Below are 144,179 nucleotides of genomic sequence, written 5' to 3' on the forward strand. Positions count from 1 at the left end.
CCAGAGCTAGGAATGGATCCTTCAATGCTCACTACCTTTCTGGAGACATACATGAAACTGCTGCACGAAAAAAAGGAAGTTAAAGAACTACAGGAACTAATCACCAGGTGTGAGGAGTCAGGAGAACCATGCGTAGTCTGAAAATTGGGGAAGCATGCATTGCGCACTGTAAGGGAAATGAGGTTGATTGCACAAATTGGTGAGGAAATGGATGAGGTAATCCTAGATCTGGGCTCGGATGCGAAATTTTTACCGAAGCAAACATGGGAACGCATGGGCAGGCCCATGTTATAATGGTCCCCTATTCAATTACGAATGGTGAACCAACAGAATATTTTTCCCATGGGGAGGCTGTAAGGGGTAACAGTTGATATTGAAGGCACGAGTGCACAGGCGGATTTTGAAGTAATAGAGATTGTCGATGATAGAAATCCCTATCCATGCTGTTAGGAATAGATTGGGCCACCGATATGAACGGAGTCATCAACCCGAAGAAGCACAAAATGATATTTGAGAAAAAGTCATTACGCATAGTAGTCCCACTGGACCCAGCCGAAGGAGCGCACTACACTGAACTAGTGCGTGACGATGATAGCGACGATGATCTTGATTGTATTTACAAGATAACTGCGCACAACCAAGATTGGGTGGATCTGACTATAGATGGGAGGATCTCATGGGAGCATGAAGGCTCGTGCACTTCGAATTCAGATGAAGAAGTAGAGCGATGGTAGAATTGGTTGCACGAAGTAACAACGCTAAATTACAACATGATGGTTAGATCACTGCATTGCTTGACAATGGAGGCAAGAGAGCTGCCGACGTATGATGGATTGACAGAGGTGGATGAATTCCTAATGCACCTGAAACTCTGAGCGCACTCCACTTGTATCTTAAGCATACAAATCAATCCAATCTACTTCTAAAATGCCGAATACCAAAATAGAAATTCTGTTTCAACTCAAACATAGGAACTGGATTCCTTTCTTGTTTCATATAGGGCGCAACCATATATTTATTTTATATCATATATCAGATAACAGCCACTTGTTTTAAACAAAGAAAAAAAACATTTCCGTCCATTTTGTATTTGAAGACGCAGGTCCTTATTCGCAGATATGATTATCTGAATAAAAGAACAACTTAAAACGTTGTTTTAAAACAGCTTCAGGCATATAAAGGTTTCAGTATGTAATCATTAAAAAAAATATCACTATCTATCGATCGACTAGCCAATTCAAGGCTATAACACACAATTACAAAATTCGCCTTTAATCTATAGAATTCCTTCTACATCTCATCAAGAATGAAGACCAGAGATTACTGGTTTTAAAAACATATGACAATGAAATGGTTTTAAAAAAAAACGTTGCCGGTCTCTCCCTATTCCCCTTTGACCGCAATTTTCAAATGAATACATATACCAACCATATTTCAGTTGGATTTTTTATTTTTCACACACATATTCGCCTTCCCCCAGCTCATTAATACAAGTTCGATATATGTGTATATCGATTGACCGATATTCCGGTCCAACACAACTATATTTGCCACAATCGGAGGTCAAAACAAATATATATATATATATATATATATATATATATATATATATATATATATATATATATATATATATATATATATCAGATTTCATGCGATCTGAACCAAGATTGCCCACGAGGAATTGGTGTTGATACGCTCCAAGGTATTAACTGTCAGAGATCTTTAGTTTACAAATAATTGCCACCAGAATCACCCCTTCTTTAACTCCTGTTATAATAGTTACCGAATATGTCTCGTGGTAAGGATTTGTTTCGATGCTGTTGTGGATTCCACGGTGCCAAGGCGAGATTTATGGACCCAATTGCATACATGATAAAAATAAATTCTACTACGTACAGTCCAATTAAAACTCACACGAACTTCTCACTCTCTGAACTATCGCTCCATGGCCAGTTCTTCTACGTAGAATCCCCTCACTAGTTACAATTTCTCTATATATTTTCCACTAATTACTCTAACAAATAGATAAGGTAATCTTCCATAAATTAATTCTAACATAAATATTTTGATGCGCCTAACAAATCTTATCACTAAATGGAGCGATTTCACCTATTATAATAACAAACTGATTATGAAATCGACTCTCATAGTAATACTAAAATCAACAGTAAATGAAATTCACTTTGTCAAGCCACAACATGTGGACAATTTTCCACATTGTTGGCCAGTTCCGATGCTCCTACATCAATTCCTGAGAAAACTTGAAAGCACAGTACCAAAACAGCAGTGGTTCGATGCATTCAAGTGGGCACTGCGCACAACACCTGCTGTTGACATTATGATGCATGTGTTGTACTTGATGGCAACCAACTCGTAGAAGATCAACTCACTTATATATATCTAGATGAATCTATGGAAGAGATATCAGATGTGACAGAGTGCATGGGATGCCAGAAAACTCAAAGGAATCAGATGATAGTTCTCACGTTAGCTTTGCCATCAAGTCCACAGGGAGAGAAAAGAGGGCAAATCACACATATGATAAATTATAGTGCAACAAAGTTATTTTCAAGTTCACACACTTTCATGCAGAGAAAAGTTTCTTTCATATGGTGAAAAGTTCACGCACTTTCATGCAGAGAAAAGTTTCTTTCATGTAGAGAAAAGTTCACGCACTTTCATGCAGAGAAAAGTTTCTTTCATATAGAGAAATGTTCACACACTTTCATGCAGAGAAAAGTTTCTTTCATGTAGAGAAAAGATCACGCACTTTCATGATTGGTTCATGGTATTAGTCTGACAGTTTTTGATCCTATGGTTTTGGTCCGTGGTATTGCATCCAAAAGTGTTGATCCCAAGTATTGGGTCCATGGTATTGAATTGTTATGGTTTTTGGTCCGTGGTATTGTGAAAGGCCTAAGGCTATAAAAAGGAAAGGAGATCATTTGGCTGCACACTTATGGGTTGAATATCTTAAGGTGAGCTAGATCTGAAATACTTGTGATCGGTTGGTGAGTGATAGCTAGATCTGAGTGATAGCTAGATCTGAATGGGTCGAGATCTCCATGGCGCATGATCAGATCTGTAGATCTGATAGTCTGGGGTATGCTTGAAGACTGAAAAACTATCTATACCCGCAGGACTGCAGGTGTGACGTAGTGCAGGTGCGGATACCCACAGAGCAGAAGAGTGTGCAGGTGCGGATACCCACAGAGCAGAAGAGTGTGCAGGTGCGGATCTAGCCGCAGGACTGCAGGAGTGACACGGTGCAAGTGCGGATACCCGCAGAGCAGAAGAGTGTGCAGGTGCAGATGTAGCCGCAGGACCGCAGGTGCGACATGGTGCAGGTGCGGATACCCGCAGAGCAGAAGAGTGCGCAGGTGCGGATACCCGCAGATGAGAAGACTGTGCAGGTGTGGATACCCGCATATCAGAAAGTAGCATATGCGTGGATGTTCACAGATGTCTATTGATGAAGTTGCAGACCCTGCTTGAAATTTGTTTTAACTGCCTTTGACTATTCTGCAGGGTTTTGGGTGCATAATTGATGTCTGGTTACTGGTATTGAGTTCTGATAACAACAAGATTATGTTTAGCTTCAGTATTGATGGTTGAATGGATCAATTTCTTAATGACTTATCTTTATGTGATCTGATGGACTAGATCTGGTTGCTAACTCACATATTATCCTTGTATATGTATTGATCTGGTGTTTGGGTGATTCAGAAGATTGATTGATTATGTGCTTCAATGATATTAATGGGTCCAGTATGAAAATTGGATGAAACATGGCCTTTCAGATTATGTGTTGTGCTTCAGGTGTATCCAGTCTGAAAATGTATGAAACGTGGTACCTGGAGGAGAGAAGATTGTAGGTCGGCGCCTACGTACTAGTATCTTAGCTAGTAAAAGAGCTAAGGGGGTGGTAGCTCCCTTCTAGTAGCAGTTGAAAACTTTGGAGCATTGTAGCATGTAGCAGCCTGCGTACTAGTAAATGGATCGGCTAGTACAAGAACTATGGGGGTTGTAGCTCCCTTCCAGGAGAGACTGGAGAACGAGAGAAGGTTGAAACGTGGTACCTGGAGGAGAGAAGATTGTAGGCTGGCGCCTACGTACTAGTATCTTAGCTAGTACAAGAGCTAAGGGGGTGGTAGCTCCCTTCTAGTAGCAGTTGAAAACTTTGGAGCATTGTAGCAGGTAGCAGCCTGCGTACTAGTAAATGGATCGGCTAGTACAAGAACTATGGGGGTTGTAGCTCCCTTCCAGGAGAGACTGGAGAATGAGAGAGGGTTGTAGCTCTCTGCAGGTAGTAGCCTGCGTACTGGTAAAGGACTACACTAGTACAGAACTTTTGTAAAATGATTTTCTTATTAAGAAGAAGATTGAGATGACTTGCAGCAGGTGGTTTTCTCCCACATTGGGTTTCCACCTTATATCATGGTGTTTCATGTGTGTGGCTTATGTGTGATGAGCTGTTCTATCTTACTGCACCTGTTTACTATTAATATGGTTAATAATGTTCTAATGCACTCATTGAAGATCAATTAACTGAATCATAAGTTTACTGAATATACGCGGGTATTCTTAACTGAAGCAGCATATATGAATAAGAGTATGGAAATGAAAAAGTTTTATTGACTTAATAATACTGATTCACCTCCCCTCTCAGTATTATTTCCAACAATTGGTATCAGAGCAGGTCCTTTTGTAGAAGCTTGATCGCTTGAAGGAGATCCGTGGAACAATGGGAAAGAAGCTTAAGAAGAAAGCGCCTAAGCAGAAGAAGACATCTCAGAAGAACTATGACAGTGGGAGAATCGATTGGGGATTATGTGGAAGAAGCACTTCAAATTCAGAATCATTTCAGAATGAAGATGAACTATCAGGTATGAATGTTTTATCCTCTGATGTTCCAGCTATCTATCCATTTGGAAAAGATGAAAGTGATAACGAAACAACTAAATTTGCTCTTATGGGTGAGCAAGAAAGATATCAAATAGAGGCAGAATTCAAAAGGCTTACAGACAAAATTAGAGATCAGCAAGATCTATTGAACAAAAGGGAATGTGCCTTCAAAGAAGAAGCTACCAAACTAAAAGCTCAACTAGAGGAAGGAAACAAGGTAAGGAAGTTATTCAAGAACAAATATCAAAAGTTGCAGGATGAAGTAACATCTCTAAGAGATGAAGTCAGTGAGAAGAGCACAACAATCAAGAAACTCAGAGATAGATCCAGTTACTATGAAAGTCTCGAAGCTATGATCCTCTTGCTGAAGGAAGATCTTGAAGAATCAAAGAAGCAGAATAACGAACTTCTCCAAGCTCATGAAAAACAATAAAATGAAGTCCTCAATCTAAGACATCAGTTGGAAGAAGAAAGGAAAGTTGAAGAAAACATGAAGAAGCAGCATCGTGAAAAGGAAGAGCATCTTCAGGTTGAGGTAACCATTCTAAAGGATAAATTAGAAGAAAAAGATAAGATGTTACGATTTCAAGATAGTACTAAGATTTTGGATGATATTCTTAGTAGTCAAAGGTCTCCTGCTATCAAAACTAGTCTTGGTTTTCATGAATCTATTGAAGGTGAATCTAGTTCAGGAAATAAGACAAGGGACTCTACTGCAAAATCTGAAATGCTCAATAGGGAGATGAAAGGTCAATCTCATCATCAACCAAGGAAAGAAATTCTTCAAAGAAAATCTTTTACTCCTCATATGAATAATGTTGAATGTTATGTATGTCATAATCTTGGACATGTTGCAGTCAGATGTAGAAGAAGAAGGGTTCAAGACCATCATGCAGAAAGATCATCACATTCAAGGTACTTTAATGGATATTGCTTTGCTTGCAATATGTTTGGTCACAGAGCTGTTGATTGCTATAGAAGAAATATGAGACATGTAAGATGTTACACATGTAACAAGCTTGGTCATATAGCTAAGGAATGCAGGAACAAAGTATGGGCACCATACCAAAAGGAGAAAACATCATCATCACACTTGAAGATGTGGAAGAAGAAAGAAGTACAGTTAGAAGGAGGTGGCACAACACAACATACAGACATAACAGAATCAGAGGGAGCTAGAAGTGTAAAACTTCAGTGTCCTAAATCTCATATGCAAGTTTCTTAAAGAGAAGTCACGTATATATGCGAGTTGGCTATGGCATAGTTGCGTATATGATTGTTTGAGGAAAGGCAGTAGGGACAGGTTTAGGAAAAGGATCAATTATGATCTGGTTTATTATTTGTGTTGTTTGATAATGGTTACAATTTGCTGATAATGTGTGTAAATGACTTGATGGTTAGAAGTGTTTTGTTTCTAACTTGATAATGATGATGTCTTGATACTTCTTTTTGATATGCATGATCAGATCTGACAATAACCAAGATGGCACAGGTTTAGGGGGAGAATATGCTTTTAATGCATTGTTGGCATTATGGTCAATAGTCGTTGATGATGATGCTTATATGGATAAATGATTCATCTTGCTATGATATGGTTATGAGTTGTTAAGATGATTCTTGGGGTTACATACTTGATATTTAGATCAAATTTGTGGTTGATTCTCTAATGGTGCTTACATGGTGATCTTCATAAGGATAAGGAGAAGTACATAGCTTGAATTCACATCTTCTTTACTTAATGATGAGTCACTCATATGCTATTGTCGTCATATGCATAAAGATTATATATTACAGTTATGATGCAGGATTCCTATTGTTCTTGGCACATATATGGATGAGGATTGTTGGCTGGATACATGGATGATTATTCAAAGTTGCATTGTTGGAGACATGATGATGATGAGTTCTTACCTATATGATGATAGGTTGTTTCGTACATATGTTGATTGATGCAGATATTCCCAATTGATGATACTTGGTTCATGCAGATCTGGATGGCTATGGTGCTTCTCACATATGATAGAATGTGAATGATTCTGTATATACAAAATTCTGTTCAAAAGGATGAGTTGATACATACATACCTTGATGATTCATGCACTAATACAAGTTACTAGTCTAGTAGCTGTTGACAGATGCTATGGAGCAGATTATACAGTGTTGTTGCTGATGTTTATCATGATGTTTGGTCTCTGTTATAAATTTCATGTATATCATTCGATGTAAAGGTCATATCAAGACTCATGATGTAATAGTGTGTCTCTATCTATTGTAGTCATTTGATGAGATCTCTTCAGGTCATGTAACGGCCTATGTTGGATTCCCCACTATACCTGGGATGAATGATGCTATTCTCTTATGTTATCATATGTAAACTTTTGGTATATCACCATTGTGATGGGAGACAGATGTATGTATGAGTCTTTGGTGATAGGAAGGTCATTTATGATGTATAGAGTCATGTTCTTCTTGAACATTGTTTTGCAGACCTTGCTTACAATCAGGGGAAGCATGAACATGCATATTTCAATAGAGCAAAGATTTCAGCATGTTCTCAAAAAGAGCATGGACAGATTGGTGCACCATGGCATATACAAAGGGGGAGCTCATTCAGAGATTTCAGCAGGTACTCAGGGGGAGTATGGACAACAAAGGAAGAGAATATCTTGGTCTACCCTTTGCCCTTGATGTCAAAGGGGGAGAGTGATTTGGTATTGTTGCCATTATGATGCATGTGTTGTACTTGATGGCAACCAACTTGTAGAAGATCAACTCACTTATATATATCTAGATGAATCTACGGAAGAGATATCAGATGTGACAGAGTGCATGGGATGTCGGACAACTCAAAGGAATCAGATGAGAGTTCTCAGGTTAGCTTTGCCATCAAGTCCACAGGGGGAGATTATTGGCATTATGAGACAAGTGTTGCCCTTGAGGGAAAATCACGCAGATGATAAATTATAGTGAAGAAAAGTTATTTTCAAGTTCGTGCACTTTCATGCAGAGAAAAGTTTCTTTCATATGGTGAAAAGTTCACGCACTTTCATGCAGAGAAAAGTTTCTTTCATGTAGATAAACGTTCACACGCTTTCATGCAGAGAAAAGTTTCTTTCATATAGAGAAAAGGTCACGCACTTTCATGCAGAGAAAATCTTCTTTCATGTAGAGAAAAGATCACGCACTTTCATGATTGGTTCATGGTATTAGTCTGACAGTTTTTGATCCTATGGTTTTGGTCCATGGTATTGCATCCAAAAGTGTTGATCCCAAGTATTGGGTCCATGGTATTGAATTGTTATGGTTTTTGGTCCGTGGTATTGTGAAAGGCCTAAGGCTATAAAAAGGAAAGGTTAAGGTGAGATAGATCTGAAATACTTGTGATCGGTTGGTGAGTGATAGCTAGATATGAGTGATAGCTAGATCTGAATGGGTCGAGATCTGCATGGCGCATGATCAGATGTATAGATATGATAGTCTGGGGTATGCTTGAAGACTGAAAAAATATCTATACCCGCAGGACCGCAGGTGCGACATAGTGCAGGTGCGGATACCCGCAGAGCAGAAGAGTGTGCAGGTGAGGATCTAGCCACAGGACCACAGGAGCGACACGGTGCAGGTGCAGATACCCGCAGAGCAGAAGAGTGTGCAGGTTCGGATGTAGCCACAGGACCGCAGGTGCGACACGGTGTAGGTGCGGATACCCGCAGAGCAGAAGAGTGCACAGGTGCGGATACCCGCAGATGAGAAGACTGTGCAGGTGCGGATACCCGCATATCAGAAAGCAGCACAGGTGTGGATGTTCACAGATGTCTATTGATGAAGTTGTGGACCCTGTTTGAAATTTTTTTTAACTGCCTTTGACTATTTTGTAGGGTTCTGGGTGCATAATTGATGTCTGGTTACTGGTATTGAGTTCTGATAACAACAAGATTATGTTTAGCTTTAGTATTGATGGTTGAATGGATCAAGTTCTTAATGACTTATCTTTATGTGATCTGATGGACTAGATCTGGTTGCTAACTCACATATTATCCTTGTATATGTATTGATCTGGTGTTTGGGTGATTCAGAAGATTTATTGATTATGTGCTTCAATGATATTAATGGGTCCAGTATGAAAATTGGATGAAACATGGCCTTTCAGATTATGTGTTGTGCTTCAGGTGTATCCAGTCAGAAAATGTATGAAACATGGTACCTGGAGGAGAGAAGAATGTAGGTCGGCACCTACGTACTAGTATCTTAGCTAGTACAAGAGCTAAGGGGGTGGTAGCTCCCTTCTAGTAGCAGTTGAAAACTTTGGAGCATTGTAGCAGGTAGCAGCCTGCGTACTAGTAAATGGATCGGCTAGTACAAGAACTATGGGGGTTGTAGCTCCCTTCCAGGAGAGACTGGAGAACGAGGGAGGGCTGTAGCTCTCTGCAGGTAGTAGCCTGCATACTGGTAAAGGACTACACTAGTACAAAATTTTTGTAAAAAGATTTTCTTATTAAGAAGAAGATTGAGATGACGAAGATTGAGATGACTTGCAGCAGGTGGATTTCTCCCACATTGGGTTTCCACCTTATATCATGGTGTTCATGTGTGTGGCTTATGTGTGATGATCTGTTCTTTCTTACTGCACATGTTTACTGTTAATATGGTTAATAATGGTCTAATGCACTCATTGAAGATCAATTAACTGAATCATAAGTTTACTGAATATACGCAGGTATTCTTAACTGAAGCAGCATATATGAATCAGAGTATGGAAATGAAAAAGTTTTATTGAATTAATAATACTGGTTCACCCCCCCTCCCAGTATTATTTCCAACACCTACACGATGGTGGGGTACACATCAAGGAAATTTTGAGGACTGGCGCGGATGTAGAAGAATGATGCGCCTATGGTTTGGAAGTTCGCAGCTTCGAACAAGAGTCGATCAGCAAGGACGGAGCAACTTGTGCACCCACCTGTCTCAATTGGTATAGACATGTGTTGTGCAACCCACACAAGCACACCCCAAACTCAGGATCGAAAATCAGGATAGGACACAACAGTAGGAAAGGTGGTGCGCACCACAAACATTACACATGGAAGAATTCAATAAGGTATGAAGAATCCTGAACAGGGTTCACCAGGCAAGAAGAACTAATTGGGACCTATGCATGCCAGCAATTTGATGGGCCTATAAGGCCATGTGCAAAAACCTAAGCGCAAAGATGATTCCGAAGATGAGGAGCAGAGTCGAGACCATAGTTTTGGAGGAAAGTAATCCTCATGCAATAGCTCCCACAGTTGGGACAGTATGTGAGTCCCAGGATGAAGGAATTATGCAGCTACATGAGGCTGAACTTATGTGGATTCAAGAAGCCATTCTGCGAGGGAACCTTAAGCTTCACAAACTCGAAGAAGATCGGGTATGCCTAAGGAAGAAAAACATGTTAATGGATGCAGAGATCAAAAAGCTGGAAAACGAGATCGCGCAAGCATGTCTCATCGAAAAAATAAGAATAACAAGATAAGATACGGACAACCATACTACTGCATTAGAAGGTTGTCACCAAGAATTTGTGACTCCGCTACCATGGTTGTGACTGCACCTTACCAAACAAAGTAACAAGGGGAGCGCACTGCCTAAGGAAGAATGCACGGTGCTGACTGTCGCAAGGATAATTGAGGAATGCCCATGGCCTAGGCTAGAAGGTGAATTGAAGCCTCACACAGGTGGTGCAACCACCTGACTATCCATAGGGGGCACAGTCTAAGTGCTCCAATAAATTGAAAGAGAGCACGGGACTATAAAAGAGTCTGTGAGGGAGCTACGCGATAAGGAGATTGTGCGCAGGATTGGCATGTCATAAGGGTTGCGCCCGCCTAGAGGGGGCTGCACTGGCGCACAAGTAGGCTGGGAAGTGACTGTTGGTGTCACTGTTCATGACAAGATGTCCAACTTAAGACAAAGGACTGGGCAGCGGGCAATTAAGATATGAATTAAGAGCTAGATTTGGGATGATCTGTCGCCAAGAAGGCATTAATGACTCAGAAGTGGGGGGAATGGTCAAATTCAAATTCAAAAGATGCTATTAAACTACCAAGGCTGGCCACGAGACAACACTTTTTTTTTTATATTTGAGTTGTTACAGAGAGCCCACAGTGTTAAGTGCCAAGCGGTGTTTGAGCCTCCAAAGTCGTGAACAACTACATACAACTTGAACAAGATGACAACTACCAGGATAGGTGTGGGTTTTGCCGAAAGTACTGCCGAGGAAGCCATGCATAGCCCTACACTGTAGGTGGGGGATGCATTGGAAATTCCAAAATCGCCTCGGACACTGAGGCCCAAGACGGATCCACAGGCAGCAGGACCAATCCACATGTCCCCGCGAAATCTGCGGTTTGGTAAACTTTCTATGGCAGACAAGGGAAAGACTGTTAATCTTGAGACATATGATGAGGAAGAGGACCTCCAGCCTTTCATAGAGGAGATAGAGGCGGATGAAGAAATGGAAGAAGACATCCATCCAGTGTGTGCTGCAGCAAAATTGCCCGAGTATGTCCCTCCGCGGAAAGGGAAACCAAAAGTATCCAAGGATTTGGATGCCACTAAGAGCGCACTCCAAACCCCACTCCTCCCAAATGGAATTCTGTTTGAAGGTTTGGTTCTAGGCTGCATGCCCATGATGAAATTTGAAGATTGGGACCTCACGGACAATGAAAATTTCCCACATTTGGAGACTAGAAAACTCATGAAACAGAGCAAGGAGGGGTCTGTTACAATGCTAGAACTATAGAAATGGTTGCGCAGTGTGGAGAAGGCTGGGCTACTCCACCTACTATGGATTCTGCATTTTCACCACACATTGATTACCATATTTGTCATTAGACAGCTGCTTTGCCTAGTACACGATGGGTACTTGTGGCTGGATGAGCCTATTCCCATCATAGCAGAGCTTATTCACAGGATTTCTCGGCTTCCTTGTAAGGGAAGAGACCTCACAAAAATAGCTAGAAAAACCAGAGATTTGGCGCTTGCAGAGGCCATGAAGAAGAAATACAAGTTGGAAAAGAAGCAGAGAGGCTACGTAATTAGTAGCATTCAAGACAAAGGGGTGTGCGTAGCCACCCAGCTACTAGCCAGGAAGGTGATGAGAAAATGTCACGGCAATGAGGTACTATCGACGGTCATCATGTTGGACAAACAATGCGTGGAGGGGGTCCAATTCACCTGGACTGAATTCCTATGTGAAGAATTCCTAACCAACTGCAAAGAAGCTCAGGAGCAGGGCAATGCCTTCCACTACGCATGGTTGCCCTTGTCTATCTTATTGGCGACCGGGGAACTGCCTGAGGACAGTCAGTTCCCTCCTCTTGAACAGAACTTGCCAGAGGCAGCCAAATATGCGTCACTCTGGATGACGAAGGATGCCACGAGGATCCGCAAGACCAAGATCTTATGGGTGCTCATGGAGGTGAGCGTTCGGATGTCAATCAACAAAAGGCCACGCCTATCCCCCACAGTGTACGATAGTCTGTGAAGCTTTGGAGACTTCAAGGTAGATATGCACAATGTGTATAATAAGGCGCGTAAAGATCTGGCGCAGAACTGGACCAAAATTCCTTTCATTACGATTGATGATGCCATTTTCGCTGTGCTTGACGCATGGCTACCTGAGTGGCGTGCCCCGGATCTGGCAATGTGTGATAAGACAGTGATACAAAAACAAAAGGATGCCACTAAGCTACTGGCTCAGTAGAAGCACAACGAGCAGTTAGCCGAGGAGGTAAGGGCTTTCCGCAAGGCACCAAAGTCTGTCGCAGAGCAGACCAAGGGCACCGAAAAAGTAGCAATAGTAGAGGCAACAACGTTCACCATGACATGGGGGGGAGGAGGCCTAGACTTGACCATAGGATAGGGAAAAGAGGGCACAATGGAAGGCGCGGACCCAAGCACGACATCTACACAAATGAAATGGCTACGTAGTACGGAACGAGCAGGCCCACGGAAGAAGACCAAGGCTTCCAAACTAGATAGTGAACCTATTTCACTAACATAGGGTGACCTCTACGACATCGACACACACAGTTTATGAGGTCACCAGGGAAGTGCTCCAGGAAGCGATGACGGAGCAGTAGAATGTGTTGGGGGCCCAAAGGGCACAGCTACAACAACTTATGGTGTGGCCCCCACAGGAGGGAATGGTAGCCGCCTATGGTGCCATAGGTACATTGGCAACAGAGCAGTTGTTGCAGGCCAAAATGGCTAACACCGTCGTGCTACCGGAAGGAGCACTAACAGCGGACAACATGGAGGAGAGAGATGCAGTGCGCCGGATCAAGGGATTTGGCCTAAACTTGGCTGCTCTTTCGTGGGATACATTATACCAGCTACAGGATGGAGCGACAATAGAACTCCACGCTAGGGAAGGCTGCGTAGTACAAATGCTCAGCGATTAGTGAATCAACATCGAGCAGCTTAGTCTACAACATGATAAAGCGCTGGTACAGAATCAAAAACTGGAGCAAATAGTAGAGGAACCATGTTGCCGTGATCGAGAGCTAGAAATTGCGACAGACCTACCAGTTAGAGTGCGAATTCACAGATTGGCTAGTGGATTCCACAAGGCAAAGGAGGAAGCAATAAGGATACAGCTGGACCTCAACCTTCAGATTGCCAAACTACGATTGAAGGCATAGTCATACACACCCCTAGAAGTTAGGGAACAACACGTTGGAACTATCGAAAAAGGGCTAGAGGAAATAGGACAGGTAGTACAAAACTGTACTATGATGTTGGAAGAATCCTTTGTAGTCCTCACTTCCTTACAGGAGGACTCCCCCATACAACACCTAGAAAAAGAGGCACAAGAGCTTCAAGTACAGTATGAGAGTGTGTGCGGAATGGTGCAAACAATTTTCCTAACCTAGTGGCTGGTGAAGGAATTGAAGGAACAGGTGGATGTTGCGTGACAGAAAGAGGCAATACTTAAAGCGCACGTCCAGCCTTGGATTGATGAGGCCTTCCTCATCACTATCGATATCAAAGGAAAGCTTGCAAAGATGAAGGTGACGCATGCCATAAGTCTGGAATCTGCCCCTGACAGCAAGCATTCGGCCGAAAGAGTAGACCAGATCCAATGGACAGCATAACAGTGCACTGCAGACCTTAGCACATCACAGGCACAGTTGGAGGGGATCCATGCCAAGATCGTTGCACCAGCAAAGTGACTTGGGACAAGTCACGATGATTGTGTTGGGGGCCTGTTGGGCATGGGATCCTCCACAGCATGTTTTGGGGACTCAAAGCCTAAGTTTTGGTCAATTTGATTGTAAGACACCACGAATTGCGAGCGCGGAGCGCGAAGTCTAGGATGAGTTATAGGGCTGTCTGCCCTAAAATAATGTAATTTAATGTAAAGTTTTGTTGGCCTACCCATGGTCCGCAGACCATGGGATTGTATAAATAGAGCGAGGCTCTAAGTGTAAAGATAACTAAGCTAAGGAAGAATAGATAGAATAGCGAAGGCAAGGTACAAGATTAGAGTTGGATCTGAAGTGTACTGAGTTGTAGTAGTAGGAAGAGGCTCTACGGCTGAGTGCACAAAGGCCTAGTAGATTCCGTAGCTGAGTGCGCGGACCCCTACAGTTAAGTGCGCATGGCAGAGTCGGGTCTGTACTTGGGATTGAAATTTAATAAAGAGATGTTTACTCTCTGCATCTGTTCTTGAATCCGTATTTTGATATTATGCATCACTTTTACTTTGATATTTACTACACGTAATTGATAATTACTTATATGAATGCTTATGTATAAAAAAAATCTAAGTAATCAATGAACAGAGCCTAATTAAGGAAAACTTGGGTAAATAACACTGGTCGCATTGTGGCTAGAACTGCACGAAGACAGTATTGCAGGGCACGGGGTGCCCGCAGGTGCGTGTAGCGTAGCGAGTATGAAGGCTGGACCACGTACCATTCACCTCATATCAAACATCCCCAGGGGGCGAAAACCTGGTTCTAGCACCCTCCCATACTACTTCGAGTGAGACCTCAGCCTGCACTTCGCGGATTGTTACCGAAAGGGCCAGTAGTACCAAGATTTTCTTGGCTAAATCACTTCCAAACCTGGGTCAGGCCCCACTAAGCCAAAACGGGGATTCTCAAAGGTTAATTTCATCTTGTTGGTCTAGGTAGTTTTTCTTCAACTAGTGATGTAATTCAAACACGTCAAATTCACACTCGGTATCAGTAATATTGAAATATTGGTATGCCGATGGAATATGATCGAGGTCTAGGGTAGTAGAGGTTTTAGGGTTATTCTCACTATTTGATTTGTTGCTAGAGGATTGGCCCTTTCTCTTTGGTGCCATGTCTAAGGAGTTTAAGAAGGAAAATAGCAGAGCTTCAACTTGAACAGATACCTGGATGAGGGATGAATTTGTCAATGGTAATAGACTCTGAATTTACTAATATTGATAGGTGTTGGGAATGAGAGATGAAAATTTTACCTGGAATTGAAAATAGTAATAGCATAGCTAGGAGAGTTGTGCAGGATGAGACAATGTGGATTTTATAGACTGATTCAATTACCTTTGCGGTTAGAACCATTACAGAATGGGATTTAGGTGAATTAATGGGTAACAGGAAATTTGAAATGAATATGGTATAACGGGCAGATAGCAATGGGAATAGGATGTGAGAAAATGGAGGAATGACAAGTGACATGGTGTGATTAGTGGAAGGTAAAGTATAGGAGGTGACGTGGTGACTGTTGGGGGGAGCGAAGGAGTGATAGGCAGATTTCGGGGGGGGGGAGTGATGGTAAGTGGTTTTCAGCGAGGGGGGTGCAAAGTCACAAGGAAGCGCCAAATTGTGTGGGGCTCGAGAAAATAAATACCACTTTTCGGACCCCCCTTCCCCCCTTTATGTTAACAGGAAATGGGATGAGGGGGTGCAAAGTGGTTTCCCCACCGTTGATTCGAGCAGGGAAAATCATGGTTGTTAAAAAGTGCCTTTGCGATATCACAAGCTGACAAAACATCTTGTCGTCTCTCAATCTTATAATACAACCCAATGTTTAATGCTTATTACAAATTGATAATCATGTTTAAATGACATGACTAGTTCATTATTTAACCAATATTAATCTATTTAAAGCATGATTAATATATCCTAAAGGGCGCATTTGATCTAGCATACCCTCTTTTATTTTCTAAAGTTACATCTAACCCTATTTTACTGCATATAATGCGACTGACCAAGTTTAAATGCTTTGGTCACTTTTTCTCTAATCTATCTTATCTACTAATTTCAACCAAGATTAAATAGTTTGGTTGAATTATTTCCTAATCTAAAACATAAATTTAAACATGTTTGATGATGATTATACTATATGAATCTATTATCCAATTTGGAATTATTTCTAGTGGCATTTGAGCTTGCTCACTTGTACACTTATTTTTCTTTTCATGGGGTTCTTTTCATTAATTTTTATTTATTTATTTATTTATTTATTTATTTATTTTTTATTTTTTTTATTTCATATTATCATTCTTTTATTCTATTTTTTTGTTTTCTATTTTTTATACCCTCTTTTATAAATATCTAACTTAGCAAAACCATTTATGTTACAACAAGACCCTCTCCATAAATAATGACACTATAAGACTCTCGTACCTAAAGTTTTTTATCCTTCCTCTTCTTTCCTTCGTCGGCTGATTGTTTACATTAGCCAACAAGCCCTCACACCAGTTGAATAAGGTAGGTTGATCCAAACATTGCATAACCAGGTTCATGTGTACTTTAGTTACCATGTGGGGCACTTTTGTCCCTGCCACCCATGTGATGGTATATGCTATGGTTTGTACAATTAGGTATTTTATGGTCTCAATCAAAATCTATTCACCATCTGCTTTTGTGTCTTCCCTGCAGTGCCTCTCTATGTAGATCCTCATTGTTTCTTGAGTTCTACTCCTCACACTGGCCAGCATAACTGGAGCTCCTCGCCTTGATAACTCTATCAGGAAAGAAATATCCTCCAACCATTGATCTAGGTGGATATTGGTGGCCACCCACCTATTTGAACTAGACCTCCAGTAGGTTTAATCAGTTTCCTTGATTATAGCACAATTTACTATTTTTATTAGTTTTCTGGTCTATTTTTAACAGTTTTCGGGACCTGAACTTTCGGAGTTGTTGTGACCCCCTAAACGCTATTTTTTTAGGGCTGCAATAAGCCTATATCTATGATAAGCATATAGTACTCAGATAGACCTTTATAACGAGGTATCTTACGTGCCAAACAAAGATCATATGACCAAGTTATGATCCCAAGAAAGTTGGCTACCCAAGAGGGCCCACAAACTCTTGGAATTCCATCTCCTAGGTTTATGTTTTTTGTTTTTTAGAGTTTCCTTTTATTGTTAAATAATAAAAATGCCATTGAGCCTCATTGTAACACAATTCAGAGACATGTAGTCAACACATCTCTTCTCAGAGATATGCCACCATCGCTTGAGCTAGTCTATTTCCATTATGTATGTAAGCATATTTCAATCCTTTGACATTAATGAGATGAAGATTTATTTTTGCTACATCTCTATGTTTATTTTTATATATGCATTTTGTTTCACTACTGCATAATTTTGGATCAACCCTAGACTTAATACCTCCAACCCTACTACAAAATATTGGTTATCTACATCCCACCAATCAATGGTCTTTTGCAACAAACAGGGTTGGTTGGTCATATTAGGAATCTTAAAATACTTTAACAACCCACAATATTTCAGTGCATCTAGTGTGGGCAGATGAACTATGGCCTTCATGTCATTAGACACATGCCCTGTTTCCCTCCACTCAATCATGGTTTCTCCTACACCCAAAAAATCACACATTAATTATGAGCGTGGTCGCAATAAAAAAACATGAATTTCACTGTAAAACCCTAAGAAAAAATGAAATTTTGGGAAATGCAAACAAAATTGACCATTTCAACCCTATCCACTGGGTTTGAACAATTGAATTGTGGCTCCAACTGCACGGTGTGAGACTGCAACAGTGTGGTTGGGCTTTTCAGCTGAAATTTTCCAGTTTTGTCCGAGCAACTAAGAGAGTTCATAAACAAAAATAAAAAATTTCCCTACAACACACTATGGCCATGAAAAAACCAATGCCTAACTTGCATAATGAGGGAAAGAAATTGACTTACCTTGGCTTGGGATGTTCCTTTGGTTCTCTTGCTACTCCTTGCCCTCCTTCCTTAATATTTGGGAATCCTTCTCTTCTCCTCTCTTCTTCAATTCATAATGAATCAGATGGGGAGGTATGTGTCTCTTTTATAGAAACTTTTGAGCATCTAGAGAATATTCCCTTTTTAATTGTTTTGGGCTTGTGGGTTTTTCTATAGTCTTTTTCCAATCACCTTTCAACAAGAATATGAGGAGTTTCCTTTTTATTAGTGGCCCTTTTGGAGTCCCATTTTCACTGATGGGCCTGAGATGTATTTCTCTTGAACCTGGCATATAGGGGTAGGTCACATATCACCCTCTCTATTGCATTATTGATCACCATTTCCATCATCGTACCTTAGGTTTGCCCCATCAAGTTTTCACATTAGCCACTCTTTTATATGCACGTTTTACCTTGGCAGTAAAGCCTATCTGATCTTGGATACCTTATACCAACACCTATTTTTCATATTGGTATCCATGCAATCATTTATTTTCTTCTCAGAATCCCTCCTTCCGGCCCGCCATGGCCTAGAATTTGAACCTCATGTCCTATTCTTTGTTATATTTGTTGCCTTACCCCAGGAGGATTCCACACTTTATCCCTTGTTATTTACACTTTTTTATCAGCCTATTTATGCAAGCTGAGCCTTGGTTTTATCATTCCATCGTCGCCATCTAATTTTCCTATCATCTACTTTTAGTTCGTGTTTTACCCTTTCTTGGAGGAACTACTGTGATGAATGGTTGTATTAGCCTAATTCTTGACCTTTCCATGTTTTGAGAGGAACTAGTTGCTACCCTCTATACCACTCGTTTCTCTAGGAATAGTTTCCTTTAATCCCTTTTTAGACTTTTTAACTTATAAAATATTAAGAAAAAACTTTTGGCAATAATCATATAAGAGAATTTATTTTGACCATCCAATGTGGTTCATTATCAGGACAAGATGGAGAATCAAGTCTTGGCACCAGATTAAATAGAGAGAGAAATGTAGATACCCTTAATAATGTTAACAGTTATAATAAGCAGCTAGGTTTTGAAAAAATAATATTTTAATATATAACATCAATTACTTAGATCAAATTACATTAAATTAAATCAAATATTAAGTCAAACTTAAAACAAGGAGTTAAAAGTAATAATAATAATAATATTAGTTCAATTTAAACTTAAAACTTGGAGTCAAGACCCTAAGAATAATAATAAATTGACAAGTAAGTTTTTTCTTAATTGTCAAATATAGATCATAGAACCCTAAATTCGGAAATTAGAAAATATTGTCGAGTGAACTTGTCTCCTTCATGCTTGTTAAAGTATTTGAAGGAACATCTATTCAGCATAAGTTTAACCCTTTTCCAAACTAAGTAGACTAGTTATGAAAAAGGAATACTCTAGTCCTTTATGGATAGAAGGTTCTCCCTTGTATTGTTTTATCTCTTTTTCGGGATCAGGGGACTAAATTTATGAAAAATGAACCCATTTAGCAGACTTGTCTTCTCTTTCATGCTCATTAAACCATGAAGGAGAGTAAAATGAGAAATGGGAAGGGAACATTTGTTTTTTCCAGTCATTAAAATGGTAATGTCAATCATGTCTCCCTTGAACATGGAAACTACCTACATCATTATCTCACAGTTGGGTTTTATCTTTTCTAGGAGTCGTACCATACATATGAGTCTATCTACTCCTTCAGCTAGTTATACTTCTAGTCATATGGAGTGTGCTTCAATGCCTTATGTGTTTTTGCATGATATCATGTGGTGCTCATTAGTCATGCTGCCAAGTCACTCTTTTGTCATGTTGTTATGTGTTCAAGGGAAGTCTCACCCTGTGTTGGTCATCCATGTGTAAATTGTACTTCATTTCTTCATGAAATCATCCATTCACTACATCATCTCGATTTTTTCTGTGTCGAATGATGGGGGATACATCAAGACCCTCCTTAGATGGATCTTCTCCTGCCAACTTCAGCTCATTATCCAAGAGCTTGATCTACGAACCAGTAGTACCTTGGAGCTTGCAAAAATCAGTGGCAGGTTTCCTCATGATCAACAGTGGGTTTACATCATTGGATACTAATCGGTCAAGTCTATGAGTGTTTGACATCATCTCATCTATTTACACTTAGTGGATTGTACTAGGTACCTTGAGGCCTATTTTCATATTTGGTTGGTTCCCTCACATTTATTAACGATACACCTCCTTGACCAATAATTAGGCGGTTTCTACAATGCTTGACATTAGCTCATCTATTTACTGTAGATTTGTACCGTCGAGGATATCTTGAAGACCATGGGCTAGGGACTTTTCACTCTTATATTGCAGCCTCCCCAATATGCATTGGAGTTATGTATCATTTATGTACTTTGAGGACTACTCTAGGACACCTCATGTCTATTATGTGTCCATAGTCCCACTGATGTTTACTTTGAGATAGATCCACACTGTATTTGTTAGTGGTTATTATATTTTTTATTTGTCACATGGATCCACTGTGTATTATTCATGGCCATGTCTTAGCATGTCAAGTCATGGATCCACAATGTATATTTTGCGTCCATGTTCAATATCTCTTTCTAATCGAGCATGGGTATGCCCTCCTTAGGGATGTTATACTGATGAGACCTCTACATTTGGATTCTTCCAATCCGGTTTCTTGTCATTGTATCCTTCCTCCATTTTGACCTCTAAAATTTATTGCAATTCATTTCATACATCAGTTAATCTTTTGACCTCGTGCATTAGGGGGCATCTGTTATCATCCTATTTTTCTCCATAGAGTCAGTAATGATGAGTGCTTTTATTGGTTGAATTTTTTTGGGCCTTAAATCCTTTTTTTACCTATTTTAGGACATATTTGTAGGGAACTAATGCCTCACAAAGTGACTGAAGGCCTTCAGTTGTAGGAAGCATTGTTCTTCCTAATAGCTTGAGCCGTAATTTCTCAGTTTAGTCCTTGTGGCCATGGTCTATGTTCTCGAGACTTACTTTCCCTAGGAGATCAATTCGAAGCCAAAACTTATCCTATCTCTTCGAGATGGCTTGGGTGAATTATTAGAGAGTCTTCCTAACTTCTCTTCATCCTAAGCATCCATATGCATTGTCCTTGGGAGCTCTTTGAGTCTTTATATATCAGTCCATCCTTCAGAGTCAATATAGAGAAAGAGAGAGAGTTAGAGAAGATTATGGATTCATGCTATCTTTATTCTTATTTAGATATTGTGAGTTATATTTTCTTGAGGTCATATTTCTTGGAGAGTGGGAGACTCTACTGAAATTTGGAGAGAAGTTCCTATACATGAAGGTATACATGTTTTATTATTTCATTTTATGATCAATGAAAATGAATATTCCTTTCCTATAAATATGAATTTATGATCAATTATACATGTCTATGTTTGCTTATTTAAGTTGGTGGTTCTCTTTGGAAGGCCATTTGTGCTTTTTTTCGGTGGTTGTTGTGTGTAGGTTCTATATTTATTGTGGAGGATGAGATCTCCTAGTTGGATCAAGGAATATCTATATCAAACCCAACATCTGTCACCTATCTGATGAGCCTAGGTATTGTATCAAGAATGCTGCAACTCCAGGGCTACCAACTTTACTTATCAACCCGGGGTTTGTAAAAACTTGGAGGTGACTGTGCTATATACACAAGTAGAAGTGAAGGTATTGCTTGTTGTCACTACTCATCTAGCAAGAGACCCCAGGGGTTCCAAGCCAGAATTTTATAGGGTCAGAAGAAGCTTGATTTTGATGGGAGGAGAGCAGACCTAGTCTAGGGGAGAGCTATTCTACTGCAAAGATGAAGAAAACAACATGCAAACCTGAATCACCATATCCTAATTAATCATGAAAATAGCTAAACTAGGCAGAATTTCTAAACAACACTAGCTAATGCTAACCATCTAAGTGCAGAAGTAAAAGAGCATAAAACTAGACTAAGGGGTGAACAATGGAAACTAGGCTAAGTCTGTGTTTAGGCAGAAGAGTAGTCAGAGGTCAAAATGGTAAAAAGAGGACGTGATGAGCAACAACGCATGAGGACCGTTGGGTCAGGTAGGTGAAGGGTAAATGAACAGTTGAGATCAGGTAGTAGGATGGTACGTAGGCTAATGGGTGGACATGGTGGATGAACAGGATGGATGGCTAGGATTATATCGTGGAGGCAATCGGAAAATGAACGGCGAAGATTGACTAAGCTAGTTTGCAATCGGGTGAAGCCATAGCCATCAGATTAAGAGATAGATCGATGATGGAGAGTTCAGAGTGATAAAGCGATCGGGTGATGCGAAAGCCGTCAGATCTGGCAAGGCAGATTGATGGTGGAGATTGGAGCACGAAAAGAAACGTGTGGAAATGGCTAGCGGGTTTGGAGGGTAGTAAGTTGTATCTCACGTGCCGTCAAAACCATAAGTTGTATTTTGAAAATTCACATGATTAGCCTCCCCAGCCGACACGTAGCATGGGGAAACTGCCCATATCATGTGCTCTCAGCTCGATAACGATCGCAAGGAAATCCACACGATATGGCGCGAGGGCCATCAGATTTGAAAATGTAGATCTACGATGGAGATGTGACCAAGCAGGTTGATGAGCGGGTGCATGGTAACCGTTGGATCTGACAAGGCAGATCGACAGTGGGAATTTAAAGAGCGAAAAGTCAAACGCAAAAAAGAATTTGAGCGGTGATTGGATGATTTGGCTTGTGAAAGGCATTTGATGGTTTAAAAACTGGTTGAACGTGAATTGACAGCTCTTCGCTAAGCGTTTCAGGCTGAAGGAGAATGACAGCATGAGAGATCTGGGAAGAGGTTGGAGGTCTAAATGACAGAAAGAAAGAGTGAAGGGGTGGATAATCATGAGAGGAACAGAGTGAAAATGCAATGAACTCAGTGACTATGTTTAAACGACAAACCCTATGAAAACAAAAACCCTGTGTTTTTGGGGTTGTTGCAGGGTTCCTTCCTCACCTCATGGTCCCAAAGGGAGGAGGTGAGGCCGAGACACATGTGAGCATCCTGATGGATCTTTTCTTTGCCAACCTACTGATTAAATGAATGCATAAATGGAACAAAATGAAACACAACTACTCTATTCTACCCTGCTATAATGGACTGCAACTATTCAAGCAAATGAAAAGGAAACATGAAACTACTTAAGTAAATGAGCAGGAAACCAAAAATCTATGTTGAACCACTATAATGAAAATGCATCTATTTAACCAAATGAACAATCAAACCATGCATCTATGCTAGTGTTGTAATGGAAATGAAATACTTAAGTGAATGAACAGAAAGCATGAATCTATGCTACTGTTGTAATGAGAATGCATTTGATTAAGAAAATGAACAGAAAGCAGGAAGCTATGTTAACATAACAGTACAATAAAGAGGATATTTCCCTACTAGGGTTGGGCCCTAACCCAAGAGCTTCAACCCTCTGAGTTAACTCAGTGCTAGCTCAAATGAAAACTCATCTTCATTATCAAAGAACATTGTATTACATCAAAATGTTACAAGTCAAAAGGTCTGAATGCTTGCCAACTGACTGACTGACTACTGGTTAACTGCCTGATTGACTAACTAAAAAAACTAAGGTCCTAAGCCTCTTTATTTATACATTTGAAATCTCAACGACTTCCCTCAAAATTAGGGAGGTACAACTATGAAGCGAACAAAGTTCCTTCTATAAATTAATTACTCCAGAATACTTGGAATATAAAGATATCCATGAGGATACAAATATTATATCTTAAATATGTGAATAAGAATGATAATGAATGAATGATTTATAATGAGAACGAGAGGCTTGCTTATATATCAGACAAGTTTCTCTTCATGAAGAGTCATGTCCTATAGACATGCCTCTTCAAGTTAATTACAAGCTTAACTAATTATTATTTATGATTATTATCATTTACATTATATTTATATTATTTATATATTTTATTCGTAACATTGCCTCCTTCCTCAAAAAGCTTTATCCTCAAAGCTTGTCGATTAAAAAGGCTTGATCTCTTTTTCATCTTCGAAAGTATTTCTGTCTCAGAACAGTCATCTTCGTCGATACAAGCTTATATAATCTTCTAAGTGACAAACAAAATTGTCGCACTGAGAAGGGATCAGACCATCCCAGATTAATTTTCCATATAGTATTCTGATCATTGGAATTTTGTAACGACTTGTTAGCATAAGACAGGATTGATTTTACATCATCATTCTTTGAAACATCAATTTTTCGTTTTGGTTCTGAATGGTCCCGATACGTGGTGTGGTTGATTTTTCTATTCTCATGATTCAGATGCTGATAGGAAACCTTTTTGGTTTGATTTTCCCTTATTGGGCATGTGGCAATTTTTATATCCTTTTCTGGCGAAGATATTGTTAAGTTGGTTATGAAACATTCACTAGGGATGTTCATTGTCTGAACTACAACATCCAAGCGCGTCTTTTCTTCAACTTGTGTGTCTTCTTCATGAGTTGTGACATTCATTGGATCTTTATTTTTTGTTTTGTCATCAACTTGAATTCCTAAACTTGATGCTTCTTTCTTGATAAGTTGTTGTACATTTTTTCCTAATGACTTCTTATCCTTCTTAAGTTTCTTAATTTGTGTCAATAATTTTTTGTTATGGTTTTTAAATCGTGAAATTTCTTCATTTTTGACAACAGTAATTTTGTCAACTTCACTTTGCATGTTTTGTAATAATTTTATTCCTTCTTAAGACATTACTTTTGAAATATCCGATATATCTTTTGGCATTAATGAATTAGGTTTCAGAGTAACATCTTGGAGTGTTATTTTCTTCTTCTTGTAAGAAAATGTTAAAAACTCTTTCTTAGTATTTAGAATAAAGGAACCTAGAGTTTCCATCCATGGTGATCCCAAAACAATGTCACTATCGTTAAAACATAAGGCTTTCACGGTGAATTGTGAGGTAAAAATATAATCTCCAATATTTAGGTGTAGATTGCTTATGTTGTATCATTTGTTACATGTGCCAAAAATATTTGTTTCAACTATATTTGATTCAGGAATCACTAATTGGTTATCACATTTAGGACTAATATAATTACTTGTTTTAGCAAGACTAATAGAGATTATGATATCTCTTCCTGTGAGCAATCCTTTGATTTTAAATAATGTATCAACACATTTACCAAAGGTTTCAGTAAACCTTTCATTACTAGTCTCCATTTTTGCTTCTTAAATATTAAATACTTTTTTAAATCACTTTTTTTTTAATTTACTTCTCTCTTCTTCTTTTTTTCACCTTTTTAATATATATATATATATATATATATATATATATATATATATATATATATATATATATATATATATATATATATATAACTAAATCTCTTTTTATATAATTTCTCTTTTATTTTATATATATAGCTCTTTTTTTTCTATATCATTTTTTTATTAAATAAATTATATTAATATTATAATCTAATTATTATAACTATATGGTTAATGTTATAACTATGTCATGGACCCGTACTATTTTAATTGACCGCCAAATTCTTGATTGGGTGACCATGACCCATGAATACGTGACCACACATGTTGACAATATTACTTGTTGATTTTTCTCCTATTCGGAGAGGTGTCACCCACGTTCACACTGACAGTGCAGAGAATGGATGGTAGCGGATAGGAGGGCAGTTTCAAGGATGGTGGCTAGCAACGGGACGTGGTGGTTGCATTGGAAAACAATGAAGCAAACAGGAGGGCGGTTTTGAGGATTAGTTGTTGCGGGAAGCTGTGGTCGACAGATGGATGGACGGGAGAACGGATAGAGATCGACTGCAATGCAGACAGAGAGGGGAAGACAACAAAATGAAATAGTTCGGTGTTTGAATAGTGGTCGCGGGTCTGAAATGATATGATGAATGTGGTTGATATGATATCTTTTTCTTTGCTATATTTATTGATTTTATTTTTTTAATTTTTTCTTAAATATGGCCAAAGGCCTAGTGATCAGCCAAACATGCCTCTGATACCAAATGAAGCAAAAAAAGTTCCTTCTATAAATTAATTACTCCAGAATACTTGGAATATAAAGATATCCATGAGGATACAAATATTATATATTAAATATGTGAATAAGAATGATAATGAATGAATGATTTACAATGAGAATGAGAGGCTTGCTTATATATCAGGCAAGTGTCTCTTCATGAAGAGTCATGTCTTATAGACATGCCTCTTCAACCTAATTACTAGCTTAACTAGTTATTATTTATGATTATTATCATTTACATTATATTTATATTATTTATATATTTTATTCATAACAAACTCCCAACTTAATGGTAACTTGTCCTTTCACTTTCACTAGCTCGGCTACCTTCTAGTAGGGAGGCTGCTTGTACTTCCATTTGTTTGGCTGTCTTTTAGTACTCCTAATTTGGCTGTGTGTACTTTTAGCTGATGGAGGGATATTCGAATGGATGGATAGTAAGTGAGGATGATTTACCTCCTATGACTACTCTCCCTTGTCCCATTTGAATTTTTACCAAGGAATTTTACCATAGTTCCTTGCTTTTACATTGTATCCCTGCATTTCCCTTGCTTTTATCCTTTATTCCTGCATTACATGCACATTAGACCACAAAGAAAAATATCCAACTCTAACTCATCTCATAAGCAAAATATAATCAAAAGTATGCAATAAGTTGTGAGACTAGTTGGTTTGACTAAGCTAGGAAGTGAATTAAGGTCAATTAAGGCCCATATAATTACTCAATGATGAGACTCATCATCACCCCCTATTAAAAGTGTTGCTCATCCTCTGAGCAACTTAGTGGCTCTGGTAGCCTCTCTGACATCTCATGCTTCTACTATGGTCTTATTTTCTTGTTCATAGTAGCCTGCTTTCATTTCTTCTTCTTCCCACTAATATTCTCTGATCTTCAAGCTATGTGGTAGTGTTTCATCTCTTTTAGCAGGCATGTATATTACCATTTCTTATCAGCCTAAACATATACTCAAAATGTGTACTTTCTTGCCCTTGGGTAGCAAGATATCTGAGTGTCAGCTCAGGATTATTTACAATTGGGTTTTGATTAAGGCCATGGGATTTTGATTGTTCAACTGATTCTTTGTCCCTGAAGTCACTTAGCTCTTTTGTTTCTTAGTACTCGTTTTTTTTTCAATGCCTTCTTTCTCTTTTGTTTCAGCATCATGTTTCTCTGTGTTCTCCTTCATCATGTCCCTTTGTATTAGTTTCTTATGTATCCATCTCCTCCCCATCTAGCTATGTATCTGCTCTTTCTTATTTTGTCTCCTCCTTACTGACAGAAGGACTAACATCATAGATGAAGGTTTTGATGTCATCCTCTGTTGGTAATTCATTGAATATTGTCCATTCTATAAGGATCCTGAGGTTTTGGAGGGCATAACCTTTTTATAGGAAATTGGCCACCTTTTTACTCACAAACCAACTACCTCTTAACCTTTACAAATTTTGATCAAATGATGCAAATGAGTGAGTGAGTAGGACACTTACCTATGGCCTTAATGCCACACTGCAAGTGTCAAAGATCAGAGGATCTACTGATGGTCATTCTTCTTCCTCCTCTGTTGTCTGCTGATGGTTTCTTGACTGCAAATTTGATGTTGTTGCTACTGCTTTATGGTCATCTTTTTGCCTCTTCTGTTGTCTGCTGATGGTTTCTTGAGTGCATATCTGATGTTGTTGTTGTTTCTATATGGTCATCTTTCTACCTCTTCTGTTGTCTATTGTACAGAGGGAGTAGGAGTGTGTGTGAAGGCAGTGATGATGGTAATGGATGAGGTGATTTTGTGGAAAACACAATCTTCTCCTGAATCAAAGTAGTGAAGTGAAAAACAATGGAATTTATGGAGGGATGCATGGTAAGGAGTGGGGGAGATGAACATATGTGAGGTAGGGCACCCTTTGGATCTTCTATTTGCTCCTTGATTGTATTTCTCATCCTCCTGCAAACAACAATTATGTTTTTTTTCTTTTATTATTATATTTTTTTAAAAACACCTAGGCTACCTCAGAGAAGTTTCCACCCTAGGTACCTGCCCTACGTGCCTCAAGGAAGGTTTTCACCCAGGGATTTTTTTTCTTTCCATTTCTTTCTCATCCTTGGGCCGCCTCATGGAGGTTTTCAACCCAAATATGGGACTCAAGCACCTCATGGAGGTTTTCACCTGAATCCTTATTCTGTTTTTTCTTTCTTTTTTAGTGACTTGATGAGGGAGGAGCTAAAACGTGCTCCACCATCGTCACTATATTATTAGTGTTGTCAATGAACTCCTATTTAGATGAAGGCCTCTTATATAATTTCAATTTGTGCCCATTAACTAGAAATGGAATGGCTTCTTAATCTATAGTCCTGATTCGCACTGAACCATTGTCATGGCATCTTTCCACCACATATGGTCTGAGCCATCCCGTTCTTAGATTTCCCTTGAATTCCTTGTATCTTGAATCATATAATAGTGCCCAGTCTCCTTCTTGAAATATCTTCTCCTTTGTATGCTTGTCATGCCAGATCTTTCTCTAGAGCTGAATTATCTCTGTATGGAGGAGGGCTTGCATTCTAAATTCGTCTAGGCCATTCAAATGGAACAACCTTTCTTTTTGTGCATGACTGAGATCTATATATAGTTTGGTTGCCATCCTCAATGTTTTATATTCAAATTCAATGGACAGCAAATCTTTTTCCCGTAGACCAACTCATAGGGTGTAAACCTAGTGGTGGTCTTCCATGTTGTATTATAGGCCCAGGTGGCCTCAACTAGTCTCTCAGCCCAGACCTTTCTGCTGTTGTTCACTACCTTGGTCAGGATGTTCTCAAGTGCTCTATTGGTCACCTCCACTTGCCCATTAGCTTGTGGATGATAAGGAGTGGAGGTCCTATGTTTGATCTTGTGATGCTTGAGTAGTTCTTCAATCATGCTGGAGGTGAATTGGCTACCTTGGTCTGTGAATAGCTCTCTAAGGTATCCAAATTTGTAGAATATGTTCTCCCTTAGGAACTCAACCACCTTTTCTTCTGTTGTTGCCTTAATTGCTTTGGTTTCTGCCCACTTAGTCAAGTAATCGGTGCACATAATGATGTGTTGGTTTTTCTTGGAAGGAGGGTTGATAGGCCCAATGAAGTCAATGCCCCACTTGTCAAATGGATCGAAAGTCACTTGAGGTTACAGGGGCATTTCATACCTTGGAGTAGGCTTTCCCATCCTCTGGCACCGATCACACTGACTAACATACTTCTTCACATCCTAATGAAGAGTAGGCCAATAATTGCATGCCCATCATGACAGGTTAGAAGGATTTCAAAGACCTCCTCTTCCCTTACACGTCTTCTCAATATTTGATCTAGACAAAGTTTGAACATATTGCCCCTAATCCAGGTGAAAGGGGCACTTTTCCTGATTATCTCGTTTTTTCTCTAGAGGGAAGGTTTGGTGGGGACTGTGCTGACACCAGATATTTTTCTATATCAACAAACCATGGGGAGAGCACTGAAATAGAAAACAAATTCTCATTTGGGAACTGATCATCCATAATTCCTTCTTCACCTGCAATTCTAGACAGAAAGTCAGCAACAACATTTTCTTTACCGGGATTATCAACAATAGTTAAATTAAATTGGTACAATAAAAGTAACCATCTTATGATTCTAGCATTTACATATGGTTTTTTCATTAAATATTTAATTACAGCATGATCAATATGCATGAATGTCTGATAGCATGTAATGTAATGCCTAACTTGTTCAGTGAATGCACAACAGCCAGGAGTTCTTTTTCTACCATAAAGTATAGTTTATCTCGGCCTTTGACAGGTTTTTACTGATAAATAGATGGCATAAGGCAATTTCTCTTCTACTTGTCCTAAGGCTACTCCTATGTCATTATGTCAGGCATCAGCGTGAATGTGAAAATGGAGGGCCCAGTTTGGGCCTCTAAGGATTGGTGCAGTGATTACCTTACCCTTCAAAATGTCCACGGCCTCTTGACAGCTCTTTGACCATATAAATTCAAAGTCTTTGTCCAATAAACCAAACAAAGGAGAGGCTAGCTTGTTGAAGTCTTTTATGAATCTTATGTAATATCTAACTAGCCCTAAGAAACTCTTAACATCTTTCTACTTTTGTGGAGGTGGGACCCTTTGGATGATGGCTACCTTGTTTGGGTCCACCTGCAGTCCTCCCTGAGATATGGAATGACCTAGCACAGTCCTTTCAGTCATTAAGAATTCACATTTTTCTGAACTGAGGGACAGGTTCATCTTGATGCATTTGTGTAATACTTTTCCTAAGTTAGTCAGGTCCTCTTAGAAATCACAGTCATAAGGTGTAAAATCATCCATGTAGATCTCCATAGTGTCATGAACTAATTCAGCAAAAATACTTAGGACTTCTCTCTGGAAAGTGGCAGGAGCATTACATAGTCCGAAAGGAAGGACTCTATAGGAAAAAGTACCCCATGGATAGGTGAAAGTGGTCTTATCCTAGTCTTCTGGGCATATTTGGATTTGGTTGTACCCATTGAATCCATCTAGGAAAGAAAAGAACTTCTTCCCTGCTAGGCCATATAGCACTTGGTCAATGAAGTGTAAGGGAAAGTGATCCTTCTTTGTGGCCCTTTTCAATTCCCTATAATCGACACAAATCCTCCACTTCCCATTTTTCTTGGGCACTAACACTAAAGGAGAGACCCACTCACTGTCAGAGATAAGGTAAATGAACCCTACATCTAATAGTTTCTGTAGTTCTTCTTTGACTATGTCTTTGAGGGTTGGATTCATTCTCGTTTGTGGTTGCCTGACTGGATTGCAACCTTCCTTGATGTATATGTGGTGAGTACACACCGAGGGGTGTACTCCCTTCATTTCCTTGTAGTTCCAAGCAAAGGCTTCTAAGTTCTCCCTCAACAAGTTGCATAGTTGTCCCTCCTCTGAAGTAGAGAGAAATGGGTTAATCTTCAAGGTTTTATCTAACCCAAATTCTATGGTTTTGACTTGGAGTGGGTTGGAATCGGCCAATCATAAGTCAATTTGATGACTATTCAGTGTTTCTTTTACTTCTTCTTCTAGGGGTAATGAACTAGGAGTTGGACTCTGGAGCAAGTGTTCAATTAAATTGTCCTCGTCTTACTGTCCTCCTCCTATGATGGCTTCCAAAGTATACAGTTCGGCATAATAAATCTCATCTTTTTCCTCCTCCTCCAACCATAAAGGTAAGTCTTGTTCTATGGAGGGTTGAGCAGGACGGTATAGGACTAGTTGTTTGGACATATGCCCATTCTTGATGGTCATATTCCCAGCTTTATAGCTAATGTAGGCATCATCTATTGCCAACCATGGCCTCCCAAGGATGAGAGGGTAACTAGTAAGCTTAGCCTTAGGTTGGAGAACTAGGAAATTTGTTGGGTACTCCTAGAAATCAATGGAGACCATCACATCCTCCACAATTCCCTCAGGGGTGACTGTGGAATGGTCTGCAAGTTGCAGCACTATTGTGGTCTTCCTTAATGACCCTTGGAGGTTAAGCTTGAGCATGGTGTCCTTGGTCATCACATTAATGGTAGCCCCAAGATCAATCAGAGTGTGTGGGACAATGGTGCCATTGATGTGGACATCGACTACAAGGCTTCCAAGGTCTAAGTATTTTGGACATATTTCCTACCCAAACATTAAGTCAAATAACTACCCAATGACATTAATGGTAGGGGCATCCCTTTTTCTTCTTCTTGGATGCTTAAAGCACTTCTCCTTATTCAATTTATTGTAAATAGGCACATCTTTGATTGCCTAGAGAAGGGGGATCTTTACACATAGGTTTTCCAATTCTCCCAGAAGTTTAGTTTCTTCTGGGGTAGGCTAGTGTGGTTGGGCTAATCTTTCAGGAAAGGGTGGACTTTCTTTAAGGTTGCTTTCCTTTTTTTCTTCCTCAACCTCCTTATGTGGAGAGCAAGGTTGGTTATCTGGAAGAATTCTCCCAGACCTCAGGTTGATCTCTTGAATTTCAACAGCATAAGCTAGGTATGATGTCTCTCCACCATATGTTTGTTGGGCCTACCTATTGTTTGGGCTTGGATTTGGCTGGGCAAGCATCTGAGGTTGCCTAGGTGGAGCAGAGTGTAGAAGTTGCAGTTGGGTAGGTGATGGAGGCAATAGAGTTGGAACATTATTGAATTGGGGCCTTCACCCCTAGGGTGGGGTATTCCACTGATGTTGTGGCTGATTGTGAGGTTGAAATGACTGGTTAGGTGGTTGGGAATGATATTGAGATGCATAGGACAAAGGAGGGTGTGTATACCAGGAAGTATGAGGAGGGGGTCCCCAAGAAGGTGTAGCTATGTTTTGGTTGGGTCTGTAATATGCATGAGATTATCCTTGCATACCCCGCTAGAATGGTCTAGGCCCAAGAGGTCTCCTTTGGTTAATGTAGCAAAGCTGCTCATTGACCCCTTCATCTCCTTGGTATACAACTTTGAGTCCAAGTAAGGAAGGGCACTTGTCTGTGGAGTGGTTTTCTTTATAGACTTAGCAAACCTCAATACAGTTTAATGGGCATTCATTCCTAGGATGCCTTCTGGTGCATCTAGGACAGAATATGGCCAAGGCTCTCTCTACTTCCTCTCACTTTCTTCTGATATTCATGGTATCCAATTGCAAGGCAAGGGTTTGCAACATCTCACTTTTTAAGTCCTCCAGCATATTTCCAATTTCACCCTTGATGGATGAGTTGGAAGATGAGGTACTGGCCATAGGTTGACTACTTCTACCCTTGTTTCTGCCCTAGAATGGTTTCTAAAGATAGTCTGGATGTCCTCATAGGGTAGTTGGTAGATATATCCTCCTGATAACATATGTAAGGTGTTTAGGATATCCTCCCTTATTCCTCTAAGTAGGACTAGCTTCAGTGACTCAAGGTCAAGTGTGCACCTGGCCCTTTTGTAGCTGAGTTGGAATCTCTCTTTGTAGTCTTCTAGGGATTCATCATGGCCTATGGTCATCCTAAAAATTTCATCTTTAGTGTCCTTTGACCTACAGTAGTCCCTATATTTGTTGTTAAAGTCTTGCTGCATCTAAGCCCAAGTTGTTATGTTATCTTTAGGTAAACCCATGAACCAGCACAATGCTACCTCCTTGAGGGTAGATGGAAACAGTTTAAACTTTTGCTCATCATATGTGTAATCATAGGTTCGAAAAACAACAACAAACTCAAATAGGAAAGTGTCAGGGTCCTCTGTGGTCAAGCCATGGAAATGAGGTAGAGCAGAGGGGCTTATGTTCTTCATTTTAGTGTCCCCCTTGGTTTCCCTAATGGAGAAGGCACTCCCAATTATCCCTCTATCTCCTCTATCATTTAAGTGTTCAGCCATTGGTTCAGTAGGAATGGGTTCTTCCTCTTCTTCTTCTTCCCCTATAGGTTCCTCAAATATGTTAGGTTGCTCACCTAAAGGGGCTTCCAATTCATCGTCAGTGAAGAAGAAAGAAGGTTGACTGTTGGATGAGGTAGGGGTATTTGGCAAGAATTTTCCTGAAGTATCCCTAATCCTATGAGGCATGAAAGGAAATGTTTTTGGGATTTTGTGAGATTTTTCTTGAAAGCTGGGAAGTAATTGCAAAAAGGAAATTGTTGATTAAATGAAAGACAACTAGCAGAATGGAAACTACTTGCAGAATGAAATTGCTTAATTGAGTGAAAACCCTAACAAAAGGAAACTACTTGCTGAATTGAAATTGCTAAATGGAAGACTACCGATAGAAAGAAAACTACTTGCAGAATGAGATTGCTGATGGAATGAAAACTACTAACAAACGGAAACTACTTGCTGAATTGAAATTGCTAGATGAAAGTAGATTAACTTGCAGAATGGAAAGGAAAGCAGATAAATGACAAAATGAAAGAAAGAAACTAGATTACTTTTGCAAAAATAAACTAATGGAAGAAAGTTGGAAACTAGAAAATAGAAGAAAAATAGTAGTAAGCACTACTACTCTGACACCTCCCCATCAACTGCGCCAAAAAGTGATGAGCCTAGGTATTGCAGCAAGAATGTTGCAACTCCCAGGGCTACCAGCTTTACTTATCAACCCGGGGTTTGTACAAAATTGGAGGTGGTTGTGTTATATACACAAGTAGAAGTGAAGGTACTACCTATTGTCACTGCTCATCTGGAAAGAGACCCCAGGGGTTCCAAGCCAGAATTCTATAGGGTTAGAAGAAGCTTGATTTTAATGGGAGGAGAGTAGACCTAGTCTAGGAGAGAACTATTCTACTGCAAAGATGAAGAAAACAACATGCAAACCTGAATCACCATATCCTAATTAATCATGAAAACAACTAAACTAGGAAGAATTGCTAAACAACACTAATCTAATGCTAACTATATAAGTGTAGAAGTAAAAGAGCATAAAACTAGACTAAGGGGTGAACAATGGAAACTAGGCTAAGTTTGTGTTTAGGTGGAAGAGAAGTCAGAGGTCAAAATGGTGAAAAGAGGACGTGATGAGCAATAGCACATGAGGACTGTTGGATCAGGCAGGTGAAGGGTAAATGAACAATTGAGATTAGGCAGTTGGAGGGTACGTAGGAAAATGGGCAGACATGGTGGACGAACAGGATGGATGGCTAGGATTATATTATATAGGCGATCAATAGATGAACGACGAAGATTTTCCAAGCCAATTGGCAATCGGTTGAAGCGACAGCCGTCAGATCAAGAGACAGATCGACAGTGGAGAGTTCAAAGCGATAAAGCAATCGGTTGATGCAACAACTGTCAGATCTGGTAGGGCAGATCGATGGTGGAGATTGGAGCACGAAAAGAAACGTCTGGAAATGGTGAGCGTGTTTGCAGGGAGGTAAGTTGTGTCTCGCGCACCCTCAAAACCATAAGTTGTATTTTGAAAATTCACGCGATTAACCTCCCCGACTGACACGTAGCACTATTATAGACATATTTGGGCACTACAACCCCAATCACATATGTCCATAAAACAAGGGCTTCTAAACCCCTAAAAGTGTTGTTTCATACCCTAAAGGAACAAGGTCAGCTGATTACATCATTTCCCAGAAGTTCTCCCTGAAAAACTACTTAGAACTGGTCAAAACTAGACCATACAGATTGCTCCATGCTGAGGGAGAGATACATCTCACCTATTACACACGGGGGGTGCGATGCATACTTAAAAGCCCTTCTGTAGGGTGCAATGAGCAAGAGCAGACAAATGGTAGAAGTAGTTTGCCAGGTGGAAACTCAAAGAATCTTCTAGAAACTGCTCATATGACACTTGCCTCTCTGAATTCGCCCAGGGATGAGTAAGAGATCATGAAATCTCCAAGTGGAACCAAGAACTATCAATGAAATGACACTAAAAATCCCAAAAGCTGACTCACTCTCCTACAAACATCTATATATGGATCCCTCATACTAGAGATCCAAAGGCTGGAATTTTGAAATTTGCAAGGAAGTGTTGTTGGTTTCTCTTTGAATACATTGTTGGGTGATCTTGCTTTGTATGAGGTGAAGAGGGCTTTCATGCTGGGAGGATGATGCTGGATCAGATAGCTTGGTTGTAATCCTATTTTCTACTACTTCTATCAATAAAGTTATTTGAGTTTTCCTCCATATGCTTGCATATCTCTGAATCTTGTATTTGTATATGCATTTATATGGTTAATGTACATCTGATCCTACATTATTTATGGTTATAGATCTCTATGCTTTGATGGTATTTTGTTGCTTTGACTCTACAGGTGTTCTTTGAAGCGGAACAAGTGAGAAAGGAGTGGCGAAAGCTCTATCAAGGGAGAGAGGAAACGAGAAAGGAGACTAGCGAAAGACTGAGGTTGGTACTCTCTGCTTCTCTCTCATCTATCTCTCATAAAGGAAAACACAAGTAACTTTAGTTTTTTTGTTTCTAAGATAGCTACCCATCTTAGTGGGATTAGCAGCTCTGAATGGGCACTAGTTTTCTCGATAAAAAGCACATGGAAACTGCCCATATCACGTGCTCTCAGCCTAATAATAGTCAGAAGGAAATCCATGTGATATGGTTCAAGGGCCTTCGGATCTGGAAAATCAGATCTATGACGGAGATGTGACCGAGCAGGTTAGTAAGCAGGTGCACGATAACCGTCGGATATTAAAAGGCAGATCAACGGTGCAGATTTAAAGAGCGAAAAGTCAAACGTGAAAAGGAATTTGAGTGGTGATTGGACGATTTGACTTGTGAAAGGTGTTTGACGGTTTCAAAACCATTTGAACGTGAATAAACAACTCTTCGCTAAGTGTTTCAAGCTGAAGGAGAATGACAGCATGAGATCTCTAGGAAGAGGGTGGAGGTCTAAATGATAGAAAAAGAGAGTGAAGGGGTGGATAATCATGAGAGGAATAGAGTGACAACGTAATGAACTCAGTGACCATGTTTAAACAATAAACCCTATGAAAACCAAAAACCTATGTTTTTGGAGTTGCTGCAGGGTTCCTTCCTCACCTCATGGTCCCAAAGGGAGGAGGTGAGGCCGAGACACCTGTGAGCCTCCTGATGGATCTTTTCTTTTCCAACCTACTAATTAAATGAAATCATAATCTGAAAAAATTGAAACACAACTACTTTGTTCTACCCTGCTATAATGGACTGCAACTATTCAAGAAAATGAATAGGAAACAGGAAACTACTTAAGTCAATGAGCAGGAAACCAAAAATCTATGCTGAACCACTGTAATGAAAATGCAACTATTTAACCAAATGAACAATCAAGCCATGCATCTATGCTAGTGTTGTAATGGAAATGAACTGCTTAAGTGAATGAACAAAAAGCATGAATCTATGTTGCTGCCATAATGGGAATGCATTTGATTAAGCAAATTAATAGAAAGTAGGAAGTTATGCTAACATAACCGTACAATAAAGAGGAGCTTTGGCTGCTAGGGTCGGGCCCTAACCCAAGAGCTTCAACCCTTTGAGTTAACTCAGTGCTGGCTCAAATCAAAATTCATCTTCATTATCAAATAACATTCTATTACATCAAATTGTTATAAGCCAAAACGTCTAAATGCTTGCTAACTGACTGACTGACTACTAGTTAACTACCTAACTGAATAACTAAAAAAACTGAGGTCCTAAGCCTCTTTATTTATACATCTGATGTCTCAATGACTTCCCTCAAAATTAGGGAGGTACAGCTCCCAACCTAATGGTAACTTGTCCTTTCACTTTCACTAGCTCGGCTGCCTTCTAGTAGGGATGATGCTTGTACTTCCACTTGCTTAGCTACCTTTTAGTACTCCTGATTTGGCTATGTGTACTTTTATCTGATGGAGGGATATTCGAATGGATGTGAAGTAAATGAGGAGGATTTACCTCCTGTAATTCCTCTCCCTTGTCCCATCTGAGTTTTTACCAAGGTCTTTTAACATAGTTCCTTGCTTTTACCTTTTGTCCCTGCATTTCCCTTACTTTTATCCTTTATTCCAGCATTACATGCACATTATACCACAAAGAAAAACATCCAACTCTAACTCATCTCATAAGCAAAATATAATCAAAAGTATGCAATAAGTTGTGAGAATAGTTGGTTTGACTAAGCTAGGAGGTGAATTAAGGCCAATTAAGGCCCATATAATTATTCAGTGATGAGACTCATCACTATTTGCGAGGATCACATGTTTCATATCAAACCCTAGCTAGGAAGTTGTATGCATGAATGATTGGATTAAATCATATTGTTTAGGATCTATTTGTTTTATTGATTTTGGTCATATAGTCCTCGATGTAGTAGTCTTGTTAGGGCCATAAGACTACAAAGAAATAGCTCCTAATGGCTATGTGTAATTTTTCATAAACTCATAAACTCATATATATGAGAATGTTTCTTTGACATACCAATAGCTGACTTGCTCAATACTCTACTTTGCTTCTTGAGAAAACCTAGGTGGCAAGGATTTAAAGAAACTTTGATATAGTGGGACCATCACAAATTAACAAATTTGAGAAAAAAAATATCCAACATTGTCTTACCGCAACATTGAATGATAAATATGAATGGGTTCATGAGTCTCCTTGGTATAGTGCAAATCCAATTGAGGAAACGAAGTAGAAAAACAATTTTATCCAAAATATAAGCAGATATGTTGAAAGGAGGTGTCCTTGTAATAGGTCTAGCTTTTCTTACGGTCTCAATGTGCCTATAAAGGTTTTCAAACAAAATATTATCCCAATTGAAGACATTCCTATTAAGGGCTCTATGCATTATGGGCACCCAATCCAGTTTGAAGTGAGTGGGGTTTTTTCCCCTAAATAACCTGCACATCATAATAGAGACATACATAGGTCCTTATTTGTAGGGGGATACACGGTATAATTTATAGGTTTCTTCCTTGAATTTACTTTCATTTTCTCTCCATTATCTTATTACTTGGGGCAAAGATAGATCATGTTAGGAACATTCACTGTCAGTAAATTGCTAGAGGTAAGCAATATTAATAAGCAATTTTTGGTTTAGGAAGTTTATACATACTATGTATATCATCTGGCCTGAATGAACCAACATTACTTCCCTTTTGATTAGTGATGGTCCTTGTTTAAAGGGTGATGTGTTCCAATGCCCATAAAACCATGTCTTTGTAGGAAAGAATTTTGGGTCTGGCCGCTATTTTATGGAGTTGAATTAGCTATATCATGCATGGTGATATCAATTGCTCCATCTTTACCTTGATCTTCCTCAGATTTGGCTTGGTCTTCTTCTTTGAACAACTTGTATAAATATTCTTAGGACACGTTGTTGGCCTCAAATTTGAATGAAATTTCTAAAAATATCCCTACAATTAGGTTATTTTAATCAAAATCCTCCATTTGAGGGCCTTGAGACTCCTATTTCACATCCTTTTATGTTTTCTTGGCCTTTTCCCACCATGGCATCAACTGTTGAAGCAGATTTGTGTGAGTGACATACGAGTAGAATGGAAGAAATAAGAAAGATAGAGAAAACCAATGTAATATCTAAGGGAAATTAACTGTTCTTTGATGAAGCCATAAGTTAAATTATTAATTTAAATGGAAAATATGTGTGAGACAACTCAATTATTCTTCGTAGGGTGATGTAATGATAACATGAAAAGACTAGCATTCGAACATAGGCTTTGAGAGAATGTTATTTAATTAAAAAATTAGCCATAATTAATTAATTAATTAAAAATTAAATTGACTTAAACAAGGATTATCCCTAATCCCTAGCCTCACAACCCCAACTGTATGTGAAGTTTGATTATGAGGAAGGGTCAGATACCTAGGGACAAGGGATATGGCAACCTATAAACATGCAATAAGTGAGATGTGAGGTGTAACAACTTTAGACAAAGAAAATTTTGAAAGGAGAATAAGCCCAAGGACCCAAGGACAAGACAACAATATTATTGTTTGCTAATTGATCTGAACTTAAATAGGAACACAAAAAATTATAGATATAACCATAAATACAGAGATGCAGCAGAAATAACCCTTCATTTCATTAATATCAAACACTGAAATATGATTACAAACAAAATGGAAATAAGACTAGCTCGGGCAATGGTAACTTATCTCTGAGAAGAGATGTGGTGGCTACATGCCTCTAAATTTTGTTACAATGAGGCTAAAGGGCCTATTTATTATTGAAAGACATGATAAAACCCTAAACAGCCAAAACCCTAACCCCAGTAGATGTATTGCCAAGAGTTTGGGGGCCCTGTTTGGGTTAGTTGGGCAACGAACTTCCTGGGGTCATAACTTGTTCATACTATCTCTGTTTGGCACATATGATACCTTGTTGGAAAGGCCTCTCCAAGTACTATAGGATTTGCCACAAGCCATTTCCTATGGCTTTGGGCTTGCATTGTGTTAACACAGGAAAGTTGTACACCTACTAGTACAATCTAGAAGACATTAAAAGTGCCCAACAGAATGCACAGATGGGAAATTTTCCAACCGAATACATTACAAAGATTCAAAAATCAAAGTTTCTCCTAAGGTTCAAAGTTTATGAAGGAAATTAACTGAGGTCGCGTGTACATTTCTTTGATAAACATGTGCACTTGTCATATCACCAAAAAATCCACACGATTGGAGAAAATGTGACTCAGCAGCCTGGGACCACTCCACACACTTGGAGCCAATTTCTTGATACAAGGTCAGCCTAGTACATCTGAATTTGAGTCACCTTGGATAAGTGAAGCCCTCAATGGAATCATCTTGTCCTACTCATGTGTCTTTATCATACATGTACCAAGAGAGGGAAGAGGGATTCAAAAAACTCTATATAAATAGGCCACGGGAGAGCCAAAAAGAAGACACATTGTTACGCTAGCCAAATTTCTTGTAAGAAAACCATCATTCCATTTTTTAACCAAGGAAGTAAATAGCACTAGCATGTTGGCAAATTTACTTCTAGGAAACCCAACATCTTAGTGAATGAAGAAAAATCCACCCTTTCGAGAGTCTTCACACTTCTTTGAGAGAGAGGAGAAACTTTCAAAGAGATTGAGGAAAAGAAACATCCGTGTTGAGTATTATTGAGCTCCCTAGCTCAAGGAATTCACTTCAAGTGCTCTATTATTCTGATTATATTCAACCTCTACCACCAGTAATTAATAAAGGGATATCTTCCATATATTATTGATGTGTTTGCTCCATTTGAGCATTGTTATGTTCATGCACCTCTTTGTTTAAGTTTATGTTTTCGTATGCATTGTATCCATTGTTTACAATGTTGTGTTTATTTAAGTGTGTCCAATAACAACACTGAATTTGAATGTGATCCTTTTCAGGTAACAATCCACTGATAAGGGGGTGTTTTTTGGTACAATTGTGCTCCAAAAACACTACAACAGGAATGGCAACTCCACTGATCTCTTTTCATTAGTCTAGAGATTTTTCGTAGGCCCTGGTCTCAGCACAAACATCCTTCAAGGTGCTCCTCATCTCCCTGAATTTTTATAGTCCCCTAAACCTATTTTGAGTTCATATTAGTGAAGAAATTTCTGAATTTTCTTGCCATGTGCTTTCTTCTCTGACATATGTGAAGTGCATGTCTGTTTCTTTGAGAATCCCGAAGTGCACATCTGTTTCTACAGAACACACATGGCAGACAAAAAACAAAAACAAGCCTTGTATTTTTTAGTTTTCTCAGTTGATTGGCAGCCCCTAGTGAATTTCCTTCACCTATGCATTCTGTATTTACTATTCAGTACCCCTGGTTGCTTGAATGAACCCCAGATCATCAAGCAATTAGATTTATTTTTTTATTTTAGTCGCAAACAAATACCCAAATAGCTTAATTAAGGAGAAACGTAAGTGGCCATAATCCACATATGTTTTCAAACTATTACACTTAATTTTTTGCACATCACATTAGCTTAATTAGTAAAGCAAGAAAGTGGACATTATCCATGAATCTTGTTGGGATGGGGTCCCCAGGGGTTGAATTGAGTTAATCTAGTCAATTTTGTAAATAATTTTGTAAAGAATGTAAAGTCTAAGCGAAATGTGGATGCGGAGCATGGAAATAGATAGGAGTCAAAGGGGTCTTAGCCCCTTGTTTTGGTCAGTTATTATTCTCCCATGGTTTGTGGACCATGGTATTGTATGAAGGAAATCTCTAAATAGTCGAGACATAGCAAGTCTTAGATAATTTTCGATGGAGAAGAATAGAAACATGAATTAATAATGTTGTAAGGGTTTGATAAACAGGAAGGTATGTTCCTATAAGTAGCGAAGGAAAGGCTCTGCGGCTGAGTGCACAGAGGCCTAGAAGAGTCCATAGTTGAGTGCATGGACCCCTACAGCTGAGTGCGTAGGGTATTTGAAGTCTGTACTGAACCGATTCTGATTAATAAATATTGATTTTGTGTTGGAATTACTTGCATCTGTGAATTATCTATTAATCTGTTTATCTCCCTCTGAATATTATTTCTTGAATTAATGTATCTTACCTGAAAAAATTGGGTTAACTGAATATTTGTATGCTTAATAAGGTGATTAAATGATGTACGTGAAGTTATAGATCTAAAGTCTGTTAGTTTTGGGTAAGGAAGATAGTTTTGCGCAACTGCAGATCTAGATCTCAAAAACCCTAGAAGACCTATCTATGCGCGTGAAGGTAGCAGTTCTAAGCTCTCAGGGTCTGAATAATGAAATTGATTGGTTTAACGAAGGATTGAAGGTACTTAGGGCTAAGTTCAAGGTTTAATCTCTATCGAAAGACTATATCTGAATGGAAGCAAATCTAAGGCACTAAAATATATCACACTAATCTCTAGATGCAGAAAATTGGTTCTTGTGTCCCCCAATACTGCTTCGGGTGAGACTGCAACCTGTGCTACACAAGTTGTCACCAAAAGGGCCAGCAATGTAGGGTTTTTTTGGTTGGTGCAACTAACTCTGAACCTGGGTTAGGACCCCTTAAGCCAAAAAATGGTTCCGTTGTCGGGACTGGGATTTGCTTAAGAGATGTGTGATTTCGCATCATTAGAATCCGGCTAAGAAAGAGATTGAAAAGTGGTTGGATCGGAAGATTCACGAGTTTGTGGCTCAATAAAATAGGAACCCACACCTGTCGAAGGAGGATTGGTTGAATAGATATCTGTATATAGAGATACACGAAATTTTCTTTTGCACTTTTCCATGCGAATTATATGAGTGGTGAAAAATTGGCAAATAGTTAAGGGAGGTGGAAGCTCCATATTCCTATAGTGTGGACTCCAGAACTGGTGCAACGACTAGAGAAATCTGAGAACAATATGGCATGGGTTTATGATCATTGGCTTCATCAAATTCTAAGAGGATTCATTACTAAATTTTTAGTTGATACCTCAGTTAGCTATAGTGAAGCGGAGCGAAGATTCTTCAAGGGACCGCGAGGTAAGTACTTAAGGTCATTGAATACTTGGATTAAAATGCTATTATGTGAAAAGTGGGTAATTCCATTACCTTAATGTTTAGAGCTACATGAAGTGGTGGATTCTTTAGAAGTCATGAAGGATCAGGTCCAGAGTACAGTCCATTGATTGAACCTCCTTCATGTAGTGATGAAGGGGCAATGCTGACTACACCATGAAGTGATGTTTAGTTAATAACTCAAGGTATCCCAAGGATATCTCATCCATCCACTCCACCTTCACCTCCACCTCCACCACATACACTTTCACCTACACCTCCGCCTCCACCTCCACCATTCATCATGGCAAACGCAATGAAGATGTCGATCTTCAAGGGAATAGGAAATGAAGATCCAGAGAAATTTTAGTTTGTTGCAAATGTTGTATGGACAGCGCAACAATTCACTGATGATAATATAAAGAAGGCACGGTTGGTTATCGCCTTGCAGGAGCACGTGCTAAACTGGTACATTAAGTATAGCACTGATAATCCTCAGGCATCGTTAGTAAAGATTCATACAGCGTTGAACAAAGAATTTAATATGGCTAAATCTAAGGCGCAGTCGGTAATTGAATGTAAGGAGATCCAAATGAGATTCGATGAGACACCTTGGTAATTTGATCAGAGATTGAAGTTCCAGATCAGGCAGGCTAACATGCAAATCTCAGATACCTAGCATCACAACTGGTTTATAGTGTCGCATTTTCCGCACTTAAGAATACCTCTATCACAGCAAAAAATAGAAACACAAGTAGAAGCCTTAGAGATCGTAATGAAGTTGCATGCATCACCTATTTAGGATATAAACCTAGGGGTACAATAGATCCACTCGCAGTTAGAGAGCTTGCACCTAGAATTACAATGGCTAAATAAAGAGAAGGAGATTAACCCTGAAGTACACATAGAGGTTTGGTGCTTGAAGTGCAAGGGCCACGGGCATGATAAAGATCATTGTCTAGTATACGCGAATTATCTTACAGGGGAAGGGGAAACCCCCCTGAAGCCAGAAGCCCCATCCAGACCAAGCACGGGAGTTGTGTTATTGTGCATCATTTGTCAATTTACTGGGCAACATGCGACGGATAACTCCCACTTACTTCAAAAGTTTGTTCAAACACCCCAGTGGCTATTTTGTAATTTCTATAAATCTGTGGGCCATGATTAGCACCATTGTCGAAGTTATGAGCTAATGATGGAAAGAACCCCTAATTACCATATGCAAGCATAAACTCAGCCTCTAGATCAAGGCACGGGAAGAGGGCATAGGGGTTTTCAAGGTCAAGGACGAGGGGGAGGACCTAGTAGAGGTCGTGGTCAGAATATCTCCTACAACTGCGCACAGCCGAGGGACTAGTGCAACACAAGAGTTTGATCCTTCCATACTCACTACCTTTTTAGAGACCTGCATGAAGTTACTACACGAGAGAAAGGTTGTGGAAGGATTGCAAGACTTAATAAATAAGAGCACCAATAAGGAAAAGGCTCCTACGAAGCAACGCACAGTTAGAAAGATTGGTAAGCGTAAAGCACGAATAGGACACGAGATGTGGATAACGGAGAAGATAGGTGATTACATAATGGACCAGGTAATTTTGGATCTGGGGTCTGATGCAAATGTTCTGCTGAAACGGACATGGGAGACGATGGGGAGACTTGTGCTGCAGTGGTCTCCGATTTAGCTATGAATGGAAAATCAACATAAAATCATCCCCATGGGATGATTTTGTGTGACAGTTGATATTGAAGGTGCAAGTGCATTAGCGGACTTCAAAGTTATAGAAATTATCGATGACACTAATCCCTACCCCACACTCCTAGGAATCAACTAGGCTATTGATATGAATGGGGTGATTAATTTGAAGAAGAGGAAGATGACCTTCAAAAGCGGAGGAAGAAGAACTGAGGAATATCTATATTTCATAGACAGAAGGGCATCATATAGTAGAAGGAACACAAGTAGAGGACCCAAACATCTCTGCACCTTTGAAAACAAGATGGGTAAACGTTGGCACTGAAGAAGAACCAAATTTCTTGACGATTGGATACTATCGGGACGACGCCACAATAGACAAAGTTGTTGAATTACTTCGTGAATACCAGGATATCTTCCCCACTAAGTTTTCATATTTAAAGGGCATACTTGGCGATTTGGGCATTATGTGAATCACACTAAAGCCGGATGTGAAGCCTATCAAATAGAGGCCTTATCACCTTAATCCTAAGTATAAGGAGAAGGTTCACCAAGAGTTGGATAAAATGTAGGATGAAGGCATTATAGAACCTATCGAAGAATCCAATTGGTGAGCCCGATCTTAGTCCAAGAAAAGAAACAAAAGGGTGAAATAAGGATCTACGTAGATCTTCGGAAGTTGAATGATGTATGTGTTCATGATCCATTTCCAACGCCATTTTTAGATGAAGTGTTAGAGAATGTAGGAGGGCAAGAGACCTATTCCTTTACTGATGGTTTTTTCGGTTATCATCAAATTAAGATTGTGTCAGAGGATCGAAGAAAAAACACCTTCGTGATAGAATGGGGGTGCTTTCAGTACATTGTTATGCCTTTCGGATTAAAGAATGCGCCTGCAATATTTTCCCACGTAGTTATCATGGTGTTCAAAGAATTCGTTCATAAGTTTCTGGAAGTATAATTCGATGACTAGACTGTGTTTGGACTAGTCAAATGCCATGTAGAAAGTCTGCGCCTTATGTTGGATACATGTTAACGATACCAGATTTCACTAAATCGAAAAAAATGTATATTCTGTGTTCCTTTTGGGATTTTTTGGGTCACAACGTGTGTAAGCAAGGATTGATGGTGGACCCTACAAAGATCGCTATCATTTTGAACTTGGAGGCCCCTAGGAATGTCAAGTAGTTATGCACGATGCTAGGACACATTGGATACTATAGAAAATTCATTAAAGCCTATGCTCAAATTATTGTGCCCATGGAAAAACGGTTGAAGAAGGATGTGACATTCTGTTAGAATGAGGAATGTCAGCGCGGCATAAATGTGTTGAAAGAAAAAATGGTGACTCCGCCAATCTTGGTATTTCCTGACTGGAAGAAGGAGTTTCATGTTCATGTGGATGCTTCTTGCATTGCATTGGATCTAGTATTAACACAGGAAGGCGAAGGTGAACTGGACCATCCTATAGCCTTCACAAATAGGAAATTATCAAAAGCTAAAAAAATATTCAACGACAGAGTGCGAGGGGTTGGACATGGTCTACTCACTACAAAAATTCAAGCATTATTTGTTAGGGGGACATTTCACGATGTATACAGATCATTTTGCCTTAAATTACCTTGTCAACAAGCCTATGTTGGTGGGGGGGGATTTGGAGGTGTTTGTTACTATTTTAGGAATATGATTTTGAAGTTATTGTGAAGCTTGTTCATTTAAATGTCAGTCTAGACCTCCTGTCGAGGATTGAAATGGGCGAAGAACCCAGAAATTTGGAGGATGGGTTGTCAGATGCGCAGCTCTTTACGGTACGTGTTGTAGATAACCATTTTGATGACATTATTCAATTCTTAGCTACAGGGATGGCACCCAAGGGATATACAACTCAGCAGAAGAGAGAACTAGTAGTTTGCGCAACATATTTTTTGGTCATTGCAGGACATTTGTACAAAATGAGTGCAGATGAAATATTGCATATATATGTGCCGGAATTTGAGCATGATAGTATTCTCTCTGAAGCTCATGGGGGAGCTACAGGAGGCCATTATGCAGGGAAAGCAACCACACAAAAGATTTTGTGCACAGGATTATGGTGACCAACATTGCAAAAGGATTCAAAAGCATACTGTAAGGTGTGTGATGCATGTCAAAGGACTAGTAGACCATCGCAGACGGATGAACTACCACTACATCCTCAAGTATCCTTACAGACATTTGAGAAGTGGGTGATTTATTTTATTGGGCCAATTTAGCCACCTAGAAAGAAAACAGGCGCGCGCTACATTATCATTGCCACAAAATATTTAACCAGATGGGTGGAAGCATAGCCAGTGAAGGATTGTACAGCGGATACTATAGAAAAATTCTTATTTGAATATGTATTAACAAGGTTTGGATGCCCGAAAGTATTAATGAGTGATAGGGGAACACACTTTCTGAATGAAACAATTAGCGCAATGACATATGAATTTCAGGTCTACCATTAGAAGAGAAAACCATATCATCCACAAGAAAATGGGACAATCGAAGCATTTAACAAAATTTTGGAGAACACGTTGACAAAGGTCTATAATGTGTAGCAAAATGACTGGGATGTGTGTGTACCTATAGTACTATGGGCCTATAGGATAACCTGTAAAAGGATGACAGGTCAAATGGAATTTAGATTGGTATATGGCATCGAAGCGGTGATTCCTATGGAGTACATTGTACTTGTTCTGCACATAACAACCTTGACGGATATGAAAGATCGCGAGGCTTTGGAGGAATGGCTCATGCAATTGCTAGAGTTAGAGGAGTACCGATTTCTAGTGGAATTCCACCAACAAGTGTAGAAGGAATGCGAAAAAGCATGGCATGATCGCCATATCAAGCTTCACACTTTCAAGATAAGTGATATTATCTTGTTATACGATAGTAAATTCACAAAATTTCCAGGTAAATTCTAGATGCATTGGTTAGGACCATATATTATCAAGGAAATTATAGAGGGTGGTGTTGTTCAGCTTGTGAAGTTGAATGGTGAACCGCTTCTAGGAAAAGTGAATGGGAGTCAGTTGAAGTTGTATACAAGGGATCCTGCACCTGTGCAATGACTATATGACTATAGGACAGCCTTAGTGCTCTAGGCAGTTACAAGGGAGTGCGGGACTATAAACTACACTGCCCGACTGGGAGGACAAGGTAGCAACCAGGCTGCACGAAGATTGACAAGGGTGCACCAGATAAAGCTACGCTCAAGATGTTGCACCATGCAGGAGGGTGCCATGGAGCCTAGCCTAAAAATAGTCGTTGGAGTCACTGTAGCTGATTGGACTAAGAAAATCATGTTAGGAGGAGTGGGTAGGCAGAAATTAAGGTGAAAATCTGTCTCCAAAGGTGCATTTATGACAAAGTTATGCAGGGAACAATCGGATTTGAATCCAAAAATCACTATAAATATGTCTTGTTGGTCTGCAAAGAAACACTTTGTTGTCTAAGAATTTATTGCATGTACCGAGAAGAGTGGGCATGCTTTTTCAAACACCCCAAGATAGTTCATTATTTTAATATGTTGCGCTGAGTTTCTTTGGAGAAGAGATCTGAGCCTATGAGTTATGAGGTTGTGATGTCTGAGGCCCTAGATTCGAAAGCTGTGGGCATAGAAGCTACACGAGTAGTACCTATGACATCAAGGTCACCTAGGCCAAAATAGTCTACTTCTAAGGAAAAGCAAAAGAATTTGGTCGTCGAACCAGTGCGCCACTGTGGTGAAGTAAAATTATAAGTGCAGACACAAATGAATTCCTCTACCCCAATGATGGGTCTAGCCATAACAATACATTCTATGGAAGATTTCCTTAGGTTAGAATCAATTAAGAGGGCCTATCTCTTGGTCACTTACCCTGTTTGATGATGTCCTCGCTTACTCGCTCCATCTATCTCTTGCTACCTTCTTCAAGCTCTTGAAACAAGTAAACAACAAAAGACAACAAACATAATAATAGACAAATTGCAATTCAACCTACTTAACAAGTCAAGAAACATTAACCCATGAATATGTAATATTACAAAAAATGTAGGAAATCAATTGATAGTTGCATATATTAATATCAAAGAGATATTACAACCATTCGTCTTGACGTTTCAGTCTTCCTCTAACAAGACCAAGTTCCCACACACTTCTTCTAGCATTCCACGATGGCTTCAAACAACAATTGTTTTAAAGCTCTTCCCTTTAGGCTTCACTCCAAACCAAAACAAACTTCTCCCTCAACATAACTAGAAAGCTACAACTAGTAATAGCTTGCTTGTCCACTCCAAACCAAAATAGCATTAGCACACCAATATCAACACTCACCCTAGCTTGTGCTTAGGAAGAAGGGAGGTTTATATAGGAAATATGGATGGGATATGGGTCCTCTTCTCATGGGAAAAGGACTTATCCCTTGAGGTAGTTCCATCATTATAGGGGAAAGGAGCCCAAACTGTCATCCTCGACCCCATCTGGCCAAACCATTTACCAGATATCCGTTACGGAGCTTCTAGAGCTGGAAGCTTTGGCTCTAATTTAAAAAACTTTCCATAATAGGACCAACACCATTGGAAAATAGCTCAGTTGCACCGGTCGGCGCAAGGAGTAGTGCTAATATCTACACATCGGCGTGGGGAAGACAAAGGCCATTAGTGTCGGTCTTGTAAACTAGTAAAAACATAAGTTTCAGGGGAAATGGTGCAAAAGGAATTTATATGTTCATGAAGAGGGACATAATGAAAGTTTCTTCATGAAGTCAAAACATGCGGGGTTCACTATAGAGGCCCTCCAAGATCAAGGAATAGGGAGTACAGGGACAGTGACAAAATGTTGTGTAACAGATGCCCCCTAAAGCATGAAGGTCGAGCTAGAGTGAGGGATGAAATGATTGATACATCAATGCGGGGAACCGGTCTGCCGTCAGAAAACTTGCAAGCAAGTACAGATACATATACATAAACTGAGATCTATGTCAAATTATACATGAATCGTAGCATGGATGCAACCATCCAAAGAATGATCATGTAAATGGATCTAGGTATGGGCATAGCCATCCGTCAAATAGGATCATAATGAAACCAAGGTATGGTCATAGCCATCCAATAATCAGAAGGATTACATATGATAACTCATTGTCTTGTCACAGCCATCCATCTGATAGAGACATTTATATCATCACAACCATGCCACGCCACTTCAGAACTTGGACTTTTGTGATCTGAGTCCAAGGTCTTGCGCTCCAACACAACTCGATCAAAGTACAGATCCTAGCATGCAAATAGATGTGTTGACGTCAAATATGCTAGAAAGTCACTTGATTGTTAGTCAATGATGTAAATTTTTAACAAGCACGAGAGAAACCACCAATAATGACAATGGTCCTCAAGGTATTATCAGCATAATCCACAGAATGTGAATAGAGGAACTGAAGTCGAACACCCGTGAAATCACTCAATCAAAAGCCAATGATGTAAACTTGTCGTCGAGTGTGAAGAACTTGCGATTAGGGAATGCAATCTCTAAGGTACTAGAAGGGATTCTTTGGGTAAACTTCTTGGATAATGAGTTGAAGTTGACAGAAAGTGACCGTGTCGAAGGAGGGTCATAATGAATCCCACATCCTCAACACGAGACGAGAGGGTGCAAAATGATTTTGGATGATACAGAGAAACAAAGGTAAGTGTAACTGTAGAAGGACAACTCTTGAACATATTGGCGACACAACTGGAAGTTTGGCAGGTTTTGGATCCATGGGATCGGTGGTCATAATGACGTGGCAAAGGTCAACTAGAAGGCAAAAATGAATGGCCCAAACCCAGGAAGGTCAATGATGCAAAGGAGGGTGTCCTAACATGACACGAAAAGAATGTCATGTTCAAGAGTGAGTTGCTGACATGGCTGATGGATTTCCAAATTTTCCCCCACCATTTCTGGGAGGTACCCCAATCATTTTTTAATCACAAACTTGAAGGTGATAACATATGCTTGCACTGTAAGTTCATCCTTTAGATGAATCCGACCTAATAAGTTTAACGATCCCTAGGAAGGAGAAGCTCATGTTCGTCATGGTCATGAATCCGATGTTGTTTAATATTCTAACGAGTCCGACAAAGGTGTAACATGGTATCTCTTTCATGTTTAGAGAGTTTGAAAAAGACACATAAAAGAAAACTCCACATGGTCCCTTTTCGTATATTTGTGTATCTCGAGCCCGAAAAAGGTAGAAAACAATACTTGAGAGAACTGCTTGACCATTTTATTCAAGGAGTATCTTTTTCGTAAATAGTTCCTCCCAGCCCGAAAAAGGGGGTAAACTTATACTGGGCACACGATGTTTCACATCCATTAACGATTTCGAAATGACAAGGACTCGACTATCTTTTCCTTATTGGTTTGTATATTTCTATGGAGTGGTTTTTGAGAGATTGAATTCGGATATTCCACAATGTTCATCTTTTCATTAGTCGACGTTTCGAGCCTAGACCAAGACTCATCATCAGGAGTCTTGGTCTAGGCTCGAAACGTCGACTAATGAAAATATGAACACTATGGAATATCCAAATTCAATCTCTCAAAAACCACTCCATAGAAATCTACAAACCAATATCATTACCCTGTACGGAGGGGATACATGGAAAGTGATTCTTGATGATGAGTCTTGGTCTAGGCTTGAAACGTCGACTAATGAAAAGATGAACACTGTGGAATATCCAAATTCAATATCTTTTCATTTTTAAACAGTCAGAAAAGAGCTGAAAGCGAACCCCCTGTTTTTATTCTCTTTAACAAGTCAAAAAGGGAAAAAATACTCGACAATCTTTTCATATGAGTTTAACGAGTCGAGAAAAGAGATGAAACATGACTCGTCATCATTGTCAAACATCCATCACTTGTCACTGCACAAGTAAGGTAAAGTGTATTATCGAGTCCTTGAGGCAAAAATAGGTCAAAATATTTACAAAACCTGATATTTTCATGAAAAAATGAATAAAAAGGGGAAAAGTAAATATATTTTTACCATTTACCATTTTACATTTGTTGTGAAGACTTTTTACTCGCTTTTTCCCTAATTGTTCTGGAGCAAATTACGGGAGATCCGGGAGGTCAATCAATGAGCGGTCAATTCTAGGTAATAGCCGAAGCCCTAAACTCCATTCCCATGATATTTATTCCTTCTTTTAGCCATTTTTTTGGATTTTTAGGGAGGTTTTTGAAAATATATTTTTCCCTCGGTCGGCATGATTTCTAGGCACGAAATCGCGCCGGAGGAGGGTGATTAGCAAAGCCATCCACGCTGCCTTCGGTACACTATTATGCCTTTTGGATTAAACAATGTGCCTACAATATTTTCCCACGTAGTTATCATAGTGTTTAAATAATTCATTCAAAATTTTCTAGAAGTATACTTTGATAACTGGATTGTGTTTGGACTGGTCAAATTCCATGTAGCAAGTCTACACCTTATGTTGGATACATGTTGATGATACCAGATTTCACTAAATTTAAAAAAATTGTATATTATGTGTTCCTTTTGGGATATTTTGGGTCACGACATATGTAAGCAAGGATTGATGGTGGACCTTGCAAATATCACTATGATTGTGAACTTGGAGGCCCCTAGGAACATCAAGCAGTTGCGCGCAACACTGGGACACATTGGATACTATAGAAAATTCATTAAATCCTATGCTAAAATTACTGTGCCCATGGAAAAAGTGTTGGAGAAGGATGTGACATTCTGTTGGGATGAGGAATGTCAACGCAGCTTAGATGTGTTGAAAGAAAAAATGGTGACTGCGCCAATCTTGGTATTTCTCGATTGGAAGAAGGAGTTTCATGTTCATGTGGATGCTTTTTGCATTGCGTTGGGTGTAGTATTAACACAGGCAGGCGAAGGAAAACTAGACCATCCTATAGCCTTCACACGTAGGAAATTATCAAAACCTGAAAAAAATTATTCAACGACAGAGCGCGAGGGGTTGGCCATGGTCTACACGTTGTAGAAATTCAGGCATTATTTGTTAGGGGGACATTTCAAAATGTATACAGATCATTCTGCCTTAAAGTACCTGGTCAACAAGCCTATGTTGTGGGGTGGGGGGGGATTTGGAGGTGGTTGCTACTATTTCAGGAATATGATTTTGAATTTATTGTGAAGCCTGTTCGGTTGAACGTCAGTCCAGGCCTCCTGTCGAGGATTGAAACAGGTGAAGAACCCAGTAATTTGGAGGATGGGTTGTCGGATGTGTAGCTCTTTATGGTACATGTCATAGATAACCATTTTTCTGGCATTATTCAATTCTTAGCTACAGGGATGGCGCCCGAAGAATATACAACTCAGCAAAAGAGAAAACTAGTAGTTCGCGCAGCAGATTTTTTGGTCATTGCGAGACATTTGTACAAAATGAGGGCAGACAAAATATTGCGTAGATATGTGCTATAATTTGAGCGTGATATTATTCTCTCCAAAGCTCATGGGGGAGCTATGGGAGGCCATTATGCAAGGAAAGCAATTGCACAGAAGGTTTTGTGCGCAGGATTATGGTGGCCAACATTGCACAAGGATTCAAAAGCATATTGTAAGGTGTGTGATGCATGTCAAAGGACTGGAAGACCATCGTGGAGGGATGAACTACCACTACATCCTCAAGTTTACTTACAAACATTTGAGAAGTGGGCAATTTATTTTATTGGGCCAATTTAGCCACCTAGAAAGAAAACAGGTGTGCGCTACATTATCATTGCCATAGAATATTTAACTAGATGGGCAGAAGCACAGCCAGTGAAGGATTGTATAGTGGATACTGCAACAAAATTATTATTTGAATATGTCTTAATATGGTTTGTATGCCCAAAAGTATTAATGAGTGATAGGGGAAAACACTTTCTGAATGAAACAATTAGCATGATGACATATGAATTTCAAGTCTACCATCAGAATAGCAAACCATATCATCTAGAGAAAAATGGGACAGTCGAAGCTCTTAACAAAATTTTGGAGGACGCATTGACAAAGGTCTGCAATGTGCACCAGAATGACTAGGATGTACATGTACCTGTATTACTATGGGCCTACAGGACAACCTGTAAAAAGAAGATAGGTCAAACGACATTTAGATTGGTCTATGGCATCAAAGTGGTGATGCCTATGGATTACATTGTACTTAGTCTGAACATAGCATCCTTGATGGATATGGCAGATCGTGAGGCTTTGGAGGAATGTCTCGTGCAACTACTGGAGCTAGAGGAGGACCGATTTCTGGTGGGATTCCACCAACAAATGCAGAAGGAACGTGAAAAATCATGACATGATTTCCATATCAAGCTTCACACTTTCAAGATAAGTGATATTATGTTGTTATATGATAGCAAGTTCACCAAATTTCCAGGTAAATTCCAGATGCATTGGTCAGGACCATATATTGTCAAGGACATTACAGAGGGTGGTGTAGTTCAACTCGCGAAGCTGAATGGTGAACCATTTCCAAGAAAAGTGAATGGGAGCTGGTTGAAGTTGTATATGGGGGATCCAGTGCCTGTGCAATGACTATAAGATTGCAGGAAAACCTTAGTGCTCTAGGCAGTTGCAAGGGAGCGCGAGACTATAAACTACACTTCCCAACTGGGAGGACAAGGCAGTAACCAGGCTGCGCGAAGATTGACGAGGGTGCACCAAATGAAGTTGTAATCAAGATGTTGCACATGTAGACGTTGGTCTGAAAAGAAACACTTTGTTGCCTAAGAATTTCTTGCATGCACTGAGAAGAGTGGGTGAATTTGTTCAAGCACCCCGGGCTAGTTCAATATTCGGATATGTTGCGCTAAGTTTCTTTGGAGAAGAGATCTGAGCCTATGAGTTCTGAGGCCATGGTGTCTTAGGCCCTAGATCTAGAAGTTGTGGGTGTAGAAGCTACACCAACAGTACCTACAACGTCGAGGTCGCCTAGGAATAAATAGTCTACTTCTAAGGAAAAGAAAAATAATTCATTTGTCGAAACAGTGTACCACTCACCACGAAAACATCTGCAGGAGGTGCGGCAAAAGGGAAAAGGGATAAGAAAAATCAACCTTTTGTGCCCCTAGATCTAGATGAAGAGGAACTCCGACAGGGGATTGAGGAGTTGGATGATGAGGACGTGGAACTAATCACTATGCTTCTGACATATGTGCCTCCATGAAGAGGATAGAATAAGGTGACCAAAGACCCTGATTCTAGCAAATTTTAAATTGTTACACCACTACTCCCAGTTGAAGTTCAATTTAAGGATATGCTCAGCCCGCATTCCAGTGTTAAAATTGGAAGACTAGGACCTCATTGACCAGGATAAATTCCCATACTTAGCAATAAATCAATATATTACCCGCATATACTATGAAGATACTAGGGTCACGCAGTTGGAACCAATGAAATGGGTTCACGAAGTTCAGCTGGCGGGGCTTTTACACATGCTATTTGTACCTCATTTTCACTACTCCAATATCAATATGGCATGTGTGCATCAGTTACTGACTTTAGTGCATGATGGATTCTTATGGCTAGGTGAGCCTATCTCCATCATGGATATGTTAATCCATAGGATTACTAAGCTCCCATAAAAAAGAGTGGACCTGGAAAAGGAGTTTTGGGCAAATGCCTCAAAAAACAACTTGCAAACCACATAAAGACTAAGTATGGGGTGGTAAAGGGAAAGCGCGGATATTATATCCGCTCCATAACAGACAAGGCGGTATATTTTACTGCAAAGATCCTCATAGGCAAGATCATTGGGAAGTTCCATGCGGATGAATTTCCCATACCGGTCATTTCATTAGCAGCGTAGTGTGCGAATAGGGTCCAGTATAACTGGTTCCAATATCTCTGTAGAGAATTATTGGCTACCTATCACAAGGCGCAAGAGAAGAGCCAGTCATTGTACTAAGCTTGGCTCTTATTTCTAATATTTTTGGTGGCATGGAGGCTTCCGGAGGACATTTAGTTTCCTCCATTGAATGAGACCCTCTGCAAGGCAATGAAGTTCGCTTCGCTGTGGTAAACAAAACATGCGGCACGAGGTACATAATCCAATATTTTTTTGGTCTTCATGGAGATGGACATCTGCATGGTTGTAAACCAAAGGCCAAGGTTATCTCCCACCTTATTTGATTAGTTGAGGATCTTTTCAAAATTTAAGGCAGACTTTCACAATGTTTGGATCCGCGCAAGGAAAGACCCTCAAGAAGTATGGCAAAAGATGCCTTACTTGGTGGCCGACATAGATATACAGGAGGTTGTGGGGGGATGGCCAGCAGAGTGGCATGAGCCTACCCAGTTGGATGTCGGGACAAGCAAAGCAGGGGAAATCTCCTCTGCATAGACCTCTGCTATGAAAAAGAAGAAATAACATGAACAGGTAGTCGTGCAGGAGAAGGTTGCCCAGCAGGAGAAAAAATAAGTTGTTGCTAAGGTAGTTATGGAGGAAGCAGACATGAACAAATTCCTCTAGCCCAATAATGGGTCTAGCCATAACAGATACATTCTATGGAATATTTCCTTAGGTTTGAATCAATCCAGAGGGCCTACCTCTTGGTCGCTTATCCTGATTGATGATGTCCCCGCTTGCTTGCTCCAACAATCTCTCGCTTCCTTCTTCAAGCTCCTAAAACAAGTAAAAAACAACAACACACAAACATAATAATAGAGAAATTGCAATTCAACCTACTTAACAAGTCAAGAAACATTAAGCCATGAATGTATAATATGACAAAACATGTAGGAAATCAATTGATAGTTGCATATATTAATATCAAAGAGAGATTACAACCATTTGTCTTGACGTTGCAGTCATCCTCTGATAAGACCAGGTTCCCACACACTTCTGCTTGCATTCCATGATGGCCTCAATCAACAGTAGTTTTAAGGTTCTTCCCTTTAGGCTTCACTCTAAACCAAACACGCTTCTCCCTCACACAACTAGATAGCTACAACTAGTAATAGCTTTCTTGTCTACTCCAAACCAAAATAACATCAACACTCAACCAAAAACTATGACTGTGACTAGTTTGTGCTTGGGAAGAAGGGAGGTTTATATAGGAAATATGGATGGGAGATGGATCCTCTTCTCATGGGAGAAGGACTTATCCCTTGAGGTAGTTCCATCATTATAGGGGAAAAGAGCCCAAACTGTCATCCTCGACCCCATCCAGCCAAACCATTTACCAGACTTCCATTACGGAGCTTCTAGATCTAGAAGCTTCGGCTCTAATTTAAAAACCTTCCATAATAGGACCGACGCGACTAGAGCATAGCTCGGTCGCTCCGATCGGCACGAGGAGTAGTACTAATCTTTGCACATTGGTGTGGGGGAGACAAAGGCCATTAGCACTGGTCTTGTAAACTGGGCAAAATAGAAGTTTCATGGGAAATGGTGCAAAAGGGAATTTATCTGCTCATGAAGAGGGACACATTGGGAGTTTCTTCATGAGGGCAAAGAATGTGGGGTTCACTGTAGAGGTCCTCCAGGATCAAGGAATGAGAAGTACAGGGACAGTGACAAAATTTTATGTAGCCGATGCCCCTAAAGCGTGAACTCCAAACTAGAGTGAGGGATGAAATGCTTTATAAATCAGTGCGGGGAACCAGTCTGTCGTCGGAAAACTTGCAAGAAAGTACATATACATAAACTAAGATCTATGTCAAATGATACATGAATCATGACATGGGCACAGCCATCTAGAGAATGATCATGTAAATAGATCCAGGTATGGGTGCAGCCATCCGTCAAGGGGGAGCGTAATGAAACCAAGGTATGGTCGCAGCCATCCAATAATGAGAAGGATCACATATGATAACTCATGGTCTGGTCACAACCAACCATCTGATAGAGACATTCATATCATCATAACCTTGTCACACCACTTCGCAATCTAGACTTTTTGTGATCTGAGTCCAGGGTCTTGCACTCCAACATGACCCAATCAAAGTACATATCCTAGCATGCGAATAGATGTGTTGACATCGAACATGCGATAAAGTCGCTTGATTAACAGTCAATGATGTAAATTATTAACACGCGCGAGACAAACCACCAATAATGACAATGGTCCTCAAGGTACTATCAACACAATTCATAGAACGTGAATATAGGAACTAAAGTCGAACACCCGTGAAATCACTCGATCGTAAGCCAACGATGTGAACTTGTCATCGAGTGCAAAGAACTTGCCATTAGGGCATGCAAGCTCTAAGGTATTGGAAGGGAGTCTCTTGGTCAACTTCCCAGATAATGAGTTGAAGTCGATGGAAAGCGACCATGTCGGAGGGCCTGTTAGCGCTCCAATCTGCCTCAAGCTGAGGAAGGCAAAACTCGAGGCAACATCATACCACACTCAGCCTCGTAGCTAGCCCTACGAGGACAGGAGAGGGTTCTCTCCGGTCAATCTCGGCAAAAGGTAATCAAAGAAGCTCGAGATGACTGAATTGATGACAAATTTTAGGCTAGGTATGAAGCACAAGGACTATGGAATTGATTTTTTGAAGTTTTGTTGAATTCAAGGGAAAGGCAATTTTGGGTGCGGGGATGAGGCACAGCTTTTGCAGAGGTCTACTTGGGGCAAGATAGGCGATTTTTTTGATGCCTTTAAAATGATTGAATGCATAGACCTGATAGGTGAGGAGCTAAGGAGAGCAAGGAAGTCTCAAGGATTCTCCTTAAACTAAAGAAAACATGGAAAATTAAACAAACTTAAAGGCAGAGCATAGCAAATTTATGGATTCTACCTTAACACTTCATTGTTTAATTGCAGAAGATTAAATAAGGAAAGTGGTACACATACACAACTTACAAGTACTGAGAGAAACACATCATCAACACATAAGGCCACATGAATCCCAAATAGTGCTGCAAAACCCTAGTCTATCCTTTGCCAAAATTGCAGAGAAAATATGTACAATAGTGTATCAACCTATTCCCAAGAGTCCAACCATGAAAATGACTAAGAAAATACATAATATAGGCAAGTCAACCCATTCCCTTGCCTCTAGGGGTCGATCTCATCATCCTAGGAGTTGTTTCAACCAATTCTAAACAAAGCACTACAATCTAGGCAGTCAAAACAACTTGCCTCTATAAGCTAGGAAACCAATTCATTCATTAAATTTTTGTTATTTTATGAATGAATCATCTAGAATAGGTAAATAAGTGTCAAGTCAACATAAATTTCCATTAATTACATCAAGGAGGGTGAAAAATCCCATCACAAGTCAAAACTGGTCAAACTGGCTTCGTTTCCTGAGCTGAAGATGAAAACTTTGAAAAAAATCCTGATGCGCAGCGCACCTGAGCCCTATGCGTAGCGCGCCTTTCCACCTGATTTTGGGGCACTTCCCGGAATCCAAATTGAGCTTAGATTGTCTTGTTGGAAAGCCCTAGATGTCTACTTTCCAACCCAAGTGGAATTTTCCAATTTGGTGTCCATTTGCCCCTCCAAAAGTGCATTCTCCCAAGATTGCTTCCTGTGTGTCGAAAAAGGGGCAGTGAGGTCATTTTTTGCATGTTTTTTGACCTTTTGGGGACCCAAACCTTGATGAAAATGCCTTAGCAGTAGCTGAGCAGGTGTATTTCATCATGACAAATCCAAAAATGCAAACCATTTGTGATTTGGACCTCCCAATCTTATGGGTAGCGCGCGGCGCGCTTCGCGTTGAGCCAAAAAACCTGTTTTTTACACAAAAATTTCAAAATTGACAAAATTTTCCCCAAACTTGTTGAAATTTGGGCTGGGAGTCCCCATTCAAGTACTATGCTCAGCCAAAGAGGCTTCGGCCAAAATTGCAATTTCAATTGTAAAGTCATTGTCTATCCGCCTTCATGGTGTTTCAAAGTCTATTTGGCTTTCAATGAGATGAAGAATGAGAGCTTGGCACAATTTCCAAATATGTCACATGTGTATCAAAGTATCATAGGAAAGCCACAATGAGAATAGTTTTGTCAAATGATTTTGCATGAAAAAACAGTCATTGCTTTGATTATGAAGGAATTTGACAAGTGTGTAGAAAAGAGGTGGAAATGACAATGGCCATAACAATGACAGCAGGGATGTAATGGAAAAAAGAGAGTGTGAGGCTAAGGTTAACAATGAGCATGGACGCCACTGAAAATAGATGACATAGGCATATATTAACCCACACAGTCCCTAATATTTGTTTCAAACCCTAAGAAGTGAACTTGGAAATAAACATAGGGTTTTACATTTCACACTTGTTTCTCCACTTAAAAACACCATAATCATGTCTAAAATTCACTGAGAAAACATAAGGAACCTACTTGCAAGTAGTTGGAGGCAATTTGGCATGAATCTGGATGAGGGAGCAAAAATGTTTACCCAATGCGTAGCGCACACCTGAGTGCGTAGCGCTTGTGTATTTTTACACTGGCCAGTGAGGCCCAGTGCGTGTCAAAATCAGGTGTAGGATAGCTCGATGGAAAGGTCTTTGAGTCTACTTTCCAACCCAACTGGAATTTTGCAATTTGGAGTTCATTTACCTTGTCAAAAATCAAATCTCTCAAGACTGGTCAAAATGTGCCAAATGAGGCTGCCTCAAGGCAGAGTTCTGTTGCAGTCAACTTTTGAATGCCTTTGTCAACTCCAAATTGAGCTCATGATAGCTCATTGGAAATATATTTTTGTCTAGTTATCCTTTGACTCATCAAGAAAGTTATTTGACCAACCAAGCTAGGAGAAAAATTGATTTTCCCAAGGTCACTTTAGAGGTGCATCAATTCTCCCGAGGCGATTGTATTTTTGACATTTCTCCAAAACCATTATACCTGTGTAAAAAGTGAAGAAATTGTTTCTTCCTTGGCATGTTTTGAACAAAAACCTCTCTCAGTTTTCAAAAATTCATCTTTTATTGCTGTGAAACATCATTTAAGTGAAACTTATCCCGATGTGTGGAACAAGGGATTTTGTCGAAATGAAGCGAAATTAAGGGGATAAGGGGCTTCTAAATTCTTGGGGAAATTTTTGGAAGTAGGGAGGGATGTTAGGAAGCAGGGGAAAGTGGAATCTCAGAGATCGAGCGAGGGGAAGGGGTCCAAAAGGGAAAAACATAGGCCTAGCCTAGAAAATTGCCAAGTTGTGGCAAGAAACTAGGGTTTGTGCAAAAATGAGGAATTTGGGGAATCTCAGTGATGGGAAGTGTTTGATAAGGTAATTTAAGGATAGGGGAAGGTGTATGAACATCAGGATATAAGTTTTTCTAATGATTTGACCATCCAAGAGAAATTGCCTTCAAAACCCTAGGAGAGGGAAATGAACCTTGCCTAGGTGCAACTGAAGCATGAACAAGGTGTAAAATGACCCAATGGAACTTGACATGATGATGAAAACCATATGAATGATGATAGACTCAGCTGAATAGTGGAATAGACTGACATTTGGGAAATTTTGAAAGGAGTGAAAGCAAACCCTAGACCTAATGCCTAATGACCAAATTTTGCTTGAAGACTCACTGAAATGACAAAATTTGACCTTGACACTCTGAGACCACTTTGTAAGAGCATATTTGATCACTGGAGGAAGGTTGGAAAGACTGACACTAACATTGGCTCCAATGGGGATGGTAGCTCTTTGGAGGTGCCAAGAACGGCGGATCTTTGGGATAGTAGACCAGCGCCTTATCCATTGGGCAATGGAGTCAAAAACTCAAACTAAAATGCATGACTGAAAACCGCCACAAACTAACTTAACAACAAGAGTGAAAATTGACTCACAAAAGACTCATGACTCAACTAAAAATTGACTCGATACTTAAACACAATCAACCAACTGAAAATGATGCTTAAAGGGGAGCTTATTCATCACAACCTACTCTAACAGTTTCATTCATCACCTGATCAAGTGAAATGAAACAACCAGTGCAACCAAGTAAGTATCCCGTTTGCTATTCGAATTCTCCGCAAGTGCTCACTTATGAACAACAAAAGAGAACTACTGAAAGGCAACTCCCATGATAACTTAGAAACAGATCCGTAGAATGATATGAATTCTCTATCCTCCTCCAAAAACACTGCCTAAGGATCTTGAAATTCAAGCACACTGGAACTTAGCTCATCCAATGGATTACTTCTCTTTTCCTCCTACCATGAATGCAAACTTTGATCTGAGCCTTGTAACGAGACCTCTGCTGAAAATGACAAAGAAATCAGCTGCCGGATCAAGTTTGTATTAATACACGTTTCAAGCTCACATATAGTTAATGGAGAAAGACTTTGCTTGCAAACCTCATCCAAAACATCAGCTATTGGATCATGAAAAACTTGAAAAGACTGCTGTAATGTATCCATTGAAAATGTATGACATCCTTCTAGCTGTTCATCTTTTTCTTGAGAGATTTTACGAAGATTCTGCCTTATAAACTGAAATGCTTCGAAACAAAAGGGTATAAAATCTTTCTGCATCATCAAATCATGTATTTCGTCTTCCACAACTTCATCTGTAATTTGCCCTTCAATTTCATTTGGTGGCTGCAAATCTGAAGCTACAGGCTGCTCAAGAATTTTCTTATCTGTCTCATCCTCAACATTAACACTGAGAGATTGTTGATTTGTTATAGGCTGTTCATTTGAAGATTTACTATGCAATCTACCCTTCAAAAACTGAAATGATTCAAAACAGAATGGTACGGAGTCACCTTGAATCATTAAATCATGTGTGTCCACTTCCAAGTCTTCAGCTACAACTTGACAATCAATGGCTTTCGGGGGTTGCAAATCTGAATATGAGAAGTCTTGAACAAAATTTTCATTGCTCTCAATATGATTCAAATCAAGACTTGTTGACATTTGATTTCTGATTGCATGGTAGTTATCTCTGATGAAATGAAACGAATCAAAACAAAAAGGCAAAGATCCTTCACTTACTTCCCACTTTTCTGCACTTTCCTCGTCAATGTCATAGCTGATATGCATCGCTTGATCACTGTATTCGAGCGGCTGTAAGTGAACTTCCTCCCCCACAAACTAGCTGTTGATTTGTCTACAAGATTAGCTTCTGTTTGGAGAACATAATCATCATCATATTGATCAAACTGAGGCTAATCATCGGTATAAAGCATATCATCAAGCATGCAGGTCATATCAATAGTGTTTTCTTCGCCAAGGTGATCTACAAAACAATCATTATCAGATCTATGACAACTAGGATAAGAAACAAAATGTTTTGGATCAGCAACTTGTTCTTCTTCAATCAGCGAGCCATGGACTTGAACATCATAATCATTTCTTGTGGTGACCTTCTGCATCATCTCTTCTACTGCACTTACCAAAATGTCAAGCTTTACCTCTAGAGATGTCGATTTTTCCGGATCTATGTTTTTCATCTCTTCTTCCTTCAACCTTGCCCTTCGGATTAGCAGATGATCCTCTACATTTACTGCACAGTTTTGCATCTCGTGAAGTGTTGCAATATCCCTTTCTCTCAGCTAAAACTCCATCTCCGGATAAAAGGCACCCGGATAGTGCAAGAGATCCGATCTAGGAGTAGGCCTTATATCAACTGGCATCGAATAATAAACTTGGTTAAATCTGGCTGAAAATTGTTGTACTGTCTCCCCTGGCAATATTTTCAGCTGGTTATACTCTTCTACAATCAAGAAAAGGTTCTGCCCGATCATCCACCTGTCGAGAAAAAATTTGACAAACTGCTGGAAATCTGAAATGCTTGCATCAGGCAGGGCTTTGAACCAACTCTTCACTTTGCCTTGCAAAGAAAGAGTAAAAAGCCTTATACTAACATCTTCTTCATCAACTTCAAAAAGATCTAGAAAATTCTCAACATTCCGCACATGTTGCTCAGCGTTGACATTCTTACATTCACCGTCAAACCTTGGCAAGTATAGATCATAGTTTTTGGGGAAGCAGGGAGAATAGAAGGTAAAACAAGAGGTTTATATCGATCTGGAATTTTACAAGGTGTAGGGGTATGTACAACACTGAGCAGGTATAGAATCAGTCTTGGTCTCTTGAGATTCATAAATCTGAAGATGGTCATCACAAGATTTAGAAGAAAGGTCTTGATCAAGCTCAAAGGTATGCAAATCATTGGTATTCACAATCTTCAAAGGGAAAGAATCAACTGCAGGCCGAGGATCTCTTCTCAAATACAATATACTTTGCAAAGCCTTCTTGAATTGTTTCAACCAATTCTAAACAAAGCACTACAATCTAAGCAGTCAAAACAACTTGCCTCTATAAGCTAGGAAACCAATTTATTCATTAAATTTTTGCTATTTTATGAATGAATCATCTAGAATAGGTAAATAAGTGTCAAGTCAACATAAAGTTCCATTAATTACATCAAGGAGGGTGAAAAATCCCATCACAAGTCAAAACTGGTCAAACTGGTTTCGTTTCCTGAGCTGAAGATGAAAACTTTGCAAAAAATCCTGATGCGTAGCGCGCCTGAGCCCTATGCGTAGCGCGCATTTACACCTGCTTTTGGGGCACTTCCCGGCATCCAAATTGAGCTCAGGTTGGCTTGTTGGAAAGACCTAGATGTCTACTTTCCAACCCAAGTGGAATTGTCTAATTTGGTGTCCATTTTCCCCTCCAAAGGTGCATTCTCCCAAGACTGCTTCCTGTGTGTCCAAAAAGGGCCAGTGAGGTCATTTTTTGCATGTTTTTTGACCTTTTGGGGACCCAAACCTTGATGAAATGCCTTGGCAGTAGCTGAGCAGGTGTATTTCATCATGAAAAATCTAGAAATGCAAACCATTTGTGATTTGGACCTCCCAATCTTATGGGTAGCGCGCGGCGCGCTACGCGTTGAGCCAAAAAACTTGTTTTTTACACAAAAATTTCAAAATTGACAAAATTTTCCCCAAACTTGTTCAAATTTGGGCTGGGGGTCCCCATTCAAGTACTATGCTAAGCCAAAGAGGATTCGGCCAAAATTCGAAGTCTATCCTCCCTTTTTCGGCATTTTAGTGTCCTTTTGGTGCATGCAGTTTCAGTTGTAAAGTCACTGTCTATCCGCCTTCATGGTGTTTCAAAGTCTGTTTGGCTTTCAATGAGATGAAGAATGAGAGCTTGGCACAATTTCCAAATATGTCACATGTGTATCAAAGTAACATAGGAAATCCACAAGGAGAATAGTTTTTTCAAATGATTTTGCATGAAAAAACAGTCATTGCTTTGATTATGAAGGAATTTGACAAGTGTGTAGAAATGAGGTGGAAATGACAATGGCCATAACAATGACAGCAAGGATGTAATGGAAAAAAGAGAGTGTGAGGCTAAGGTTAACAATGAGCATGGACACCACTGAAAATAGATGACATAGGCATATATTAACCCACACAGTCCCTAATATTTGTTTCAAACCCTAAGAAGTGAACTTGGAAATAAACATAGGGTTTTACATTTCACACTTGTTTCTCCACTTCAAAACACCATAATCATGTCTAAAATTCACTAAGAAAACATAAAGAAACTACTTGCAAGTAGTTGGAGGAAATTTTGCATGAATCTGGATGAGGGAGCAAAATTTTTTACCTAATGCATAGCGCACACCTGAGTGCATAGCGCCTGTGTATTTTTACACTAGCCAGTGAGGCCCAGTGCGTAGCGCCCATCTCAGTGCATAACAAATTTTGCAGGAGGCTTTTGGAGGCCTTCCCGGTGTCGAAATCGGGCGTAGGATAGCTCGTTGGAAAGTTCTTTGAGTATAATTTCCAACTCAACTGGAATTTGTTAATTTGGAGTTAATTTTCCTTGTCAAAAGTCAAATCTCCCAAGACTGGTCAAAATGTGCCAAATGAGGCTGCCTCAAGGCAGAGTGTTGTTGCAGTCAACTTTTGAATGCCTTCCTCAACTCCAAATTGAGCTCATGATAGCTCATTGGAAAGATATTTTTGTATAGTTATCCTTTGACTCATCAAGAAAGTTATTTTACCAACCAAGCTCGCAGAAAAATTTATTTTCCCAAGGTCACTTTAGAGGTGCATCAATTCTCCCGAGGCGATTGTATTTTTGACATTTCTCCAAAACCATTATACCTGTGTAAAAAGTGAAGAAAATTTTTCTTCCTTGGCATGTTGTGAACAAAAACCTCTCTCAGTTTTCAAAAATTCATCTTTTATTGCTCTGAAACATCATTTAAGTGAAACTTATCCCGATGTGTGGAACAAGGGATGTTGTCGAAATGAAGCGAAATGAAGGGGATAAGGGGCTTCTAAATTCTTGGGGAAATTTTTGGAAGTAGGGAGGGATGTTAGGAAGCAGGGGAAAGTGGAATCTCAGATATCGAGTGAGGGGAAGGGGTCCAAAAGGGCAAAACACAGGCCTAGCCTAGAAAATTGCCAAGTTGTGGCAAGAAACTAGGGTTTGTGCAAAAATGAGGAATTTGGGGAATCTCAGTGATGGGAAGTGTTTGATAAGGTACTTTAAGGATAGGGGAAGGTGTATGAACATCAGGATATAAGTTTTTCTAATGATTTGACCATCCAAGAGAAATTGCCTTCAAAACCCTAGGAGAGGGAAATGAACCTTGCCTAGGCGCAACTGAAGCATGAACAATGTGTAAAATGACCCAATGGAACTTGACATGATGATGAAAACCCTATGAATGATGATAGACTCAACTGAATAGTGGAATAGACTAACATTTGGGCGATTTCGAAAGGAGTGAAAGCAAACCCTAGACCTAATGCCTAGTGACCAAATTTTGCTTGAAGACTCACTGAAATGACAAAATTTGACCTTGACACTCTGAGACCACTTTGTAAGAGCATATTTGATCACTAGAGGAAGGCTGGAAAGACTGACACTAACAACCATAATGAATCCCACATCATTGACACGAGACGAGAGGATAAAAAATTATTTTGGATGATATAGAGAATAAGAGGTAAGTGTAACTGTAGAACGACAACTCTTGAACATATCAGCGACACAACTGCAGGTTTGGCAGCTTTTGGATCCATCGGATCAATGGTCATGATGACGTGGTAGAGATCAAATGGAAGGAAAAATGAACAACCCAAACCTAGGAAGGTCAATGATATAGAGGAGGATGTCCCAATCCGACACAAAGCAAAGAGTGTCAGGTTCAAGAGCGAGCTACCAACACGACTGATAGAATTCCAAATTTTTCCCTCACCATTTACCCCAATTATTTTTTAATCACAAGCTTGAAGGGGATAGCATATGCTTGCACTGTAAATTCATCCTTAGGATGAATCCGACCTAGTAAGTTTAATGAGTCCTAGGAAGTAGAAGATCATGTTCGTCATAGTGACAAATCCGATGTTGTTTAATAGTTTAACAAGTCTGACAAAGGTGTAACTCATTATCTTTTTCATGTTTAGAGAGTTTGAAAAAGACATGTAAAAGAAAACTCCACATGGTCCCTTTTCGTACATTTGTGTCTCTCGAGCCTGAAAAGGTAGAAAACAATACTTGAGAGAACCGCTTGACCATTTCAATCAAGGTGTTAGAGGCGGTCTCTTTAGCCCTTCGTCAAAGATCAAAATCTCTTTTTTGCATTTCATTTTAGGGGTATCATTCATGTTCAGTCATTTGCATTCCATTAGGAGCATCAATCTTCTAACAGAAGGGTCTTGTCACTCATCTCCCTCATGTCATGTACCTGTTGGTCCGTGTCTACTCACCAAAGTCAATTTTAAAGTCATGTACAGTCTTGTTTGGTCTCGTGGTCAGCAAAGAGTCATTTTAGTCAGTAGGTCTAGGGTTTCATTAGGGTTTTGTCAATAAATGATTCAAACTGTTCAATAATTACCAGCAGGCACATGAGGGAGGTTCGAAATAAGTTTTCATGATATAAATTTCATCGTCAATATGCTTGATCATGATTCTTCTTCAAAACTCTGTTTTGAAGAAAAATCGTCCATTTTATCTTTGTAATAAATATGTAATTCTCAAACCTCCTTCAGTTGTGAAATTCTTCAAGCGCAGCCCTGGTCTCCTTTGCCGAATAAAATGATAGCTATCCCTGCACAAAAAGACAAGAGTTTCATCATCAGTTCAACAAGTCAAATGGAAACAAAATCAGAGTTTGATTAAAAGGTGAAAGTGCCAAAGTTCTGCAAATATTATGAAAGTGGGTTTCATGAGCTAAAATCTCAAAGGTTCTTTGTTTATAAGAAATTCCTTCATTTCAAAAGATCATTTGTAAAAGAGAAGCGAGGTAGGGCAATCAAGTGAGAAATTGCGTGAAAAATGCATTAAGTTGCTAGGTGCGGTGCATACAGCCGGCGCGGCGCACTAGGCGCGACCATTCAGTGCATTTTTACGCAGGCGCGGTGCATTGGGCATGCTGCACGATGCACAGGGAAAATTTTAAGAAGCCCCCCTAAATTTACATGTATAATAAATGGGCGAATCTCCATGGTATATAGGAAAAATGGAAGGCGATTTTATCAATAATATGATATGTATATATAATTTTTTGGCGAATCTCTCACCAGGCATGGCGAATATTTTACTCAATTATAAAATCTTGTGTTTATTGAATACACAAATGAAGTCATTGTATTTCTTTAAAATATCTTTTGAAATCAAAATTACCAATATTTGATACCTTTCAGGGGTTAGTAGATCCAGAGTAAAGATGGATCTATGCTAGTTTAATTCCCCCATTTAAATAGGCTACATTCCAGGTGAATACCATGGGTCAATACCATGTGCCATTTTTATTTTTATTAATACTAATATTAGGGTTAATAATGTTTTTTTGCATGCTATTAATAACAATCTCGTCCATGGTATTTGTCCCATAGTATTTTGCCCATAGGTTTCACCTAAATATAACGCATTTTTTGAGTGTTCGTAAATATAAGGTGACTTATGGAGTAAATATAAAAAAATGTTTTATTTGTTTACCATACCTCTCGTTTATTTATATTTTTATTAATTTACCACACCTCTTTTACAAATATGGTATTTGGCCCATAGGATTCACTTAAATAAAACCTCTTTCTTGAGCCTTCATAAATAGAACGAGGGTTATGGACTAAATATAAAAAAATGTTTTATTTATTTACCATCCGTCTAGTTTATTTATATTTTTATTTATTTACCATACCTTTTGAGTAAGTATAAAAAAATGTTTTATTTATTTACCATACCTCCACTTTACTTATATTTTTATTTGTTTACACCCTTGCATGTATATAAGGTGACTTATGAAGTAAATATAAAAAATTATTTATTTATTTACCATACTTCTCATTTATTTATATTTTTATTAATTTACCATACCTCTTATAAATATGGTATTTGGGCCTTTGGCCCATAGGATTCACTTAAATAAAACCTATTCTTGAAAATGGGCCAATGGATTCACTTAAATAAAACCTATTCTTGAAAATGGGTGAATGGAAGGTTGTAACTCCAATGGCTAAATTTACCTTTTTTACCCTCTCCCTTAAAAGAAGGTGGGCTATTTGAGGTGATTTGTAAAAGTGTACTATGATACAAAATAATCGCCCACTAAAAATTTAAAACCCCTTAATTTCGCCAAAGGGCAAACATTCGCCCCTAAAATCACCCCTAACGACGCACACAACCAAAGAGCCCGAACCTTGCCCAAACTCGCTCCAATCACCAGAAATCGCTTGGAATAGTCTTGACACAAAGTAGGTACAGTCTTCAAAGTTGTTTTCTGTCCAAGTTTGATGATGGTTTGATGGTGGTGCTTCATGATGCTTGTGTAAAACAATCAAACCTTACCTTTTAAAATTACCTCAAAGAAACTTGCTGCTAGGGTTTCAATTCATTGTTGTGTCACCTAGTTTACTTCCTTACCTCATTGGTCCCTTGATTCCCTTTTTTCCCAAGTTTACATACCCCTTAAATCACTAATCCCTTATCCTAAGTTCCCTTTCTCAAAATCCCAAATGCACCAAACCCTAGTCTCATACCTAAAATTCCCAAACCTTAATGGCTGTCCCAAAAGCTTCATGTCACCATTAGGCAGAATGTACCATCATTCAGAGGGTTTTCATCACCATGTCAAGTTCCACTGGGTCATTTTACACCTTGTTCATGCTTCAGTTGTGCATAGGTAAGGTTCATTTCCCTCTCCTAGGGTTTTGAAGGTAATTTCTCTTGGATGGTCAAATCATTAGAAAAACTTGTATCCTGATGTTCATACACCTTCCCCTATCCTTAATGTACCTTATTAAACACTTCCCATCACTGAGATCCCCCAAATTCCTCATTTTCGCACAAACCCTAGTTTCTTGCTACAACTTGGCAATTTTCTAGGCTAGACCTGTGTTTTTCCCTTTTGGACCCCTTCCCCTCACCCAATATTTGAAATTCCACTTTCCCATACTTCCTAACAGCCCTCTCTACTTCCCAAAATTTTCTCAAGAATTTAGAAGCCCCTTATCCCCTTCATTTCGCTTCATTTCGACAAATCCCCTGTTCCACACATCGGGGTAGGTTTTACTCAAATGATGCTTCTAAGCAAGGAAATATGAATTTGGAAACACTGAGAGATTTTTTGTTCAAAATAGGCCAAGGAAGAAAAACCTCCTTCACTTCCTACACAGTTGTGATGGTTTTAGAGAAATGCCAAAAATAGAGTCGCCTCGGGAGAATTAATGCACCTCTGAAGTGACTTTGGGAAAATCACGTTTTCTCCTAGATTGGTTGGCCAAATGACTTGCTTTATGAGTCAAAGTATAACTAGACACAAAGATATTTCCAATGAGCTATCATGAGCTCAATTTTGAGTTGAGTAAAACCTTCAAAAGTTGACTGCAACAGCACTCTGCCCTGAGGCAGCCTCATTTGGCACATTTTGACCCGTATTGGGAGATTTGACTTTTGACAGGGTAAATGAACTCAAAATTAAAAAATTATAGTTTGGTTGGAAATTAGACTCAAATACCTTTCCAACGAGCTATCCTACACCCAATTATGACTTCGGGAAGTGCTCCAAATCAGTTCCAAAGTGGCGCGACGCATAGAGAATTTGGGCGCGGCACATAGAGAAATTTGGCCTCATTTTCACTCTTCAACTCAGAAATTCGCCCAGTTTTGACTAGTTTTACTTTTTGATGTAACTATTGATCTACCATGATGTAATTTGATGACCATGATGTAATTTTTGGCACTTTTTTACTTGTTTTGGTAGATTCATTCACTACAAAGTGAAAAACAACTAAATGAATCAGTTTCCTTTCATATAGGGGCAAGTTGTTTCATTGCCTATTTTTCAGTTCCTTGTTTAGATATGGTAGAAACAGCTCCTAGAATGATGAGCTCTACCCCTAGAGGTATGGGAAGGAGTTAGGCTTGTCTATATCATGTAATTTCTCAGTCATTTTCATGGTTGGACACTTGGGATTGCCTAGCACTTCATTGTACATTTCATTTCTACAATTTTGGCAAAGGAAAGGCCAGGGTTTTGCAGCACTTGTTGGAATCCATGTGGCCCTATGTTTTGATGGTATGTTTCTCTATGTATTTGTAAGTTCACTGATGTTTATGTGTATCATTTTCCCTCCTCTTGTTTTCTGCAATTAAACAAATGAGTGATTAAGGTAGAATTCATTGGACTGTTATGCTCTGCCTGGATATTTTGTTTAATTCTTCATGTTTTCATCTATTTGAGGAGGACTCTTGAGACCCTCTTGCCCTCCTTGGCTCCTCACCAGTCTGATCCACCCATTCATTCAATCCAAAGCATCAAAACTACTACCTATCTTTCCCCTACCTGAACTCTGCAAAAATCTGGCCTCATCCCCGGACCCAAAATTTGCCTTTCCCTTTTTCCAGCAAAACCCCCAAAAACTCAAAACAAATCCTTGTACTTCATACCTATCCTAAAATTAGTCTATATTTCAGTCATCTCAAGCCCCATAGATCATCTTTCGCTGAGATTGACTCGGAGAGAGCCCTCTCCTGTCCTCGTAGGGCTAGCTACGAGGCTGAGCGTGGTTTGATGTGGACCTAGAACCTTGTATTTTCAGCCTGAGGCAAATCTAGGCTCTAACATAGTTGTGACCATACTGGGGAAGAAAGTTTATTTTCATTGTTTGGCTTTGTAGACTACAGACGGAGCCTAAAGATTAGCCAGGTATCCTTCGAAACACTTTTCCTTTGCATTAGCGCAAGTAGATAAAAGCTACTTCAGTCAATCTCCAGTCTAGTTTATAAACTGAATATCAGATCTAAACAATCACCCCAGTACATGTATCAAGTTCAGATCTGATGGTTGATGGTGGACAATAATCAGACATAGGAAGGCTGAAATCATTCACATGGTGACTCCTATAAAGACTCCACTGGAGGACTAACTCTTTCTCTGAGAAAATGGAAGAATCTTACACAAAGTTCAGGTATCCAAAGTGGAATGGTATTCAGGATCTACTCTGCTTTCTTGTAAATTACTTCTTTGTTGTTTTTGAAGTTGTCCTGAAAGTTTTTCAGAATTTGTTGTATGATAAAGGTGATCAAAATCTTCACTAGATCTATTCAAAAGGTGTAAATACTGAGTTTCCCTTTGATCCTGGCCTCCTTACTTTTCCCACATCTTATGATGACTCTCTTCAGAGTGATGAGCCTAAAGAAAGAAAAATGATCCCATAGCTCTTGTATATACTCCTACACCTTTTATAGTCCCAGATAGGTATAAACCTCTTGTTTTACCTTTTGTTCTCCTTGCTTTCCCTGCAAATTATTACCTATATTTGCCAATTTGACGGTGAATGTAAGAATGTCAACGTTGAGCAACATGTGCAGAATGTTGAGACTTTTCTAGACTTTTTGAAGTTGATGAAGAAGATGTCAGTATAAGGCTTTTTTCTCTTTCTTTGCAAGGCAAAGTGAAGAGTTGGTTCAAAGCCCTGCCTGATGCGAGCATCTCCGATTTCCAGCAGTTCATCAAAGCTTTCCTCGACAGGTGCGTGATCTGACAAAACCTTTTCTCGATTATAGAAGAGTATAACCAGCTGAAAAGATTTCCAAGGGAGACAGTACAACAGTTTTCAGCCAAATTTAATCAAGTTTATTATTCAATGCCAGTTGATATAAGGCCTCCTCCTAGATCTTCTCTCTTGCACTATCCAGGGGCCTTTGATCTGGAAATGGAGTTTCAGCTGAGAGAAAGGAATCTTGCTACACTTGAAGAAATGCAGAACAATGCAGTAAATGTAGAGGCTCATCTGTTGATCCGAAGGGCAATGTTGAAAGAAGAAGAGATAAAAAACATAGATCTAGAGAAAGCGACATCTCTAGAAGTAAAGCTTGACATTTTGGTAAGTGCAGTGGAAGAGATGATGCAAAATATCACTACAAGGAATGATTATGATGTTCAAGCCCATGGATTGCTAATTGAAGAAGAACAAGTGGCTGATCCAAAACATTTTGCTTCTTATCCCAGTTGTCATAGTGATTGTTTTATAGATCATCTTGGAGAAGAAATATCTGTTGATATGACATGTATGATTGATGATGTGTTTTATAATGATGATTTGCCTCAGTTTGATCAGTATGATGATGATTATGTTCTCCGAACAGAATCTAAACTTGCAGACAAATCAACAGCTAGTTTGTGGGAGGAGGAAGTTCACTTACAGCAGCTCGAGTACAATGATCAAATGATGCATTTCAGCTATGACAATGATGAGGAAAGTGCAGCAAATTTTGAAGTAAGTGAAGGATCTTTGCCTTTTTGTTTTGATTCATTTCAGTTCATCAGAGACAATTTTCATGCAATCAGAAATCAACTGTCGACAAGTTTTGATCTGGACCATCTTGAAGGCAATAAAAACCTTGTTCCAGACTTCTCATATTCAACTTTGCAATCCCCGAAAGCCATTGCTTGTCAAATTGTAGATGAAGAAATGGAAGTTGGCACATGTGATCAAATGATACAAGATGATTCCATACCATTTTGTTTTGAATCATTTCAGTTTTTGAAGGGTAAATTGCATAGTAAATCTTCAAATGAACAACTTGTAGGAAGTCAAAAATATTTCAGCTTTAATGTTGAGGATGAAGGTTAGATTACAGATGAAGATGTGGCAGCCGAAATACATGATCTAATGATGCAAGAGGACTCTGTACCCTTTTGTTTTGAAGCATTTCATTTTATAAGGCAGAATCTTCGTAATATCTCTAAAGAAAAAGATGAACAGCCAGTAGGATGTCAGAAAATTTTAATGAATACATCGCAGCAGTCTTCTCAAGTTTTTGATGATCCTATTGCTCGTGTGTTGGATGATGTTTGCTGTAAAAGTTCTTCTCCATTGGCTAACCATGTGCCAGATAAGAATGTTGATAATAATCTTATTCATAAGTCACCTTCATTGTCTTTTTTAACAGAGTTTTCATTACAAAGCTCAGATCAAGGTTTGCAGTCATATGAGGAGATTGATAAAGGAGACTTTTGTTCTGTTTGGAATCAGCAACAGAGTTTGGTTATTCACAAAATTCAGGATCCTTTTGATATCTTGCTGCAATCACCAAAGAAAGACGGCACAGATGTGAGGAAAATTTTAAAATCCAGCTATGAAGATTACTTGGACCAGAGCAATAATGTGTTAATGGAAATCAGTAGCGATGTTTATGAAGATCCTTTTGTAGTGTTATTGAAGTCATCCAGTCAATTCATGTTTTGCAAGTTTATCAGCAGTCAACTTGAGTCCAAGTTTTCATGGGAGTTGGCTTTCGATTCTTCCCTTTTCCTGTGCATCAGAAAGCATTTTCTAAGAAATCAAATAGCAGTCGAAATGCTTACTTGGTTGCATTGGCTGTTCCATTTCACTTGATCGAGTGGTGAAAAGAACACTTAGAGTAGATTTGTTAGTTGTGTTTTAGTCATGTTTGGCTTTATTATCGTTTTCAATTTTAGTTTTGAGTCAAATTTTTAGTCAATAAATGAGTCAACAAATCTTGTGTGGTTTTGTCAAGTCATCGATTCCATAGCCCAATGGATGAAGGCACTGTCTGCTCTCCCAAAGATCTGTCGTTCTTGGCACCTCCAAGGAGCTACCATCCCCATTGGAGCCAATGTTAGAGTCAGTCTCTTTAGCCCTCCGTCAGAGATCAAAATCTCTTTTGTTGCATTTCATTTTAGGGGTCTCATTCATGTTCAGTCATTTGCATTCCATTAGGAGCATCAATCTTCTGACGGAAGGGTCTTGTCACTCATCTCCCTCATGTCATGTACCTGCTGGTCCGTGTCTGCTCACCAAAGTCAATTTTAAAGTAATGTAGAGTCTTGTTTGATCTCGTGGTCAGCCAAGAGTCATTTTAGTCAGTAGGTCTAGGGTTTCATTAGGGTTTTGTCAATAAATGCTTCAAATTGTTCAATAATTACCAGCATGCACATGAGGGAGGTTCGAAATAAGTTTTCGTGATATAAATTTCATCGTCAATATGCTTGATCATGATTCTGCTTCAAAACTCTATTTGGAAGAAAAATCGTCCATTTTATCTTTGTAATAAATATGTAATTCTCAAAGCTCCTTCAGTTGTAAAATTATTCAAGCGCAGCCCTGGTCTCCTTTGCCGAATACAATGATAGCTATCCCTGCACAAAAAGACAAGAGTTTCATCACCAGTTCAACAAATCAAATGGAAACAAAATAAGAGTTTGATTAAAAGGTGAAAGTGCCAAAGTTCTGCAAACATTATGAAAGGGGGTTTCATGAGCTAAAATCTCAAAGGCTCTTTGTTTATAAGCAATTCTTTCATTTCAAAAGATCATTTGTAAAAGAGATGCAAGGCAGGGCAATCAAGTGAGAAATTGGGCGAAAAACGCATTAAGTTGCTAGGCACAGCGCACTGGGCAGAAGGCGTGGCGCATACAACTGGCGCGGCGCACTGGGCGCGACCATTCAGTGCCTTTTTACACAGGCGCGGTGCATTGGGAGTGCTGCGTGGCGCACACAGCCAGAGAGCCCGAACCTTGCCCAAACTCACTCCAATCGCCCGAAATCACTTGGAATGGTCTTGATACAAAGTAGGTACAATCTTCAAAGTTGTTTTCTATCCAAGTTTGATGATGGGTTGATGGTGGTGCTTCATGATGCTTGTATAAAACAATCAAACCTTACCTTTTAAAATTACCTCAAAGAAACTTGCTGCTATGGTTTCAATTCATTGTTGTGTCACCTAGTTTACTTCCTTACCTCATTGGTCCCTTGCTTCCATTTTTTCCCAAGTTTGCATACCCCTTAAATTACTAATCCCTTATCCTAAGTTCCCTTTTTCAAAATCCCAAATGCACCAAACCCTAGTCTCATACTTAAAATTCCCAAACCCTAATGGCTGTCCCAAAAGCTTCATGTCACCATTAGGCAGAATGTACCATCATTTATAGGGTTTTCGTCACCATTTCAAGTTCCACTGGGTCATTTTACACCTTGTTCATGCTTCAGTTGTGCCTAGGTAAGGTTCATTTCCCTCTCCTAGGGTTTTGAAGGTAATTTCTCTTGGATGGTCAAATCATTAGAAAAACTTGTATCCTAATGTTCATACACCTTCCCCTATCCTTAATGTACCTTATTAAACACTTCCCATCACTGAGATCCCTCAAATTCCTCATTTTCGCACAAACCCTAGTTTCTTGCTACAACTTGGCAATTTTCTAGGCTAGACCTGTGTTTTGCCATTTTGGACCCCTTCCCCTCACTCAATATTTGAAATTCCACTTTCCCCTGCTTCCTAACATCCCTCCCTACTTCCCAAAATTTTCTCAAGAATTTAGAAGCCCCTTATCCCCTTCATTTCGCTTTATTTCGAAAAATCCCCTGTTCCACACATCGAGGTAGGTTTTACTCAAATGATGCTTCTGAGCAAGGAAAGATGAATTTGGAAAAACTGAGAGAGTTTTTTTTCCAAAATAGGCCAAGGAAGAAAAAATTCCTTCACTTTTTACACAGGTGTCATGTTTTTAGGGAAATGTCAAAAATACAGTCGCCTCAGGAGAATTGATGCACCTCTGACATGACTTTGGGAAAATCAAGTTTTCTCCTAGCTTGGTTGGCCAAATTACTTGCTTGATGAGTCAAAGGATAACTAGACACAAATACATTTCCAATTAGCTATCATGAGCTCAATGTTGAGTTGAGGAACACCTTCAAACGTTGACTGCAACAGCACTCTACCCTGAGGCAGCCTCATTTGGCACATTTTGACCAATCTTGGGAGATTTGACTTTGGACAGGGTAAATGAACTCCAAATTGAAAAATTATAGTTTGGTTGGAAATTATACTCAAATACCTTTCCAACGAGCTATCCTACACCAAATTGGGACTTCTAGAAGTGCCTCAAAATCAGCTCCAAAGTGGCGCGACGCATAGAGAATTTGGGCGCGGCACATAGAGAAATTTGGCCTCATTTTCACTCTTCAGCTCAGAAATTCGCCCAGTTTTGACTAGTTTTACTTTTTGATGTAACTATTGATCTACCATGATGTAATTTTATGAACATGATGTAATTTTGGGCACATTTTTACTTTTTTTGGTAGATTCATTCACTAAAAAAGTGAAAAACAACTAAATGAATCAGTTTCCTTTCATATAGGGGCAAGTTGTTTCATTGCCTATTTTTCAGCTCCTTGTTTAGATATGGTTGAAACAACTCCTAGAATGATGAGCTCGACCCCTAGAGGTATGGGAAGGAGTTATGCTTGTCTATATCATGTAATTTCTCAGTCATTTTCAAGGTTGGATACTTGGGATTGCTTAGCACTTCATTGTACATTTCATTTCTACAATTTTAGCAAAGGAAAGACCAGGGTTTTACAGCACTTGTTGGGATCCATGTGGCCCTATGTTTTGATGGTATGTTTACCTATGTATTTGTAAGTTCACTAATGTTTATGTGCATCAGTTTCCCTCCTCTTGTTTTCTGCAATTAAACAAATGAGTGATTAAGGTAGAATTCATTGGACTGCTATGCTCTACCTGGATATTTTGTTTAATTCTTCATGTTTTCATCTGTTTGAGGAGGACTCTTGAGACCCTCTTGCTCTCCTTGGCTCCTCACCAGTTTGATCCACCCATTCGTTCAATCCAAAGCATCAAAACTACTGCCTATCTTGCCCCTACTTGAACTCTGCAAAAATCTAGCCTCATCCCCATACCCAAGATTTGCCTTTCCCTTTTTCCAACAAAACCCAAAAAACTCAAAAAAAATCCTTGTACTTCACACCTAGCCTAAAATCAGTTTATATTTCAGTCATCTCAAGCCCCATAGATCATGTTTTGCTGAGATTGACTCGGAGATAGCCCTCTCCTGTCCTCATAGGGCTAGCTACGAGGCTGAGCGTGGTTTGATGTGGACCCAAAACCTTGTCTTTTCAGCCTAAGGCAAATCTAGGCTCTAACACAAGGAGTACATGTTTCTTAAATAGTGCTTCCCAGCCCAAAAAAGGGATAAACTTATATTGGGTGCACGACATTTCACATCCATTAACGAGTTCAAAATGACAAGGGCTCGGCCATCTTTTCTCTTTTAAAGGATCGGAAAAGAGTTGAAAGTTGACCCCCCATTTTTATTCTCTTTAACGAGTCAAAAAGGGAAAAAAATACTCGGCAATATTTTCATATGAGTTTAACGATTCAAGAAAAGAGCTGAAACATGACTCATCATCATCGTCGAACACCCATCACCTGTTGCTGCACAAGTAAGGCAAAGTGTATTATCGAGTCCTTGGGGAAAAATAGTTCAAAAATATTTACAAAACCTGATATTTTCATGAAAAAATAAATAAAAAGGGAAAAAGTAAATATATTTTTATCATTTACCATTTTACCTTTGTTGCAAAGACTTTTTACCCACTTTTGCCCTAATTGTTCCAAAGTAGATTGCAAGAGATCTGGGAGGTAAATCGACGAGCTGTCAATTCCAGGTAACAGCCAAAGCCCTCAACTCCATTTTCATGCTATTTATTTATGTTTTTAGCCAATTTTTTGGATTTTTAGGGAGGTTTTTGAAAAATATTTTTCTCCCTCGATGAACGTGATTTCTGAGCGCGGAATTGCGCCGGCCGAGGGTGATTTACAAAGCCATCCACACCGATCGGCGCAACTATTTTAAAATAGGCGCGCCAATGCCGTGGATAGGGAGAAACCCTATGTTCTCAAAACTGGTCATTTAACCATGAATTTTATGTGCCAAGGATGATTACTAACTCAACTTAATGGCTTTTGCAGAAGAGAAACGCTAAAAAAATGGTGGATTGGAAGGAAAGGGAACATGAAGATGTTGACACCCAGGCAATGAATGATCCAAATTTCCTGGAGGCTTTGAGCTCTTGCGGGCTCCTCAAATTCTTCCTTACACCAAGGATGCGGGCCCAACCCGAGTTGGTTCGATACTTGATAAGCCTTTGGGACATTAATCGATATATTTTTGTCATTGGGGACCAGGAGCTGGAATTGACAACTTCATATATCTACTTCATCACTAGACTATCTCGCAGAGGTGAGCTAGTGAACTTGTATGGGTCACGTCCGATCGTGGCAATCATATCTTCCTTACTTGCCAAACACTGCCCTGAGGCCTGAAATCCAAGAGTGGGAAGATAGATATTTCTAGTGTGTGGGATTTGACACTGAGGGTGCTTCTGTTGACTATCAATAGAGTGGTGGGGCCCCAGGTGGAACATGAGACTATCAAGTCGAAGTCCCTTTACACTATTGACTGCACAACTCCTACAATCTTCAACTGGGCAGAGGCCATGAATATGAACATCAAGTTCTAGTTGTCCAATGCCAAGGTGGGGAATCTGAAGCAATTTGGCTTCGAATCTATACTTGTGACCTTCCTCCTGGAACGAGTGCCACTGTTCTAGTATCAGTTTATTGAGGTAGATCCTCCTGCGCCACGTGATCTGCGGATGGCCTTCTGGAGTCGTTTGATGCCCAAGATCACTGGGGGTTAGCACATGTCATACCGACCTGCATTCTTCTCATGGCTACGATGACATAAGATCGTCATGGAGGATTGGCCATATAGTGGCACTGATTTCCGTGGAGATCCAGATATGCTTTTACCAAATGGAGAGGACTTCGATGACGAAGGTAAAAAATCATTTTTTTTAATTTTGAGATTTTTTTAATTATTTTTTGTATATGCATGCTTATAACATTTATCTTGTTTATGCAGATGTTGGACTAGTGCGACCAGCCAGGATGTCCCCAATCATCAGGCGTGTACCCCGCCCTATTGATGTTGTCGCCCCTTATCAGGAATGGAGTGACAATGAGGAGGAGATCGCGAGGAACCTTGAGAGGTTAACTCATGGTATCCCGGAGTATGCTCGAATAGGAGACATGCCCCGTCGATACTAGAGGCACATGGTGGGAGTCTCAGATCAGATCCGCCGATTGCTGAGTCACGTTACATGAGTTGTCTCATGCTATCATGACCACCATGCTGATTAATTCCTAGGTCCAGCACTTACATATTTTTTTAGGCTTGCGTGCCATGAATGTATGAGGCCTTCGAGCCACTAATGTTATTGTAGACACATGTATTATTTTTTGGGGTTCTGATGTATCAAACATTCTCGCCATATATATATATATATATATATATATATATATATATATATATATATATATATGTTGTATTTTCCTATCTATTATGGTACAAATGGTTTATCTTATCTTTTACATGTTTCGTAAATGTCTATCCAACATGTAATTAGCTAATGCATCTGTCAATGTATTCATGTGTCTAGGAATATGATGATATGTAATATAATCAAAATGTTTTTCCATTAGACGAATGCGGAGATACATTTGTAATATTTGAGGGTTCCTGATGGCATATTGCCCGTTGAGTTGAAGGACGACAAGTTGTGAATCCAAGTTGACAACCAATTCTCCATTGCCCAGAGCGATGGCTTTTGACAACAATTCGATGACCGCACTGTATTTAGCAATGTTGTTGGTTGTATGACCTAGGCATATACCTTGAAGTTCAATCAACTCACCATTCGGTTCATAGATAGCCCATGCCGCGGATGATAGGTTCCAGATACTACGGCAAGCACCATTGGCGAAACCAACGTGAGGAGTCGCAGACATCTGCAAAGCAAGAAAAGCATAGTAAACAGAAAAGTTGTTTGAAAACTATCACACAAAACCATGCTTTTCAAAAATGAATCACACACTAATGTACATAAGTAACTGTTACATAGTAATTTGTCACTACCTTCACTCCAGTCCTTCTACTGTGTCATGTTTCCAAGTCAAACATGCTCATATTGAACAAATGCTCTCTTGTTCCACCAAATGACCCACTTTTCCTAAGTTATCTGCCTCATCGCGACTATGGACTAAATATATGCGCTGAAGGGCGCTCGTAAATAGTCCAGCTGTGCTGCCAGCATGGAATTACATCTGATTCCTGCGATGGTCTGATTTTATGCTCCAACGCATGGTTACTTATTATCTTTAGCGATGATCTGACTGGCTATATCGCTCACTAGCGATGTCAGCGCTAAAGCTCATTTATGCCCCTGCGATGATCCAAATTGGGTGAATTTGTTCCAATAGTCGGCCTTTTGGATGACTCCTGACTTGGTTGTTGGCATAGTTTGTGTCGCCTTTCCTCCTCTGGTGTGGCAGTTCCATCATTTGTGCTACCTTCCTTGGGGATAAGCTCACTCTTCCACCTTTCATGGAGACTCCTCCTATTTAAACTCTCACCATTGCTATGCATTGCTAGTTTTTGGATAGTTGGCTAGTTGAGCAGTGTTGTTAGTGTTTGTGAGTTTGCTAGATAGCTGGTGTGAGTGTGACAAGTGTGGGATTGTTGATAGCTTGTGGAAGGTTGTGAAGTTCCCTTAATTTTGTGTAAAACGTATGAGTGAGAAAGACTTGTATGTTGGGAGATCCATCTTCAAAGAGTGAATGCTTGAGGAACATGCTGGTTGGATCCCTCTGAGAAGGCGTGTGACATCAAGACTTTGGTTGTAAGCTTTCTCTTATTTCATTATTAATGCAATCAATGATGTTTTCCTATGTCTTGTATGTAATTTACTTGATAGCTCATGACTTCTTGACTTTGTGAGTAAATAGATCATTGTTGTCTTCCGGTTATGTGCTTTGTTGTATTTCCTTTGCATTATTTTAGGTTGATCACTCATTGGGAGAAGGAAGCGGAAGTTGGAGAAGTGCAACGGAACTCCATCGACCACCGGTTGAGGTAGGCCTCAAACTATGATTGTTTAAGGAAAGCTATTGTTGATCTGTCCTTGTTTGTGACTAGACCCACTCTAAGGCTAGAGGGGTTGCCTCTATCCGCAGAGGGAACACTTTTCTGCATCACAAATTGGTGACTCCACTGGGGAGTTTGGCCTATGTTCTTTTCTTGTTTTCTCTTGTCTTTATTTTTGATTTGGTCTCTTTTGAAGTTTGGGGATTAGTTATCGGTCTTTTGAGTTTCTTGGCTTGATCTAAGAAGTACCCCTATTTGATTAAAGGATTGATTGTCTTTGATTTGGGAGATTTTGTTCGCCTCTCATTGTTTTGAACATCATCGTGGATTTACATTTAACAGTCGTGCTGTCATCGTGCTCACCCCTTTTGTAATATCCTATGCATCGCGTAATTACGTCTCACAGTCGCGACGGTTCAGAAAATCCGACCATTGTGGAAAAGTCATGTACTTTCGCGCTGACATCGCTCTGTTGCTGCAGTTAGTTCTTTATCAGTGCTAGTTTCTTATGTATTACCCGCGTTGATTGTTGTAGAATTGATTTTCTCAATTCTGCCTCCTGAGTCCATCAGTCCTGCTGGCCCCTTGCTTTTCTCTCTTGCTTGGTAGCTTGTTTTTCACTGTTTATGGTTAAGGCACTCTCTCGTTGGCTTTGTTGAATGAATCTTGCTTTTTTGCCTGTGTGACCTAGTTCATTATTTCAAGTTTCTTGAATCAGTTGGCTTGGTTGCTGGTTTTTTCAAGGTTCGTTTGTGGCTTTCTGTTGGTTTTATTGAGCCTTCCCCTTTGCTCGTTTTTGGTTGATTGTTTAGTGACTATTATTGAACCAATCTTTGGCATTGATTCGATTTCTTTTCACTACCAAACATAGATCACAATTGTTTGGATCAACCGTTTTTTTCCACACTTACTTATTGCTTATTTGTTTCTTCTAATTTAAAAACATCAAAATCAAAAATATTGCATTCATTTAGTGTACGAAAGTGAAAGTGAATTTGCATTTCAAGTTTGCATATTGGAAAGAAAAAAATTAAATCTCTCATTAGTAGTATCCGTGCACTTTAGGAATTGATGTCTATATGCATTGAGTGACTTTCTTTATTTATCTTGGTTTTCTTGGTTTGGGGATGATCTCTCTACCCTCCCATAGGTAGGTGTTCATTGAAGAAAAAGGATATTTCATTCATTCTAGCTGCATCAACTCTAAAATGAACTGAATAAACCTAACAACGCATTGGAACATAACACACACTATTTAGAGGTCTAGGCTAGAGACATGCTCCGGCGTCGTTAAACCTAGTCACTCTTGTTTTCACTCAAGGTTGGGTGATTCCTCCTTTTGTGACTCAATAGTGGTCGAGTACGGAATTGTGCTCCCATGTACCATCGAGTATATGTTGGGAGACCCCACTAGGTTATCATCCTATATCCTTAGGAAGCTTTGTCTGCCACCTTGCAAACCGTAACGCACCGAACACAGCATTCAAGAAGATTGACTGCCGTACAGAAATTCATTGGTTTTCATATGATCACCAAGGTGTATATGTAGTTTTACGGGTTGTTTGGTAAACCTTTTGCCTAGTTCTCCAGAGTAGTCACTTTCGTTCCTTTTTGGACTCCCTAAAAGAAAAGGTCCATCTGAGAACTTGTCCTTTCAGGCTCATTAAACCTCGAAAGAGATAGAGTCACCTTTTCGTCCTTTTCTTGACTCTTGAAACATGAAAAGGTCAAGTTTTGTTCTTGTGTCATAAAATTTACTGCCCACGAAACATTCCTTGTAATAGTTCAAGTTCTTGGTTGTGAGAAGAGTTTTTTCAGGCTCATTCTCCATGGCAACATTCCCCGAGTCTAACAGCCAAGGTTTCCCCCCAGAAGGAAATCCTGGTCTGTTTCCACCTTTTTGAAATGCTGGTGCTCCGTATATGGCAACACTGTCCTTGCCTGGGTTAACCATTGGTTTACCTGTTTGGTTGTTTTCAACCTCGGTGGTCCCAAGTTTCATGACTCCTATTCCATCGTCTCCTTCGTCCGAACCACGGCATGTTGATTCCAAGGTTGAACCTATGCCTTCTTCCCCTATTTCTTCCTCTTCCTCTCCTCCTTCGCCTGGTGAAAGTTTCACATCTAGTAACCAGGAGACTAAGAAGAAGAAGATGATGATGAAGAAGAAGAAGAAGTGCGATAAACACAAGGCCACTTGTGCAGCTACTACTTCGAGTACATCTCAGGTCGGACCACCTTCTACTCCTCCGTGGAAGGTTAAGTTTCCTTGTAAATTGTGCAAGGGTGCGTCTTCTTCGTGATTCTCCTCGTATTCCTAGGATCTTAGAAGTATGGTCTCGCGATCTGGCTCCTCCCTCATCATCCTCTGAAGCTCATGACTATGCTACCCTATCAATTCGTAATGGTAAGAAGAAAGGGAAGATTTGATTCCCCTGTAGGCTATGTGAAGACCACCATCCCCTTCACCTTTGTCTGCTCATGGATAAAGCTTTCGCCATTTTGGAAAGTCTTACAGCTTCTTCCCCCCAACTTCCTGTTGATTACAGAGGCTCTCTTTATACCCTCTCCCCATTGGCAAAGAGATTGACTTAGATTCTTCTCTTGTCCATCCTCCTTCTTCCGAGCCTGGCTATGCTCAGCCTGTTCCAGACCAACCATTGGTCGAAAAGAGTGTCGAGTTGGGTTCACCACCTGTTGATCACTCTGCTTCAAAAGAGCATCATGCTCATGTTCTTCTCATCTCATCAGATTCTCCTGAGTCCTAAAATGACCCTCCTATCCCCGCTAATCAAGGGGGTCCTCCTTCGATTCCTGTAGAGCAGGGGGCAATCATACAGTTCCCCCACCATGTAGTTCGGTCATTTCCTTCGACTGGAGTCATTTGACTGCATTCTGCCTTCCATCCTATGTGCCTTTCTAGATTACAGTATATGCCTATGATAAGGTAGTACTTGGCACTGTCTTGGATGAGGGTGCATCGGTTAGCCTCAAGCCTTTCACTACTTGGCAAGCTTTGGGCTCCCCACAACTTGTGCTAATCGCACAGAATCTGTTGGCGTTTGACGAGGGAACCAGCCAACCTTTAGGGGATCCTCCTAAAGCTTCCTTTTACTTTGGGAGGCAAAACTATCTATATAAACATCATGGTTGTCCAAGGTGCTTTAGATTTCAGTCTTCTCCTTGGTCGTGACTATGTCTATGCCATGGGGGCCCTCGTCTCTTCACTTTTCCGTGTGGTTTGTTTTCCACACGACGGAAGACTGGTGACCATAGATCAATTATCGTTCTCTAGTCCCCCGGTGCCTCCTGCATAGCCATCATCCCCCATTGGTTCTTATCCACAAACAGTACCTTCTTTGCCACAGGTTAATTGTGTGGCTACCCGTTCCGTCTCCGCCTCTACTGATGATTATGCAGATGGTCTCGCCCATCATGTACTGGGGGCATTAGAACCTCATCTATCTTTAGTGCCTCATGACATGTATTCCTCCCAGAGTACGTTTCTTCAATCCCGCGAAGACCTCTTCAGAGCCATGTTCTCATATGGCCCATGAACAGGAGTCAGAGGATAGTTTTGATCTTGTGTCAACCTCGTTAAAAAAAGAAACAAGGTGTCACGAGGATAGTTTGTTCCTGTGCCAACCTCGTTTAAAAATGAAACAAGGAGTCTTGAGGAAAGTTCTTGATCTTATGTCAACCTTGTTAAAAGATGAAACAAGGGTTATGAGGATAGTTCTTTTTCACTGTGTCAACCTCATTAAAAAATGAAACAACCCCCTTTCCAAATCAAGCCTTTGATTAAGATCTCGTAAAATCCAAGTCGAGTCTTTCCAATATCTCGAATGTGAACCTTCATTCCATCCACCTCGTTGAATGCAATGAAGCTTGGGGGGCATGTACCTCGATTTGCGTCATTATGCCTGGGGCATGCGAACTCATAACAAGCACAGTTTTTCGTTTCAAGTTTGTGTAAACATGAAACTGAATCCAAGCAGAGTTCTCCATGGTTCAAGCTTGTGTAAAAATGAACCCATACCTGATTTACATCTCGTGATTGTCGTTTTTCCACTAAATTCTACTAGATGAGCCTTGGTTGTTTCATTCCATCACCACCATCTCTTTGGCCGATCATATGCTTTCACTTGGTTGTTTTTCCTTTCCTGAGGAACCGCAGCAATGAGTGGTTTTATTAGCCAGCCTTTTGAGTAGTTCCACCATTGTCAGAACCAGTTGCTACCCTTTATACCACTCATTCCTCTAGGACAAGTCTTCTTTAACGTTCTTTTCTGACTTAAAAGATGAAAACATAGTCGAGTTATTCCTTTTGACTGGTTAAACAAAATAAGAGGCGATCTTCTTTAAGCGCTTTTCCGACCATGTAAACACGAAAATATTGTCGAGATTTTGTCGTTTCAGGTTATTTATTGGTTACGAAATGACGTGATTTCGATCGCTTTTCTACTTTTTCAGGTCGAGTTCACTAATCATGAAAATTACTCCTCGATCGTAATGGTCGAGCAGTTCTTTCGAGTATCATTTTATACTTTCTCGGGCTCAAGAGACATAAATCTATGAAAAAGGACCCCCCTAGAGTTTTCTTTTTTGTGTCTTTTTCAAACTCTCTAAACATGAAAAAGACTCCGAGTTTTACCTATGTCGGACTCATTAAACCCTGACGACATTGGACTTGTCACCATGACGGAACTCGAGCTTCTCCTCCCTACAGCTCGTTAAACCATTACTAGGTTGGATTCGACCAGCAGTCGAACTTATATTACAAGCATATGATATCCCCTTCAAGCTTGTTTTCAAAAATAATAGGGGTACTCACCAGCAATGGTGGGGAAAATTTGGAAATCATCATTGGCAGCTAGTCACTCTTGAACATCGACACTTTTGCTTCTTTTCAGGTTGGGATATCCATACATCGTCATTTTGCCTTCCGTGGGTTTGGGTTGCCATTTAGCCTCATTCCATCTGATTCACGTTGTCTCCATCAAGCCTCTGATCCCTTGGTACCTGAATTCTGCCACCCTCCGGAGTCATGTTTCCGACATGTTCAAGAGTATAATCCTTCTGCAGTCTACACCCTTGCCTCCTCCTCTGATACTCTATTTTTCCATCTACCACTTGTTCCTTATCTCGTGTCGTTGATGGGGGAAACATGATGTCCCTCCTGCGATGGATCGTCACCTGTCGACATCATCTCATTATCCAAGGGATTGATCTAGAGATCCCCTTTAGTACCTTAGAGCTTGCATGCCTCAATGGCAAGTTCTTCGCACCTGGTGGTCGACTTTCATCATTGGTCATCGATTGTGTGATTCCATGAGTGTTCGACTTCAGCTCCTTTTTCACACTTCATGGATTGTTCTAGACAATACCTTGAGAACCATTGGCATTATTGGTGGTTTCTCTCATGCTTGTTAACGGTTTTCATCATTGACCGGTAATCAAGCGATTTTCTATCATGCTCGACCTCAGCACATCTGTTTGCATGCTAGAATATGTACTATGATCGGTTGGGTTCAAGACCCCGAACTCAGATTACACATGTTCGGGCTGCATGGATTGGTTCATGATTACATGACTCATTGATGGATGGCTGCAACCATACCTGAGTCTTCATGGATGGTTGCGACCATACCTTTATCACTATCATGGTCTTATTAGCTGGATGGTTGCGTCCATACCATAGACCTAGTTTGTATGTCTTTTGGATGGTTGCGCCCATGCCTAGACTACATGTACTTCATTATCAGAGATATCAGTTGTACTTGCGTGCAGGTTCTTCCAGATGGTGTTCCAGCTCAGTCAGTTTCGTAAAGCATTTCACCCCTCCCACTCTCTCGGGCTTCATACTTTAGGGGGCATCTATTACACAGTAATTTGTCACTACCTTCACTCCAGTCCTTCTACTGTGTCATGTGTCCAAGTCAAACATGCTCATATTGAAAAAATGCTCTCTTGTGCTGCCAAATGACCCACTTTTCCTAAGTTATCTACCTCATCGCGACTATGGACTAAATATACGTGCTGAAGGGAGTTCATAAATAGTCCAGCTACGCTGCCAGCATGAAAGTACATCTGATTCCCGCGATGGTCTGATTTTATGCTCCAGTGCGAGGTTACTTATTATCTTTAGTGATGATCTGACTAGCTATATCGCTCACTAGAGATGTCAACGCTAAAGCTCAATTATGCCCCCGCGATGATCCAGATTGGGTGAATTTTTTCCAACAGTTGGCCTTCTGGATGACTCCAGACTTGGTTGTTGGCATAGTTTGTGTCACCTTTCCTCCTCTAGTGTGGCAATTCTGTCATTTGTGGTACCTTCCTTGGGGATAAGCTCACTCTTCCACCTTTCATGGAGACTCCTTAACCTATTTAAACTCTCACCATTGCTATGCATTGCTATTTTTTGGATAGTTGGCTAGTTGAGCAGTGTTGTTAGTGTTTGTGAGTTTGCTAGATAGCTGGTGTGAGTGTGACAAGTGTGGGATTGTTGATAGCTTGTGGAAGGTTGTGAAGTGCCCTTAATTTTGTGTAAAAATTATGAGTGAGAGAGACTTGTATGTTGGGAGATCCATATTCAAAGAGTGAATGCTTGAGGAACACGCTGGCTGGATCCCTCTGAGAAGGCTTGTGACGTCAAGACTTTGGTTGTAAGCTTGCTCTTATTTCATTATTAATACAATCAATGATGTTTTCCTATGTCTTGTATGTAATTTACTTGATAGCTCATGACTTCTTGACTTTGTGAGTAAATAGATCATTGTTGTCTTCCGGTTACATGCTTTTTTGTATTTCCTTTGCATTGTTTTAGGTTGATCATTCATTGGGAGAAGGAAGCGGAATCTGGAGCAGTGCAATGGAACTCCATCGACCACCGGTTGAGGTAGGCCTCCAACTATGACTGTTTAAGAAAATCTATTGTTGATCTGTCCTTGTTTGTGACTAGACCCACTCTAGGGCTAGAGGGGTTGCCTCTGTCCACAAAGGGAACACTTTCCTGCATCACAGTAACCATGCAAGATGACCTAAGCATAGTACTTGTTAAGGGAGTCAATGCTAGGACTCGGGTAATTAATCAACACAGAAGGACACTAGAGTTTTACCGTTGTCATGATGAGTAAGCATCGAATTGGCCAAATAATGAAGTAGTACTCATATAAGGCTTTGTCCCCATGCCCCTTGGGTGAGGGAGGGTTATGAGTCAGATGGAAACCCCATTGCAATAATGGTCAATTAGTGAAAATTTGGGGAGGGGTAAAAAATCCTGAATCCATCAAGGGATAAAGGTGCCCTCAGTTGAAAGATCTTGATTATGTCAGGATAAACTGACACATCAATAAACAATGGAGAAGAGTACTCTTCGAAAATGGTAGATAGGACCGCCAAGTGAGGCAGGAACAAGGAGCAATGATGAGTATTGATTTGTGGTGGTTCCTCGAGAGATGATTTTTGTGATACCTTCATCAGCGAGGAAGGTCTCGACTAAGAGATCAGATGATTCAAAAGTACCAAGCCAAGGGGATTGATATTGCATATCGAGAGAGATCTTCGACATATGAGAATCAAAGGATGTAGAGTTTGAAGCCAAAACAATTTCCACATAATTGACTTCGGCAGGACTATGCGGCATAACTGCGCCCCAAGTATCAACAAGATCTGGTGCAGGTATGACCCAAGGATCAGATTTGACTGAGATCATGTTGACAAAGGCAACATGAAAAGGTGGGAGTGGAAAATTTCCCATTAAGGGAGAATCTTTGAAGAGACCTGCCCCCACACTCTCATAGGGAGCACCAGAGTGCTTAATGTACTGAACATTTCCATCCAAGGAGGAAGAGGCAAAGAAAGACAGTTGATCGATAGTGACAATTTTCCCTTGATGGGGAAAATGGATCTCGTGGAACGAGGAAGCCACAACATGCATGGAATGAGTCCAACTTCAGCCGAGTAGAAGATTATAATTGAGATTGGTGTCAATAATTTCTACTTCAACCTGCACTATCTTTCCTTCCAGGGTGATGTCAAGGTTAGGTAAGACACCAAAGGGTCTCAAATTGCACCCATCGAAAGCTTCCAAAGTGTCCGGAGACTGGTTCAGTGCAGGGGAACCAATAGCCTTCCAACATGCAGTTAATATGATGCAAGTGGAAGCACCTTCATCGATGAGAGTGTGGTGGATGGTATTGTCATTAACGACTACCTGAATGAGAAAGGCAATCTGATGAGGGAGCCATGGAACATGGTTCTCTAGATCGAAACATATCAAATTAGAATCAGTGGGATCGATGCCCTCGATAACTGACAGCAAATATTTCCACTGCGATGGGCAACTTTGGAGTACCTCGAGAGTCGACATGGCTAACAATGCCTGAGCCAAGTCCTCCACAATATTGTAGTGCTGAGCGGCTCAGGCATTGGGATTATTCGAGGATTTCTATATCACACCTTGAGAGGGTGGCCGCGTAGCAAAATCAAGGTTAGGGCGCTCAATTCGTAGAGGGCCAAAACTCGAGGTAGAAGAAGAAGGTGCAGCTTCCTTTTCTTTCCCAACTGCCGAAGCTGGAGTTTGATAATATTTTGACCGGGTAGCCACATTAATAGGTGTTCTCATCATGAACACTTGAGATCTGGAGGAAGTAGATCGCGGTTGGTCTACCACTTGGGTCTGATGAGACAAAAATGGCTCTTTAAGGACAACAGGGTCCCTTTGAGCAGGCGACTAACTTCAGATCATCAAGGACAACCCTTGTTGTAGTGATCCTCCTCACAAATGAGGCAGGGATACTTAGGTTTTCGTTGCAAAGATTCACCAACATACAATTTGGGAGGACCCTGTTTTGGGGCATCGGCTTTAGCTTTGCCTTTGCCTTTATTTTTCCTTTCGAGGATTTTTCCGTTGTGGTAGACTAGATAGTGTGTACCTCTAAGGTTTTACTAGGGCCAGGTGGATTCTGAGATGAACTGGTAGGAGCAGCATTCGAGACTGACTTCTGTTTGGAAGAAGTTTTAGCAGGGGTCTAGGATACTGAACCAATAACTCCATCAATGGGGGGGGCAACTAGTGACTTTGATGATGCGGGATTGGATGATGGCCGTGAAGAATTGGGTAACAACTCGTATAAAGTAACAAACTGGGAGTAAACCAGATCCAAGTACTGGGCACGAGCGATGGCTTGCTCTTCAGTGACACATCCACCCATAGCTATATCATGAGAAATTGGGGCTATAAATTATTTGGTAAACCATTCAGTGGGAAACTAATCAGCTATCTCGAATTTGATCAGGCGAAATCTACATCTCCATTCATGGATGTGATAAGAGATGTGTGTCGCAGTATCTTACTTAAGTGATGTGAGAAAATAGGTGCCAGTTTCATAGTGAACTGGAAACTAAAAAATTCATGAGGAAAGCCATGGCTAATGAATTAAAGTCATGGTAAGTACTTTGAGGTAACTCAATGTACCATTTCACTGCAGCAACCATGAGGGTTCATTAGAAAAGATGAAGACAAGTGGAATCATCCATGTATGAGTTCGACGAGCACCAGAGGTGATATGTCATCACATGGGCCTAAGGATCTTCTTTAGCTTTTCCATCGAATTTTGGGCAATCACTTGGTATCATGGATAGAACCAGAGGCTAGTATGGTGAATGAAGAATCAGATCATTCGTAAGGCGCGATACATCCGGCAACTCGAGTGTAGCCAAGAAAGGTAATTGAGTGTTAAAAGGCATGGGAGGATGATAAGCGGGCCCAAAGGGAGGAGACCATCCCTGCTGGTAAGGATTTTGGTTGTACAGTGGGGGATTTTGGCCATATGGCATTTGAGGTTGCACCCATTGCAGATTACCTTGACCATAGGGAGGATTTTGACCCTGAATACCTTGAAACTGTGTAGGCATAGGATGTTGATAGGCAATGTATGGGTTAAAAGGTTGTTGAGCCTGTTGACCTTGTACATATGGATATGGAACCTATTGTCCCTAAACAAGAGGATTTTGAACCTGCAACCCTTGGGCATAAGGTTGATACACTTGTTGCCCTTGGACGTAGGGGTTTTGTACCTAGTGCCCTTGGTCGGCAGGATTCTGAACCTGTTGACCTAGGAAAAGAGGGTTTTGGGCTTGCTGCTGCAGGATTTGACCTTGACGCTACCCCTGTAAGGGTTGACCTTGTTGGTACGTATACAAGGGTTGTTGCGGCCCTAGTTGGTTTTGCTGTTGTAAGGGTTGACGTTTCGGTTGCAAAATTTATCCCTAGGGTTGTAGAGGTTGGCCCTAGGAGGGTATGGGTTGAGAGGTGTGCGAAGCATATTGCATCTACTGTTGGGTAGCTTGCTGCAACTATTGTAAGGATTGACCTTGCGGTTGCTGCAGGTAACCTTGTTGCGGGATAATTTTCCCTTGTTGTTGCACAGAGAGCCCTTGCTGCAACAAAGGTGGCCCTTGCAGGAATAAAGGTTGTCTTGGTTGCTATAAAGGTTGTCCTTGTTGTTACAAGGGTACTTGAACAGTTCCTGAGAAATTGTCAAACTGAATCTAGTTGTAGCCAGGCTGGATGTACTGCCCAGATTGGAGGGTGTAAGGTTAATTAACCAATACTTGAGAACCATATGGAACAAAGTATTTTGGTATTGGACCTGAGCCCCATAGGGCTACTGATACTGAACATTGTTCGATCTAGACGGGCCAACGGAATTCTAAAACTATTGGTACTAGACATTGCTTGATCCAGTGGGATTAGCAGGGTTATAAATAATACCAGAAGAGGGCTGGTTTATACCAAGCATGTGAGCTTATGAGCCGCTCACATTAGTGGCACCTGAAACCATAGAAACATTCAGGTTCTGGCCTCCAGGCGGTGGCACAATCTGGCCACTAACTGATGGGATAGAGGAATTGATAGAGACAATCTTTGAAGCTGCCGGTTGTGACTGACGTGTAACTGGGATCAATGATACAAGATTATTCGGAACGGTGGGTTGTATCGGGACTGAAGTAATAGCCTATTGGGAAGTCATGTTCATGACAAACGGACCTAATGTAGGACTGACACCTGATGCCCATACAATATTATGGTAGAGTGATGAGGCATTAGGTGTGCCTGAAACTAAGTGCCCCAAGGACGCATAGTTGGGTGGCAAGTTGGCGAGAATACATTTCGAAAAAGGGAAACCCTCGGGAGGGAACTACAATTGCAATTCTTCCCCCTCAATAGTGTGTGGAGTAGAAACTTTGGACTCATCCAGAGATGTGACTGGGTCATCGCCTTCAGGTTCCATGTTTGAAAATAAATGACGACGAATGGTCGAACGTGTACCAGAGGATAGTTCTAAAGGAACACCCAGTTGGTCGTACGGATTGTAAGGACGCTGTGGTCATATCTCAACAATTCCAAACAGAGGGTTTGGAGGATAGATAACCAGTCCAAGCTGACCATCACTGATCGGTGAGTTCTCTTTAGTTTGAACAGGATTTTCCAAAGATTCCAAGCCAAGATCAGCAGGTGACCCTATACCAAAAGTAGGTGGAGGATGAGATGACAATGTTTGAACACTCAAAACAATTGCGAGTTCAACATTTTGGTCCTCAAGTGACTTTGATAACTCAGGAAACGACTCCTCAGACAATCTTTCAGAAGGAGGAGATGAAGAGGAATTGGGTGAACCAGATGGTTGAGCCACGATGACCTTGTCTTAGTCGACAGAACAAATAACTTCAAGGCTTTAAAATGTCCTTTTAAGGGAACTCACAATTTGGTCAAAAAGACTAACAGGATGTTTTTGGATCATGGTCAATCAATTATTAAGATGCATAAAATATTGATGTTCTTTCATTTTTTAAGAGTGGAGAAAGAAACAAAGATGACTCTATCACTTTTGATTGGAAATGAGCTTGAAAGGACAAGTGCTCGAATAATCTTTTAAATTTAATGAGACAAAAAGATCAAATGACTGCTCTAGATGATCTAGGTAAACAGGATTACCGGGCAACTGTGAACTACAAAATACCTCCTGGCAAACCAAGAAGTACGAGTAGGCAATCTCCCCGAATGTTGTGTTCAGTGTATCACATTAGCAAGGCAGTTGACTCAGCTTCCTAAGGATAAAAGGATTGCAACCTAGTGGGGTCTCCCATTATATACTCAACGATATAGGGAGCACACATCCGTACTAGCGTTGTGTAATGCCGAAGCTAATGACATCTACTAGGTTTAAAGATGTCAGAACACGTCTCTAGCCTAGACCTTCTAGATATGATCATTAATTTCAAATGCACCTTAGGTTAATTAAATTCATTTTAGAGTTGATCTTGAGTTAAGTTTCAGTTTTCAGGTCTTAGCGATGTTACTCGAAAAAACACAAATGCAACTAAATGGGACAAGACGCTTTCAATTCGATGAAATGACTACACTAGAGATGGTAGAAACTACTCAACCAAATGCAAACAATCAAGAAACTGAAAATGAAATGATCTTTCACTACCTTACTTTTTCCAAAAAATAAACTAATGAAAAATGCATTCCAATTCCTAATTTCCTGACAAGCACTTAGGCCTTTCAAAACGAAAAATTCTCTTCTTTTCTCAAATGCTGATGCAATTCTAGTCTTTAAAAAGAGGAAAATTATTTTAACATAATGATGCAACAAGCTAGAAACTTTCTCATGAAACAACAAAACAAAATTTTCACATACAATCTTTCAATGACAAAAATTTTGAGACAGTGAGCTCTTCAAGTAGATGAAAACATGAAAAGAGAAGTTCATTCAGATCAATGAAACACCAACTTTACCAAACACAAGGCCAACAATGTAATCTATGCCAGAAAGAGACGTTCAAGCTAGTAAATGAAAAAAAATTCAAACTTGTGCAAAAAGAGGTCAAAGTCGTAAAAGGACCAAAAAAAAAATGCGAGTAAACACACCTACAACCTGACTTAGTGAGTTCACAAACTACTGAATGGGTGACCAACTAGATGCCCTAGTGTTGCTGGCCACTCAATGACTCAATCAATCAAATAGGAAGATGACAATCTAGCAAGCAAGCAAAACCAAATGAAAAGTAGATTTCTAATCAGGGAGAAAACAGTCCAAAAAGTTCACGGGGTCAAAAACACAAGAGCAGAACACACTGGCCAAGATTGTGGTCGAGCCCTAATCTTCACTTACAAGCATCGGCACGACTGCCCAACTGACAACAAGCACCATAGGCTAGTCGGCGTGACTGTTCCTCAGCAATTCGCACTGGTTGGCACGACTGTCAGCGGATTAAGCGTGTTTGCCAAGGTAACTAAGGAAAAATAATAAAAAAATTAAAAAAGGGACCAAATTTGCTACTATGAATTTTAGACTTAGGCCAGTAAGCAAGAGAAAAGAAAAAGAACCAAAGGGAAAATGTGAAACTAGAAAAGTTCTCATGAAATCATGAAATCCAAAACAAACAAAAGGATTGGGATCCCCAATGAAGTCGCCAATTTGTGGTGAAGTAAAATTATAAGTGCAGACACGAACGAATTCCTCTAGCCCAATAATGGGTCTAGCCACAACAGATACATTCTATGGAATATTTCCTTAGGTTAGAATAAATCAAGAGGGCCTACCTCTTGGTCGCTTATCCTGCTTTATGATGTTCTCGCTTGCTCGCTCCAACAATCTCCTGCTTCCTTCTTCAAGCTCCTGAAACAAGTAAACGACAAAAACACACAAACATAATAATAGACAAATTGCAATTCAACCTACTTAACAAGTCAAGAAACATTAATCCATGAATGTATAATATGATAAAACATGTAGGAAATCAATCGATAGTTGCATATATTAATATCAAATAGAGATTACAACCATTTGTCTTGACATTGCAGTCCTCCTCTGACAAGACCAGGTTCCCACACACTTCTACTAGCATTCCATGATGGACTCAATCAACAATAGTTTTAAAGCTCCTCCCTTTAGGCTTCACTCCAAACCAAGCACACTTCTCCCTCACACAACTAGATAACTACAACTTGTAATAGCTTGCTTGTCTACTCCAAACCAAAATAACATCAACACTCAACCAAAAACTATGACTATGACTAGTTTGTGCTTGGGAAGAAGGGAGGTTTATATAAGAAACATGGATGGGAGATGGATCCTCTTCTCATGGTAGAAGGACTTATCCCTTGAGGTAGTTCCATAATTATAGGGGAAAAGCGCCCAAAATGTCATCCTCGACCCCATTCGGCCAAACCATTTACCAAACTTCCATTACAGAGCTTCTAGATCTGGAAGCTTCAGCTCTAATTTAAAAAACTTTCCATAATAGGACTAGCGCAACTGGAACATAGCTCAGTCGCTTCAGTCGGCGCAAGGAGTAGTGCTAATCTTTGCACATCAACGCAGGGGAGACAAAGGCCATTAGTGTCGGTCTTGTAAACTAGGCAAAATAGAATTTTCAAGGGAAATGGTGCAAAAGGGAATTTATCTGCTTATGAAGAGGGACATAATGGGAGTTTCTTCATGAGGGAAAAGTATGTGGGGTTCACTGTAGAGGTCCTCCCAGATCAAGGAACAGGGAGTATAGCGATAGTGACAAAATGTTGTGTAACAACCTGGCAAAGGAGTTTTGGGCAAATCCCTCGAAAAACAACTTGCAGACCACATAAAGATCGAGTATAGGGTGGTAAAGGGAAAGTGTGGATATTATATGCACTCCATAATAGACAAGGCGGTATAGTTGGCTGCACAGATCCTCGTAGGAAAGATCATGTGAATGTTATATGCGGATGAATTTCCCACGCCGGTTATTTCATTAGTAGCGCAGTGTGCGAACAGGGTCTAGTATCCCTGTAGAGAATTTTTGGCTAACTGTCATGAGGTGCAAGAGAAGAGCCAGTCATTCTACTATTCTTGGCTCTTATTTCTGATATTTTTTGTGGCATGGAGGCTTCTGAAGGATAGTCAATTTCCTCTGTTGAATGAGACCCTCCTAGAGGCAGCAAAGTTTGCTTCGCTGTGGCAAACAAAATATGCGGCACAAAGTATAGAATCCAATATTTTTTTGGTCTTCATGGAGATGGACATCTTCATGGTTGTAAACCAAAGGCCAAGGTTATCTCCCACCTTATTCGAGTAGTTGAGGGCCTTTGCAGAATTTAAGGCAGACTTTCACAATGTTTGGATCCGGGTAAGGAAAGACCCTCAAGAAGTATGGCAAAAGATGCCTTACTTGGTGTCCAATGCAGATATACATGAGGTTGTGGGGGGATAGCCAGTAGAGTGGCGTGAGCCTACCCAATTGGATGTCGAGAAAAGTAAAGCAGGAGAAACCTCCTCTACACAAACCTCTGCTGCGAAAAAGAAGAAATAACATGAACAGGTAGTCACACGAGAGAAGGTTGTCCAGCAGAAGAATAAAAAAGTTGCTTCTAAGGTAGTTTCAAAGGAAGTGCGGCTGCGAAGGAGCACGCTGCTAAAGAGCACACTAAGAAGGAAAAACAAGATACCGAAGCAAGAAAGAAATTAGCTTCGCAAAACACTAATGAGTAGTAGCTATCTGCGCAAGGAGGTGATGGAGGTGAGGAGGTGTCCACCCCCTTCAAATTCCAGGAGCACACCAAGGAGACAGCAACAAGTCTGCAAAAGAAGCGGACTTCATATAAGCAATTAAAATTGGACCCTCTTGTGCTCACAAAGGGTGATTTAGATGAAATATATAATAAAGTTAGATATACCACGTCAAAACTATGACTTCGAATAGCAGTGTATGAAAACACTAGGAAGTGTCTAGAAGGATCTCCGCGAGCTGTAGATCCAGGCCAGTAGGATCCAGGCGAGCATTGGGCAAGCGAGTGCAGTGCAAGTGAGCCAGACTCAAGTGAGTGTGAGTGTTCCAGAAGTGGAACGGACCATGGACTTAAGGGTCATTCCCTTACCAAAAGGATCCTTGTGAGTAGATAACTAGGATGACCACGTCACGCTCAAGAATATCAAGGATCTTGGAATCAATGTGGCTGCGCTACCACTCCTGACCTTTGTGGTCCTTAGTGAATGTAAAGTCAACAATGCACATATGTACGAGGAGAAGACATAGGCACTAAAAGAGAAAGAGGAAATGTAATTGCACAGCACAAACCTAGAATCAGTTATTGAACAAGCCTGTAAGACAATTCCATAATTTCATATCCTAGACGATGCATAGGCCGAGAATAAAGTCAGGAAGTTAATGGCTACAATGCGTGACACCAAAGATGAGGTTGGGTGAATCAATTTTGAATTCCAAATGTAGATATCCGAACTCAAGCTCAAGCTTCAACCAACCATGCCACCAAAATTTCAGGAACAAAGAGGCTTAGCTATAAAAGAGTCCATGGTTCAACTAGATGTCGCAGTTCAGGGTTGTGACTAGCTATTCAATTAGGAAATGGGCTTATGGGATACACTGTAGGAGGACCCTATATTGCAACAATTTAACACAGAGATCAGGGAAGCGTAACAACAATATGATGAGATAGGTACGACGGCGCAGGCGTTGGCGCTAGTCCAGCGCTTCGCGCACTTGCAGGAACGAAAGGCGATTTTGATATAGATCCAAGAGTTACAGAAAAGGTAGTCCTTTCTAAGAGACTGGCTTCATCCCTGGACAGAGGAAGCTAGCCAACTTTCACTCAACGTTCATGAGAAGTTGAAGGCCATGCAGTAGACCCAGAAGACTACGCAACTTGTAGTGGAGGGGCCAACAACAGAGAAATTGGTCTAGGAGGTACATCAAGCAGTAGAACAGAGTACCGCAGAGCTTCAAACATTGACCAAGGCAATCAACGAACTCTACCAGAAAGTGGAACAACCAGCTGAGTGACTCGAGGGCGAGTCACCATCTTTGTGTTGGGGTCCTATTGGGATGGGGTCCCCAGGGATAGAATTGAATTAACCTAGTCAATTTTTTAAAGAATTTTTTAAATAAATTCAAGTATTCGTTAAATGTGGATGTGGAGCGCACAGATAGATAGGAGTAAAAGGGGTATTAGCCCCTTGTTTTGGTCATTTTTTGGATTCTCCCATGGTCTGAGGACCATGGTATTATATCAAGGAAATCTATAAATAGTCGATTCATAACAAGTCTTAGATAAATTTTGATGGAGAAGAATAGAAAGATGAATGAATAATGTTTTTAAGGGTTCGATAAATAGGAAGATTTGTTCCTGTCAGTAGCAAAGGAAAGGCTCTACAGCTAAGTGCGCAAAGGCCTAGAAGAGTCCACAGCTGAGTGTGTGGACCCCTGAAGCTGAGTGCGCAGGTATTTGAAGTCTTCACTGAACTGATTCTGATTAATAAAGACTAATTTTGGGTTGGAATTAATTGCATCTATGATTTATCTGTTTATTTGTTTATCTCACTCTGAATAATATTTCTTGAATTAATGTATCTTACATGTGCAAGTTGGGTTAAGTGAATATGTCTATGCTTAATAAGATGATTAAATGACGTACACAAAGTTCTAGATCTAAACTCAGTTAGTTTTGGGTAAGGAAGATAGGTCTGCACGACAGCAGATATAGATCCCAGAAACCCTAGAAGACCTGTCTATGTGCGCGAAAGTAGAAATTCTAAATTTTTAGGGTCTAAATAAGGAAATTGATTGCTTTCTTGGAGGATTGAAGGTACTTAGGGCTGAGTTCAGGGTTTAAGCTCTATCGAAAGGTTAGATCTGCATGGAAGCAGATCTAAGGCACTGAAAGACATCACACTAGTCTCTGGATGCAAAAACTTGGTTCTTGCATCCCCCAATATTGCTTCGGGTGAGACTGAACCTGATCTACACAGGTTATTTCCAAAAGGGCCAGAAGTGTATGGTTTTGTTAGTTTGTGCAACTAAATCTAAACCTAGGTCAGGACCCCTTAAGCAAAAAAATTTGATTACTAACCAAAGCACAATTTATTTTTTGGGACTAGCAAAAAATGTTAGTAAAGAAAGGGAGTAATCGCTACTTCCCTTGCTTCTCCTAGATGAACCTAGGCTTGCATATGAAAACCCTCTTGAAAATATTTGAATTTCCATCTCCCTCATTAAACTCCACAAAGTTTAATAGGAAAAAGTAAGTGTCCCATAATCCACAAACAAATTTATTTTTCCATGCAAGGAACAACCAACACCTAGTGTAATTAAAGGGATATTGAAAAGGATCATCGCATATCCAAATCTTATCACACTTGTACGTTCACATTGAATCACACACTAAGCCTCCATACACTTTCTACTCAAAGACCATCCATGTTTGGATCTTTGGTTACTTATTCCCTTTTGGCTTAACAAGTAACCCCATAAGTGAAATAAGTCTCTTTAAAAACAACTATAACTTGAAAAAATACATTTCCCCATAGCGGCCACAAAAAAAAATAGTTCAAGTTAGGAACATTGGGGGTAGGCACCCCATAATTTTCCACGGTCATGATTCACCAATGAAACATAGTTTTTGACTTTCTAGGGAGCTTAAAAATAATTCAACAGTTCCATGGAAAAGAAAACTCGAGCATGGTAAATACCTGATTCATAGGGGGTTCATCTTAGGCCAGTGCATGCAGTACTCTTTGGGGCTACTTGACCCATCTAGTGCTCGGTAATGGTAACCGATTACCAAGAAGCTAAAGACTTGAATTCTCACGTGGAACGAAGATACTTAGTGGCCAAAACTAGGGCATCCTTCCCTATAGATGATAGTGCAGGCAGCACTCAATCCTCATTACCATTACCTTGGTTGATTCCTCGGCTGTTGGAAGGCATCGCCAGTTCTTTCAGGAAGTTGCCCCAGGACCCATCAGAGGTTATCTCTACAAGACCCAGTTACTTTGAGAGTGAAAATGACGATTAGGTCTTCATAGGAATATTTATCATACGTAACAAAAAAAAACCGATTTTTGTTTGCTTTGCCACATAGTTTAATTAAAGGAAAATAAATCATTGATATTTTCGCTTTTCTTTATATTTGTGATCCATTTTTTGCATTAATATATATATATATATATATATATATATATATATATATATATATATATATATATATATATATATATATATATATATATATATATATATATCCCATCACTAAAATCAAAGTAGCACATAATCTAAATCTACATCATAGGGGACCCCATGACTCCTCGTCGATCTAGGTGTTTCTTAAACCTCCCCCCATTACTGGGAGGTGTACCAGGACTCTCACTATTTAGGCGGAGAAGACGTCATCCAGCCACCATTATCGGATCCTCCTTTATTGGTGAAACTTTTCTTAGAACTCCTCCACGGCAAGGGACACCCTTCACCACTCTTGAAGGATCCCCACATGCTACCTCCTTTGGGAGTGCACACATTTCTCCTTCAGAAAGTCCCTGAGAAACCCATCAAGGTAATCCTCTCGTGACATCCCCATAGAGGACTGCACTGTACATAGTTGTCCAGAATCAATTTGCGATGGTAGAAAATGCACAAATCTCATTTTTAGCTTCGCTAAATCTACCAGTTTTAGGCAAGCTCACAAATGACCCAATCGAACATGGGAAAAATTGGCCAGACATGCCCACAAAGATCCATTCTGATATTCCAAAAGTTGACAGAAAGCAGGGAAAAGACCTAGGGAACCATGTCATGACATTTCACTTGTGGTCTTCATCTAACAGTATCATAGAAGATACTATTAGATTAAGGCCATTCCAACGCACCCTGATAGAGCCTACTACGAAGTGGTATATAGACCAGCCCTTTGCGTCTCATGGAACCTTTAACTCATTAGCAAGAGAATTCTTTACTTTCTTCCAACTCCTAATCCACCATGATTCTGGGTTGGAACTTCTAACCAATTTCAAGCAAACGTAGGATACGCACATCTCAGACCACATCCATGAGTCCTCTGGAAATTTTAAAGATAAAGTCCTCTGGAAATTTTCTTGAGATCCCTCACCTCTAAAATCTCAAAAGACATGGCTAAAACATTCTCGCAAACTGAGGAAGAATCCATCAGTAAAACTCAGCAACTAGAGCCGATCTACAACTAGTCAGGGTACATATACCATGTACTCCCAAATGCCCCGCACCTAAAATCTTATCAAGAAGTAGCAGGCATGTCCAATATTGTTGACGGATTAATTGGGGCCCTATCCTAAAGACATCACAGCATTAGTAGCCAATACCCTGCGTATCCAATGAATGGCTTGTCTTACGATGTTGCACCACCATTACAAAATACTGGGTATTATAATGGTCAACCCACACCTATACAGAATATAGGCAACAAGGTTAACTAGTACTAACCCCCCCAAGTAGGCTCGTATCATCCCCCACAAGGAAATCAATTCTTCTCCTGGAGTACGGAGAAAACGTCTACTCCCCCGAACCAGTACATTAACTAGGGATATGAGAACCAATATTCTCCTTTCCCAACTCTACAACATAACAACCCGATAAAGAAAAACAATGCATGGGTAAATCTAGTGCAACCATCTCTTGCTTCATTGCATCAATCAGAAGAATAAACAAATTTGATTAATTCTTCTATTGGTGCTAGGAAAAATAGAAAATAAGCTAAAGGGAGAGCCCGATCGGGGAGGCAGCAACCCCTAAGGGCATCGAGAAGGGACAACCCCAACTAGAACCAAAACTAGGGTATGGCCAATAAAATATCACAGAAAGGGGACAAGAACACTAGTCTTCAGACTAATCATGCATGCACCATCTGCAGGGAATATGGCTATTATACCCATCACTGTCCCCAGCTTCCCGATTTAAAAAAGATATAAGACAGTAGGGGGAAAAGTGGCTAGCTAACTACAGTCATGCAGGAACCCTTTCCCCATCAGGGAATTGTTAACACCCAACAACAAGACCCATCTATAAGGAACCTCAACAAAAATCCTAACCATGATATCTTCATGACAGGAGAGGACTTCCTCTTGCAAACGAGGAATAATACTTACGAGGCTCCCCCAAAACCTAGTTCATCCACCTCGTCTAAGGTTATACCTACTAGACCATTGAACATTAGGCGACCTCCCATAGATCTCATGCCTAAAATAGTTAAAGGACCTTTACAGTGTGCAGGACCCAATTCAAGAGCTTACCATAGTTTCAGCATAGCAGATGACTTGGCTCAGTCATCGTCAACTATGTCAGCACTTGAAGTCCTGCAAACATGCTCAACCCAGCGAAAATCCCTACTTTCTACCTTAGGTTCAACTGACCCATCTGATTCTCACCTCATACTCTTTGAGTTGGGCAAAGATACTCCTTGGCTACCCTCAGCCATCGCTTTCCAAATCCCTGTCTTGATCTAGAATATCAATATCCATCATTGCATCGTCAATGAAGGGGATTCCACATGCATCATGTCCAAATCCGTTTGGAAAAAATTAGGATCCCCTGAACTTAAGCCTTCTGACATAACACTCAGAGGAATACCCCTACACAAAATCATCTAACACCTACCAAAATTGGAGCTGCCAGAAAAGTAAAACAAAATGGTAAAAAAGGAAAAACTTCCAACTCCTCCGAACCCATGCAACCCTCCGCATTATGTGAGGATTTCGAGCACCCAGCTCATATATGTCCCAAAATAGATGAACTAAAAGCAATAATGAATGCTTCCAACACATTTGTAACCTTAGCTCCACCAAAAGGAGCAAAATCCATACCCTTACGTAACAAGGAAGTATGCACCAACCATGTTTGAGCCATATGCGATAAACATGGGCATTACACTCACCATTATCCAAATTTCCCTGAACTCCAAAAGATGCTAAAATGTCTCATCCAAACCATGAGCAATGAATCCTTAGCTCCAGCCCCATCTCCACAGAACGAAAAATGCCAAAACATCTTCTACATACAGGAAGAGGCATCATCCAGCTCTGCACCCACCTACAACACATGAGGACAGAATAAGCCATATTTTCACCCCTCCACTTTACCTTGTGCTATATGTGATGACCCTACCCATTCGGTAGACTGGTGCCCAGAATTATGGACATGCTACCAAGTCCAACCCAACACCCTGGAGGATCCAAGAAAGAGGTCTACACAGCAATACCACATATGCATAATCTATGGGGAGAACCATCATAAAAGGAGGTTCCCTCGCCTCCATCAACTGTGCAAAACTACAAATTTCATATGTAACTTCGTAAAAGAAAATCCAGACTTACTAGACTTAGATACAGAATCCATAGAACCCACCCCACCACCCAAGGAAGAAGGACCCCTGTATGTCTTGCATATGTTCGAGGAGAAATGATGGCTAGGCCCATACCATTTCACCTCCCATCACCATCACCGTGCTAGACCAGGCCCAAAACAATCAAAAGACACCTGGCAAAGAAAGTCTCCCATTACATGTGCATCGTGCGAAAAAATCAATCATTTGATCAATAAATGTTGTGAATTGACTCGATTCAACGATATCTTCCTCTTTGTAGCCTAAATCCCCTATAAGCACCTCTCAAACCAAGAAAAAATCATGCAGTGTTATTGTTGCATATGCTCTCAATTCCACCATACAAGGAACTGTGAATACCTCACACGATTTCATGCAGCAAGAGAAGCACTAAAACAAACCCACGCAAATAGGCAATGCAAGAACAAAACCTTGACTCAGAGATGGATACCTCCACAGGATGTCCTATCTCACAATAACTAGACCCCACCCCAGAGATGGATACCTCCACAAGATATCTAGTCATACAATAACCACAAGGAATCAACATCCCATTACATGAGTAGCCCCACCTCTCATACAATCTATTCTATTAGCACTGAACCAATTCAAAGAAACCATGTGCATGGTACCACAAAAGTTAGAAACCCTTTGGAAGGGCCCATACATAATCAAATATTACCTCCGAAAGGGGGCATAAATACTATCAGAGCCTGAAGGAACTTGCCTAAAAAACCCCGTCAATGGTCTCTACCTCAAAAAAATTCACCCATAAAATGTTAGAGTAAGCATATATGTATGAAGACTTATTGTTTATGGTGATAACCTCATCATAGATGTTTTCTAAAAGTTTCTCTCTCCTCTCATGTAAACAGATGGATCTTCTGCCAGCTTAACATCATGGGTTTGCTGACGGCACATCTTGATGGTTGCAAAATCTCATCACCGCAGCATGGGCCATATACTCTCCTAACTGAGCACCTTTTCTCTTCAATGGGCTATGTATCAGGTCAGCCACCAACAATCAAGCAGAATATCATGCCATCATAATCCTCCTAGCTTATGCCCACCACCTAACCATTTGTTTCCTACATGTATTCCTTGATTCCCAACTCATCTTGTCACAGTTAAATAGGACATTCCAAGTTTGTGATTCATGCCTTTTTCACAAGTATCCGTAGACACAATGGTTAGCTAGACATTTTGGTCAAATCACATTTACACATATACCTAGAGATCAAAATCCTGTAGTTGATTGCATCTCTAATCAAATCCTAGACTAGCATGCATCACACATATATAACCATCAAAATATGTAAAAACATCAAACACAAGATACATCTATAAACATCAATGTAGAAATACACCAACAAGTATCGATGCACATATCACACCATGAGAGCTGCCAAAAATGCCTAGTATATATATCAAAAAATATATATAGAGGTACAAAACTCACTGGCCCAAGACCAGGAATGATAATTCATCAAAAAATATAGGGGAGCATCCTCATAAAATGGGTTCTTATGCTGTTACATACATCATCTCAAAAGAGAAATACATAACCATCCTCGCTAAGGCCCTGGTGGCACCATCTATGCATCAGGAGCCAAAATAGGATGAGTTGTATCTGCCACCATAGCAATATGGTGAAAATCCATCCAATTCTCCTACTCCTGGGACATCGTGATCTCAACCATAGCCTCTAGAAGGTGAGCCCATCCCTCAAGGGGAACACCTCCAATCAAGGTCTCCACTTGTCTCCAGGAGTCATGGTACCGCTGTAACTACTCCTCTATAGCATCCCGTCATGACTCAACCTCCTCAACTCACGTGACCAGACAAACAGTATCCATAGCCCCCTCTCTAGAGGGCCCAACAATCTCCATCCAATGTTGTTGTCCTAGATGCTCTCCAAGAGCAACCGGAGACCTAAGTATCTAGGGTATTCGAGGAACAGGTACATCCCCCATAACCCCCATATGTTTCGAGTCATGGAAAACCAGGAAGGCCAAGGGATGCCCTCGCAGTCCAACATTTATAAGTAAGCAAAGAATAGTGTCAATATCATCATAAATCATAAATACATGAAAAAACACATATGTATACAAATGTAGAAATAATAATCATATACCTATCGCCCCTAGGCAGCACTTGGAGGTAGCCCCATCTCCGAATCTCCCCAGAAGTCAACCCCATCCTATGGATAGTCCAAAGTCAGTTGTGGGTTTTCCTCGAACTAATGTCATACCATGTCGATCCAATATTGACCCACCTCTCCTCCTACCTCCTGAGGCATGGCCTGTCCCCAATGGTGCATGTGAGGCTCCCGAGGCGGCCCATCTAGTACTGTAAGTACAAGACAAAGCATCACCACCCTCTCATAGATTATGTTGCATAGCACACTCTTATAACCAAAACTCTTCAGCATCAAGCACTGAACATGGGTAAGCTACGACACTATCCCCTTCAACACTAGTCGAGCCCAGTCAAAAAATGCCCCTACCTGAAGTCGCTACAAAATAGAGATATGTGGCCCCGAGCACCAGTTGGGGGATGTTGACCCCACTAGTCTAACAATCATAACCACTGTTGCTCACTTGAATAGATCCTCTACTACTGTGATCCTCACGCATCCATCTATGATAGGGTCTGGACCACAATGCTTCTCATCCCAAACCCTCATGCTAGCATCACCTCCTGGAAGGGGATACGAAAGAACATCCCCTCATGGCATCAAATCGGTCACAAAGTAGATGTCAACCTCTACCAGGATCGGGAGGTTAGTATGATAGATGACCATAAATTGGTGATCTACATCCTAGCAACTAACCAAAGATCGCAAGAACCTGTCCAGTGACCTCATCAATGGGTTCTGAAGAAACTTCAGTAACCCCCACTGCACGAGCTACTGCCTCACACCAGCATCCTATACCACTACATTATGTAGAGGAGTTTAGTCTCGCTCTCTTTAGATCATCTTGCCATCAAGGATGCCGCAAATTAGAAAGAAGAACCCCTGAGGTCCTCACAAACCTAGAATGGGGGCAAAAAACCCATTTCTCCCCCACCGCGCACCTGTTTCTTGAACATATGCATGGTGCATCTGCCTGTATCCCATACAAATGTGCGCATTTGCCTGAGACAGACACGATGCACTTTGAGCAGGTTTCATCGAGCAATGGATAAACTTAGACGCATGCAGCGTGCATTTGAGTTTTCACTATACGCGGGGTCTTCGAGCATAAACCCAATTATTCACGAAGACTATGCTGCTCAAGCTGAGTCACCCACCTGATCCTCAAAAATGGACTCAAAAAGCTGCACAGGGGACCCCTATATGGATAACCTAATCTACTAGACTAAAAATTACACAAGCATGGGCTCAGGCTCCTACCTATCTCTAACAGCGTGAATCCCAGGTACATTAACTAACCGCAACAGTAAAAAACGCTCTAGGAAAGCTCTCTGACCTCCACAACTCAACAATGCAAATGACTGATATTTGGGCCTCCAGCCCTATCTATCACCATGTTTTCCATATTTGGGGGAACATTGTAGAATCTTGGGATATCCATTCACAAAATCGAAAGAGACATAAGGACCAGTCCCACAGCATCTTCATCATCGAACCCTCCATTCTCGAAAACACCAAAAATCATTTTTTGGCCTACTGTACATGTCAGGTATTTCTCCATCTCTCTAATTCCATAAAATTCATTACATTTTTATGTCTTGAATGATTCTTTCACTTCAGGTTTTGGTTGTATCCATTGCAGGAATATCACACATGGTCAGTTTCAACTAGCACCTCAATAAGCAAAAAACAGGAGTTATCATTCTCCACTCAGCATGATAGGATTCCCCCTAAAAAGCTTTGCATATCCTAACATCATTTATCCAAAATGCGCCATAAGGTCCAATATCTCCACCATGTTTATCATGATATCACACTTGTACATGATAAGAATTCACGTTGGTCGATAGACCCCCCCCACCATGGCTCCCTTCGTCATTGTCGATCCTTCTTCAAACAAGGGAGCCATGACCAATCACTTTAGCCAGGGATAAATATCACATACATATATGAAATTTTAGCCTCATTATGTGACATTCATTTATGCATTCACCCCATTCTCTTGAGCACCCATACAAATAATAATGGATGCAGCTCTGCATCCTACATTTGTCATATCGTTCCTTTACATCAGATAGCCCATTTGTACCATTGCACCCACCCACCCAACATGGAAACCAACCAATGGGGCCCCCACCATCAACAGATATATTACACCTTCTTACAGGTTACTATCATTATGGGGCACCCGTCTCTCTGGCTATACATCCAAACCAAACCCTATTCTTTTGGAAATTGTAGAAAGATTCTTTCAAAAAAAAAAAAAATCTCCCATCCATATTTGATTTTTACAATCCAGAGCCCTCTCCCACTGTCATTATTTGATCATATTTGGTCACAACTCATCAAAAAACCACCTCCATTTTTCACATTTGTCAAAAATTACTTACACCCAACTTGGAAAATCCTATAGGCTCCAAGATCATAAGAAAGCATGTTTTAACCGTCGCCATTTGCATCTCGATCTCTGACCTCATAAGAGCTATCTGTATACTCCAATATCAATAGCCCATGCTATCATGACTATCTGAACCAATTTATTACAATTTTTTCATATATATTTCCCGACTCCCCACGTCGGGCAGATGACACCCCTTTCTTGTCGACTTCAACAAATGTATTCTAGGAAAGAGGTAGTACCTTGGAGACTCCCTCCCTTAATAGGGATATCCTCAACTGGCACAGTGGGAACCATTATTGCCTAGTGATGTCATCAGTTCCCTTAACATTCGACATCAACTCAAAATTTCATGTCAAGGTGGTGTCGTACTTAGTTACTATTGTAGCCCGTTCACATAGTCGAAGACCCCCACTTCATTATGCACCTAATTCAGTAGTGCTTATATTTTGAGGTGGGAGAGGCACATACCACCAAATATATATATGCGTACCATAGCACCCATCCAAAGTGCTTCACCAAGATATGCATAGGAAAATAATATTTCACCCATTTGACCAGAAAGCGTCCTTGAGGGCGTCAGCAATAATCATCATTAACTATCAACAGGTCAACAACCAAAAAAGTTGACTAGACATAAATCAGTTGTTGTCCAAATTGTAACTAGTTCTGATTAGCCATCATAACAAGCATGGGACATACCCACCTCGTATATAACACAGCATGATTGAAGTTTTTTCGACCAAAGAATTTTTCTCTACTCCTCTCTGAAACAAGTTATCCTCTCTCTCAAAACGATAATCAGACTCTCCAAACAAAGTGAAAACATGATGCATTCTAGCTATACATCTGCTCCTAATCTCATACATCAGGGAGAAATTATTAAGAAAAGAAAATCATACACCTTTTGGTACAATCTAGAAGACATTAAAAGTGTCCAGCAGAATGCACAAGTGGGCAATTTTCCAGCAGAATACATTTCAAAGATTCAAAAATCAAAGGTTCTCCTAAGATCCAAAGTTTATAAAGGAAATTAATTGAGGCAGTTTGTATATTTCTTCGATAAACATGCACGCATGGCATATCACCAAAAAAGTCGTGAGGTTGCAGAAAAGGTGACTTAGTAGTCCGAGACCACTCCACACACTTAGATCTGATTTCTTAATATGAGGTCAGCCTAGTACAAATGAATTTGAGTCGCCTTGGAGAAGTGCAACCCTCAATGGAATCATCTTGTCCTACTCATGTGTCTTTATCATACATGTACCAAGAGAGGGAAGAGGGATTCAAAAAACTCTATATAAACGGGCCATGGGAGAGCCAAAAAGAAGAGACATTGTTATGTTGGCCAAATTTCTTATAAGCAACCACCATTTCATTATTGAGCCAAGGAAGTGAAGAGCACTAGCATGTTTGCCAAATTTCTTCTAAGCAAACCAACATCTTAGTGAGTGAAGAACAATCCACACTTTGGAGTGTCTTCACACTTCTTTGAGAGAGAGGAGAAACTTGTAAAGAGATTGAGGAAAAGAAACATTCTTGTTGAAGATTATTGAGCTCCTTGGCTCAAGGAATTCTCTTCAAGTGCTCTAGTATTCTTATTGTATTCAACCTCTACCACCATCAACCAATAAAGGGAGATTTTCCACATATTATTTATGTGTTTTCTCCATTTTAGCATTGTTATGTTCATTCACCTCTTTGTTTAAGTTTATGTTTTTGTATGCATTGTATCCATTGTTTATAATGTTGTGTTTATTTAAGTTTGTCCACTAACAGCACTAAATTTGACTGTGATCCTTTGTAGGTAAAAATCCACTGCTAAGGGGGTGTTTTTTGGTACACTTGTGCTCTAGAAACAATACAACACAGCAGACCTAAAAAAATGCCGTTAGGGGGTCAAAACTGCTCCGGAAGTTCAGGACCCAAAAAAGTGCTAAAATTAGTAAATGTTGAAATAAACAAGGAAACAAATGAAACCAACTAGAGGTATAAGTGGAATAGGTGGGTAGCCACCAATATCCACCAGGATCATTCCTCCCCCCTTAGGAAGCAATGGTACCCATTGCGTTCAGAGCCTCCATGAGGTGAGTAAATTTTTGTTGAACCTAGTCCCTGGTGAGCCACTTGCCTTGGTGTAGGAGTTGGCCAGATTTGACAACCCAAAATAGTTGGATCTTTTGTTGGTGAGTTTTCTTGACATGTGTGTCCATAATTTGATTAGTTGTGTCTTGTTCCATGCAGTCTAGGTTTAACTCTATTGGCGTGAGTTGTTCTACAATTTCTGATGTGTCCAGTAATGGTGGAAGTATGGACGAAGGTGGTCCACATTGAACACTGGGTGCAGGTCCAGGAATGGGAGGATGCTAAGATCAAAAGCATTGTCTCTCGTAGCCTTGGTAATGGTGTAACGACCATATCGGAGTGGTTTGAGCTTATGATGAGCTTCGGTAAAGCGTTCTTTGTGAAAATGCGACCAAACTTTGTTGCCCACCTAAAATTTGTGTGGCACCCGATGTTGATCATGTCGCTACGTGTACTTGAATTCTCTAGGATGTCATGAACCTACTGGCAGATGTGTTGGATGTGTTCAATAAATCTGGTCACTTTATTAGCCTTGGACAATACACGTGTGGATTCTATCTTTGTATTTACGAGAGGCATGGCAACATCAATAGGACACAATGGTTGAAATCCTAGACTAAATGGAAAGGGACTATGACCAGTTGAGCTATGGAGAGCTCTATTATAACTGTGTTGCACATATGGAAGCTCCCATCCTAGGTTCAAGGATTCTTGGAATTGTACATGCGGAGTGTGTGCACCATCAACCTATTGACGACCTTTGTCTAGCCATCAGTATGGGGATGGAAGGCGGTCGACTTGGTGAGCTTGGTGTCCAATAGTGTCAAGAGGCCTGATCAAAATGTGCTCATGAACCTGCTATCCTGATCTGATATAATGGTCTACAGGATCCCAAAATGTACCCATAATCATTCAAAGAAGAGTTTGGTAGTGCCCTCTGCGGTGATACTCTTCTTGTAGGATGCTAATATAGCCATCTCATAAAATCTGTACACAACCACAAATACACAGTCATTACCATGCTTGGTAGAAGGGAGGCCAGACATATAGTCGATGGAGATGGATTCCCATGGTTGGATGGGAGTAGGTAGAGGAGTGTACAAGCCTTGCTTCTTGATGGTTGGCTTGGAGATGGTGCAGGCAGTGCAAAATCTGATATATTTCCCAATATCTAGTCGGAGTTTGGGCCAATAAATGTACATATGTAGTACAGCCACAGTTTTCTCCACACCAAATTGTCCTGCAACCTAACTGTAGTGCGCCTCCCAAATCAGTTTGGCACACTCGCTTGAAGGAACACAAAGGTGGCCCAAGTAGCATAATAATGTGTCCTAGAGTTGGAAATCATGAACTTTCTTTCCATCTACTAGCATCTGGTATGTGGAGGCTAATTCTGGATCATTTTTATATAGTTGCAACCATCGAGAGGTCTCATGACCACAAGATTTCAGAACAACAGTCAATGCTGCAACTAGGGGTCAGCTGAGTCAGTCTGCAACATGATTGGTGTTGCACTTTTTATATTTAATGTTCAATTGGAATTGTTGCAAATATGTATACTACTTCTAATGGCGATCGTTCTGCAACTTCCCCTGTGTCTGTATAAAATGAATAGGTTGGTGATCGGTGTGGATGACCGTCTCCTTCCCTAGAATGCAGTGCTTCCACTGTTGGCAAGCCTGCATGACGGAATACATCTCTTTATCATAGGTGGGGTACTTCTAAATTATATCGGAAAGTGTCTCACTATGATAAGACACTAGATGCCACTGTTGGGTGAGGACTACACCAATAGCATAGTCTGAGGTGTTTGTCTCGATATCAAATGGCTATAGCAGGTCTCACAGTGTGAGTACCGGTGCAGAGCATAGGCAATGCTTCAACTCAACAAATGCCTCTTGTTGGGACTCGAACTAGGAAAGCTTTTCTTTCACCCCTCCCTTAGTAATTTGACTCAAAGGCCAAGTAATATGGGAGAATCCCAACATGAACCTCTGATAAAAATTTGCAAGGCCCAAAAAGCTGCGAACCTCCATTAGAGTGGTCGGGGTTGGCCAATCCTAAATGACTTGGATCTTAGTCAGGTCCACATGCACACCACACTCATCTATGATGTAACACAATTATTGGACCTTGCTCATGCCAAAGGTGCATTTCTTTAAGTTGGCACATAGTTTGTGCTGCCGAAGGGTTCGAAGGACTTTCTGAATGTGTTGCAAGTGTTCTTCCTAACTCTTGTTGAAGATGAGGATGTCGTCCTGATAAACCACCATGAACGAGTTGGTGAAGGGTTGTAAGATGTCATCCACTAGCCTCATAAAAGTAGCAAGGGCATTTTTCGACCCGAAGGGCATAACTAACCACTCAAAAAGGCATTCCTTGGATTTAAATGTTGTCTTCCATACACCTGTGGGCTCTATTGGAACCTAGTGATAACCAGACTTCGTATTGATCTTAGTGAAATACTTGGACCCCTTGAGTCGATCCAGTAGTTCATCAATCAGTGGGATTGGATACCTATCCCTGACAACAATTTTGTTTAATGCCCGATAATCAATGAAGAGACTCCAGGTCCCATCCTTCTTCCATACAAGTACAATTGGGCTCGCACAAAGTAAGGAACTTGGTTGGATTTTCCCTTTTGCAGAAACTCCTATATTTTCCACTTGATCTCTTAATTTTTCATAATGGAGAAGAGATATATCGGCCCGTTGGAATAGGTGTTCCCCCTCTTTTGGATCTTCAAGCTCGATCTTGTCGATCATGGTGGTGGCCATAGCAGCACTGGCCTCTGCGTCAATGATCTGATGCCCTTTGTCATTTACCTCTTCAAGTTCTGACTCAGAGTTGAAACATGCGTCTGACTCGGAAGCCTTGAGCTCGACCACTAGTGACTGCTTTTCCCGAAACTCACTTGTGTTGTGAGTGGAGCTCTTATGGAACTCACACCACTTTCCCGTGTCCTTCTTTGTCTTTGTGGTGGTGTTCTTTGCTTGTGGCTTCATCAAGATATCCTAGGCCACCCCTCCTTGGATTTTCTCTTTGTTTTGTGGTTTGGGGATGACTTTCCCTTACTTTAGATTCGCAGATCCAAAGTCTCACTTTTTTTGTTTAAAATTCTGCTCAATCTTGACACTGTGCCAAGCGAGATGTCCAAGAACTCCATCTCATCCTAGATGTACTTGTGTAGGTAGTCGCAGTACTTGAGTACCAAATGTTTCTCAGAATTATTTATACCCAAATTTGTGCGAAGGGTATCGAAAACATTGGTAAACTTTGGCACATCCTGGTCTCTTCCTTGTTGCAGTGTGGTCCACTTTATTTATTTATCCTCATAGCTCCTAATAGGGTATTACTTTTCCTTGATGGCATCCCGGAACAAATTCCAAGTGGGTGCGGATGAAAAATGTGAGGGTGTACTTTCATCTTTCTTCTCACAGTAGGTTTCCCACCAGTCTTTGACGTGGGGGGCAGCGGACCTCAAAAAAACGTCATTTAGGTGGTCAAAACTGCTCCAGAAGTTCAGGGCCTCAAAAACTGCTAAAAATAGTAAATGCGAAAATAAACAAGGAAACAAATGAAATCAAATGGAGGACTACGTGGAATAGGTGGGTGGCTACCAATATCCACTTGGATAAGTTGTTGGCCTTAAATTTGAATGTAGTTTCTAAAAATATCCCTACATTTGGGTTATTTTCATCAAAATCCTCCATTTTAGGGCTTTGGGACTCCTTTTGCACAACCTTTTATGTTTTCTTGGCCTTTTCCCACCATGATATCAATTTCTAAAGCAGATTTTGTATGTGTGACCTACGAGTAGAATGGAAGCAATAAGCAAGATAGAGAAAACTAATGTAATATCCAAGGGAAGTCAAGTGTTCATTGATGAAGCCATAAGTGCACTTATGAATTTAAATGGAAAATATGTGTGACACAGCTCTATTATGCTTTGTATGGTGATGCATTAACAACATGAAAAGACTAGCATTCAAACATAGGCTTCGCGAGACACGTTATTTAATTACAAAATTAGCCATGATAAATTAATTAATTAAAAATTAAATTGATTTAACCAGGGATTAACCCTAATCCCTAGCCTCACAACCCCAACTGTATGTGAAGTTTGATTATGAGAAAGGGTCAGGGACCTAGGGACAAGGGACATGGAAGTTTATAAACATGAAATAAGTGAGATGTGTGGCATGACAACTTTAGATAAAGAAAATTTTGAGAGGATAATAAGCCCGAGGACCCAAGGACAAGACAACAATATTATTTTTTCTAATGGGGAAGGTTTCCTAGAATTGATGGACAACTGTGACCTTAGCTAGTTTTGCAATGTTAGTTTGAAGGAGCTCACTCAAGGACCTAAGGACGGGATGGAAATATCATCATCTACTATAAATAGTAGATAGTTACATGGAATATCGACTACGTAGCCCATGGTAGTTTTGTGATGTTGGTTTAATGAATTTGCTTGAGTAGTTCGGTTAGGGTCCTCATAATGAAGGCATGAATTTACCTAAAATGGTTTATTTAGATGCACATATGTTTAAAAGGGACACACACACACACACACACACATACATAGGAAAATTAAACCATTATAAAGGTTTTAACTATAAATTATATAGATATGAAAAATTTTAAATATGACATGAAAAAAATTGAAAACATAAAGGTACCCATTATTTCTTTTTATAAATACATAAATGGGTGGTTCTTGTAATGCCACAACACAAACTTGAAGACTACGTTGAAAGAATTAAATGCAACCTACAAAGGGAAATATAAGGAGGCTTGGCTCTTGACACATTGTGTCTTATTGTTGAGAGGAATCTGAGATGACTATATTGAGCTTTTGAAGTTGATGGGTGTGGAAGATGTCTCCCAACATTCTTACAAATACATCATTGAGTTATGTCAGAGATTTTCTAGAGGTCCTTCAAAGATTGGTAATGGAACAAGGAACATATTAACAAGAGTTGGAAATACTACTAAGCCTCATTCTTATCCAAGGTTACCATTTTGGTAGTTATAACAACTTCTTCCTTAGGGGTCGCAATGCTTGCAACCTCTTTTAGAGTTGCAAAATTTTCAACTTCTAGTGGTGTTACAACAATTGTTACTTTTGCCTTAGCTTCTAGCCATGGTGCTCATACACTATCACCCAAGTGTGATTGTATCTTTGGAGTGCATGATCCATCAATAACTTGAATAGGTAGTGATAGGAGAAGTCATCTTTTAGATGGTTATATTTACAGATGCAAGAGGTCATTTGTTAGAGTGTCTTCTAAAGGAAGAAAGGCATGTTGACTAGGAATTTGTGCCTCAGATGGTCCAACAGTCACAAATGATGCTAATAGATGACCCCATGGAATCCCTCACATGTGAATATATATATATATATATATATATATAATAAGGGTCATGTCTAAAAATGGTATCAACAAATACTTCATATCAAATCCATTTCCTTTATTCACCAAATGTTGGGTGTGGAGCCGGGTTATCTTCTTGACTCAGAGGTTTTGTTTTAGTTAGGTGTATACCCCAGGAAGACTATACACCCCTCCACGCAGGGGGGTGCGGGGAGATAAGTCCCCCTATCTAGGGGATTCGGGCACTAGCAGGCCCCAAGTGGGGGTTTTGGGGCAGCGCCCCTGAAGCTAAAAATAGATGAAAATTTTCCTTGAAAAAAAAATTAATTTCATAATCAATGTAGCTATTTCATTAGGCGAATCATATGATGGTATAATTTATGTTACTTTAGGTTTTCTTTCCCTAGAAATAAACCCTCATTTTATATGAGGGAATTTTATTGTAGTTGTGTATTATTATTCTTAACGAGAAAGAGAGAGGAAACTGTGATAGTGAAGAGGTAATTACAACAGATCTATTGTAGGTTGTATATATTCATTTTTTTGGATAAAATAAAAGTAAGTATTGGTTGTTTCTCCATGGAAGTAACCAAATTGTGTGAACCGCGTATATATATGTCTCTCTTGCTTTATGTGTTTCTGTGTTTTTTGTTTCCGCAATACTTTTTGTCTTTCATTGCTCTATTAATTAATTTCTAACAACTGGTATCAGACCCGAAGGTGTATTTGGATAATAAACTCGTAGGAGAGAAGGGTTCCTAGTTCGAGTGGGAGTATTGGAGGAAGATGTTTGGTTTAGGGTCGAGAAATTTAACAACAAAAACTACCAATTGTGGAAGATTCATATGGAAGAGTATTCGTATCAGAAAGATATGTACCTACCCTTAAGTGAAAAATCAAAGAAGTTTATGAGTATAACAAATGTAGAATGGGAGATTCTTTACAGAAAGGCACTAGGAACAATATAGATGTGTCTAAGAGCATTGGTGGCATTAAAAATTTCAGAGGAAATGACAACAAAAGGTTATTGATGACATTGGCCAAACTATATGAAAAAACCTTAGCCTCAAATAAGGTATTTCTTATGAAGCTTCTACTGAATATGAAGGTGTTAGAAGTTGGATCTATTGTTGATCATTTAAGTGAATTTAACATGGTTACCAGTCAGTTAAGTTCTGTAGGAGTGAACTTGGATGATGAAGTTAGGGGTTTGTTATTTCTATGCTCATTTCCAGAAAATTGGAATGGCTTAGTTATGGCTATTAGTAACTTTGTCTCTGGATCTAGTACTTTAAAGTTTGATGATGTTGTTGGTGCCATCCTTAGCAAGGAAATGTTATGGAAAAGCTTTGATGAGACATCAGGTAATGCTTTGACTATAGATACTAGTGGAAGAAAAATGGAAATAGGAAAGAGCCCAGGAAATTGCAATAAGCCAAGAAAAGGCATATCCAAATTTAGATCAAGGATAGTGTGCAGGAAATGTGGGAAGAAAGGACACCTAAAGAAACACTACAAATCTTGGAAGGAAAAAGAAGGAGATGGATAGCAAGAGAACAATCATGAAGCGAATGTGATAGGTGATTTGTTCCAAGATGCTTTGATTATTTCATTAGATAATATTATTGATGCATGGCTGGTAGATTCAGGGGCTTCATTCCATGCCATACCTAATAGGAAACATTTTCATTACTATGTTCAAGGATATTTTGGATAGGTTCGTCTAGGTGATGATAAACCCTATAAAATCATTGGAATGGGTAAGGATTTTATAAATAAACAAAATGGAAACCAATGGCTATTTAAAGAGGTAAGGCAAGTTCTATATCTAAAGAAAAATCTAATTTCAACAGGGCAGTTAGGTGGTGAAGGTTGTGTAACTACTTTTACAAACAAAACCTGGAAGGTCACTAGAGGAGCCCCGATAATAGAAAAAAGAGAAAAGATTGGTACGTTGTATTTATGTAATGGTATTTATAATTTTTTTAATTCTTTATCCTCCACAGGAGAAAATATGACATTGTTCCATCATAAGCTCGGGCATATGAGTGAGAAATGGATGTAAATTCGTCACTCAAGAAATTTGGTCCCAAGTTTGAATCATGTTGATTTGGATTTTTGTGAGAATTATGCTTATGGAAAATAAAAGAAAGTCATATTTCTCAGAGTTGGGAAGGAAAAGAAGAGAAAAAAAATTATATCTTATGCATACATATGTATGGGGACCTGCTCGAGTATCATATCTTGGTGGCTCTCACTATAATGTTACTTTTATTGATGATGCAACTAAGAAAACTTGGATTTGTTATATTCGAAATAAATATGATGTATTTGATACTTCAAGAAATGGAAAGATTTGGTTGAGAATGAGACAGGAAATATGTTGAAGTATCTCAGATCAGAAAATGGAGGTGAATACTACAGCAAAGAGTTTGATAACTATTTTTCAGAGCATGGAATTTGTAGAGAGAAGACAATTCCAAGAATGCCATAGGAAAATGGTGAGTCAGAAAGGATGAACAAATAATCATGGAGTGTGCAAGTTGAACGAGATTGCATGCAAGATTTCCCTGGATGGTGGTATTCCAGAGGAGGCATGGACAGGTAAAAAGGTAAATGACTCATTTTTAAAGATTTTTTGTTGTGAAGCCTTTTTCCACGTCAATAAAGAAAATAGAAAAAATCTTGAGGAAAAATCAAAGAAATATACCTTTATTGGATATGGTGTAAATGATTTTGGTTATCACTTATATGATTATGAAAATCACAAAATCATTAGGAAAAGAGATGCCATATTCAATGAAAAGGTCTTGTATAATGATTAGATGCAGGAAAAGGAACAGGAAAACGAAAACAAAGAATACACAATGATTAATGAGATCACAGAAAAAGTAAGTGAACCTAAAAATCCTAATGATCAGTAGCTACAATAAAAACAACAACCACAACAACAACAGGCACCTCAAACACCTGAAATTGGTGTTAGAATATTTATCAGGATAAGTAGACCCCATGAATGATACTCTCCTTCATTATATTATGTATTCTTGAATTATTCTAGTGAACTGGAAAGACATGAAGAAGAAATGGAGGTAGAAACCATAAAGAAGTGCGAACAGACCATGGAAGAAGAGATGGACTCCTTGATGCATAACTAGACTTGGGACTTAGTCAAGTTTCCTGCAAGTAAAATGACATTGCTAGATAAATTGGTTTATAGGTTGAAGGAAGAAGATGGCGATAAACACATGTATAAGGATAGACTGTTGGACATTTGATGGTGTATGGGAAGTTGTGTAAGTGTTGGAATTAATGTCAAAAAAGGTTCAGCATAATGATCAGGTGTTTGGGAGGAATCCCATGGTAGCTGCAAGCTTGTTGTAGAAAATCATCACAGTAGCAGGCTTACTAAAGAAGCCAGAAAATGATGATTATAGTGATGGGCCAAATGGAACTCCATGGTAGTTGCAAGCTTCTTGTAGTGAATTATCACAGTAGTAGGCTTACTAAAGAAGCCATAAAATGATCACCATGGTGATTGTGAGTTCATATGTCCAAAGAGTCAATGAGAAAATAATTTTGCATTCATCTTCCAAGCAGTAGGACTCAAAACCTATATTAGGGCCTATCTAATGCAAATTTCTCTGGAAGATTTTTCCTACGATCAAAAGATATGGCCTACTGAAGTTCAGGCTTGTGAAGCCTTAGGAAGGAAGGAATATTGGAATATCAAAGGTTTTGGATATTGGCGCATTGGCATATCGGCGAACTAGATACCAGTCATCAAGGATCGAAATGTTGGAGGTCAGCATAACAGTGTATCGTCATATTGTAGGTTTGAGATATCATCGCATCGGCATATCAGCGATCAAGACCGTGACATCGAGGTATCAGAACTTCTAAACTATGGCACATCGCGGTATCAAAATATCAGAGGATCGGGACATTAGAGTATCAGAACTTCTTAACTTGGGTACTTTAAGAAGTCACGATGTCCATCAGTTTTGATAAGCATTAAAAAGTGTCGATTATTGTCGAACAAGATTAACAAAGGATTTTGTTGCAAATTCAAGGGTTGACGGGTACTCTTCTCTCTCTGCTCTGCAGCACACATGGCAACATGAGATTGGTTTTGATAAGCTATAGTTTCATCTAATGTCAACATGATGTAGCAGTATGATAGGACACATGACAGGTTGATTCAACAATATTGGGTGCCCTAGTGTGCCAAATCAAGGTGACACATGTCATCACCATAAATATGTCACGTGGAGTGATGACATCATATCAGAGAATTAAGATATTAGAACTCTAGAACAGATGGTTATTGAAAAGTTCTGATGGAGGGGGCTTCTGATATTGGGTAGGCTCTTGGTCATGTAAATCCAAAGAACCAATGGTGCAGAGCAGTATCAAAGGAGATTGGCCCTGGAAAGAAGAAAGTGCTTTAGCATCTTAATGCTAAGTGGCAGGTCACAGCTCTTGGTCCAATGGAGGAAAAATTCTCAAGGAGCTTAGCGATAGAGGAGCTAAAGACACCAAGACTAAAGAGTATCGGAACACTACACTACTATGAAGTTTGAGATATGGAGTTTCTCCAATAAGGAAGTAAAGAGAATTAAAGAATGTATGGGTCAACAGTTGGTAAATTGAATGCATGCATATAGGGGTTGGTAGTTGAAAGGGGATTGTCTTGTGGGAGACTCTGTAACAAGAAATCGAGGATAACACTTGTAGCATAAATGAATTCGAGAGCATGAAGGAAGAAATCGACTGCTTCGCGTGCATGAATGGTTGAGATAAATAAGAACAGAACGGTCACCTTTGTGGACTGTCAATATCTGTGGAACGATAAATAAGCATGGGGCTCTCAAAGGAGTGTGCAGATCACGTGAGAATCAATTTCTCAGCACAGGAGCTTTATGTAATCAAACTATGAAGAACTGCAAGGTCCATCTCTGTTTTGGGAAATGTGACAAGAATGTATCAGAAGACGCAAGAGTGTCAAGTGAAGCCATGCCTAAGTTCATATTGGCAACTAAAGTATAGAGAAGTGAGACTCCCTTGTGCAGAGTACCTTAGTGGAACAAAACCATCACCAGCAATAGAAAAGATGAAGTGAGCATATGTGTGAGAGTGTGGTGCGGTGAGAGTTTGCATCGAAGCATAGAGGCTAAAGCACCTGAGAGGACACTGTGTAATAGAAAAAAGAGAAAAGATTGGTACGTTGTATTTATGTAATGGTATTTATAATTTTTTTAATTCTTTATCCTCCACAGGAGAAAATATGACATTGTTCCATCATAAGCTCGGGCATATGAGTGAGAAATGGATGTAAATTCGTCACTCAAGAAATTTGGTCCCAAGTTTGAATCATGTTGATTTGGATTTTTGTGAGAATTATGCTTATGGAAAATAAAAGAAAGTCATATTTCTCAGAGTTGGGAAGGAAAAGAAGAGAAAAAAAATTATATCTTATGCATACATATGTATGGGGACCTTCTCGAGTATCATATCTTGGTGGCTCTCACTATAATGTTACTTTTATTGATGATGCAACTAAGAAAACTTGGATTTGTTATATTCGAAAGAAATATGATGTATTTGATACTTCAAGAAATGGAAAGATTTGGTTGAGAATGAGACAGGAAATATGTTGAAGTGTCTCAGATCAGAAAATGGAGGTGAATACTACAACAAAGAGTTTGATAACTATTTTTCAGAGCATGGAATTCGTAGAGAGAAGACAATTCCAAGAATGCCATAGGAAAATGGTGAGTCAGAAAGGATGAACAAATAATCATGGAGTGTGCAAGTTGAACGAGATTGCATGCAAGATTTCCCTGGATGGTGGTATTCCAGAGGAGGCATGGACAGGTAAAAAGGTAAATGACTCATTTTTAAAGATTTTTTGTTGTGAAGCCTTTTTCCACGTCAATAAAGAAAATAGAAAAAATCTTGAGGAAAAATCAAAGAAATATACCTTTATTGGATATGGTGTAAATGATTTTGGTTATCACTTATATGATTATGAAAATCACAAAATCATTAGGAAAAGAGATGCCATATTCAATGAAAAGGTCTTGTATAAGGATTAGATGCAGGAAAAGGAACAGGAAAACGGAAACAAAGAATACACAGTGATTAATGAGATCACAAAAAAAGTAAATGAACCTAAAAATCCTAATGATCAGTAGCTACAATAAAAACAACAACCACAACAACAGCAGGCACCTCAAACACCTGAAATTGGTGTTAGAATATTTATCAGGATAAGTAGACCCCATGAATGATACTCTCCTTCATTATATTATGTATTCTTGAATTATTCTAGTGAACTGGAAAGACATGAAGAAGAAATGGAGGTAGAAACCATAAAGAAGTGGGAACAGACCATGGAAGAAGAGATGGACTCCTTGATGCATAACTAGACTTGGGACTTAGTCAAGTTTCCTGCAAGTAAAATGACATTGCTAGATAAATTGGTTTATAGGTTGAAGGAAGAAGATGGCGATAAACACATGTATAAGGATAGACTGTTGGACATTTGATGGTGTATGGGAAGTTGTGTAAGTGTTGGAATTAATGTCAAAAAAGGTTCAGCATAATGATCAGGTGTTTGGGAGGAATCCCATGGTAGCTGCAAGCTTGTTGTAGAAAATCATCACAGTAGCAGGCTTACTAAAGAAGCCAGAAAATGATGATTATAGTGATGGGCCAAATGGAACTCCATGGTAGTTGCAAGCTTCTTGTAGTGAATTATCACAGTAGTAGGCTTACTAAAGAAGCCATAAAATGATCACCATGGTGATTGTGAGTTCATATGTCCAAAGAGTCAATGAGAAAATAATTTTTCATTCATCTTCCAAGTAGTAGGACTCAAAACCTAGATTAGAGCCTATCTAATGCAAATTGCTCTGGAAGATTTTTCCTATGATCAAAAAATATGGCCTACTGAAGTTCAGGCTTGTGAAGCCTTAGGAAGGAAGGAATATTGGAATATCAAAGGTTTTGGATATTGGCGCATTGGCATATCGGTGAACTAGATACCAGTCATCAAGGATCGGAATGTTGGAGGTCAGCATAACAGTGTATCGTCATATTGGAGGTTTGAGATATCATCGCATCAGCATATCAGCGATCAAGACCGTGACATCTAGGTATCAGAACTTCTAAACTATGGCACACCGCGGTATCAAAATATCAGAGGATCGGGACATTAGAGTATCAGACCTTCTTAACTTGGGTACTTTAAGAAGTCATGATGTCCATCAGTTTTGATAAGCATTAAAAAGTGTTGATTATTGTCGAACAAGATTAACAAAGGATTTTGTTGCAAATTCAAGGGTTGATAGGTACTCTTCTCTCTCTGCTCTATAGCACACATGGCAACATGAGATTGGTTTTGATAAGCTATAGTTTCATCTAATGTCATCATGTTGTAGCAGTATGATAGGACACATGACAGGTTGATTCAACAATATTGGGTGCCCTAGTGTGCCAAATCAAGGTGACACATGTCATCACCATAAATATGTCACGTGGAGTGATGACATCATATCAGAGAATTAAGATATTAGAACTCTAGAACAGATGGTTATTGAAAAGTTATGATGGAGGGGGCTTCTGATATTGGGTAGGCTCTTGGTCATGTAAATCCGAAGAACCAAGGGAGCAGAGCAGTATCAAAGGAGATTGGCCCTGGCAAGAAGAAAGTGCTTTAGCATCTTAATGCTAAGTGGCAGGTCACAGCTCTTGGTCCAATGGAGGAAAAATTCTCAAGGAGCTTAGCGATAGAGGAGCTAAAGACACCAAGACTAAAGAGTATCGGAACACTACACTACTATGAAGTTTGAGATATGGAGTTTCTCCAATAAGGAAGTAAAGAGAATTAAAGAATGTATGGGTCAACAGTTGGTAAATTGAATGCATGCATATAGGGGTTGGTAGTTGAAAGGGGATTGTCTTGTGGGAGACTCTGTAACAAGAAATCGAGGATAACACTTGTAGCATAAATGAATTCGAGAGCATGAAGGAAGAAATCGACTGCTTCGCGTGCATGAATGGTTGAGATAAATAAGAACAGAATGGTCACCTTTATGGACTGTCAATATCTGTGGAACGATAAATAAGCATGGGGCTCTCAAAGGAGTGTGCAGATCACGTGAGAATCAATTTCTCAGCATAGGAGCTTTATGTAATCAAACTATGAAGAACTGCAAGGTCCATCTCTGTTTTGGGAAATGTGACAAGAAAGTATCAAAAGACGTAAGAGTGTCAAGTGAAGCCATGCCTAAGTTCATATTGGCAACTAAAGGATAGAGAAGTGATACTCCCTTGTGCAAAGTACCTTAGTGGAACAAAACCATCACCGGCAATAGAAAAGATGAAGTGAGCATATGTGTGAGAGTGTGGTGAGGTGAGAGTTTGCATCGAAGCATAGAGGCTAAAGCACCTGAGAGGACACTTTGTAATACAATGGCAAGAGTGGCGTGAGGACTGAGTGAAGAAGTGTAAGGGTATTGTTGAAGTGCAGTCGGTGTGGATCCCCTGATAGTGAAGGCAGAGCACAGAGAAAGTGTTGTTGTAAGTAGCGAGAGGAGATTTGTTACAAGTGATCAAAAACTGTAGAAGTCAATTCTATGAATAGTCATTGTTGGTATTTTACTTGTATAATTGTATGCCTTTGTTTTTAGCTTGAAAATTGTATGAAATAGTAGAGTTGTGGCAAGAGAAAGTTGGTGCCTGCATACTGAAGTGGTTGGTGCCTCTTGGCAAGTTGGTGCTTGCTAACCAATGGGGATTTGTGCCTCATGTTAGTGGCTACTCACAAGAAAAAAAATGTAATTAAGTGGGTGCTTAATTTACTTCATAAATAAACAAAAAAATTGGTGGTTTTTCCCTCTCGGTTTCCATGTGAAAAACATTGTTTCAAATGTGTGTTGCTCATGTGATTGTTGTTTGAACATGTGTGTCTAAAATATTGTTGTTGTTGGCTTAGGGGGTCCTAACCTAGGTTTAGAGTTAGTTGTGCCAACCAATAAAACCCTACACTACTAGCCCTTTCAGCAACAACCTTTGTAGTGCAAGCTGCAGTCTCACCCAAAACAACATGGGGGGATGTTGGAACCAAGTTTCTGCATCCAGTGATCACTGTGATGTATTTTAGTGCCCTAAATTTGCCTTCACACAGATTTATAAGCCCCTGGGGCATGGTACTGCAACTCTATTCAAATAGTCTTCAGACCTTTGCAAAGGTCTACCATTGGCTTTTGTGGACCTTTATCAGTTGATTTATCCACTTACACACACCAGAAAACAACCCTAAATTAGTGTTCACACAGATCTACTTAGGTTATTATTAAACATTAGATAATTCACCATAGTCTTCATGAAATTACATAAACATGCTTGTGTAAATCATCTAATATTTATTCAATAGAATCGCACATCATTGGACCTTTTTTTTTATAAACACAGTATTCATCCATAGCATATATCATAAGCAGAAATAAACATCTTTAACCAGATAACCATAGGATTTATTTGGTAAACATCTTTATTAATCCTCAGTTCAGCTTTAAAGACTCAAAACTTCTTTGCACACTCAGCTACAGGGGTCCACGCACTCAGCTACAGACTCTACCTAGGCCTTTGTGCACTCAGCTACAGAGCCTTTCTCTCCTATCAGACCCACTTTTCTGCGCTATCACTTCTAATACTTCATTCATTATCCACATCAATCATGCCTTAGACTCTCTAAGACACACCTATTTATAGCCTTTTACATATAATCCCATGGTCTACAGACCATGGGTGGATCTCAAAACTGACTCAACTTTTCATAAACAAGGGGCCAGAACCCCTTTGACTCCTAATCCTCTATGCGCTTTGCATCCACAAATTGTGGAGACTTTACATCATTTACCAAAATTACATAAAAACTTGGGTTATTTTAACCCCAAAACTGACCCAAGGGACCCCATCCCAACAGGCCCCCAACACAAAGATGGTGACTCGCCCTCAAGTCACTCCACTGGCACTGCAATCTTGCTATAAAGATCCCCCATCTCCACCTGAACTACTGCAACCTCGGCAAACTCTGCGTGGCTTCCTGCTTGACCTCTTCGACTAATTTATCAGTAGTTGGGCCTTCAACGGCCAGCTTCATTGTCTATTGCAAGCTCGTTAGCTTCTCATGAGTATTGGTCATAACCTAGTAAGCCTCCTCTAACCAAGCTTGCAGTCTGGCCTTAATCAAGGCCTCCTTCTTCTGTGCTACCTCTACCTGTGCGAGGAGTTTCTTCCCCTCCTGAAATTTGGCTAGGTGCTACACTGGTGCAATGGAGTGCGTCATTTCCCTAACTTCATCATACTACCTCTGCAGCTCCGAGACCTCTGTATGCAGTGTCTACAAGTTTTGATCTTCCTACAAAGTAATCACCGACTCCATTTCTTGCTCAAATATTGTTGTGTAGTCTGCAATGGTGGCATCCAGAGTAGTCATTCCTTCCTTGATCATGGCTTCGCACTGCTCCTAGTCCTCCGGTGGAGTCATGGGCTACATCTTCAATTGCAGCTCGATGATCTTCATGTTGAGTTCAAATTGAACTCGGTTAACCTCAACTTTTGCTTCGCACACACCAGCAGCTAATTTTCTAATCTTCCCTTCTACCTATGCATCCTCGGGGATATGAAGCTCAGGCACCGTCCTACATGCCTTCGTGAATTCTGACTCCAGTCGTGAACTGTGCGCCTAGAGTGCCTCCTTCTCCTACAGAACCTGCTTATTTTCAACGAACAACTATTGATTATTAACTTTAATCTCGCTAACAACACTGAGTGCTCATTGTTCCCTGATGTGAAACTCTTCCACGACTCCTTGTAATAGTGCATGCAATGACTCCAATTGCATCGTGGCAAGGTGCAGGCCCATATTTGGGACTCTATCAAGGAGGGCACATTATTCCACGGTGTCGGCGAGAACTGATCCTGCAAGCAAGTGGAAGAATTGCACATCCTGCGGACATGGAATGATATTTGTGCCTGTGTTTTGACCCCGTACCAAACTGCCTTGTGCATCACTCACTTTCCCAACATCTTCTTGGATATTGGTTGCTTGGAGCTGCAACTCCTGAAGATCCTCTGGACTCCTCCCAATGTTTGTATGTACTCCAGTTCCAACTGATGCAATACTTATGTTGCGGCGTCGCTGAATTTATCACCGACCTTGTCCATATCACTTTTTGTGAGCACCATGGGATCCACCTGTGTTTTCTGAGCCTTTTGTTTCTTTCGAGATCCACCTTGTTGCTCTGGTTCATGCCTCTTCATAATGAAGGGGGTGTGATGCCCTTCCTCACCTCTGTCACCTTGTCTTGTTTTTGCTTCTATTTCTGGCAAAGGTGACTTGTCACCTTTTTGGGTCTTTCGCTACTCCTGTTATGCCTTCTCCTTGGCAGTGCATTCCTTCTCAACCCAAGCCTTCTCTGCAGCATCCTTCTTTTTCTGCACGACCAAGTTCTACACATCCTGCTTAGCTGCCTCCTTCCTTTTCTTTGTGGCCACACTCTCCACACTTGTTCTTAGCCCAACAACTAGATCTAAAAGGGTAGACCACTTGGCTAGCCATCACACCACTACCTCCTACACATTGGTCTCCATCACCAAATATGGCAAGTCATGCCACTTCTATGTTGGATCCTTCCGCGCCTGGATATACACCTTGGTAAAGGCATCCTTAAATGTGGCATAGGCTAACAACTGCATGTACAAGGTTGGGGACAACCTTGGATGACAGTTAATGGCGATGCGGAGACTCTCTTCCATCAGAAGCCAAAATATTTTCATCTCTATGATCTGCGGGGTCCTTGGTAGCCCATAAGGAGGCAAATTGCATTGCCTCCGCCAATCCTTCTTCAAGCAGAGGAAACTAGTTGTCCTCCGGAAATTCCCATGCAACCAACATAATAAATAGTAATAACCAAGTGTAATGAAATGGCTTGGTTTCATCCTGGGCCTCACGGAAATTCGTGAGAAATTAATGGCACAAATATCTGGACCAATTGAATAGTATGCATTTCACGCACTAAGCAGCCAGGGATATACGAGCATCGGAACTTAATCGATGCGACATTTCCTCATCACCTTTCTGGCTAATATTTGCAAGGCCAATTGAACTATGGGGTCTGAGATGGACAAAATGGAATACCCACGCACCTTTTTCACAAGTTCGTAATTTTTTTTTCGCTCTACAAGCTCCTTCTCTCCCGTCTTTCTGCCAAACTCCTTGGTCGGGTTCATACCTTCATGTGGCAAGTATGTAATCCTTTGAATGATCATATTGGTGATAGGTATAGGCCCTCCTAGCCATAAACACCCATCATGTACCAAAGTGAGTAGCTGGCATATGCAAATTGTGTTAATGGAGGGTGCGGTGGTAATGTGGCACCCATTGCAAGTTGAGCAATCCTGATTGCTCAATACCGTGGACCCATTCCTCCATTTCCAGCATTGTCGTACCTGTTTCTTCATAGTAAACTCTCTTCATGTAATTTTCCGTCGCTAAGTGCGGGAATTTATCATGATCTGTAAGGTCCCAATCCTTCATCTTCAATAATGGGACTCGAGCAATCCGCGGACCTTCAAAAAGCACTTGCTTAGGTAGCAGGGGTGTGGAGATGGTGAATTTCTTCGAGTCTGGGTCTTTAGTGATCTTCGTTTTTCCCTTTCTCGAGTGGATATACCTAGGGAGATTTGTTATAGGTTCTGCACCTTCAGCATCAATATCCTCTATTCCCTAGCCTTCTTCCACCTCCATGTCTACAACCTTCTTCTTATCCTTCACTAGATGCTTATCTTTCTTTTGGGCTAGTATCGCGGTATGCTTCATTGGGGAAGTGCGTACCTGTATCATCTTTTTCTGCATCTCCTTTACTGTAGGTTTCTTTTCTGTCGCAACGAGTTGTTCATCCTTTTTCATGGACTGTTTTGGCCTTGGTGACCTCGGCACAATGGGCACTGCAAGCATAGCTTCAACACTGGATACTTTAGGTCCTGGGGCATCAGATACAGTGGCTTTGGAACTCAAAGCTTCAGTGGGGTTGGTGGAAGTCATCTTCTCTATAAACAACTCATGGGCTTCTAGAGAAACTTCTGTATGGGCAAAGAATTCCTCCCAAAACGCTCGGCTCATAAGCAACAAACAGCAGATTTCATCAGAAACTCTAAGGGTGCAAATTTTTCTCTTATGGACTGAATGCGTATATTATAGGGGTTTTTTAATTCAAATCCAAACATTCCCCCAAAATTCTGACAATTAATTTTGTTTCGGCAGCAGATCTTCAAATATTTAGGCCTTAAATGCAACCAGCCTGCTCCCTTTAACCGTCTCCTGGTTATCAAGTCATGAATAGTGACTTCAACGGTCACTTTTCTACTACGCTACGTGGCACCTTCCTCCATGGCATAGCTTCTTGCGCATAGCTCCCGGAATCGTATCTTCATCATCATCCACGTAGCCCTCCTACTGCAAAGTCCTCCAAACCTAGCAGTGTGGTTTATAGTCCTGCGCTCCCTTGCAACTGCCTGGAGCGCCAAGATTGTCCTACCGCCATATAGTCATTGTGTAGGATCCCCTATATACAGCTTCAATCGGCCCCCATTCACCCTTCCTGGAAAATGTTCTCCATTCAAATTCGTGAGCTGAATTGTGCCTCCATCTATAATTTCTTTGATAATATATGGCCCTAGCCAATGCATCTAAAATTTCTCCAGAATATTAGTGAACTTTCTATCATATAACAAGACGCGATCATTTACCTTGAACGTTCGGAGCTTGATGTGTCGATCGTGCCATCGTTTTTCACGTTCCTTCTGTACTTGTTGATGGAATCCTGCCAAGAATCGGTCCTCTTCAAGCTCCATCAGTTGTGCAAGTCGTTCCTCTAAGGCTTCACGATATGCCATACCTGTGAGAGCTGTTATGCATAGACTAGGCACAATATACTCCATCGGCATTACAGCTTATACCCCATAGACTAATCTAAATAGTGTTTGTCCTGTCAGCTTCTCGCAAGTAGTCTTATAAGCCCATAAGACTGCAAGTACGCACACATCCCAATCATTTTATTGCGCGTTGAAAATATTTGTTACTGCGTTCTCCAAAATCGCGCTCGAGAAATTGAATCAATGGCTGAAGACAGTTCATGCATGTCCCGAATCGTGGGAGGTCATCCAATGACCAGACATGTGCCGTAAAAGGCATAGCAGGACTCAAACCTGCGACGCTAAGGCTCTACCATTTGAGCTATATGCCCAATTGATTACTCATATTTTTTTTATATCTAAAGAGTGAAGGGGTTAATTTGGGTCCATGCGAGCAAACGACTGCTCATTTCAAGCTGATCCTGAAGGTCGGATCTATGCTTCACTGTAATCCTGCCATTCTTCTTCATGATGGGAACTATGTTTACTAGCCACTCAGGGTAATCGATTAATTGAACGAACTTAGCTTTTCCCGTATAGCTTAATGATGTGTTCAGAGTTATCAATTTGCGGTCAACGAATAACTCTAACAAGCTACCCCGATAGCTTCAACAGTTCCATTGACCTGTGGGTGGTAAGGTGTACTCTTCTGATGGTAGACCTAAAATTCTTCAGTCAACGCGCTAATCATTTCATTCAGGAAGTGTGTACCTCTATCACTCATCAACACTTTCGGGCAGCCAAATCTAGTTAAGACATACTCAAACAAAAAAATTGTTTTCGTAGCCCTTGTACAATCCTTAACCGACTGTGCCTCTACCCATCTAGTTAAATATTCGTGGTGATGATATAGCACGCACCAGGTTTCTTTCCTGGGGGTTGAATTGGCCTGACAAAATCAATTGCCCATTTTTCAAATGGCTGCAACGACACTTGAGGTTTTAGTGGCAAATCATCCCTCCGCAATGATCAGCTTGTCCTCTGACATGCATTGCATGCTTTAAAATATGCTTTGGAATCTTTGTGCAGCGTTGGCCACCATAGACCTTTGCGCAAATTCTTCTGCGCAATCGCCTTTCCTACATAATGTCCTCTCGTAGCTCCCTCATGAGTTTTAGAGAGAATGTTATCTCTCTCAAAATCTGGCACATATCTTCACAATATTTCATCATCACCCATCTGATACAAATGTCCCACAATCACTGAAAAGTCTATCACGTGCACTATGAGTTCCTTCTTTTTCTGACTTGTATACCCTTCCGGTGCCATCTCTGTAGTCAAACGTAAATAATGTCTGCAAAGTGATTATCTACCATGCGCATCGTGAAGAGCTGTGCATCTAGAAGTCCTTCCTCCAAATTATTGGGCTCCTCTCCTGTTTTGATCCGCGATAGATGGTCAGGTCCTAGATTCAACCTCCCTGGCTTCACAATTACTTCAAAGTTATACTCTTGGAATAGCAGTAACCATCTGTAGATCTTTCCCCCCAACACATGCTTATTGACCAAGTATTTTAGAGCAGAATGATTTGTGTACATCTTGAAATTCCCTCCTAATAGGTAGTTCTTGAACTTCCCAATGCGTACACCATGGCCAATCCTTCGCATCCATTTGTTGAGTAATTATTCTCAGCCTTCAATAATTTCCTACTCATGAAGGCTATAGGATGGTCCATTTCTCCTTCAATGGCTTGCTTAACACTACACCCAATGCAATGCAAGAGTGATGGGCCTCTAAATTAGACATAAATTAAGGCCCATGCCTCTATTTTAAAACATAAATTAAGGCCTATGACCATCCTTAAGCACATTAAACCTCTATTTTTGCATTAGATAATTTAAAATTTAATATATTCATTAGGAAGGTTTATGAATAATTGAATATTTGTCCCTAATATTATTTATTTTTGTGGAATATTATGAGAATATTGGGCAGATTATGAAAAGTTGGAGGAGGAGATAATTTAGGGACTTGTTCCCTACTACTGAAGGATCAATAATAAATAATAATTCAACGAGATAGTATGGAATTATGGCACAAATTGTGGAACTCCAACAATTGAGAAAATCTAGGAATGTGTTCCACTAATCAAGGGAGCAGATCCACCAATCAAGGGATAATATCCACTAATCAAGGGATTTTAGTCCATGGGGAATGATTCTTAATCATTTTTTATAAGTACCAAGTCAAATTTGCCTCCAGGGAATGATTGAGAAAATCTAGGAATGTGTTCCCTGCCATTTAATGCAAATTCCTAGTATTGGGGACTAGATCCACTAATCAAGGGATTTTGGTGGGGAAAGCTTCCTCCATTCATGGGGAATGATTCCTAATAATTTTATATAAGTACCAAGTCAAATTTTCCTCTAGGGATAGATTTTCATTAGTGTTATTGCGGAGAGAACTTGTACTTTTGCAACTCCATTGCATTTTCTTGCAGGGATGTAATTCTATTGATGAAAATAATGAAGATTCGTGTCATGTTCAGCTTCTAAATATTTTTCTCCTCCATAGGTCTTTGAGTTTCCTTGGGCTTGGCCATCCCAGGTGCCTCAGAGCCCTTTTGTATCATTTTCTTTCCTTCTTTTCATTGCTTATTCACATGCATCTCGAGTTTTTATTTATTTCTATTTTTTCATTTAGTATTAATGATTTATTGTTGTAGGATTGAGTTAAATGTTTGATGTAAGTTCATTTACAGGATCACAAGCATTATTTCATCCTTGGAAAATGTTTGGAAGTTCATAGTAATAATTGAACTTCTTGGATTAGTCTTCTTATTCCCAAATCTAGATTGTTGGACCTCCTTTTTAGCAAAGAACAATAAATTTATGTTATTTTTTTGAGCATGCTAACGAGATTCAATCGAATTTATTCCAATTTCATTATATCACAAAAAAATTCTAGTTCATAACAAAAATTACCCCATTTAATTTGCACTTTATTTGATTAGGTATTTTTTAGATTTAATAGCTCACTAGTTCTCGAATTCCTATATTTTTGACTAGTAATGTTTTTTATTTTTTTAGCATGGCTTAACAGAGGTCTTTTTGAGTTATTCCACTTGAAATGTGGACCTAATACATCCTAGTTAATAAAAAAAAATTCTCATCCAATTTGGATTTGATTTTCTTGGTCATTAAACCCTCACCAATTTCATCATTTCACAAGGAAACTTCTCCAAGATTTTTGAGCGAATCCATCCATCTCCCGACTTTGGTTTTGAGTTCTAAGTGATCCTAGGAATTTTCCCACTCCATTCCACCCATCACACACCTTTCCTAGGCCTCCCATCACCTCCAACACCTCACATTTTTCTCTCGGTTGTATCCTGTAGGTTCACTGTAATTCCTACAGGATCATCCTGTAGGTTTTTAGTACATCCTGTGGGTTTTCCTAAAATGGCCTGTTTTGAGGCTAAATTGAGAGAAAATATCTAGGAAGTCACCAAAAGCCTCCCAAGGGTCTCCCACACCATCCAATCATATCTTAACCCTTCCATCCAACCTCTAACATCCTTAATTCACCTCCCACATCACCAAAAGAAATTATTTTGCATACTTGATTTTGCATGAAAAAACAAAAAGACAAAAAAAATATTTATTTTAGTCCCTTTACTTGCACATTAGTGATGTTTGATGTTTCTTACTTCCATGCTTAAATAGTATCATTTGGTTCATGATAATTTACCATTATTTCAAAGCATATTTTCTTGGCGGTTAATTAGGAAATGGTGTGATTTAGCATTGAATTTCCGTCTCTTTCCTTGTACTTTCTTTCTTGCAATAGGTTAAGGTTCCATTTCGAATATTTCATTTTCTGCAATTAGTTTAGGATTTGACTTTAGCACATGCACTCCATTACATCATGATAGCAAAGGAATGACACATTGTATGCCACACATATAGTGCCGACACCTCTTAAGTTTGTACGAACCCCGGGTTGATAATTAAAGTTGGTAGCCTTGGGAGTTGCAACATTCTTGTTGCAATACCAAGGCTCATCACTTTTTGGCACTGTTGTCGGGAGGTTTCAAAGCATGCATTGTTTTCTTCCCTAGTTGATTCGTTTCTTTTAAAAATTTTCAAAAACAAAAAATAATTGCATTAGGCATATTTCATTTCAAAAATAGAAAAGTGCATTGCATTAGTGTTTTCGTTCAATCATAAGAACAACAACAACAACAACAACAACAAATCTCCAACGCAAACCCACCCCCCCAATTGATCATGTGGTGCAGTAAGAGCCACATCACCATTCACTTTTGCAGGTAGAAGAAGAAGATGGTGAAGAATGTAGAAGAAATTGATGGTGTTGATGACAATGAGGAAGATCCTATCGGATTTCCAATTCAAGATACTGATGGAAGTGTGCACATGAAGAACATCCCTCCATCTTTTCTTCCAAAATTTCATGGTCTAAGGTCAGGATCCAGAAACCTTTCTCTTTGAATTTGAGATTTTTTGTAGATCTTATGGTTACTCATTAAAAATTCAAAAAGTGAGATTGTTTCCAACAACATTGAAGGATAGAGCCCTCAAATGGTTCATGAGTTTAGGGACTAATTCAATAAGATCTTGGAATGATATGAAAAAGATATTCCTAGAAAAATATAAAGATCATGATCTTAAAAAATAAATCTTTAGAATGAATCAAAGAGAAGATGAGAGTCTAGAGGATCTAATAGAAAGGTTCATGTATAATCTTAAGAGGGCAAAACTACATCATTTAGAATCCAACACACTAAAATCCCTCTTACTTAGAACAATTATGGATGAGTGGATTGATCTCCTTAATCTCATAAGTAGAGGTGATGTATATCAATTATCATTTGAGTAAATTTGTGAAACATGCAAACACATATCAAGAGGAAAAGCAAGAGTAGGTAAATCAACATCAAGATTGGTAAGTCAAGCTAAACTTGGAAATTTATTTGATGACTTTAAAACAAAAATTCTTAGCAATCTAACCAAACAAATAGAAATGTTAAGAATACGAAATGAGAAAAAAGAATATGTTTGTGTTATCCATGCAGAATCACATGATGTTAAATGTTTCTCCTCATTACCAAGATTGAAGGAAGTTCACCAAGAGGACAATGGAGCAAGTCAATTGCCAATGCAACGATGTTATGTAGCTCCAAGAGGACCGTGGCATCCTATTTAACCTGATATGATGCAAGAGCCTAATTTAAAATTTCAAACTTATGCACATCCACCTCAAAGTAATTGGAACACACCCTTTCCTTGGCAACATTGAACATCTCAACCCCAAAACCAATCTTGGCAACAAGGTTGGCAAGGAACTTATGGGAGCCATCCACAATATCCTCAGTATTTTCCTCAATATCCTCCATATCAAACTCCATGTTATCCTTACCATTCACCTCCACCACAACCACAACCCCATCCACATCCATCTCAAATATACACTCCCACTCAACTACCTGTACCACCATTCCCAAACCCACACATTGAAGTAGCTCAACCCACTTACAATGCTGAGGTACAACACTTCCAAACATCTCCTCTTGAGATCAATGGTATTCACCATAGCTCAGGAAGAGTATTGCAAAAAAGAGATCATCTTGATATCATTGAAGGACCACATCCAAAAGAAGAAGATTCAAATAAGAAGACCACAGAACCATGGGTTGCGATTGATGAAGAGCAGACATCAAAATTAGAGATCGAGAGAACTCCGTCATGGTTACCATCAAATCCTCTATGTATTCAAGAGAACAATCTGCAAAAAGAGGAAGATTTGAAGGTCATGGTAGAAAAAGACATGAAAAAGGATCCAGATCAGCAAAAGGACCAAGGACATCACAACTATATTGAAATATGGTTCCAAACTGTCACCAAGTTGCAGCATCACTCTCTTACTCAACTATGCTTGATCTTTCAAAGTCAAATCATTTGGTCTCTAAAATCCAGTTACATGTCAATGCATACATTTCAAGCCTCCACATCATTTTGTTTGCCATCTTGATGTGCATATGGCTCCATTGGAAGTATTCTTATACTTGAAAGTCATTTTTTTTTTCAAGTAGAGTAGGGTAAACAAAAAAAAAAAAAAATCTAAGGCGAAAACCTCTTTGGAAGCACCTCAGATTGGCTCATTGATTGAAAACCTCCATGAGGCGGTCAATGGGTTGGGGAAAAAAAAATCCTAGGTGAAAACCTCCTTTGAGGTGCCTACGCAGACCTACTAGTTGAAAACCTCATCGAGGCGGCTAGTAGGCCTAAAAAAAAAAAAGAATCCTTGCTCCATACATGCATGTACTCTCTAACATCTGCAAGCAACAAGAACAAAGTTGGTACCAAAAAGAAAATTGGTCAAGCCTAGTCAAAAGAAGTCAAATTTTGACTTTCTCCTACTTCGCTCAAATGCTCCAACAAGGCCAAGGCCATGCCAATCCATCACCCTCATCTATTTTTACCATCCACATATAATTCTCAAGCTTCTACCACTCATTTTCCTTGATGTCTTAAAAAACTACAGGATGCTCTATTTTACTACAGGATACAAAAATACATAGAGCAAAAATTTGCTTTTTCTATAACTTGGAAACCATGCATCCATTTGCCAAGATGTTTTAGGGGGAGATGCATATGGATGATGGTAACATGCTCAAGCAGTTTTAGCAAATTCCAGTGCACGGTTTCCAATAAATTGGCCTCCATCACCTTCAGCCATTTTTGCATTTTCTCAATATCCGTGCATCCATTTAAAATGTTGTTTCTTGGGGAGATGCATATGGATGATGGTAACATGCCCAAGAAATTTCAGTGAATTCCAGTGCATGTTTTCCAAGAAATCAGCCTCCATCACCTTCAGCCATTTTCATTTTTTCTCGAGATCCATGCATCCATTGACCAAAATTTTTCTATGGGGAGGTTCATAATGATGATGGCAACATGCTCAAAATTTTCAGCTCAATCCAGTCTACCATTTGGGAGATATGGACAAAACAAGTCGTTGTCCTATAAACCTACAGGATACAAAACAACACCTACAGGATTGGCAGTGAGAGGTTTTAAAGCAGATCCAGAGGTCAAAGAAGCTCCTCCGGAGCTTAGCGGCAACATTAGGATCATCAACATCAACATACAACACCTGCACATCAACATCAACTCAATAGCAGCATGCAGGTACAGGTATGAAATATTCTTGACCTCTTCTCTTGAGCATATTATAGTTAGAAATTTGTTGTTACTGCATGAGGGATGAGGTTTTATAAGCTAAGGATTGGTCAACAGTCTCAGCCGCCTTCAGCTAGTTAATTGCAACTCACTCCTTCACTCATGCAATGTTGAAAAGTCAAATTATGAAGGGTGATCATTTCAAGGAATGAAGACAACAATTAAAAGAAGAAATTTTTGCAAAGGCCAAGGTCACCACAACACTCCAAGCCCTCCATCCACTTCATATTCACTATATATTCATCATTCATCCATCCCATTTTATTCTTGAAAAAAAAACAAAGAGAGCATCCTCTCCATTTTCATGAAATTTCCATTTGCAAGTTAGCAAGAAGGACGATCAAAGAGCAAAGGAGGATCACAAAGGACCCATTTCGCTCACACTTTTATTTTACCACTCATTACCATTCATTTCTCCACCATTTATATCATTTTTTCTTCTCCTTTACTTCAGTTTACAAAGGGACTGTGTTTTCTACAGGATGATCCTGTAGGAATTACAGTGACCCAAAAAATCCTACAGGAGGTTGTCCTAAGGCAAATAAATGGTGGAACAAGGTAGAAGAATGTTGATAAGGGTGTGGAAGACCTTGCCAAACTAAAATAACAATCAAGAACCATCTTGAATAAGGGGAAGAAAGCAAACTAATGGTCTCAAGAAACAAGGATTTTTCTTTGCACAAATATGTTTTTTGGCTTGTCCTTGCAGAGCTTACAGCCAAGATTCTTAATGCACAATAGAGAGGCCACCAGGGCCATGGATGAGGCACAGTGAGTTCCCTAAGTTTCTCAGAGGATGAGCAACACTTTCAATAGGGGTATATGATGGACCTCTAAATTAGACATAAATTAAGGCCCATGCTTCTAATTTAAAAATTAAATTAAGGCCTATGACCATCCTTCAGCACGTTAAACCTCTCTTTTTGCATTAGATAATTTATTTTTAACTTTAATATATTCATTAGGAAGGTTTATAAATAATTGAATATTTGTGCCTAATATTATTTATTTTTGTGGAATATTATGAGAATAATGGGCAGATTATGAAGAGTTGGAGAAGGAGATAATTTAGGGACTTGTTCCCTACTACTAGAGGATCAATAATAAATAATAATTCAACAAGATATTATGGAATTATGGCACAAATTTTGGAACTCAAATGATTGAGAAAATATAGGAATGTGTTCCACTAATCAAGGGAGCCGATCCACCAGTCAAGGAAGCAGATCCACTAATCAAAGGATTTCAATGGGGAAAGATTCCTCCATCCATGGGGAATGATTCTTAATCATTTTGTATAAGTACCAAGTCGAATTTTCCTCTAGGGAATGATTGAGAAAAAATCTAGGAATGTGTTCCCGGCCATTTAATGCAAATTCCTAGTATTGGGGACTAGATCCACTAATCAAGGAATTTTGGTGGGAAAAGCTTCCTCCATTCATAACAATGTAAAATTTGAAACGGGAACTATAAACTCAAAATGAGAACTCTGCCCAAAAAACCTTGAAAAAACATGAAAAACAATGCTAAAAACGAAAAGTGTGTATACTAGAACGATGGTTTTTTTTTAAGGTCAATTTTAAACATGTTTTAAAAATGGCAGTGAGAACTAATTTTTTGTGCAAAAATTGTGCAAAAACCAGCGTGAAAATGAAAAGCGCTAATAATGGAATGATGGATTTTTTTTTTAGGGCCCATTTTAAAAAATGCCAATAAAACCAAATTTTTATGTACAAAAAACACCCTCAAAACGAAAAGTGTTGATGCTCGAATAACACTTTTTTTTTGGGTAAATTTTCAACATTTTGAAATAATGGTGTAAAAGATTTTGTTATGACTCTGAAAAACATTAAAATTTCAAAAAAAATAATGAAAACATAAAATTAAAAACAAAAACAATGAAAAAAACATGAAAAAAAAAGTTTTTAAAAAATACCAAAACATATATATATCATAAAAATGTAAAAAAACAAAAAACAAAATTAACCTATAAAATATAAGAATTAAAAAATTAAAAAAATTTAAAGAAATAAATAATAAGAAAAACATATTTTCAAAAAAATAACAATTTTTTAATGTGGTAAACCATAAAAAAAATTTGGAAAAATAATAATAATAATAATAATAATAATAATAAATAAACTACAAAACTAAGTAAAATAGGAAATTTTTAAAAAGCATTAAGAAAAACTAAAAAAATAAAATTAAAAACAAACTAGATTAAAAAAAAATAGAAAAATAACCAAAAAAACGAAAAAAATAAATAAATAAATAAAAATAAAAATGAAAAAACTACAAAAATTAAGATTAAAAACATTTTCAAAAAACCCTAAAAAACTAAAATATGTTGAAATTAAAAATAAAATAAAAACTCGAAAAACAATTAAAATCTAAAAAAAAATACATATTTTCAAATTAAACATCATTTTCAAAAAAATATTAAAATTAAAAAAAGCTAAATATATTTTTGATATTTTTTAAAATAACATTTAAAATATTTAAAATATATATATTTTACAAATATATATAAAATTTAAAAAAAAAAAAAAAACATTTAAAATATATATATATATATATATATATATATATATATATATATATATTTAACAAAATTTATTTTTTATTTGAAAAAAAACAATTTTATCGACCACAGCCCCCATGGGAGGCTAGGCGATGGCTAGTCGATTCCGAGAATCAAATAACCACTTCCCGACCACCCTCACGGGTGGTTGGGTGGTGGCTATCAGAATCGGATAGCCACCACTCAGTCGCCTATGAGGGTGGTCGGGTGGTGGTTATCTAATTCTCAGAATCGAATGGCCACTACTCGGCCGCCCGTGACGGCGACCGAGCAGTGGTTATCCGATTCTGAGAATCGGATATCCACCTCAAGGGCGGTCAGGGGGTGGTTATCTGATTCCAAGAATCAGATAGCCACCGCCTGACCACCAGTGGAGATGGTTATCTGATTCTCGGAATCAAATAGCCATCACTCGACCGCTCGTGGGGGTGGCTATCTGATTCTCGGAATCGAATAGCCATTGCCTGGATGCCCGTGGGGGTGGCTATCCAATTCTCAAAATTGAATAGCCATCACCCAGTTACCCATGGGGGTGGCTATCCGATTCTCGGAATCGGATAGGGCGGTAGCTATCTGATATTGAGAATCAGATAGCCACCGCACGGCCACCCCCACAGGTGGTTGGGCGGTGGCTATCCGATTCTCGGAATCGGATAGCCACCGCCCAGCCACCCGTGAGCCACCCCCACCCGGCCACCCCCACGGGTGGCTGGGCGGTGGCTATCCGATTCTCGGAATCGGATAGCCACCGCCCAGCCACCCGTGGAGGTGGTCGGGCGGTGGCTATCTAATTCTCAGAATCAGATGGCCACCACTCGGCCGCCCGTGGGGATGGCCGGGCGATGGCTATTTCATTCCGAGAATCAGATAGCCACCCCCATGGGCAGTCGGGCGGTGGTTATTCAATTCCGATTACGGGAACTGATACTGTTATGCATTCAATTAATTTTTAAGTTAATCATTATTTTTTGAAAAAAAATGATTATTATTATTTTTTGACATGAAATTCATGGAAAAAACTATTATTTAACCATTTTTAGTTAAAATTTTCGTATAAAAATTGTGATTTTGACATGTCAATTCTAGCAAAAAATTATCAAAACGTGTTGTTTTTTAGTTATATTTATGTTAAAAATGGTTATTTTTATGTCCATTGTTAAAAAATATTGTTTTTTGGAAACAATTATTTCATGTAGATTGAAAAATTAATTAAGGATGTATAAATATGTAGAATATCGAAAATTCAAAATATCGACCTTCTAATTTAAAAATGCAAAACAATAAAAACCTCACTACAAAAAAATTAAAATTAAAATTAAAATAAAAACAAGAAAATATGAAAAAAGCGACTACTTCAAAAATTATTAAATTTACAAAATAATTATTTACATTTCATACATTAGAAAATTTAAAGTCAAAAAATAGGTCTTTTAAAAAAAGGGTCTGATGCAGAATTACTACTTTTTTAAATCAGCATGAAAATCACTACCATTCTAAAACACAATGTACATAAAAAAAAATAAAGTGCCAAAAACTATGCTCTACAAAAAACATGTGTGTTCTGCATCACCCCTTTTCAAAATCAGGTCACTTTTTTGTTATCTCTACGAGCCGGGTAACAGTATTAATTCCCATTTCAAAGTTTACATTGTTTCATGGGGAATGATTCCTAATCATTTTTTATAAGTACCAAGTCGAATTTGCCTCTAGGGATAGAATTTCATTAGTGTTATTGTGAAGAGAGCTTGTATTTTTACAGCTCCATTGTATTTTCTTGCAGAGATGTAATTATATTGATGAAAATAATGAAGATTAGTGTCATGTTTAGCTTCTAAATATTTTTCTCCTCCATAGGTCTCTGAGTTTCCTTAGGCTTGGCCATCCTAGGAGCCTCAAAGCCCTTTTGTATCATTTTCTTTCCTTCTTTTCATTTCTTATTCGCATGCATCTCTAGTTTTTATTTCTTTTTATTTTTGCATTTAGTATTAATGATTTTTTGTTGTAGGATTGAGTTAAATGGTTTATGTAAGTTCTTTTGCAAGATCACAAGCATTATTTTATCCTTGGAAAAGCTTTGGAAGTTCATATTAATCATTGAACTGCTTGGATTAGTCTTCTTATTCCCAAATCTAAATTGTTGGACCTCATATTTAGCAAAGAACAGTAAATTTATGCTATTTTTTTTAGCATGCTAACAAGCGTCAATCGACTTGATTCCACTTGCCTTAGATCGTAAAAAAATTCTAGTTCATAACAAAAATTACCCCATTTAATTTGCACTTGATTTGGTTAAGCATTTTTTAGATTTACTAACTCACTAGTTCTCGAATTCTTAGATTTTCAACTAATAATGTTTTTTATTTTTTTAGCGTGGGTTAACAAAGGTATTTTTGAGTTATTCCACTTGGAATGGAGACCTAAGACATCCTAGTTTATAACAAAATTTGTCCCATCTAATTTGAATTTGATTTTCTTTGTCATTAAACCCTCACCAATTTCATTATTTCACAAGGAAACTTCTCTAAGATTTTTGAGCGAATCCATCCATATCCCGGCTTTGGTTTTGAGTTCTGAGTGATCCTAAGAATTTTCCCACTCCATTCCACCCATCACATACCTTTCCTAGGTCTCCCATCACCTCCAACACCTCACAATTTTCTGTCGGTTGTATCCTATAGGTTCACTGTAGTTCCTACAGGATCATCCTGTAGATTTTTAGTACATCTTGTAGGCTTTCCTGAAATGGCCTGTTTTGAATCCGAATTGAGGGAAAACCTCTAGGAAGTCACCAAAAGCCTCCCAAGGGTCTCCCACACCATCCAACCATATCCTAACCCTTCCATCCAACCTCCAACATCCTTAATTCACATACCACACCATCAAAAGGAATTAGTTTGCATACTTGATTTTGCATGAAAAAACAAAAAGACAAAAATATATTTATTTCAGTCCCTTTATTACACATTAGTGATGTTTGATGCTTCTTACTTCCATGCTTAGATAGTAGCATTTGGTTCATGATAATTTAGCATTATTGCTAAGCATAGTTTCTTGGCAGTTAATTATAAAATGGTGTGATTTAGCATTGAATTTCCATCTCTTTCCTTGTACTTTCTTTCTTGCAATAGGTTAAGGTTCCATTTCTAACATTTCATTATCAGCAATTAGTTTAGGATTTGAATTCAGTACATACACTCCATTACATCATGACAAAAAAGGAAGGACACATTATATGCTTCACATATAGTGCCGACACCTCTTAAGTTTGTACAAACCCCGGGTTGATAATTAAAGTCGGTAGCCTTGGGAGTTGCAGCCTTCTTGTTGCAATACTGAGGCTCATCAAAGAGGCATCCATGTGTACATGAAATTCCTTCTTCCAATCTATTAATACTAATATTGGCGCGGTGACCATCTTTTCTTTTAAGACATCTAAGTTGTGTTGGAATTATTCATCCCAACAGAATGTTGTGTCCTTCTCTAATAGTTTTTCCATAGGTGCGGTAATCTGAGCATATGCTTTGATAATTTTTCTGTAATATCTCGTATGCCACAACATTTCACGCAGCTACTTAATGCTCCTCGGGGCCTCCATATTTACTATCACCGTGATCTTTGCAGGGTCCACCATCAACCCTTGCTTGCACACCACATGACCCAACAAAATTCTAAAGGGAACACAAAATAGGCATTTCTTCAAATTTAGCGCAATTTGATATATGTGACACGTATCCAACATCAGGTGCAGACTTGCTACATGGCGCTTTACTAAACCAAACACCATCCAATCATCAAAGTATACTTCCAAGAACTTATGGATGAACTCTTTAAGCACTGCTATAACTACACGAGATAATATCGCAAGCGCATTCTTGAGTCCAAATGGCATCACAGTATACTAGAAGCAACCCCATTCCATCACAAAGGTTTTTTTTTCTCCTATCATCTAGCGCGATCTTGATCTGATGGTACCCTGAAAACCCATCGGTAAATGAGTAGGCCTCCTGCCCTCCAACATTGTCTAATACTTCATCTGTAAACGACATCGAGAATGGATCATGGACACAAGCATCATTAAGCTTCCTCAGATCTACAAAAATCCTTATTTCACCCTTTTGTTTCTTATCCTGAACCACCATTGAGCTCACCCAATCAGATTCCTCCACAGGTTCTTGGATTCCCGCCTCCAACATCTTATCAAACTCCCGGAGAACCTTTTCCTTGTATTTGGGATTAAGATGATACGATCTCTACTTAATAAGCCT

The sequence above is a fragment of the Pinus tabuliformis genome, chromosome 7 (assembly GCF_031772625.1).
Source record: "Pinus tabuliformis cultivar Carrire ecotype Pingquan chromosome 7, CPIR1, whole genome shotgun sequence".
Lineage (NCBI taxonomy): Eukaryota > Viridiplantae > Streptophyta > Pinopsida > Pinales > Pinaceae > Pinus > Pinus tabuliformis.